The sequence below is a fragment of the Lontra canadensis genome, unplaced genomic scaffold (genome assembly GCF_010015895.1).
Source record: "Lontra canadensis isolate GAN:19392208 unplaced genomic scaffold, GSC_riverotter_1.0 scaffold10, whole genome shotgun sequence".
Lineage (NCBI taxonomy): Eukaryota > Metazoa > Chordata > Mammalia > Carnivora > Mustelidae > Lontra > Lontra canadensis.
In genome coordinates, this window is record NW_022631004.1 from 26,612,816 (window position 1) to 26,754,645 (window position 141,830).

Sequence of the window (141,830 nt, forward strand, 5' to 3'; positions counted from 1 at the left end):
ATACTTTGCTCAGTTTTTTTACACTGTCCTTGAACTTGGATACATGAACTCCCCCACCCCCAGCCTTTGTCCTGGGGTACCCTGCCACGGTGGGATTAGATACCTTCCCAGAGTGCCAGCATGACCCAAAGATGTAATAAAATCTTTGCCTAAATATCTTTCTAAATCAAATACAAATATAAAATGGAGTACATTTTTTTAATATTTTATTTATTCATTTGACAGACAGAGATCACAAGTAGGCAGAGAAGCAGGCAGAGAGAGAGGAGGAAGCAGGCTCCCTGCTGAGCAGAGAGCCCAATGTGGGGCTCGATCCCAGGACCCTGGATCATGACCTGAGCCGAAGGCAGAGGCTTTAACCCACTGAGCCACCCAGGTGCCCTCGGAGTACATTTTTAAAGTCAACTCTCCCTTCCCTGAGAATAGCAAATATAGGTAGAATGGCACCCATCCTAAGCATACACATGCGTAAACTTTTGTTTTTGTCTTTATTGTGGTAAAACAGACATAACTAAAAACTCACCATTTTAACCATTTTTAAGTGGACAATTCAGTGGCAGTAAGCACATTCAACTTTTTCATCTTCCCAAACTGAAACTCTGTCCCTATTAAACACTCACTCCCTATTCCCACACCTCCCAGCCTCTGAAAACCATCATTCTACTTTCTGTCCTTCTAAATTTGGCATATAGGTACCTCGTATAAGTGGAATCATATGGTACTTTGTCTTCTGGTGACTAGCTTATTTCACTTAACATGTGTATCCTCAAGATTCATCCTCGTTGTAACAAGTGTCAGAATTTCCTTCCTTTATAAGAGAATAGTATTCCATTGTGTGGACAGACCACATTTTCTTTCTCCGTTCATCCATCAATGGACAGTTGAGTTGCTTCCACTTTTTGATTATTGGGAATAAGGCTGCTCTGAACCTGGGTGTTCTGGATGAATTTTTACAAAATGAACACGCCCTTGTAACTACCTCCTAGATCAAGAGTAGAAGGTTACCCAGAGTGCAGGGATGCACAGGGAGGCAGGAGATGTCAGTGACATGTCAATAACAAGTCAGTTCTGTGTCCCTGGTGCTGGCTTCATCCACACCCCGGGGGCTGGGGACCGGATGCTCATTTACTCTACCATGAGGCAGTTTGGAAGAGATGTTTGAAAAATGCAGTTTATAATGTGAAAGGCCCCAAGATGAGTTGTGAGATTTAAGCAACTTCTTTCCTTAGGGGAAGATAATACCGCATACTTGGGGTTTGCAGCTACAGCTGTGTGAACACATGACCACGAAGGATAGCCCGCCCAGGCTCTCCCTGGAAGAAGGGGGCTCACCCACCTGGAGAATGGCCCTTTTATTGGCTGCGGCTGGAGCCTGCATTTTAAGCTGCGAGCGAAAATTGTGCGGCCAGCCGTGTTCTGCCTTCCTTTCTTCTTTCCTTCCTCCTTCCCTCCCCACCCGGTGCTCTGTCTCTTCTTAACTAAAGTGATTTATTAGTGGCCTTCTATGTACCAGACACTCTGCCAGTCACTGTAGGAGACACCAAGATGAATAAGGCATGATATTTGACATGTGTATTTAAAATGAAATTGCTGGTCAGGAAGAATATTCTGATGGCCGGCAGCCAACCCGTTGGTGCCCACCAAGTGCCAACAGCAGCCTTAGAGCACAGCCAAAGAATTTGTGGAGTTTGGGCTTGGTGCAATACATGAAAAGAGGAAGACTCGCTCTGGCATGTTTATAACAAACGGTAAGAAAAATTTTTAAAAGACTTTTAAGCTGGGGGTACCCGGCCGGCTCAGTTAATAGAGCATTGACTCTTGATAGCAGGGTCATGAGTTCGAGCCCCACATTGGGTGTAGAGATTACTTTTTAAAAAATTAAATAAAATACTTTTAAGTTGTGTTGAAGTCAGGTGCTCTGTTCAAGAGCATTCTGCTAAAAATGATGTTTAGAGACCATCTTAATGATGAAGAAAAAAAAAACCCTAAAATTTGCACATTGGTCTCTAACCTTTTCAGAAAATCAGGCACTCTTGGTTTTCTTGAATTGATACTCTCCAGGTGTTTTTCCTTCCCCACAAAGCCATGGCCATCTCTCTATGCCATCCCCCGCACCCAACCCCCTATGCCATCCGTTACACCGTTATAATGTTACCCAGCGTCAGGAGAGGGGCTGGTCTTCTCATTGGCCTCCTTTCCCTTGGTCTTAACCCGTGCAAAACTACCTTTCATGCAATAGCCCCAGGAACCTTTCCAGAGCAGGGGGTGGTAAACTTTTTCTCTAGGGACGGATAGCAAATATTTTAGACTTTACAGTCCTTATGTGCTATGTTGCTGTTGGTCAACCCTACTGTTTGAGTGGGAAAGCAGCCACAGATAACAAGTAAAGAAATCATTATGGCTGTGTGCCAATAGCATTTTATTTCCAAAAGCTGTATTTATAGATTTGGCCCATGGGCTACAATTTGCTCACTCCTGCTCTAGGTCACAAATCTGCCCCCATCACCCTCCTGCTTACCGCTCATTGGCTGCTCATCCCCGAAAAGAAAACTCAGCATTCCTTAGCGGGACATTCAAGTTCCCTCTCTTCTGGCCCACAGCCTCCTTCTCCTCCCTCACCTCTTCCACTTCTCACCACACCCAGCGTTTCTACTTTTCATCTGGCAATTGGAACCACACGCGGCTCCCAAAATACCTTGCATTATTTCAGACCTGCCCTAGAATGATCTCTCCAGCCCCAGTCCTGTCAAACAAACTTTCCTCCAAAACCTGCTCAGTGTCAGCTGTCTGCGGCTTTCCCTGCTCCTCATCCCCATGTGTGATCACCGCCTCCCTGTTTCATTTCTGTACCTATTTCTGCACTATTATTGCTTCTCTAAGTATAGTGTGAACTCCTTGAGAGCAAAACCCACGGCAGATAACATCTTTGAATTCCCAGCACCTAACAGTGTTTGTCATGTAACAGATGCTTCATAAATATATACTACTAACATGAAGTGTCATTTAAGTTGATTTTTTTAACGGCGTAATTGAGATGTAATTCACATACCATACCCTTCACCCATTTGAAATGTTCAAGTCAGCAGATGTTAGTGTTTTTCAGAGATATGGGTACCCATCACCATGGTCAATTTTAGAGCATCTCATTGCCAGAAAGAAGACCTGTGTCCTTCACCTATCACCTGCTTCTCTTCCCACTCCCCTTCTCTGCTCCCCTCCCCTACTCCTGCTAGTCTACTTCCTGCCTGTATGTGCCAATTCTGGATATTTCATGTAAATGGAATCATATATATGGCTTCTTTTACTTCACCTTAATGTTTTCAAGCCTTGTTTATGTTGTGGCACGTGTGCATACTTCCTACCTTTATACCGACCCTTGTATGGATAGACCCCATCCTGTTTCTCTGTTCACTGTTGATGGATATTTGGGTTGTTTCTACCTTTTGGCTCTTCTGAATAGCGCTGCTATGAACATTTGCATGCAGGTTTTTGTTTGCACATCTGTTTCCAGTTCTCTTGGCTGTCTAAATAGGAGCGGAATTGCTGGGTCATGTGGCAATTCTATGTTTATCTTTTTGAGGAATTGCCAAACTGTTTTCCGTAACAGCTGCACCATTTTACGTTCCCACCAGCAACATATGGAGGTTCCCGTTTCTCCACATTTTCACCAACACCTACCTTTCCCCACTTAAAAAAAAATCCTTGCCATCCTAATGTGTGCCAAGTGGTATTTGGTTAAAGTTTTGATTTGTGTTTTTCCTGGTGACTAATGATGCTGAACATCTTTTCAGGAGTCATTGAACTTTTGCGTATCTTCTTTAGGGAAATGTCTGTTCAAGTCCTGTGCCCATTTTTAAATTGGGCTGCTTATCTTATTCTTGCTGAATTACAGGAATTTTTACATGTTCTGAATACTAGAGCCCTTTCAGATACATGATTTACAAATGTTTTCTCCCAACTGTGCGTTGTCTTTTCACCTTCTTGATAGTGTCTCTGTGTTTCTCAGTTCACATCACATTTACTCAGCATCTATTCTAGAATGGACCCAGGAGATCGAGATTATGTGTCCTCTAGGGGATTCACAATCTTGAAAGGAAGACAGACAAGCAAACAGTACAACAAATGCTTAATCAATATGCCTTTCTCTAGCCCTACCACTACTGCCCTGGTTCATGAAACATCTTAATAGTGCCTTCTGATGCACAAAAGTTTTAAATTTTGATGAAGTACAATATATATATTTTTTTAATTTGTTGCCTGTGCTTTTGCGGTCATATTTAAGAAACCATTGCCAAGTCCAAAGTCATGAATATTTGCCCCTATGTTTTCTTCTACTAGGTTTATAGTTCAGCTTATACATATAGGTGTTTGACCCATTTTAAATTAATTTGTGAATAGCGTGAAGGAGGAGTCCAACTTCTTTCTCTCTTTCTTTTTTTTTTAAGATTTTATTTTTTATTTAGTTGACAGAGAGAGGGAGAGAGAGAGTGTGTGTGTGTGTGCACGAGCAGGGGGAGGTGCAGAGGGAGAAGCAGGCTCCCTGATGAGCAGGGAGCCTGATGGTGGACCCAATCCCAGGACTCTGGGATCATGACCTGAGCCTGAGGCAGATGCTTAATGACTGAGTCACCCAGGCACTCCCCAACTTCTTTCTCTTACATATGGCTATCCAGTTGTTCCAGCATCATTTTTTTTTATAAAGACTATTCTTTCCACATTGAATGGTCTTTGTACCCTTTTCCACATGAAGTAATCATAAATATATGAGTTTATTACTTAGACTCTCAGTTCTATTCCATCGATCTATAGGTCTGTCCTTGTGCTAGTACCACACTGTCTTGATAACTATTACTTTGTGTTACCTTTTGAAATTGGGAAGTGTGAGACTTCTCACTTTGTTCTCCTTTCTCAGAATTGTCTTGTTTATTCTGGATCCCTTAAAAACCCACATAAATTTTATTATTTTTTTTTAAGATTGTATTTATTTATTTGACAGAGAGAGACAAGAGCAAGAGACGGATCACAAACAGGGGAAATGGGAGAGGGAGAAGCAGGCTTCCCGCCTAGTAGGGAACCTGATGAGGGGCTCGATCCTAGGACTCTGGGATCATGACCTGAGCCCAAGGCAGATGCTTAACAACTAAGCCAATGAGGCGCCCCTGAAATTCCACGTAAGTTTTAGAATCACCTTTTCAATTTCCATGAAAAAGTCATTTGGGATACTAATAGGGATTTTGATGAATCTGTAGATCAATTTGTATTCTCATCTTAATGACAGACATTAAGTTTTCCAATCCATGAACATGGAATATTTTTCCATTTCTTTAGATCTTTAATTTCTTTCAACAATGTTTGGTAGTCTTCTGAGAATATTGCATGTCTTTTATTAGGTTTATTTCTAAATATTTTATTCTTTTTGATGCTAGTGTAAATGGGATTAGTTTTATGATTACATGTTTGGATTGTTCTTTGAATGCAAATAGAAACAGTTAACTTTTGTAAATTGATCTTGTATCCTGTAACCTTGTTGAACTCTAAGCAGTTCCAATAGTCTTTTAGTAGGTTCCTTAATATATATATGTATATATATATATATATACACATACACACACACACACACACACACACATATATATATATATACACTTGTGGATAGATTCCTAAAAAAAGAAGAATAGGGGTTCAGGAGGTAGATATGTGGAATTCTAGAACAGGGAATAGCAAGTGGCAGGAAAGTGTGGAACCAAGTGTCTTCTGGGAACCACGTGCCCTCAGTCGGTGTGGCTAGAGCTCAGGTTGTGGGTGCACGTCCTGCTAAAGAGAGTGGAGGCATCCTGTAACTGCCAGCATGAGCCATGCCAAGCTTGGAAATGCAGTGAGAATATTAGAATCATTCCCAGAAGGAGGCCCAGAAAAGACTTACGATCAGCACCACTGACACTGTTCCAGTCCAAAGGTAGCAGAGAAAGTCTGCCTTCGTAAGTAAGGGCAAGAACCTGTAGGCCTGTGTGTTTATGCCACGACTCTGCGGATGCCATTCTCTCCAGGAATGATCATCAGTGACACAGGACCAGCTGGCAGGGTACAGCTGGGCCCGGCCAGCTTTGGTGATGTGGCGGCCGGTGCCTGCTGCTCTTATTCCCTGGGCTTCTGGAAGGGAGCCAGTGCTTCTGTGGACAGCAGAATCCCAGATCACGGGCCCTTAACAGACTTGAGAACAGCGCTCCTATCCCCTCCTCCGTGTATCCAGACATTTCCAGACAAGCCAAAGATGCGGCCGTGGTCTCTGAGCCAGCTGCTCCTTCCCTTGCTGGCCCCGTGGGGTCTAAGTCTCATCTGAGGGGCACAGGCCTGAATAGTTGACTGTTGGCTGAGGGTGTATCACGTGGATGAGAGCTTGATCTGGCAGCCAGGGGAGACCACAGAAAGTGGACAAAACCAAGAATGAATTCTGCTGGGACTCGCCCTACCTGAGGCATGAGGGAAGCTAAGTAGGGGGTGCCTCCTTGGCCACTTTCGAGGGGCCATCTCTTTGAAAAACTGGTTTGTATATGGCCGCTAGCCCACAACTCTCTCCACCTCCAGCCCGGTAGACTCTTCTCATGGGCCCTGCAGAGCCCTCCCTTCCGATCTGGGCCTGGACCAACCCTCCAGGAATTTGCCTGTAGTGGGTCGCATCCCCAATGATACTTTCTGCCGTAAACACACAATGATTAAATTTTCAAGTTTGCTGGAAAAAAAAAATGAAGAAGAATTAAAACTATCTTAGTTTGCAAACATGATCTTATATGTAGAAAATTCTGAAGTGTCTACAAAAATATGTTAGAACTAATAAATTTAGTAAAACAAAACAAAACAACACAAAAACACAATGTGTTTGTAGTGATGGGATTGCTGACCAAGTCTGCACACCATTCTGGCCCTGGCGTCTGTTCTCCCCTTCTAGAGGGTGCAGAAACTCAGACGGGTTTGGCTACTGGTCATTAGCTCTGGGAAATAGTGTGTGTGTAGAGTGGGGGAGGGGGGAGGATGGTTAAAAGCTGTTATCCAAGTAGTGTGTTAAGAGTGGTTGATGGGTGAAGTGACCTCCCTCCTGGGATTTTTTTCCAGGTTCTTGGTGATTTTATGTAATTATAATAGTTACCACGCATGGAGCATTGCCATGAGCCCGTCACCGTACTGAGCCCTCATTACCTCCTGTGCAGCTCACTAAGATGGTAGGGCCCTTCCCTATTCGCAGAAGCCAGATCTGAATCTGAGACCACACTCAGAGGCCAACACCCTGTTCTTTCAATTATTGTATGTTCTCCCATATCGAACTAGGTCTTCCCTTTTTTAGGGGCTAGGGATGGGTTCCTTTGGCCCCGAGGGGCCTCTAGGCCTCACATGGTTCCCGCCACCATTGTAACAATACTGCCTTCAAGCAGCAGCCCTGAGTTTGGATGGTTTTGGCCTCTCTCTATGGGCTATGTGTTGTGAAGATAGAATGATGTCTCTTACAGACGCTATGTATACTTGGCTTTCCGTTTCTGGTCCAGTCCGAGAGCCTCCATTAGGAACTAGAAATTGTAGCTTCAGCCTCCCCAGGAAAGAGCCTAGTTAAAATGAGAGCCTACCCAGAGCCAGAGGTGGGCTGTGGGGAACCCCAGTTGATCACAACACATCCTGCCTGACAGAGGCCTCTTTCTGGGGCATGAAAAGAAAAATTAAGCTTTAAATGCTTCCCTTCTCACCATTTCCCTGTGCCCTGAACATTCCTGCTCCGTGGCCAGAAATAAACAGGACGGAGGTGGAATCGTTGGCCCAGGGCCAAACGGAGACCAGCCCTGGTCTAGCCTGGTGGCAAAGTCTGCATTCTTGTCTGAGGTGGTTCAGAAAGGCCCCACCGTCCCCCACCGCTTCCCTTATTCTCGGAGCACACCCCATTCACCAAAGGCAGCCTTCTTCCACAAAGGAATGTGTTCCGTGTGGAGCCAGAAGCAGCTACGGACCGCAGCTGGGGTCGCCTCCCCGCGGTGCGCCTTGGGCCGTGAATGGGGACCATTCATCGCTCCTGCTGATCCAGCAGGAATCCCAAGCGGTGAGGGTCTGATGAAGGAGACAGCCCCCACCCAACCCCTTGACCCCCTATCTGAATGCCGACATCTGGCAGCGATGTTCAGCGGAGCATTCTGTCTGGGCAAAAGAATTCTGCTGAGTTCTGTGCTCCCCTGTGCCCTCTGCATCGTGGGCCACTGCTCCTGGCTGGGGACTGGTACCCTTGTTTATGGGACGCTTTCCGTGTGGAGGGGGAAGGCCTCTTTCTGAGAGCTGCTGAGGACAAGATGAGAAGCCAGGGCTCAGAGTAATAATTCATTTCCTTTGCCTACTCAGGAAGGGCCTAGAAACTCCAGGCCCATCATGCGAGCCCCAGACAGTCCTGTTGGTGGGCAGGCGGAGGGGGCACCGTTGAGAGGATCAGCTTGTATAAGAGCGGTGCTTTCTGCTAAATGTACTCCATACACATGGTGAATGGTGTTTACAGTGTGCCCCCCTACCCCTAGTCTGTGTGTGCCTTTGTTACTGACTGGGACTCAGTTGGTCCCATGGGGCATTTGTTCACCAGGTGCCACAAAGCGAGGCACCCTTGGTAAGAGGCCATGGTTCATCATACTGTTTAAGGCTGCCCTAGGGAAGTCAATAGCCACTTGACTTTCTAGAAAATATTTTTTAGGCAGGCAAGTTCTGTAGCACAGAATACCCTTGTCGGGTAGGTGACGGAGTGATTCTGATGGGATTGCTTCTAGGGGAAGGAAAACATTGGAGTGACCCAAGGTTCCTTGAAACTCAGAGTTCATTGGAGTAAGCCTTTCATCTAGTCTTTGCCAGGCAGAATGATTGAGCTGTCAAAATCGTAGCCTAAGAAATGCACCCTGGAAATTCCAGTTGTACGTTTTCTCCTTTGTTTTTTGGAGCCCTGCTTGGTTAAAATTAAGTAAAAGATTTTCAAATATTTATCCATTACAAGAATAATGCCACTCTTGGAATCCTAGAAATCAGTGTCTCTAGAATGTACTGGAAAGTTCCTCAGGTGACATATGCTTTGATGCTAAAGATATCCTCAAAGAATGATGTTTATCAGATCACTGAAGAAGTTCTGTTCATGATCAGATGAGAAACTTAACAAGATCCAGGTTAGAAACCCTTTCTCTCCCCCTGACCATGCCCTTGGCCCCAACAACACCAAGAAGCATTGGATGACTTAGACCCCACTTAAAAGTCTTCCTTGCAGACACGGCAGACTCCCTGGAGCCCACCTTCCCATTGAATTTCACACAAGGTAGCACCTCCCTAGCTTATACAGCACGTGTGAAGACCCCTACAGATTTTTGGTAATTAAGCTTGTCTCCAGTTATCATAGATTCTTTGGAGCAAATCTACATTTCTGGTTTTCAGTTGAGTTGTTCCAAGAGCTGGATCCAGGAGGAACTACCTAAGCTCATCCTTGGAAGTTACCAGTTCCCCCAAATTTGAAGATCAAAATTAAATACAACCATTTCCAAAATGCAGCTTAGCTGTGGTTGGTCCTTAACACCGCCTGGCCTGAATCTAGCAGGCGGCACCTGTTTGAACCAAAATACTCTACCTGGTATTTTTGTCCACCTACTGTGGGTCAGGAACTTAAGAAATATGATCTTTGCTTTTATAACAATCCTGAAAAGTAGGCGTTTCCTGTTTTCCCTTTAAAAAGTTGCTTTTAGGTACATGTCACTTCCGTTTTATGGATGAAATGCAGAGACTTGGAAAATCTCAGTGTGCCTGAGGTCACAGAGCTAGGAGGGGGAAGTAAGATTTGAAGCCTGTTATGCATGCCTCTAACCTCTTATTCCATGCTGTGTCCTGACCGCAGAGAGGTGGGAATCCATCCAGCCTGTTCTTCACGGGGAAAGAACAAGCAGGCTGTCTGAGTGGCCCACTGCGTGCAGGGACTGCCCAAGGCGAGCAGAGTCTGGCTGACATTTGTCGGGGATGCCTGGGACCTTCAATCCCAGAGATGTGAAGGGATTCTTTCCCTAACAGTCCCAGATAGCCCCTGGGGGCCTAGAGTCTCTTTTTGACCAAGTTTATGCTAGTAGTACCCATTGTGTGAAAGTTGTATCCTCCAGCGGATTGAATTCAACGTAAGACTGTCCTCAACTGCTTGCCGAGAGCCAAGTGAGAACATATTAGGAGAGATAATTTACCACTTTCTGATAAGCCATGGCCACTGCCAACTTTTTTTCTGGCACGCGCTGGCTCCCGTTCCTGTTAGTCACAGACTGCCGTCCATGGGCATCTTGCCTTGAACCCTCTGCAGATGGCCCACTCCCGAGCTAAACTGTATGAATAATGAAGACCATCTGCTACATTAGCTTCTGGACGTCAGTCAGATGAGGTTTTAACAGAATACTCTCCAAGGTGAGCTTCCCCCTTGTGAACTTTCCTCGGCTTGCCTGGAGAGGGTTGCTGAAACCTGCTTGAGCTCGCTTTTTGGTATGCGTGAGCAAGCTGCAGAAATGTTCTGCAGACCCAGCTGGCCTGGGTTCTGGGTCAAGGATGCTTCTGGAATTTCCATACTGGGTGGTGATGCATCCTCACTGGTGTAGACCCTTATTGGGCCGCCGATGACTTGGGAGATCTTCAAAGGTGAATGCTGAAAATAGTTCTTCCTGTTGCCAGAAACTCCCCCAGCTGGGATAGCAGATACCACATTTGATCAGGGGTCTCCACCATTTTTTTTTTTTTTGACGTCTTTAGCAGAATAAAATTTCTGACCAGGACTGATAGAGCAGGTGTGAGGAGGAAGAACGTGTCTTCCATCCATCCAGATGTCATCAAATGTCCAGAAAGGCAGGGACGCCTGGGTTGCTTAGCCGGTTACGTGTCTGCCTTCCACTCAGGTCTTGATCCTAGAGTCCTGGGATCGATCGCTGTGTCCAGCTCCCCTTCTGCTCTGCGGGAAGCGTGCTTCTCCTTCTCCCTCTGCCTGCCACTCCCCCTGCTTGTGCTCGCTCTCGCTCTCTCTCTCTCTGTGTCAAATAAATAAGTAAAATCCTTAAAAAGAAGAAGAAGAAGAAGAAGAAGAAGTCCAGAAAGGTAAAAGAAAAATTTACCATATTTGTTTATGATTAGGCGCCAGTAAAGGTAAGAGACATAGTGCTCTTCTCTTTGTTTTACTGAAATTAAAATTCAAGATTTCCTTTGCTTTTGTTTGTCATCATTTGGAGCCTACTACGTTTCTTGGAGAAGCTCAAATCCTTTAGCCCAAAAGCAGTCTTATCAAGCAAATTGGTCCCTGGGCAAGGCCGGGTATACTGGAATGCACCTATCTCAGCCACAGAGATAAGAACGATTAATGACTAAACTTATCAGCTCTGGTATCTAGATGCCTGGCTGCAAATCCCAGTTTAATCACCTTTTAGCTTTGTGACCTTAGGAAAATCATGTAGCCTTTCTGACTTGAAGTGGGGATGCTGATCATACTGTCTCAGAGGGCTTCCTGGAGCTGAGCCATCCAATATGGCGGCCACCACCAAATGGGGCCACCAAGCCCCTGAAATGTGCTTGACCCAACTGAGATGTGCTGTGAATGTAAAGTACTCACCAGATTTCCAACACTTAGTACAGAAAAAGAATGTAAAGTATCTTACTAACTATTTACATTGGTTCCATATTGGATTGATGATATTTGGGGTATATTTGGGTTAAATAGAATATATCGTTAACATTAGTTTCACCTATTTAATTGTACTTTTTTAATATGACTACCAGAAAATTTTTAATCACATATGTGCCTCACATTATGTTTTTACTGGGAAGCTCTGGTCCAGAGAATTAAATTGGTCTATACCTGTAAGGCACTTTTCACATGGTAACTGATACATAATGAGTGATCAATAAACACAGGGTTTGTTTATTATTATTATTTTTTAATCCAGCTTTTTCTGTAACAGGATCCCGCCTTCAACGCCAGCCTGTGTAGTGTCTAGGTTTCTGTATAAAAGCAGAGGTCATGCTTTTAGAAGAAGGTGGGGAGGAGGGCAAATGGGTACATAAAACAGGCAGAGAATAAGAAAATTTTACATGTCCCTGGATGGGGGGACGAGTGTGGAATTACTCACCACAATTTTTGCACAGCAAAATGACCAGACCCCCAAAGGTGAAGCAGGTGTACCTCTTGGCACCTTCTAGTGTTATATTCTGCTGAAAGATGGAGCCTGTTGAGCTTTCCCACAAGCTTTCGTTCTGCCTTCCTTCCTGAGGTTGCCACCTATTTGGAAACGGCCTCAGAAAGGGACTGGCATATGCTTGGCTTGAGATGATGCCCACCCCCCGCTGGCTTCCCGAGCGCAGATCACCGTGTTCTTGGAGGTTAGCCGGGAAAGCAGATGTAGCTGGAGCTGGCTTCTTCGAGGAAGTGGGTTTTGAAGAGTCACCACTGCCCGTGGGGCTGACATGAGTACCCTGTTCTCCCCTCTGAGTGTCGGCAGGGTTCACTGCCTCAGACCTTCATGGGCCCTTAGGGTGTCGAGTTCAGCAGGTGCTTGGGGCTCCTGCTTTGAGGGCTAACACATGTGGACAGTGAGTCAGCACATGGCCCTGGAAATTAGCTGTGATGAGTTGGGATTGTGCCTTCCTCTGCCTCACCTAGATCCCACCTTATAACCTGTGACTCTCATCTAGATATCAGCACTGATGATCTGGGACGGTGAGATTTTAGGATCCCTGGGACTCTCTCCCATAAATCACCCCAACGCCTACCTACCACCTTTGCTACATGTGAATTTCAGACGTAAGCAGGCACCTCTGGTGGCTGTTCTGGAGGGCATGGGGAAGGTCCACCCACTCGGGAAACACCCTGTTGCCCTTCCTTCCAACATTGTACAATATGTAAAATTCGACTGTTGGAATTCCATCTAGGAGTTCCTGTTACAAGTGCCCTGTCTTCAGAAGAGTAATTAACTTATTCTTTAACGTGTTGCATTCCTAAAGACGATAATTTCATAAGGTATGAATTTATCACCTTGCTTTCCAGTGCAATTAGATCAGAAGAAAAAGGCAATGTGGGTAGGGTGTGAAGATATGAATAGGAATTTTACCTACTCACTCAATGAATATTTGCTGAGTACCCACAATCGGGGGTTCTGAGTTGGCAGGAAGGAAAGAAGAAAACTAATGTGAATGGGTCTGTGTTGTATGCTGGGAATTTTTACATTGTTTCATTTACTACACACACACACACACACACACTGGAAAGTTATTTCCGTAATCCAAAGAGGAAATTCAGGCTCTAAAAGTAAATTGTCCCCAAATTAAGGGTGTGGTAAAGTCAGAATTCAGACATTTGTGTTCTTATTCCAAGATGCCCAACAGTCCTCTCCGGGAAACGAGTTCTGCCCACAGATACCAGAGGAAGAGTTGCCGAGAGGCAAGACGACCCACACATGGCAAGATGAGGGAGGCAAAGGCCCCCCTCGCATCCACTTTACTTGAATAGCGCTTTGACCTATGATCATAGAAGAGAGCTTGTAAAACCACCGGGGAGAGGCGTATTAAGTATCCGACAGCAATCTGATCCCACCAGTGGATGTGGAGAGAGCAGCCGTGGAACAGAGTAGACGTGCACACGGAGGGGTGGTGGGTCATGTGTTTGGGGTGGGCTCAGCAGCAGAGCACTGGCTGGACTCGTGAGAAATCCAGGGAGGAAGCAATACTGAGGTCTAGCAGCGGAATCAGGACCAGGGTTCTGAGAAGGAGGGGATCAGCTCTAGAAAGACTGACCAGAGCAAGGCAAGGAACACAATTCAACCCATAACAACAGTAGTCTCACCTAAGACATTTAGGACCTCGGTGGGTTCATAAAATCTGAGAACCAGGAAGTTCTTAAGATCGTTTGTTCCATGCCTGGGATGGCAAATGCCCAGCAAGCAGGCTGCCACCCTCCCGCCCCGCTCTATGTTAGTCCTCACCAACCCATGCCTGCCCTCCTGCCTCTTACTTGGTCATGATGCCAGTATAGGAGATAGAATTGGAAGCCAAGATACCCAAGGTCAAGAAAAGGCTCTGCCAATTACTAACCATTGGCTGTGGGCCAATCCTGTAAACCCTTGGTCCTCATTTCTTTCATCTATAAAGTGACATGAGATGGACTTGCTGACTTGATGGACTGGCTCTGAATTCCCCTCCTGCTCTGAAGTTCTGCCCATCCATCCTTTTTTTTCCAGCACCTTCTAAACACTATGTTCCAAATTCCACCTCCTTCTGTCCCTGCAGGGATTGCTGATTTCCACACCTATTGCTTGAATTATGTAGTTTGCTCTAGTCCAGACTACCCCAGGTTTTCTTTCCCTAATTCTTCTTCCCAGCCCTGCTCAAGGCTGTCCTCCTCCCAGAACCTCTCCCGACCTTTGTACTCAAGGGGGAGGAGTCTTGGATTAAGGAAGCAGGAGCTGCAAATTATTCCCTGCTCTTGCTCTCTTAGCCAAGTGACCCCGGACCAGGCCTTTCCTTTTCAAATGGCCCTGCATGGTCTCCTCTGGCAAAAACCTTCTCTGATTTTGTTCTAACTCACACAGACTTCTTATACCCATAACTCTTAACACTCCCCTAATCTGGGCCCACTTATTTAAAACTTGAGTAAATTCTCATCTTATAGTTCTCCCATTCCAGAGAGATAAGACTGGCCCAAGAGACAATGGGAGGAAAATGAGGACAGAATTGACAGTCCAGATGGGGAGATAGGACCCACCCCACAAGAATGTGAGCACCTCCCATTTCTTAGGTTTCTCCCACACTGAGTACATAATAGGTGCTCAGTTAAATACTCATCAAGTGTAATGATACTACTTTTCATTAACATAGCACAGTTTATAAAGATTCCCTGTGCTAAAAGGAGCTGAGTAAGGAGATGAAGCGCAGGACCCAGGAAGTCCCTCCATTCTTTTTTTTTTTTTTAAGATTATTTATTTATTTATTTATTTATTTGACACAGAGAGAGAGAGAGATCACAAGTAGGCAGAGAGGCTGGCAGAAGGGCGGTGGGGAAGCAGGGTCCCTGCTGAGCAGAGAGCCCGATGTAGGGCTTGATCCCAGGACCCTGAGATCATGACCTGAGTTGAAGGTAGAGGCTTAACCCACTGAGCCACCCAGGTGCCCCCCTGTCCCTCTGTTCTTTTCTTTTCTTTTCCATTTCATTCTTGCAGGAAAAGAAGGGAGGGCTCATTTTCTGTACCTGAACTCTTATCTGTCACCTCCTCTGAGAGGAAAAAGCCACAGAGGGAGCCATACTGCAGATGCTACCAAAATTTAGTCCCAAACCCTGCAATTTCAATAAGAAAATGACATTTTGCACCCTGTTCTAATGATCCTTTCTGGAAGAAGTATGTGTTCCCTATGAGACATTATTTATATCAATGGCCGAAAGCAGAGGGAGCCTTTCCTGTCTGAGGTTTGACTGCTGTCTGTCTCCCCATCCTCTGATTTCTCACAACTGGGAATTCACACAAGGCACTTAGAGCAGTGGAAAGTAATGGCTTTGTAGGAGAGAGCTGGGTTTGGAGAAGACAGCTCTGGCCGTGATGGGGCTCCTGCCTCCCAGAGAAAAGTGAGGATAAGGTAATCAGGTTTTTCCTCTGCTTTTACCGTTCTTCCCATTGGCTGATTACATTTCTCTCACAGGTTCCGATGATGTACCTATTTTACAGAGAAAAAACACTCAAGAAGGGGAAATGGTGTTCTAAGCATAACAGAGCTCTGCCAACCTAACTATAATCTCAGAACTTCTGGCCGGTGCTCTATTCCAGCCCCTCTGTGAGGTCTGTTGTTTATGTAAGTAAAACTGTGACTCTCACCCACCATCTGGAAGGCCTGTGGTTGGCCTGCTTTCTGCCCTCCCCCTCCCCTCTTCCAGGAATGAGGACAGGTCTACTCTGAGCCAGCTGTACCCTGTCATTACGCAAATCTAAAATAAGGATTTGTAACGTGCACCAGACACCGTGCTAAGCCTGGGGTCTGTGTCCAGTGCCCGATCACCAACGGCACCACCCCCACCCCGACACACACGTGGGCAATACGAGCAGAGAAGGGACACCCACTCCCACGGAACCGAGCACTGCCCAGCCCACCCGGGGCCTCACCCGGCCCTGGTGCCCAGAGAGGCCCTCAGGAGGCAGAGGGTCCAGGCCGCGGAGTCAGCGCGAAGTGCCCACCCTTCCCTGCCCTCCAGGGACTCTGGTCACCAGAACGCCGCGCCCCGCACCGCCGCGGGCTCACGTGTGCGCCCCTAGCGGGGCCGCGTGCGGCTGCAACCGCCTGCCCCCAAGGACTTAGGTGGCCCAGGCCCGACCGAGTGCCCCGCCAGCCCCGGGCAAGAGCGCTGAGTGTGACCCGGAGCGCAGAGCCCGCAGGCCCCGCCCGCTGTCTCCAGCTGGGACCCGAACTTCCCGGAGGCGTCCGGCCCCTCTGTGCCCTCCCTGCACGCTGCTCCTTTCCACCCAGGTCATCAGGGGCGCGGGGCGCCGCAGGCTGACGGCGGTGGCCAGAAACAGGGGGACCGCCCTGGACGGATTCCCCGTGGGCCGCCTTGCGCCAGGCAGCTGGGCTCTCAGGCCGAGGAGGGGCTGAACCCAAGCTCAAGTGCAGGGCGCTTGGGAGGAGCAGGCCAGGGGCCTTAAGGAGGGACAGCGTGAGGGAAGACGGCAGGGCATTTTGCTCTGCGCCCACCCAGGCTTTGCTTTGGGGCTGTTGCGATGCCAATGAGAAAAATGGATTTTACAAAGCTGTAAGGGAAGGATGACCATTCAGAGAAAAGGGGATAAAAAGCATGGAGTGATAATTAAAAAAAAAAGGAAAGAAAGGAGGGAGGAAGGAAGAAAGGAAGAGAAAAGAAAAAAAAAAAAAAAAAAACAAAGAAAAGCAGGTGACCAAAAAGAATAGGGACAGGGGCACTCAACCTTCCCAGTAACAAAAGAAAATGCTAGTTAAAACGAGATACCCTTTTTCTGCTTACCCTTTTCTGCTAGTTAAAACGAGATACCCTTTTCTGCTTATCAGATGCTTATCAGAAGGTTTGAAACCATGGTTATAGCTAGAATTTTGAATTTGTGAGGAAATCTCCATACCACTGGCTGACATCAGCTGACAGGCAGGGAGGGCGGTTAATAGAGTTTTGCTAAACTGTTGACTTTTTGCCTGCTCTTTGACACAGCAATTTTATTCTTGGAATTTATCTCAAGACTCTGCAAAGTTTTAGCTACAAGGATATTCATTTCATCAATGTTTATAGCAGTAAAAAAATTTGTGATAAGATTATCTAATTTTATGGTATATGGATAAAAATCTTGTAAAAGAATACTCAAAGTGGCGTAGTATTTGGAATATACTGATAAACGTGAAAGTCAGTTTTACACAGCAAGTATGTAGAAAATTATTTCAGTGTTTTAAAGGATATACGTATGTCCAAAAAAAGGCCAGAGGGGTACATAACACAGTGTTAGTAATCATTCCCTCCAGCAGTGATACTGCGAATTATTTTCTTCCTTTTACTTGATTGCATTATCCAGATTTTTATCACCAGTTTGCATAAGTTTTGCAGAGGAAAAAAAGCATAAGAGTTATTTTTGAAAGCGGAGGGAAGCATCTGGGTCTAATACTTTACAGTCCCCCAGAGTAGGAAGCAGGAGGCCCCACAAAAGAAGCAAAAAATTCAGGAGCATTTTTCTAGGAAAGATTTAGGAGTTGAACTCTGGCCATTCCCACAGATGGGAGAATCCAAGAAGACGGGTAGAACAGTGTGGAGATAGGCACATCCAGAGTAAGATTTCTTTTAAAGAAGAATAAACCGTTCAGGGGTGCCTGAGTGGCTCAGAGGTTTAAGCCTCTGCCTTTGGCTCAGATCATGATCTCAGGGTTCTGGGATCGAGCCCCGCATCCATATTGGGCTCTCTGCTTGGTGAGGAGCCTGTTTCCCCTCTCTCTCTGCCTGCCTCTCTGCCTACTTGTGATATCTCTCTCTCTGTCAAATAAATAAATAAAATCTTAAAAAAAAAAAAAAGAATAAACCGTTCAGAAGGAAAAAGTTTATACTCACTGATTGCTAGAAATGGGAGGCAAGGCACACGGTGAGGGAAAGCGCCAGTGTTGGTCACAGGCAGAGGGAGCAAGGGAAAACCGTGGGCAGAGCCTTTCTTGTGACTGTCACAGGAAAGAATGGGTGAAGCCTAAGAAGCAGGCTAAGCAGGTTTAAGATACCCTGGTCGAATAATTTTGGCTCACTGTGGGGCTGAGGGGCTGTCTCTAGTTGTCTGGTCCCTGGCCCTGGGGTGATCAGGGCAGAGGGCTAGTGGCCCAGAGTATGAGCTTTTGGTAAGGAGGTAGTTGGGAGGACAGGGTTCTGGGTTGGTTAGTTCCCATATGAAAAGTACAATTGTGAGTTCTTTATCATCTCCAGGAATTAGCTAGCCCTGGGAAGGTTCATTGTGTACAGCACAGACAAAATTCTGTTTTAAAGGAAATCAGAAAAGACACTCATTCTGATTTAAGAAGAATTTCCTCTGCCCTACAGGGCCCTTCTAGCTGGGCTAAGAGTCCTCTTGACACAAGACAGATTAAAAGGAGGGAAATCAAATTTCATTTCATACATACAGGGACATGGAAATTCCAAAGACAGGCAAAATGCGTAAGTCTTCCTGAACTAAAGAAAGGGGGTGGGTGTCTGGGACTTCAAAAGAAGGAATGCAGTTCACAGGGAGATGAGAAAGAGTAAATGTTTGATAAACAAATGCTAGGGGGGCCACTCAGACCCCTTAGAAACAATGGGACACACAGGACTTTGATCAGACAGGCCTTGCTAAGGTTCTTCTCTGTCCACACAACCAGTTCATGTCCTACTGTCCTTCTCTACAGTGACAGCCCTCTTCCTGGAGCAGGTCTCTATCTGAATTCTTTTCCGGCAGTTGAGGGGGAAGTGAAGAGCTTTTCCGAATTCTACTGGGTTTTGATTGCTTTTCATTCAAAATAATCTTTATGCTAAAGCGGCCCATCTTGGAGTGTCCCACCTTTAGCCCCTCCAGGTCCATCGGAGAAAGAGAATTTCCTTAAAGAATGGGAGGGCTTGTGACATATACTATTTGGAGGGAAGCTGGGCTTGGTGGAGGTGGAGAGGGTTGGGATAGGGACACATTGATAGAGGTGTAAAGCTTCAGCCTAGTAGAGGCTCGTATGACAGGACAGGTGACATGTGAAGGTCTAGAGTGAGAGTGGGGAGAGAAGGGTGGTTGGAACTGAAGCCAAGAGAGTAGGTATGGGCCAGTGTAGAGGCTTCTATGCCCCGGGCAGAATTTGGGCCTTTCTTACATGCGCTGGTGGATTGTTGATGCCGTGGTAGCTTGGGATTTCTAGTTCTGGCTTTGCCTGCACAAATGCGCAATTTCAGTGGCGTCCTTGATCCTCTCAGGTTCTTGAGTTTCTCCCTTGTAGAAGAATCATGATCCTTGCCTTCTTCACCATACCTCGAGGTTTTAGTGAGCATAGTTGAGCCTGTGGGTGCAAAGGGGCTCTCATGGGAGTGAAGTGAGGGCAGGGGAGACAAGCCACCCTGCTCATTCGCGAGGCTGTGTCCGGTGGGGACTATTGCAGGAACCCCCGTGACTTTCTGACCTCGCTTGTGAGTCACAGGATGACGATGTGTGGATCTCCAGTGGAACTGGGGGGCCTTCCACAGTCCTCGGGCCTCTTCACCCGGTGCCCACGAGGGGGAACAGGGCACTGTCCGGCCATCCTGACAGCTTGGGGCAGTTTTCTGGTCCTTCCTCGGTGGAGAGGTTCCTTGAACTGAATATGCTTAGCCTAACCCTTTATACATGGTTCAGATAGAAAGTAGTATACTTTTAGCTTCCCCCTGCTGGTCCCGGTTTTGCTTCTGGGGCCCCACATCCCAATGCCACTTCCTCTGCTGGGAAACACCTGGAATCCTTTGAAACTAGTAGTCCCTCTCTCTGGACTATGGAAGGACCAGGACCCATGACCTAAGTATTTATCTATTGCTATAATCCTCACTGTGGAATTCTTAGAGGTAGTCTCCACCTGGGAATGGAGACTACAATCTTGAGAATTTAAAGTTTTCTTTAGCAAATGTTCCTGTAGTGCTTGTGATGTGCCTTTCATTCGATCTTCATGACACTTCTGTGAGCTTGGTAGTATTATCCCCATGTTACAGATGGGAAACACAGAGAGACACAGAGAAGTTAACTATTTGCCCGAGATTGCACAGTGAGTATCTGAAGGTGGATTCGAACCCACGCTGTCTGGCTCTAGAGTCTAGAGTAGCTCCCCCTGCTCTGCTGACTGGCCCTCCCTTCCCCGATGATGGGCCACTCAGCCTCTCTCCCATTTGCCACCAAGAGCTTTATGCCTCCCCTCTGTGCTAAGAGCATGCTGGTCTCGGCCCCCTGCATCCTTCAGGGACAGAAGCTGTGAAAAGGGACAGAACCGTCCCTGGGACGTCACTGGCATCAGAACCATCCGAGGCAGCTGCTTGCAGAAACCACCACTCAGCTAAGGACAGGCCCTGCACGAGGGCTGTTTAAGGAGACTTTAATGCTGACCTTCATTCAGCAACCTCACCTGGCTTGTGGTCCCAAGTGCATGGTGTAATGAGATCAGGGGTATGGGCTGACAGCCTGCTGGTGTGTCTGAGGGCCTGGAGCCTGAGAGCAGAGCCTTGGGAGGGTTCACAGGTGTGTTCAGAGAGAACAGCAGTCCATGTTTTTCTGGTGTTCTTCTCTGAATCCGGAAGAGGCCATTTCTGTCTGGGTCAGCTAATGTCCTAAAGGAAGGAGGACATCTCAAATAGGAAAGCCCAGACAGTGCACACGGGACTCCTTTCATGTATTATTACCTTAAGCTCCATTCCTCACCAGTGGCTCAGTCCCTGGAACTAGACCACCTTCTTGTTCAGTAAATATGTCCATGAACCTGCAGGGTTTACTCGGGGAAGCCAAAGAAGAATGAGCTACAAGTCCTGCCCTAGAGAAGTTTGTAACCTACATGGGGACATAGAAGTGTCTGGAAAGGTTGAGAAGTGGGTCTAGATGATGAGCCCAGCTCAGAAGGAGAGAATCCTGGAGGCTGCTTCAATAGGGATATGGCATGAAGGAGACGGGAAGTCCTGGGAAACCAGCTGTACAGAGGTGGGGAGGAAAGGAATGTGCTGGTGCCCTCTGCTTGCCCTTTCTACCTGCTGCACTCCTTCCCCACCAGCCCCTGTGCCCCAGGAGGCCTACCCGTACAGACTGCACCAACATGCTTGACTTCGGGCAGGACGGTGGGCTTGCTCAGTAGGAGACCCCGGAAAGAGAGCAGGAGACCAGAAGAGAGAGAGGTCCGGTGTTTATCCCTCCTGCTCCTGTGGCTGTGGTTTGGCTTTAAGACCCTTCCCTTGAGCCACAGTTCCAAACACGTGACCCTCTCAGCTTGGCCATTCTCTCTGGTGCTGGCAAGCACTCCCTTCCCGGCCTCCCAGGCTGGAGTGGGAACAGCTCACCTCTATTGCCAGCCCCGGGTATCATGCTCTTTCCTTCATTCCCCTGAACCTTGCTCACATCGCTATAGATCATCTTTTTAAAAATTCTGCTCAAGGGGAACCTGGGTGGTGCAGTCGGTTGGGCATCTGCCTTCGGCTCAGGTCATGATCCCGGGGTCCTGGGATCAAGCCCTGCATCAAGCTCCCCACTCAGCTGGGAGCCTGCTTCTCCCTCTTCCACTCCCCCTGCTTGTGCTCACTCTCTCTGTGTGTCAAATCAATAAATAAAATCTTAAAAAAGGAAAAAAAGAACTCTGCTCAAATGAAGTGTGGATGGGCTGCTGTGCCTGCCAGGAGCCCCAGTGAAAAAAGCATTTCAGAGATAGGGAAATGAAGAGGTAGAAATTCACACATCTGTCGGCTGGAGTCTTAGGCGGGAGAAGGGAGGAGGTTGGGGTCCAGAAGGTGAAGAGCTTTCAGCACCAAGCTGGACGTTTTGCAGACCCCTGTAATGTGCTTCTGTCCCTGTCTTCCAGGACGCGCCTGCCTGTCGCCCCTCACCGCCCAGCACCCCCTTGTGCAGGTCCTCTGTTCAGAAGACGGGGATGGAGATGCGTGGAGGCTGGGGCCTCAGCGGGTGTCTGGCCTTGCTGTTGCTGCTCCCGTCCCTTAGCCTAGCACAGTACGAGGGCTGGCCCTACCCCGAGTACTTCCAGCAGCCGGCCCCTGAGTACCACCGGCCCCAGGCGCCCTCGGACACGGTGAAGATCCAGCTGCGCCTGGCTGGCCAGAAAAGGAAGCACAGCGAGGGCCGGGTGGAGGTGTACTACAATGGTCAGTGGGGCACCGTGTGCGACGACGACTTCTCCATCCACGCGGCCCACGTCGTCTGCCGGGAGCTGGGATACGTGGAGGCCAAGGCCTGGACCGCCAGCTCCTCCTACGGCAAGGGGGAAGGTAAAGGAATTGGAATTGAGTGCTCATGTTGCTGGAAACCCCAGGAACAGTGCTGTGTGAGATTGTGAGCCTGGTAAAGGAAGCTGCAGTTGCTGTCCAGTGTGAATTCCCCAGAATCCTGCATCTGGCCAGCCTCCTGGGTCTGGGCTGGAGGTGGGAACAGATGGGTGCCCCGTGAGGGCACAGGATCCACCCGTCCCGCTTTGCCTGGGGCTTTCCGTGTGTTAGGGCAGGAAGTCTTGCATCCTGGAAATGCCTCCTGGCTCGAGCGGACCAGTTGGTGTCCGTCTGTACCCATGGCCCCCTGCGCCCTACCCGGGGGCCATGTGAGCCAGGGGACGGGGTGCCTTTCTTCCAGTCCCCTCTTCCTTGAAGGGGTGCCTTTTGCTCTTTCTCACAAAGGCTCCCCATAGGCCAATGTTCCCTGACTCTCCCCACCGCACTGTTTGTGTAACCTTCACACTGTTAACAGCAAGACGCTCTTCTGGGCTTGTCCGTGACAGGAACAGAGTTGATCTGGGTTTTTCACTTTGGTTGGGCTACTCTTTCTTCCCTTGTCAAGTTCAAGTCAATATATTTTGGGGGGAAAAAAAGATGTTTTGGTAAAAGCTTTGAGGGAGGGCTAGTATTGGTGCTCTGAATCAGTTTGGGGGGGGGGGGCGCAGGGCTAACCTGTAGTATTTTGGGTTAAGGTCTGGGCTAGAGTCTAGGACTCTAACCTTTGGAAGCCTCCCAAGTGATCGTATATGTAGCCAGCTTTGGGAGTCATCAAAATAGATTGTTATTAAGGTCCTTTCTAACTCTTGCTCTCTGTTATTCTAGAAATTACAGGGAAAATCTATGTGTCTTACCTCCTTGCAGTTGAATGTGTTCTGTGGGCGTAACCAGACCAAGAGACCACACTTACAGTGAAATGTTCTCTGAAGCTGATTTGGGGTTCCTTATCAGTGGCGAGATTAAAGCAGCAAAAATGAGTTAGCAAATGATGGGCTTTTTTTTTTTTTTTTAGAGAGAGAGGGGGAGGCAGGGAGAGGCAGAGGGAAAGGAAGAGGGAGAAGCCCAAGCAGGTTCTACACCCATGGTGGAGCCCAACACCAGACTCTATCCCACAACCCCGAGATCACGACCTGAACTGAAATCAAGAGTCAGACCTCAGCTGATGGAGCCACCCAGGTGCCCTGCCAATGTTGGGCTTTTAAAGCCCACTTCCTGTGTTCTTTACAAAACTCTGGGCATGCCAAAGGCCTGGGTGACTTAATCCACTGAGCATCTGACTCTTGAACTCAGCTCAGGTCTTGATTGCAGGTTGTGAGTTCAAACCCTGCGTTGAGCTACACGCCCAGCATGGAGCCTACTTTAAAATGAAATGAAATGAAAATGAAAAACAAAACCTCCAGACATGTCTCCACATTTCTACATCTTCATGTATTCTGCTGGCTCAGTGACCCACGGGTAATGTCAGGTTTGTGTTTTCAATCCCAGTCTCTTAAGCCTCAGTATTTTATAACACTTGCCAATGACTATGGGGTTTTTCCAGGGACCACTTTATTTTATTTCTACTACTTTATTTATTTTATTTCTACTCAGACTTAAAGTTTACCTGTCATTAGATTAGATGCGTGTGGTTTTTTCCCCCATTCCAGTTCACCTGCCTACGTGTGGGCATGGGGTGGCCAGGGAAGTGGGTTAACCTGGCTCAGACTTTGCCCCCCAGGGAGGATGAAGGCTGGAGAAGAGTTCAAGGGAGTAGAGGGAGTGTGTGAGGGAGCAGCTGAAACTGTGGACCCTGGAGTCTGGGCTGGATTAAGTTGGACGGTACTACATGGGGGACTTGTGGGGAAGGCTGTTGGGGTCACAGGTCAGGGTGGAAATTGCAGTACAAGAAGGAGTGTGCTAGAAACATTTTGGGGGGTTGGGTGGAGATGCAGATACACAGCAGAAGGGTTGAAATGGACACTAGGGAGGGGTGCCATTGTTGGTAATGATAAGGTCTAAGCTACGACTGTGGGATAGTTACTGATGTAGGGCCAGGGAAAGACTCTGCAGAGAGAAGCTAAGAAGAGGCCAGAGAATCCTAGAACAGTCGTCTCAGTGGATACTGAAACCAGCAGGACTTAGGAAGGAGAAATAGCAAAGATGAAGGGAGAAACAGAGGTAAAAAAAAGTGTGAACTGTCCCGTCTCCTGAACTTTGAGGATTATGTTGTCCGTAAAAAGTGATACTTGGTTTTTGCATCAGGAGAGGTCTATTAGATATAAAGGTATTTGAATTCTTTAGCATCAAGTTAGGATTCTTAGCACTGGGTACATGTTGGGCACTCGGTAAATATTAGCTGATTAATTCATTTTGCTTGAGGACAGTAGTGAAAACAGACGGCAAGCAGTTGTTGGCATAGGAAGCAGAGAATGTGACCGGTGCCCTGGGCTGTGCTCCCAGGAAAGGAGTTTAACCTGCAGATTGGCCCATGCATGCACTGGGATCACCGGAGTCAAGCTCTTACTATCTCCTTCTCCTCTGACATACAGGGAGTAGTAAGGAAGCCCCAGGAGAGCACCTAGGCCCTCCCAGGCTTTCCAGCCTGGACTGTCAAGAGTTCTCCCATAAAGCATCTTCTAAGCTCAGGGAACTCATGGACCCTTCCAGAGGGTTCTAGAAGGGACAGCTGTTCTGTTTCTCACCCTGGGTCTCCCAGCAGCCTAAACTAGAGATGATTGCTCTCCTTGGCTTGTCTCCAGACCTAAGCTCAGATCTGATCCCTCCCCAGCCCCACCACCCCGTGCTGCCCTTCACTCCCCATTGTTCAAATCAGAGTAACCAAGCCAACAGATGACCACAGTGGGGCCCCAGAGCTTCCAACTTGAACTGTCCTGACAACACAGGGAACACTTGGGCTTTCAGAGTTTCCTTTGTGATCTCTATCTTCCAAATGGTTTGTGGATTGGTTGACATGTCTCTTCTCTTGTCAGGAGAAGCATTTCTTAGAGTGAATGAACGGACAGTGTAGAATGAGGTTTGGTTTCTGATTGGCTGGCTCTTTGTGCCCAAAGTTAGAGCCGCACCTACAATCCACCTACAATCCAAGTGCCACTTTCCTAGCAGCTCTGAAATGACGTCTCCTGAGCTGTGCCTGGCCCACTGTGCATCCCAGCAGGAGAGAGCCAGAGCAAGGTCAGAACAGTGTCCGTGATAGGCAGGAAGCATACACGGAAACATATTGTCATGGAATCAAGCAAAATTAGTGTATCATGCCTAGTGATGCCCTCTCGGGCTGTGTCGAAATTTACACTTCCACCGTCTACGAAAAATTACCTGGTGAGGGGCATCTGGGTGACTCGGTCGGTTAAGCATCTGCCTTCAGCTCAGGTCATGATTCCAGGGTCCTGGGTTCGAGTCCCACTTCGGCCTCCCTGCTCAGGAGGGGAGCCTGCCACTCTCCCTCTGCCACTGCTTGTGTGCAATCTCTCTCACTCACTGTCTCCCTCAAATAAATAAACACAATCTTTAAAAAAAAAAAACAAAACCCCTAGTGAGAATATATCCCGAGTGGGATCATTGGCAGTGAGTTAACGCTACTTAAGAAAGCAGCTCTCTGGGGGAAGTTCGTTCCCTTAGCACCCCAGGGAGCTCCTTTCAAATGTTCCTATCAAAGAATAAAGCAGGCCGGAGAGCCTCTGCTTTGCTGCTCGTGGTTCCTTCAGCTACACGCTGTCCCGTTTTCCCTCCCCTTAGCCAGGGTGGTTTCTCTCATTGCAGATGGAATAAGGGCCCTGCTTCTTTTCACCATCTCTGTCCCTTCAGCAGCTTTGCCACAGAATGTTCCAAAGAGGCCTCCCTGCAAATGTGGAGGGTCTTTTCCGTTGCTAGTACTTAGTAAGACAAACATTTTGTTGTCCAAGCAGCAACTGATTAGGGAACATATGTTTTCGAGGAGTTTGATGGCTGGGAAGTGAGGCCAAATTGAGAAACCGGTTGGAAACCCTCGGCCCAGATGTTTTCAATCAGCTTGTTGTTCCCCACAATGTGTCTGAGGCGCTCTGGTTCGAGCCCTAACTGGCCATCCGTTATAGCAGACGCGTCTCAGCAGGGCCCCGGAGTCAGGGACTAGCCCCATGTCCACCCTGACCTTGAAGAACCTCAGATTCTCCTCAGTTTTCTTGTCTCTGCAATGGGAGTGTTTGCATCTGCTTTTCTGTATCTGTTTTCCTTGCATCTGGAAACAACGGGATTCCCTGTTTTTCTGATTAGTGGGAAGGAGGAAGGGAAAGGGGCTTGAACATGTACTAAGCACATACATTATCTCATCGAATCTCCATGGTGACCTGTTTGTTGGGGATCCTTGTTTTCACTTCAGAAATGGGAAACAGGCTTGGGTAAGTAGCTGGCCAAGTTGGTGGTGCCCAGGCCCGAGGCAGAGTCTGAGCCCTGGGTATCTGGCTCCATCATCCTGTTGAGGCCTGCCTGGAGCTTTGAGATAAAGGAGACATTTGAGTTTGTTTCTCATTTTATAGGGGCACTTACAAAAATCACTCTTTGGAAATCCTTTAGCACATTAAAAAATTGTGGTGAAATACACCTAAAGTAAAATACTCTGTCTTCACCGTTTTTTCAATGCGCAATTCAGTAGTGTTCGTACATTCCTGTTGTTACACAACCAGTCTCCAGAACACCTCTTGTCTAGAGGAACTGGAGCTCAGTCCCCGTTAAACAACCACTCCTCGTGCTCCCCTCTCCCGGCCCCTGACCACCTCCATTCGACTTTCCGTCTTTATGAACTCAACTATTCCAAGTACCTCATCTACACAGAATTATACGGTTTTGTCATTTTGTGACTGGCTTATTTCATTGAGCATGATGCCCTGAAGGTCCCCTGATGTTGCAGCCTGTGTTAGAATTTCCTTCCTTTTTAAGGCTGAGCACTAGACTCAGGTTATGCGTATGCCAGAGTTTGTCCAACTTTTGACTATTGTGAAGAATGCTGTAACGCACGTGGGTGTGCCGATAGCTCTCAGACACCCTGCTTTCAGATCTTCTGGGTAAATACACAGAAGCAGGGATCGCTGGATGGTATGGGAATCCCATTTTTGTTTTTTAAGTATTTATTTATTTATTGACATACAGCCATCACACGTCACATTAGTTTCAGGCGTCCAGCGTTGTGATTCGAAAAGTCTGTGCATTATCCTGCACTCAGCGCGAGCAGGGCTACCATCTGTCTCCACACAATGCCATTACAATGCCACTGACTGTGTTCCCTGTGCTGTGCCTCTCGTGCCGGTGACTTCTTCACTCCATAACCGGAAGCCTGTGTCTCCCAGTTTTCGTTTCTTGAGGAATCGCCATACTGTTTTCCGGAGTGGCTGCACCGTCTTGCATTCCTGCTGACTGTCAGCGCACAAGGGTTCCAGTTTCTTTCAACTTTGTCAACACTTGGTATTTTCTGCCCTTTTGACGGTAGACATTCTAATGGTATGAGGGAGCATCTCATTGTGACAAACCCTCCAGCACTCGGCATCCTGAATTTTCTATGGAGTGCAAATCAGATGGACACACAGGAGGCAAGCAGAACTGCACAGAGCCTCCCTGCCCTGCCTTCACCAGGCTTTTAGAACGTGAGGGGGTGACTCTGTGTGTCAGTGTAGCAGGGCCAAATCAGTGGCTGGGAAGCATCAGGCAGAGAGAAGAGCACTGAATGGCCCAACCTCTGGGCTCAGGCTGTGACCTTGAGGATGAACCGTCCCCCTGAGCCAGAGCTCTGTGTCTGGAAGGTGGGAATGACCATCCCTGAGGCATAGGGAAGTCAGGGGAACTGATACCTATGAAAATGCCTGAAAAACTCCAAACCCTTAGTTGCAGGTGGTTTACATTTTCGCTGAGGGGTCAGAGTTCAGCCTCTGCTGCAGATGGAAGGTGAGTCTGGCCTGCTCATGGTCAGTCTAATGACAATTGCCATCATCATCCTTGTTACCTCGTTTGAGTAACGATGGGCCAATAACAAACTAGACACAGGCCACATATTCTCTCGAACCTCTACGTAGCCCTGCAGTTGACGTGTCTGATGAGAAAGAAGGACAACCAAGGTGCCAAGGCTAAATGGCTCTCTCAGAATGAAACCCAGCTTGGCATCCAAAATCTCTGCCCATTCTACTAACCACGTAACATCTGGGTGCACATCTGGTTTCTGTCCAAATCACATTCAGTCTAGCACATCCCCAAATCACGTCAGCTGCCTACTCTGGAAAGGGGACCCAGATGCCTTAGAATGATATCCAGTATCTCGAACATACCAACAATCAATTGATGACCACAATAACTGCCAAAATTAGAGAAAAATTCTCTCTGGATGATGTTGGTGCCCCCAAAGATGCAAACCAACTTTGATGCAGCCCTTGGTCTCTCTCTTCTCTGCTTCCTTCAGGGCCCATCTGGTTGGACAATGTCTACTGCACGGGCAGGGAGGCCACCCTCGCGGCCTGCTCCTCCAACGGCTGGGGTGTCACCGACTGCAAGCACACAGAAGACGTGGGAGTGGTGTGCAGTGACAAGAGGATTCCTGGTTTCAAATTTGACAATTCGTTGATCAACCACATAGAGGCAAGTCTTGTGTTCTTGATGACGCCCACACGTCAGTATTTTCCTTCTTCCATGTAACTCGATTCTCATCTACTGATTCCAAGAAGAGTGTGTGAGTGCTAAGGAGGGGACCCAAGCCAACCTGATTTGGTGTGCGGGGGGGCTGCAGGAGTAGGGGAGACCACCAGTGGGTGGGGAAAGGGTACTCATTCCAGACACGAAGAATGGCTTGGGTAAGGCACAGAGGCCCTGAGGCATGAACGGGGGTAAGTAGGTCAAACAGGCCAAGAGACAAGGTGAATGTAGGAGTGGTGTGAAAGGAAGCTACAGAGGGTGCACAGGAAAGCCCCTCTGGGCTCTGTCCGGAGCCTGCCGTTTGGGCTGGGAAAATGTACTAGTTATCAAATGCTGTGTAACAAATTACCCCCCAAATTTTGCAGCTTCAAACAATAGCCTTTATGATCTCACTTAGTTTCCAAGGGAATCCGGGAGCGGCTTAGCTGGTTGACTTTGATCACATTCAGGCAGGGGACCCTGTCCCAAGCTGACTCACGCGGCTGTTGGCCAGCATTTGCTGCTGGCCCTCAGCTGGATCTTTCTGGTCCTCTGCCTCTCTATAGCCTGCCTGGGTGTCCTTACGACATGACCATTGTCCTTCTCCAGAGTGAGTGATTCAAAAGAGAGAGAACGGGAGCAAAACATGGAGGCCACAGCCTTCCAATCTTGGAAGCGATAGACCATCATTTCTGCTATATTCTGTTGGTCACACAGTGTGGGAAGAGATTACCCAAGTGTGTGAATGCAGAAGGTGGAGACCACTGGGGGCCATCTCGGAGGCTAGCTACCAAAGGACCATTGTTTCCAAATCTAGCTGGGGATCAAAATCACTTTTTTTTTTTAAAGATTGTATTTATTTATTTGACAGAGAGAGACACACAGAGGAGAGGGAACACAAGCAGGGGAAGTGGGGGGGGCGGAGAACCAGGCTTCCCGCTGAGCAGGGAGCCTGATGCGGGGCTCGATCCCAGGACCGTGGGATCATGACCCAGGCCAAAGGCAGACGCTTAACGACCGAGCTACCCAGGCACCCCCAGAATCACTTTTCTAAAATGCACATACTGGGGCCCCACCCCTGACCTCCTGAAGCAGAATTCCCACTAGGGAACCAGACTAGTTTTGAAAGTTCTCTCAGATGATTCTGATACCAGCCTGCCCCAAGTCAGCATTTGGAAATGGCCAAAGGGCTTGAGACCCTTCTACATTTATGGCTACGTTTCAGAGTTAGCTTGTCAATAAGTTCTCCACGTGAACAACAAAACCAGCAAACATTCATGGCACTGCTCTTATGGACAAGGTACCTGAGGCTTAGGACAGCCTCCTCAAGGACACGTTGGATGTCACCCCCAAGGCACTGTGGGATCTGCCATAAAGCCAAGCCAAAGGGCCTTCACTGTGCTTTACCCCCCAGCTGACCTTAGAACCGACTTGAAATTGCCCTATTTGGGCTTCAGAGGAAGTTCTCCCCCAACTGTGATCTTTACATTTTCCTCCCATGACTCACACTGTCCCACTCTTTTCTCATATGTTCCTAGAGCACACTGAGTACACTGGGAACTGGTCCAAGCCTGCCTTAAAGCAGGGAAGAGGATTTCTAGCTTTCTCTCAGCTGGCAGGATCAGACAGCTTCTAGCTGACACTCTTCACATGCTGCTGTTTTATCTGGGAGGAGTAGAAGGGATTGGCAAAGATCTGATGTGCGTTAGTGCTCCAGATATCGACGACAACTTGGCTTTACCATAAAGTCTGTGATTTGGAGGATGGGCTTGTCCAGTCCAGTTTCACGTTCTATCTCCACTCCTTATCACCTCATACGGAATCATTAGCACCCAATTTCCAAGGAGATTGGAAGCTTCTTGGGGGGAGGGGTCTGTCTAATTCACCATTGTATCCAGTACAAATAGCGTTGGGTACCTGATAGGAACAGTGTCTCCAACCCCTAAATTTTCTTCTTAGGAATGCGTATCCGAGATCATCTTCCCCATAGGTGAAGAATCTGCCCGGGTCAAATATCAAATTAAACAGTGGTAAGAAGCACATAGGAGTAAGTCACTCCTTCGTAGCATCACCCTGCTTAATCGAAAAATGAGCTTATTTGTAGCATCTTTAATGGCCCTTTCTTCAGCCTAGAACCTCGGGATAGTATAGTTGGATTGTCATGTGAAGATCCAGGCTTCCAGGCATAAGAAAGTCACTGATGGTTTGATTAGAAAGAAGGTGGGCCAACATGTCCATGGGTTTGGGGGCGGGGAAAGAATGAAAGGACTCCTCCGCCATTAGAAAAAAATGATTCTGGAAAAATGACTCTGGGCATGGCACGTCAACAGAGAAGTATCTGTTGAATCTGGTCCTAGAAAAAGCAGACCCTAGACTGGGTAGAATAGGCAGAGAAATGACCCCCCAAAATATAGGAAAAAGTACTTCTTTTTATTCTGGAAATGCTGAGAGTCCACCACAAAAGCTTAGTACCTGTCTTTATTATTTTTTTAAAGATTTTATTTATTTATTTGACAGAGAGGGACCACAAGTAGGGGGAGCAGCAGGCAGAGGGAGAAGAAGAAGCAGGCTCCCCACGGAGCAGGGAGCCCGATGCGGGGCTCCGTCCCAGGACCCCGGGATCGTGACCTGAGCCAAAGGGCAGATGCATAACTGATGGAGCCCCCCAGGCACTCCAGTACCTGTCTTTTTTCTGGACATTTGTTGGGTGCATGCTGTTCACACAGCATGGTCGGGGACCCCATTGGGGAAAAAAAAAGATGTGATCCTATGACCTGAGAAGACAAGATGCATGCCTTTGGAAAGCTGGGGGATCATTCCAAGGCGAGGAGCCTAGACCGTAAATGAACTTACAGTAACCCAGAGAGGACTACCAGGGTGGGATGGGGATGACTGGTTGGAAGGGTGGCATGATTCCCACCGCCTTCGACCCTTTGCAGGCTCCTCGAAGTCCTCCCTCTTCTTCTTACAGTTACTGTGAGCCACACTGGGAGCTTTCTTGCCCAGCCACAGACACTGAGGAAACTTTCAGCTGATGAGCCGTCCTCTGGAATCTTCTTCCCTTTGGTGTCAGCTGAACAGAGGTCATGAAAGGGCCCACATCTCCAGATGTCTGAGGAGAAACTTAGAGAGTTGCCAGTCCATCTAGAACTTTGTGGCTAAAGCTCACGCTTCCTGTCAGAGCTGGCCTGATGGGTAGGGAGCCGCCCAGACAACTTACAGGGATATTTGTGGGATGTTGAGAAGTTTCTCCAAAATACCTCATGTAATAGCCTGTGTCATGGAATCTTTCCTCTTGGCTACAGAAATGTCCCCTTTTAGACGTTTGTGGGTGAGAGCAAGAGATGTACGCCGGTAGACATGCAGTTTGGTGGGCGACTGTGGGATGACTAACGGTGCCGGGAAAGGCTGCAGGTGAATCCGTGAACACAGCGGATGGTCTCCAACCATCGTTCCTGGGGCCAGGCTGCTGCCTCTCTAACAGCAGACGTTTATGTGGAGATTAAAATGTGCCCTGGAAAAAGTTATAGGGGACACAAAACTAGAAGGGATTGCTGGAATATAACATTATTAAACAAGATTCAGAAAAACCTCAGGATGTTGAGAGAATAGGCCCCAACTATAATAAAGTGGGATGAATAGAAGGTCCTATATCAAGGTCCTATATTGGAAGAAAAAAATCAGCCATAGAGTGAAAGCCCAGGACAGTGACTAAAGAGCACTGACTGTATCCTTAAAATCCCTGCAAGGGATCGGCTGTCTAAAAGCTCTGTATAAGCCAAAGCTATGATATGGTGGTAAAAACGAAACAAACAAACAAACAAAATCCCAAAATGTGAATATGCACTGACGCACAGATGGAAAGATTCTTCCCCTAAACTGTTTGTTTTTTAGATCGAGGGAAGGATTCAGATCTGGGCCATCCCCTAGCTAGGTCAACCCGAGGATGGACTAGCAGGATGGAGACAGGTCTGGAAACCATATGAAAGGAAGAGAGGAAGATTTGGTGACGAGAAGAGAGAGAGGAGGGGCGTCATGTGGGTTCTCTAAGTTTCAGCCGTGCTATCATGGAGAAGATGTGTGATTGATTCTAACCCAGAACCAAGATGGGTAAGAAGGTAATGGGACGTAGATTTCGGCTCCGCCTGGAAACTGTTAATACTTAGGGCCGCTCCACAGCGCATGCGGCTACCCTGTAAGTAGCAAGCTCCCGTCACAAGAGTCGTTCCAGCAGGAGCGGGATGACCTCCCTGCCAGGAACGTGCAGCCAGATTCCTACACTGGGAAGGAAGCCGGGTGAGGCGATTGCCAAATTCTAAGATCCCTCATTACTCTGTATTTACGAAAGTACACCAAGCCCACGCAGGGGGTGCCCGTAGCTGGCAGTCAGTGGTGCACACCATTGTGGGAATTGGCTTCTCTTTCTCTCTCTCTCATGCACACGGAAGGGCTGCCCGCTGGTGTGTGTGCTGTGTGCTCTGGCTCTCTCCCTGCCTCTTCTCTGGTCCTGCCCAACCTTGGCCTTGAAAGCAGGAGCAGACTTTTGGCCCTTATTCTTCCACATCAAAGTGTGAGCACTAAGGCCCTCCTGCGACTTCCCCAGTTCGGGGTCCATAAATTCGAAAGTGGCCAAGAGTGGAGTGTGGTCAAAAAGAGTTAATGCGTTCTCTGTGGCTTATGACTCCAGGTGCGAAAGACTGGCCCAATGAACGAGATGAGGACACTTTCCCCAACCCGCCCCATCTCTTCCCACTCTGAAGGGTACAGCCAGGATCTCTAACTCTACTCTAATGTCCATCCTCATTGACTCCTAGAGATTGGGGGCAGATCACAGACCATTAGAGGTGACCCTCACAGGCTTGTGCCTTCTCCGGAGCGCACTGGAATTCCCCCAGCAGAGAGTGGAAGAAAACTGAGCATCAGTCTAGACCAACTTCATCCCACTTTGGAATGCCAGAGACGTGAGTCACTAAGCCCTGGGGCCCGGCTGATGAATCTCACTCAATGAGCTAACTGTGTTTCCAGTGGACTCCTCCGTCTGCTTGGGGCATCCCCGGGGGCTCTTTGACACTTCTCAGATTCAGTTCCAAAGAGGGAGGAAGCCCATCTCCTTCATAGGAATGACCCCACCAACGGAGAGTTCACAGGTTTGGCCCCTGAGCTACCTGTTGGCGGGCAGCCAGAACCCTGGGCAGGTCCATTCTCTTTATGAAGATGAGCTGCTTGAATTCCGTCCCTTCCGGTTTGACCGTCTGTAATCCAGAGTGTCAATGGTTTCTCCATCAAAACGACACAGCATGCACTCATCATTTACAAGGGAGTTTTAAGTGTTCTGGAGAGGAAGAAACTCAGGTGATTTCTGTCAAAGAGCTTAGCAGGCTATAAAGTGCTTCGTTAGGTTAGCGGCCACCCCCTGCCCCCACCCCCCCGCCCCGGTCCACCACCTCGGGTCACGGCATCCAGAAAATTCGCCAGGGGGAGTTGCAGTTCTCTGGTCTTCAGACACAGACTGTATGCAGTCACATCTTGCTAGGGAGCCTGTCTTAGACTCCAGAGTGGAAGGCAGGACGCCTGAGTTCTGGTCTGGTGGAGCCTGAGACTCGAAGCTCTGTGTCTGGAGTGCCTGACCCTTCCTGGGTCTCTGGACTGCAAAAGCGACGTTCTCACAAGGCAAACGAGTCAGAGGCCAGCCCTCAAAACCTTCTCAAAAAGAGGCAAGCAGGACCAGAGTCTGCCATGCAGAATACTATTGCTTCTGAGCAAACGGATCCTTTTTAAACCTAGGAAACAGAGCCCCAGCTAAACCTCCCAGGGTTTCAGAGGCTCTTAACTTGAGAGGCTTTGTTTCCTGTGTGTGGCAATGGACAAGCTGGAAAAAGCATTAGATAAGAAGAGATTGCAAATCCAGATGCCCTCCTGAGTCAGCCTCTCCACACTGGCTGTTGTGCACGTTGCTAACTCTTGTGTCCTAGAAGGACTCGGGGCTGGAGCCATGTGTTGTGAGATCAGGGAACATACAGATCTTTTCCTTTTCTTCACCCCCTCACGCCGCCCTCTTCTGTACCCATTTTTTAAAGGCTCTCTTGCAAAGGCAGTTAGGTTACCAGGACTGATTGGAAACCCCCCGGGCTGTGAGATTTAGGGGGGCCCATCCCTCCAGTGGCCCCCAAGCCTCAGTTTCTCCTTTTGACAGCAGGGAGCCCCAAGGTCTGGAGAGGCCCCTGGAGGGACAAGGAGGCCAGAGCTGGGAGAATCTAGTACCCCTAACCTCCACGCTCTCACATTCTTCTGGAAGGGCATGGAGACCTGAAAAAGCTCTTTCTTCTCTTAACCATGGGAACTGAGGCTGGTGTGAATTCTTAAAATTCCAGGAGCCCAGGTTTGTTATTAGTCACCCTCAGCTGCCCGAATGCTTCAAGGTTTCCCTTATCTCATCAGCATCTGGGGCCTCTAGGAAGGTCTGAGAATTTCCCAGCCAAAAGTTGTCCCCTGTCCCCACTTCCCCCCCTTCTACCAGAGCGTGGGTGCAATGGGTTACACTGGGTGGTTTAGGAAAGAAAGGGGGTCTGTTCTCATCTCTGTCCAATTTCGAGGGTAGGAGCCCCTCCAAGCTTCAGTATAGTCCTGTTTCCCCTGATGGCTGCAGGATAGCTGGATGGCCTCCCTCTGCGGCAGGAGAAGATGGGGGAGCAAGCAGGCAGTTTGTGTCAGACACTCCCAACGAGGGACTGAAAAGCTACGGTGGAAGCCCACAGCCTCTGAATCCCTAGTCTCGCTGCCCCGTTGAGCGGGACCGTTCAGATATAGCTGGGTGGGATTTGTCTCGTAGTTCATGGGGAGTTTGGGCAAAAGGATGTACATATAAGATCCTGTCTGGTGCCAACATTCCATGATTCTATTTACTGAGTCTATGTGGTCGGGGCTTGCCAGCCACCACAAGGAACACAAGAGAAGTAGTTCCAGGGTGACCTATTTTCCCAACTGAAAAATAGGTCAGAGCCTCTGAAAAGCTAAAGGGCATGTGTGCGGATAACAAAACAAAATACTTGAAATTGCGCCCATCCCGACGGACCTGGGAACCTGATCCCTGGCGAGGGCGTTGTCTGCACAACTCTTCCAAGAGGATAAATATGATTATAATTTGTGTGTGAAGCGAAATAAGTGACATTGTGCTTACCTGTTAGATGAAAGAAACAAGCCGTGTGATAACTTATCTGAGATGAAATCAACGAGTGGACAGCAGGGACTCGAAGTTCGAACGTGTAACTGGGATGGGGAGTTTGTGGCCGTTTGGATAGGGAGACAAGAGAGGATATGGAAGGGTAGATACAGAAGGGATGCAAAATGGGAGAAGTGGGCAGGAGACTCTCACCCCCCAGGCGGGGGATCCATTCTGTGGGGCGATCCCACTCATGTGGCTCGGGTGGGGCTGCCCTGGACCGGAGCCATTCAAATTAGTCACTTCAACCATGCCGGAGGGGTCAGTGCCAAGGAATCCCCGCCCCTCGCCCCGCTCCACCCCCCTGAGGCTGGTGCTAAGTTAGCTGGATGCTGGATCTGGTCCTGCATTCATTTGATATGTTTTAATCAAGCACCAGACAGATAGCAGGCACTGGGAATAAAGAGATTGATGAAGCGGACAGCCTTGCCTTCCTGGAGATTACAGTCTAGGCATGAAGGACAGTTTTACAGATTGTGACTTAGTTACCATGGTGATAATTACCCCAAGAGGCAGTAGGTACCCCCAGCTGGGAGTCTGGCCCAGGACTTGGCTGGGCTGTGGCCTCAGCCACCCCTGCTGGCTCAGAGGGACTGGCTGCTGGAGCAGGTGTCCCGCCAGCTTCCTGCAGACTGGAGGGCTTGCTTGTTCCCCAAAGAAGCAGTCTCTGTTACCTACCCCAGTGCTTTCTGGTTGGAAAATGAAATACAAAGCATTCGGTTTTCCAGCAACCTTGTAAGTCTCTTGATTTATAGGAGGAGGGCCTGGACAGAGTGCTGGTTTTTTCCTCTGGTGGCTCAGAATGACCTCAGCTCTCCACACCACCCCCACCTGACTGGTGGCCATCCCGCAGAGCTGAGCCATCACGGCAATGCCTTCTTTCTTCCCCTTCTTCATCTGACCCGGTGGAAGTCCCTGGATAGAGAATGTGTCGTTTTACTTGGCTCCTTACTCTGTGAATTCCTGATTTGATCATCAAAAGGAGATAATTACAGGGGCGCCTGGGTGGCTCAGTCCATTAAGCGTCTGCCTTCGGCTCAGGTCATGACCCCAGGGTTCTGGGATGGAGCCCCGCATCGGGCTCCCTGCTCATTGGGGAGCCTGCTTCTCGCTTTCCCTCTGCCTGCTGCTCCCCCTGCTTTGTGCTCTTTCTCTCTGTCAAATAAATAATAAGATCTTAAAAAAAAAAAAAAAAAGTATCTACAGTGTGGCCAGATTCTTCAACTACAGCATGCCTCATGCTGTTTATGGAGAATACCCACTTAGCTAAATCACCTAGATGTGTGCTGAGGGTCAGATCAGCTTTTAATTCAGCCCAGAAACTTCCTTAGCATCAGGTTTTGAGAGGCGAGGGAGGGTGTTAATGGCCAGGATGACAAGGGTGCGCGTGGAGAGAGTGTAGACGTCCTACTTGTCCATCCATAGGTCACACACGTAGTGTTTATGCTCTGAAGAGAAACAAGTGCTGCTTGGTTGTTTATTTTGCATTAAACAAAGAATAAAGGGAGTCTTTATTACACTTTTAGCTCGGGAGCTCAATGTTCAGCTAAGACGAATTCTTGTGATTGGAGTTTTAAAAACCATTATTGGTTCCTTCCAAAAATGTTTGAGGACCCACTATGTGTCGTGTCTGGGATTGGGGGCCATGGGTGAGACGGAAATGAATAAGGCACCGTCCTGCCCTCAGGAACTCACAGTCTGAGCTGGCAAAAACACACTGGAAAGATAAATAATCAGAGTGCAAGATGGTCAGGCTAAGTCAAGGACCAACTGAGTGACTCAGAAAGCAAATGTGCAGGGCGCCTGGGTGGCTCAGTGGGTTAAGCCTTTGGCTCAGGTCATGGTCTCAGGGTCCTGGGATCGAGCCCTGCATCCAACTCTCTGCTCAGCGGGGAGCCTGCTTCCCCCTTTCTCTCTGCTTGCTTGTGATCTCTCTCTGTCAAATAAATAAATAAAATCTTAAAAAAAGAAAAAAAAGCAAATGTGTGGGGAATAAAGAAATCCAATCTCTGTGGACCAGATATTGGGGGAGGGGAGCTTCATGGGGGAGATGTGCTGTCTGTATCCTGTCAGGAGTGACAGCAAGAGACGTGTGTCGGGTTGGCCCGTGCGTCCCAGGGCCTCACACGGTGCCAGGAGCATTCAACAGACACGTTCAAATGCATGAATTAGATTGTCCCTGCGGTCAGTAGGACTCAGAGAGAAGGAAGAGAGAATTCCAGTGAGGTTCAGTGCTGGGCTTTAAGGAGTGATGTCTGTGGCAGTGAAAGAAGGTCGCTGGCTGGAAAAAGGGAAGGGAGGGTGTGGTATGGATCAGACCTGGGAGTCTAAGGCCTGGGGAGCCATGGGAAGGTTTGGAGCAAGACAGGACTACGCAGTGGGCAGGCTGGTGTGAGAGGTGGACTGGGTTGGCAAATCCTCCACACCAGGGAGACACTCAGCCTGTGTGAAGTGACAGAGTTCCAGTCATTTCATTCCCGCGGTTCCTCCGTTGCCACCTGCCTGGCAGATGGAGATGGGATTGGGGCAGTGATGGGAGGCTTGAGGAGGGGAAGGTGGAAACAGCGGAATAAAGGCAGCTGAGGGCTTAGAGAGCAAGATTCAGAGAACTGTTAGCAGTAGGGGGATGGGGTTGGTAAGCCAGCAGAGGTTGAACCAGCCGTGCATTCTCGTTGGAATGACTGTGTGCTCGAGTATCTCACCAATGCTGTCTTCCCTCCTCCACACCTCTCCTGGGATGCCTTCTCAGGTGGGAAGCCCTGGGCTGATGTTCAAGGACAGCTTCTAAAGCAGAGGGAAGGAAGATAATTGGGCTAAGATGGGGCCCTTACCAACATGCCTCCCAGGACGGGGGTGCTTCGTTCTCAAATTACGATGTCCTTATAGGCTGGCTTTCTTGCTGGCCTTGCCTTGCCTCCCCCGGTATCTCTACCTGATGCAATCTTCCACTAGGCTTTCAAAATTGGTGATTTTTCCTCCTTGGCGACAGCCCCAGACTGTCACATTGTGGAATTTTTGCAAGTCATTCACAGACGCTGCAAATGGGAAATGTCGTGCAGACACAAGCCTGGGAGTCCAGGCGTGGTACTCCTGTGTCAGCCTTTCTTTCCACCAGCCCCTCTGGCTGAAGCAAGGCAGGGCCTCACCTCCCTGCACCTTGATTTGCCCTTTTGGAAGTGGCTGGTGCTCACTCCCAGGGCTGGAGCCGCGCCGGGGACGAGATGAGTTCTGAGTAGGACGAGTCTAGAAGGTTCTGTGAATTCCTTGGAGGAAGGCCTTGTTGGAGATCTGGGTGAACTCTTATCTCTGGCAAGAGAGATAGCATTCAGACTTTAATTTTAATCTGAAAACTGTGCCAGGTGCATTACGAGCTTCTAGGCTATTGGTCTTAATGTATAGCCAGCACGTCTAGAAAGCCCTCTGTTAGAGAAGAAAGAAAAATGTGTCTGTGTTTCAGTGTTTCACATCTTCTCTTCTCTTCTCTTCTCTTTTGGAGTTGAACTTCTGAGAAAAAAAATATCTAACCCTTGTGGTTATGGAAGAGATTCCACGGCGGTGAAGTAAGGAGGGAAGTTCTGTGTGTCTGTGTGTGTTTTCCTGCACATAGCGGCCTAAGGGAGCTCATTAGCTAGCAGGGAGCTCTGAATGTGCACCAGGATGGGTTTCCCTGCTGCCCCCTGGCCCAAGTCCAGGAGCAGCTGGGAGGCAGGTCTCCCCTCACGTACACTCTGGTCTGACTCAGGGCTTCTCCCACCAGAGCACAGGATGGGCTTCGAATGTGCAGGCCCTAAGGGGACCATCCAGAAGGCCGAACCCCTGACCCTGCCCTGTGTGGGTCAACTCAGTACCTCACCCTGAACAGGGCGTGAGTGGGAGGGTAGAGACCAGCAGTCCAAGGCTGGAGCACAGGCTTGGAGTCCGAACTCAGTGTTCACCCTTGTTTACCTACTTACTGGCTGTGTGCATTTGGAGAAGTTGTGAAACCTCACCATATTTTCTCATTTTTCATCTGGAACATGGGCGTACCATCGGCCTGCTCATGGGCTGTCGTGGGAATGGAGGGAGCCCAGAACCGGCCCTGTAATGAATCTGTTGGTGTTTGATAAGTGAGGGCCATTGCGGGTTTTGTTATTCATAGAAGAGACAGGGCCCTGTGTTTGGGGCCAGAGGGAGGAAGCCTTCAAGGTCCATCGAGTGGGGAAAGAGTGTATTTTGTTGAATGAATGAATGAAGGAATCAATGAATGAGGTGAATTTGAGCCTGACTGAATGGGAAGGCATTGCTTCCGTGGAAGGAGAGAATGAGACATTCCATTTTGGAGGAACGACCCTGACGACTTTTCTAAGGCTTTGGAGAGAACAAGTCCCTCTCTGGACCTCTCCTGAGCCACACAGGTGCCCAGACAGACTCACACTCCCACGTACAGACACACAGACCCACACAGACACACAGAGGCAGTGAGTCGGTGGAAGAACAAGGACAAGGACACCTTGCTCTAGCACTTTCTCTTCTCTAAACCTCATTTCCCACATCCTTGAGCCCACCTGGCTCCCCCACGTCACTGTCCTATTTCTGCGGAAGAGATGCCACCTTGCACCGAGACAAGGGTACGTGGGTAGGTCTGCTGCGTCCCCTGTCCCACGCTGGTAGCTGGGGTGCTGAGGGTCACTTTTACATCTCTGCTCAGTGATCCTACACTGCTGCCCCATGGCAGCTGGCAGGGGGGGTGGGGGTGGGGGGTGGGGAGTTGCGTGGCGGGAGGAGGATCGGAATTTAATAAAGGTGGCCCCAGCTGCCTGCCTCATGGAGTCCCAGGGCGGGTGCCTCAGCAGGAACTTTCCTTCTGGCCATTATGCATTACCCGCTGGAATTCTAGCCCCGCCTCCTGAGGTGGGAAGAGACAGGAGGGGGCTGGTGCAAAGGCCAGTCTGGAGCTCAGACCCTTTCTTGGCTCACCCCTGTCCACGTGTCTTGGTGGCACAGGTCCCGTGGCCTGAATGGAGGCTGTAAATGATCCAGGATCTACATTGGCAAACACTGCCCTGCCCCTGGCGCTTTCCTTCTTCTCTGCGTGGAAGGGAACCAGTGCCAAATGCCATCACTCCCAGCCCACATACTTTCCACTGCCTTGCGGGGATGCTGAAGCAGGGCCTGGCTTTACACCCTGAAGCTGGAGTGAGGAGACATGAATCCCCGGGCACCCAAATAATGGTTCTGTTCAAGCTTGTGGTTCATTTGCATCCTGGCTGGACAGGGGCTCAGGCACTTGGGTTGCCAGGATCCTGTGCTCGGCGGCCCCCTGCCTCTCTCCCTGGCCCGGCTCAGAGGGCTCCTCACCCTGCGCTCCCTGCCTCCAGGTGGTTCTCGGGAGTAATTAGAATCAGGCAGTTCTCTTACCTGGAAGACGGGATGGCAATAGCTCCGAACCACCCAGTTTTGTTCGTTGAGGATTAAGTTAGAGAATGCACGTAGAACACTCCTTGTGGGCCTCACACGTGGACACAGATGCTATTATATTGCAGTTAACCAGACCTGAGTATAGTTTTGGGGCTGGGGACCGTGAGGGGACTGGAGGCACAGGGGGCGTCAGTTATGACCGGCTGTGGCCACCTCCCTAAGTAATCTGGGCTTTATTATACAGTTAAGGGACAAGATCACTCTGCTAAAAAAGACCTCTGGTGGCTGGCCCTGTAGTCAATGGGTGGAAGAGGGAGATGGAGGCAGGGACCCAGGGAGCCTGGCAAGAGCTGGTAGTGGTCCCATAGGACAGGGGCAGAAATCGGAGGGGCTGGAACGGAGAGATTCAGGAGGGAGTTCCTGTAGTGTTTGGGGGCAGATTGGGTGAGCATAGGAACTACTAACTCCGGGTAGCCCCCCATTCCTCTCATCCAACTTGCCCCCCCCACAGGCCCCCTGTCCTTCTATCAAATCCTTGGGCCTCTGGGGTAAGCATAAGGCAGGGACCTTGCAGCTCAGTGCCAATCTTACTGAAAGCTTAGTGGGGAGACCGACATGTAAAGGCACACATGCGCGCACAGACATGCTTTGGAGTAAAATACAAAATACAAAATCCCAATTGTTTTTAATATAGAACTTGAGAATTCAAAGAGAACACGTTCTCTGTTCCACATTTATTTTGAGAACCCACGGATGGAGGCTGCCGCACTGTGCTGTCTGGGCTTTTTGGAGGCTGTAGGAGAAGCTGCTGGGGTCCTGCGGGCCTCTTCTCTGACTGCTCCTGGGCCACTCCTGCCACCCCTCCACACCGCCCCCACTGCCCTGCAGGACCTGAGGCCAGCTGCCACCTCCCCATGGCCAGACCAGGCAAGTAACTCCTCTGCTTCTGTGCCTTGTCCCTTCCAGAACCTGAACATCCAGGTGGAGGACATCCGGATCCGAGCCATCCTGTCGGCCTACCGCAGGCGCATGCCCGTGACAGAGGGCTATGTGGAGGTGAAGGACGGAAAGACCTGGAAGCAGATCTGTGACAAGCACTGGACAGCCAAGAATTCCCGAGTGGTCTGCGGCATGTTCGGCTTCCCCGGGGAGAAGACATACAATACCAAAGTGTACAAGTAAGGGCACCCCGCCCCCCAACAAAGGAGAGTCCTTCCTGCCCCATGTCGTGGCAGACACACTGCGCTTGCCAAAGTGTGATGAAGGTCGGTGAGAGCAGAGATGAAGTTCAAGGTGCTCCAGCCTGGAGAAATCCTGCCTGTCGGGATAGACGGTCCTCACAGTGACAACAGGGGTCGAACAAGGACAGTACTAGCCAGGCCAGGAGCAGGGCAACGCCAACTTCAGGAGACATGTCCACTTTTCCTCAGCAAGTGATTATTCAGAGAATAATCTGGGCCTCTCAGCAACTGTCAGGAAATTAAAAAATGGTTGATTTGACTCAGTTACACCCATCCTGGTTAAACCTTACAGTGCTGGTGTGGTTTCCAAAGTTAGCATCTCCCTGGGGGGCAGAGGGGTGAGATACCAAGGAGACTCAGAGTAACCTGCCCCGAGGGGTGTCCCGTGAAGGGATTCGGCCCCCTGACAGGCTGGCCGCTGGAGTACCTTGGTTGACAGTGGGGTCTTCCTCATTATTAATGAGGTCTGTTTATTACTAATGGTAACGACGGTCTGTTTCTGACCATCTGTGGGTTGGGCTCTGCTCCTAGCCCCGAACCCTCACAGCACCAGGAAGTAGGGTCAAAGAAAGTCGGAACTAGGGTCCGAACACAGGTCTCCAGCTTCTGGGTCTGCACTCCTAGAGAGTGTAGACTCACAACACTGCCTCTCTCCGTTCAAACCAAGGGCAGGGAATTTCGAAGTCAGAAGACGTGGGTTCCAAGCCAGGCTCTACTTCCAGATCTCTGGGATCAGGGCCGGCTGCATCCCTCCGTGGGCTTGGCCCCACGCCTTTGGTTAGAGCCCCAGTCGGCTGCAGGGGTGAGCGTGGGCAGCCAGGAAGGCTCACAACACCCCTGTGGATGACTGCAGTGTTGATTCCCACCCCCCACCCCCTCCACCCCCCCGCAGCCAGCATACGGCCCAGAGCTTCCTGGTAGCCCAGGGCAGCTGGGAGGCGGAGTGATCTCAGGCCTCTGAGTCTCTGGTCAGCTCCTGCCAGCTGGTCGGCTCCTTCCCTAGGGACACCTTCTCAGCTTTTCCGACCCACTGGAGCCAAGAAAAGCAAACCCCTCCCCTGGCTGGCCCCACCACAGCCCCTAGCCCAGTCCTAGGAGTGGGAAGGCTGCCATCAGACCAAGGCCAGGCCGCACATGCCTTGTACAGAGAGCATTTGAAAGCCATCTCCCCAGCTGAGGACGGTCCTGAGTCCCCTTCCTCAGATCTGCGTTTGGTGGCTGTGCCCCGGGCGATCCTCTCAAGGGCCGGGTTGGAAGCCGTCTCCTTGCTCCTCCCACCCCTGTGTCGGGCTTCCCTGTTCAAACTGGGACAGGAAGAGGCCCCAAGCGCTGGGAGGCATCCAAGGCCACGGCAGAGGGTGGTGTTCTCAGCCAAGCTGTGAGATGATTAAGGACGCTGCTGATTCCCGACCTCTAGCCGGAGAGGGCAGGAGGGCGGGCACTAAAGCTTGTAGGCGTGTTTCCTGTTAGCCTTTGAGACTCAGCTGACAGCTGGGTCCCCAGAGAGAAAGGCACACTGGGAAGTTTCTGCCTCAGTGCTGCTGTTGGGACTGTGATAGCAGCTGGTTGGAGGAAGCTGTTAGTGACGAACGGGGACTCCCAGGGCATGCAACAGCCTCAGACATCACCTGGTCCGAGTCCTCAGTCCACAGAGAAGGAGATGCAGGCCTGCAGGTCAGGGCACTGGGGGTCACAGAGTCTAGGACACTGCGGAATCCAGGTGTGTTCTCGACACTGCTGCTGCCCCTCCAGCCCCAGGCTCCTGCTCTGCTCGACCCCAGAGGCAGGGCCTGGCTACAGGGCACAGGCCCCCACCAGGGGTGGGCGGCTGTTAAGTCTGGGAGCTGGGCAGGGCTGGCCTGGGACAGGGGTCTGGGAGCTGTACTGAGAGGCTATGGACAGCAGAGGCCTGGGAGCCGAGTGAGGGCCACCCTGTATGGTCCCTGAGTCTGCGCCTTCCAGCAGCCTCCTTCCCCAGCCCTTGCCACAGCCTGTCCCTGCTGTTGCTGACGTCCATCAGTCCCAGGGAGGCCCTTCACCCTGGGAAGAAGATCGTTCTCAAAGTGATTCTGTCTAGAGTGGGGTTAGCCATCTCCACTCAGTCCGAAGGAGCTTTACAGCCTTAGACATTTACCTGGGTGGTGCCTGAGGCCTCTCCCCCTTTGCTCTGTCTGCCAACTGGTGTGTTTGGTGGCCACTGAAGGGCCTCGGTCATCCCCAGGGCCAGGGCCACAGCTCTTCATCAGAGCCTCCCAGCTTGCCACCCTCCGCCCTCCAGGTGGTTCCTGCATGTCCCTCAGAGTCCTTGTGCCCTCTGGGTTGCCGGGAGTGGAGTCAGCTGCTTTGTCATGAGCGGACTTCTGCTCTGGCCCCGGGGAACCATGAATGCTCCTTGAAGCTAATCAGACTGAAGCTTCAGGGCCCTTTCTTGGAGTCAGGAGCATTTTGTGGTCTTTTTTTTTTTTTTTCTTAGAGCAGGACCCCAGTGTTGACGCTGATTTATTGATACGAGCTCACGAAGCTGAGATTCTGCCTCTAATGTTGCCTCTCGGGAGTTAGGGAAAACTTTAACTATGTGGTTAGTTGGCTGAGACTAGGACCAAAATGTGGCCCACGGTGAGCGAAATGGACATGCCAGCTCTCCTTGGTTTCACGCAGAGGAAAGGATTCAAAGACTTACAGAGACTGGAACATTGGAGTGCACTTGTCATCTGAGCCCTCACCCACCCTGGGAGGGTCCAGAAGACACACTTTCCCTAGGACTGAGGAATACATCTGTGTGGGAAACCCTGGGGTTCTTAAGAACTCCCGGGGAGCTCTTCTCTACAGGCCATACCTCCCCATAACTGCGGAGTGGGGGTGAGTGTGACTGGATCCCAGGGTGGACAGGCCAGGTGACAGCACTCAGCCTCCCCAGTCCAGGTGAGCGTGGTTCCCGAATGACATCATCTTGACCCCTACAGACCCATAGTGTGGGCTGGTTGGTCATGGTGTTCCTAGAAGCAATGGATAGGAAGCCTACTGAATTCTTACTCGTTCTAGATGACAGAAACTCTAGGAGAGAGAAGAAAAATGGAACATGGGTCATAAAAACAGAGAGTCGCACCCCTCCCCCAAGTTCCAGACCTGAGCCAGCTTACAGACCCAGGACCCCTTGAGTGGATGGGAGGCCAGGTCCTCTTGAAGAAGGACCCCAGTTAATCGATTACCCAGCCTTTCCCAAAGGGACCAATGGCCTCTTACCAAAAGGTGCACCAGGGAAGAGGAAATAACCAGAACTTTAGCATGACTGGACACGGGCTCTGAATGACACTGCTTCCAGGAGACCCACGGGTCACTTTGGCTCTCCAGTCAGAGGAGGGGCTCCTGGAGGTCAGGTGATCAATGGAGTTTTAGTTCGGGCCCGTCTCACAGTGGGCCCAGTGGGTCCCTGAGCCCATCTTGTGGTTATTTCCCGAATTCTGGAATTCATCCTTGGAACAGGCATACACAGTAGCTGGCAGGATCCCTAAAAAATCTGGCTTTTCCCTTGGCTGGGGAAGAGCCAGGAGGACTTTTCATTTTCAGGTCAACAGCCCCGCCGAGGGTTCATAGGCCTAGACACCCCTTTCTCCAGCAGGCTGCCCCCCGGGCCCAAAGCTGCCCCTCACTCCAAACAGGAGACCTGGCGCGGGCTGTCCACCCATCCTCCCCAGGATTTGCCTCGAGTCTGCACCCCACACCCCACCCCGGGCCTGGCCCTGGCGCTGGTGACTCGCTGAGTGACTGAGTGGGGGAGGGGAACCGCTGCCTGCGTAGTGGAGGCCTGTGGAGGGCCCCGGTGCATTCCTGTGAGCTGATGTGAGAGGGAAGCGGGGCTGTCTGGGAAAAGCAGGAGCAGATCTGTGTTTGCTGTTGGCCCTGTGGTCTTTACTGAGCTCAGTACATCTCTTGCTGAGTGAGGGCGCTGTTCACTGAACCCTGGAAGCAAGAGGATGTTTTAGGCCTTGCGCAGTTGGTCTCCCCCTAGTGGGTTTGCTCACCTAACATGGAGGTGGCCAGAGGAACAAGCGGGAGACAGTCCTCAAGGGTGGTCTCCAGTCCGAGGTAGGGGTGTCATGGGGAACAAGCTGGAGGTTGTGATTCCAAAGGCAGCAGCCTTGTATGCACGAAGTGGGAAGGGGCCACAGTGCTTGGAAATTTCCCAGGAGAGTCCTTTTTTCAAAGATTCTGTCATTGGGCACACAGGTACACTAGAACTATTACCCGTCGAAATTTTGGGTTAAGAAAAAATATCGGCGGTGTCTGTAGGCTGTTCACATCCCTTCACTCCTTAAAAAAGTGGAAACTCCCAGGCCTCCCCTCCCTGCAGAAACAGGACCCCCTCTTCTGCCGTGCCCTGGGCCAGCCTGTCCCGGGAGGCCCCTCCCCTGGGCAGCTGGCAGCAATGCTGTGGGTCTGTCTGGCTGTGTATGGTTCTGCCAAGCAGGGACAAGCACACAGACCCCCAGAGAGCTGGGACAGCATTGAGGAGAGGACAGAGGACACCCTGTGACACCCTCCTTTGCAAATCCCACCATCATTCAGAGCCTGGCTCAAATCCTGCTCCTCCCTGAGAACGTGTTTCAGGACGGCAACCCTGGGGAGCCCTACCTTCTCGTATCCCCGTTGTTTCTCCTTTAACAAGATAGTTGTCAGTGCTTTTACAGACACAGACGAAGCCCTTCCTGTGTGTGGTTTTAATTGCTTCACAGGTGGTATAAGCAGTCTTACCAAGGAGATCCCATTCGCTTCTCATTTGGAGAGGGGGAAACTGAGGCACAGTTACCTTTCTGTTGACCAGCTCCTTATTTATCAGTTGGTTATTGTTTTAGAAAACACTTTGGCTCACCTTGACCTTCATTCTGCCTTCCAAAAACACATAAAAAGGAATACTTTATGCATAATACAGGCTAAGACCTTCCCTTAGGCAATTCTCCAGGGAAACCATCAGCCTCACTAGCTCCCATGTGAAGATTTGATAAGGTCCGTGGCTGAGTTTCATGACCATTTTCATTTCCGACAAGTTATGCTTTGATTCAGCCCGTGGGGTGATTTAAGACTGTTCTCGTTCATTGCTTCTTATTGGATCCACACCTTTGATCTTGTGTGTCACTGGGAGAGAATTTAACACTCAGCTCGTTCTGCCCGTTGACACGGGCAAGAAACCCCAACTGACTGTGTGGAAATTTTCTGAAGAGTTTAGGTGAGCAACCGTTCTTGTTTGTCTGGGACTGAGGGTTTCCTGGGACCCGGGATCTTACCTCATTTAAATCCCTGCGTTTTGTGTTTATAGGCTTTAGTGTTATCTCGCTCCTGAGTCTTTCCTCTCCTAGCACCTAGGCTGCCTGGGGGAAGGAGGCCACGTCCGCCCTTCCAGGTCCTGCTCCCCAGCGCCCAGCATGGTGCCCCGCACGGCTGAGGTGCTCAGCGAGTGCTCGACAGTCAGCGAGGCTGAGGTCCAGGTGCATGGACTGTGCCCGTTTCATTCCCTACCAGATCCCCAGAAGCCAGCACAGCAGCTGGCCCCGTGCCCACTCCCCGGTCGTGGAAGGAACGAGGCGGGTGGGTGCCATGATGCCCTGGTCAGGCGGCCCGTCTCGCCCCCGCAGGATGTTTGCCGCCCGGAAGAAACAGCGCTACTGGCCGTTCTCCATGGACTGCACGGGCACGGAGGCCCACATCTCCAGCTGCAAGCTCGGCCCGCAGGTGTTGCTGGACCCCGTGAAGAATGTCACCTGTGAGAATGGGCTGCCGGCTGTGGTGAGCTGTGTGCCTGGCCAGGTCTTCAGCCCTGACGGGCCCTCGAGATTCCGGAAAGCCTACAAGCCAGAGGTGAGGACAAGGCCAGAGGTCTGGCTCCTTGGGTGGGGGGGATGCAGGCCAGGGAGCGGAGGACCCCCCCCCCCCCGCCCAGGAAAGAATAAGGAGAGCTGGCCCCAGCTTAGACCACTTGCCTACAGGGCAGGAACATAGTGGGACCCCTGTCCGGGCCGGCCCCGCCCATAGATGCCACCTCTAGAGTGTGACGTGCCGCAGGGCCCCAGCCCCAAATGCTCAGCACCCCTACCTGGACTTCCACCATTGCTCCTCCACTCTGAGACCAGAGTCCTCTACGTGCAGGACAGATACCAAGGAGAGGAAAGCACTTCCTATCCACTGTCATGGGCTCTGTGCGCTGCCTTCTGGCCAGGCTTGAAAGGCAGGGGCAGGGGAGTCCTGCTCAATTCCCAGAGGACAGGAGTATTGGTGGGGGTGGGAAAGTCAGCATAATTCTCAAAAGCACCTGAACTCCGCTACAAGTGTTTCCGAGCGTGTTTTGTTCTGCAACAGAAAGTGTAAAGATTTTTAAAAGCGTTCACCAAGACAGACAAGGAAAACCTGCCATTCATGTCTGTGTCACTCGTAGCCCTCAGTCACGTTCTGAGTGTGCAAGCAGCACCTGTGTGTGCACACGCGTGTTCACATATGTGTGTTCACGTGTAAGTGTGTTCTCACATGTGCGTGTGCACACATGTTCACTGTGTGCGTATGAGTGCGCTCAAGATATGTCGGTGTACATCTGCTCACATAAATGACAGCCCCGTTTTGAGTGTCTGGTTTCTTAGGACAGGTGAACTGTCCCGACCACGGCAGTCTTGACGCAGCCTCTAAGACAGGGGACGTGTGCTCCTCTATCTTCCTTGAAAATCATACCCTTCCTTTTTTTCTACATCCACCAAAGGTTCTCTGAGATGTGCATGTTCTGGAAACTGCTCACAGGGGACTGGGGGATGGCAATAGCACGGGAGGAGGAGAAGGAGGGTAGGAAGGGTGGCCGCTCATTTATTAAGGAGCGGTTCCCTGTGCCAGATAAAACCTCCACGCTCACACCAGCAGGTGAACTCTGATCATGTCACCAGTAAGAGGAAGGGGAAAGGTCATGATGGGGATAGACAGTGTGTCAGCTGGATCCAGGCCATGGGATGGGAGAAGCCGCCCCTTCCCAGTCTCAAACAGCCTCATTCTGTGTCTCTTTCCCCTCTCCCTGTCTCTCCCATCTTTCCCCTCTGCCACCTCCTCTCCCCGTCAACATCTAAGGACCTGCTCTTGGGAAGGGGGTGGTAACCCTCATCCAAAGGAAGAGGGAAGCCTGGGCGGGAGGCAGATAAACCAGTTGGGTGCCCCTTCCCAGGTGGGGGGCGGTGTGTTCGCACCAAAGAAGAAGTCTTCAGTGAAAAGAGTGAAACAAATATTGTGAGCCCGGCCATCAACTGTTTGGAGTGCCTTCCTGACGCTCCCAGCAGCCGGCTGTCCCCGCCGCCTCAGTCTCCCGGGGGCCTCCAAAATACACAGGTCCCCCACACAGCACACGCATGCGGCCAGGCAACACAGGCAGACCCCCGGCAGTGCCACACCCCTGCCCGCATCCCCCCCACACCCTCGCTTGCCCCCCGCCCCTGCCACACGATGTGATGGCCACATCCTTCCTACAGCCTCAGCCTCAGCCTCCAAGCTTTTCTCATGGGTCATCCAGAATTCCAGACCCTACTGTTTTGGAATTCCTTTTGCTGTGTGGTTTAAAGCAAAGGAATCAAGTTCATGCCAAAGGAATTTAGAAAAAAAAAGGGGGGGAGGAGTGAGTCTTACATCACATTTTCCCTTGGTTTCTTTCTTTCCTCCGGGCCCAGCTGACTCTGCATGGTCACTGCCAGGCTGGGGCGAGGTTCTTGGGCAGTCTGCCTCCATCAGGCTAGAGGAATACAGGGTCTGCCCCATCATAAATGAGCAGCCACCTCCTGTCCTCCCCCCTCCTCTTCCCATGTGCTGTTCCCACCCACCAGCCCATATGAGCAGTTTCCAGAACATGGGAGCTACAGCTGCCCGACCTAGACAGCTTGGGCCGGCTGGTGGGGGGAGAGGGCACTGCTCCACGGCAAACAGGCTGCAGCCGGCAGAGTCTGGTTTGTTCTCTAAAGCTCGAAGGTTCCGGGTGTTTGGCACACACCCCTGTGCCTCTTCTCTTGCTAGTGCCTGGTTCAGAGCAGTCCCCATGGTCTGTAAGCCTGGGGGCTATCACTGCGCCCTGCCCTGCCACGGCAGCCACAAGGCACCACTAGTGGGAGAGAGCCATGTGGCTGAGCGGGAACCTCGGCTAGAGGATAGACATGCGGGTTCTGGTCTGAGCACTGGTGGAGAGTGGCTCTTATGCCCACGTGATTAAATGAACCCCGTGTTCCATCCGGTTTCCAAGCTGTCAGTGAGCACTTAGGGGCGTTTAAACCATAAGCACCCAGGAAAAATGTCAAATGGAAAAAAGACAGTCTCTTCAACAAATGCTGTTGGGAAAATTGGACATCCACATGCAGAAGAATGAAACTGGACCATTTCCTTACACCACAAACAAAAATAGACTCAAAATGAATGAAAGACCTGATGTGAGGCAGGAGTCCATCAAAATCCTTGAGGAGAACACAGGCAGCAACCTCTTTGACCTCAGCCACAGCAACTTCTTCCTAGGAACATCGCCAAAGGCAAGGCAAGCAAGGGCAAAAATGAACTATTGGGACTTCATCAAGATCAAAAGCTTTTGCACAGCAAAGGAAACAGTCAACAAAACCAAAAGACAACTGACAGAATGGGAGAAGATATTTGCAAATGACATATCAGATAAAGGGCTAGTATCCAAAATCTATGAAGAATTTATCAAACTCAATACCCAAAGAACAAAAAATCCAATCAAGAAATGGGCAGAGGACATGAACAGACATTTCTGCAAAGAAGACATCCAGATGGCCAACAGACCCATGAAAAAGTGCTCCACATCACTCATCATCAGGGAGTTACAAATCAAAACCACAGTGAGATACCACCTCACACCAGTCAGAATGGCTAAAAATAACAAGACAGGAAACGACAGGTTCTGGCGAGGATGTGGAGAAAGGGGAACCCTCCTACACTGTTGGTGGGAATGCAAGCTGGTGCAGCCGCTCTGGAAAACAGTATGGAGGTTCTTCAAAAAGTTGAAAATAGAACTACTCTACAACCCAGCAATTGCACTACTGGGTATTTACCCTAAAGATATAAATGTAGGGATCCGAGGGGCACATGCACCTGAATGTTTATAGCAGCAATGTCCACAATAGCCAAACTATGGAAAGAACATAGATGTCCATCAACAGGTGAATGGATAAAGATGTGGTGTGTGTGTGTATGTATACATATATATGTATATATACATATATACATATGTGTATATATGTATACACTGTGTGTATACGTATATATGTATACACACAGTGTATACATATATACGTATACACACACATGGTGGAATACTATGCAGCCATCAAAAGAAATGAACTCTTGCCATTTGCAACGACATGGATAGAACTAGAGGGTATCATGCTTAGCGAAATAAGTCAATCAGAGAAAGACAACTATCATATGATCTCTCTGATATGAGGAATTTGAGAGGCAGGGCGGGGAGTCGTGGGGTGTAGGGAGGGAAAAAATAAAACAAGATGGGACTGGGGAGGGAGTCAAACCATAAAGACTCTTAATCTCAGGAAACAAACTGAGGGTTGCTGAGGGGTGAGGCAGTAGGGATAGGGTGGCTGGGGGATGGACATTGGGGAGTTTATGTGCTATGGTGAGTGCTATGAATTGTGTAAGCCTGATGATGCATGGACCTGTACCCCTGGGGCAAATAATACATTCTATGTTAATAAAAAAAAAATAAATAAGCTGTAAGCACCCACCCTCTCTGCGCACCTAGGGGGGCTGCCTCTTCTGAAGAGCCGGGCTGATTTGGACCTGGGGTAGAATCAGAGGTAGCGGTAGCGGGAAGTGCAGCACAAGGACACACGGCAGGCTCCCCACCCTCGCACGGTGTCCACTGTCTCAGTCTCCCACCTTCTTGGTTAGGTGCCCGCACAGGCTCAGCTCCCAGCTGAGGCACCTCGCTGCGGAGGGGGGAGACAGGGAAGGGAGGGGGTTGGGCAGTGCCTGCCTGCAGAACGTGCTTCGGCTTTTGCACTCAGCAGGACCGTGTGTCTCTCCAGCAACCCCTGGTGCGGTTGAGAGGTGGTGCCAACATCGGGGAGGGCCGAGTGGAGGTGCTCAAGAACGGAGAATGGGGTACCGTCTGTGATGACAAGTGGGACCTGGTGTCTGCCAGCGTCGTCTGCAGAGAACTGGGCTTCGGGAGTGCCAAAGAGGCCATCACTGGCTCCCAGCTGGGGCAAGGTAAGGACTGGGGAGGCATTCAAGGGTCTCTCTATGGGGAGCATGGCACAGGGAGCGGAGCCCCAGCAGGCTGGCTTCGGGCTTTTCAGGGTCTTCCTGCTTGGTCTCCTCCCTCCCGCAGCTGCCGCTCTGTTCGAAATTGTCAGGCCTCCGTAGTCAGAGCTGGAAGGGAACTTAGAGCCCCGAACCCCCCATTTTATGAATTTGGAAGCTGAGACCCAGAGTAAGAAGTGAGTAACCAAGATCAGACAACATTATTAGCAGCCTATGAAGACTTTAATGGAGGTCTCCCAGCTCGCAACCCAGTGCTCCCCATTGTCCCACCGAGAAAGCTGGAATTCTCAGGCCCTTCCTCTAGGACAGGATCTCAGAATTCCTCTGGCCGTGGCCCACCCCAGGCACACAAGAATCTCCACACAAGAATCTCAAAAGTCATCTCACTTTCCCACTATAGCATAGCCCCACAAACATTCTCTCCCTGCCACCAGAGACTGGGAACAGGATGCCCCGCTTTGGATGTCACGTGATGCTAATGAGAAGGGGCCTGGTTCTTATTAAGTGTCCCGAACAAATCTTTCATCTAAGCAGAGAACAAAAGTATAAGAGGCTTTCAAGCAGGTCATTTCGTTGAGAACAGTGATGCGAACGTGACATGAGGACATGACAGATAGCTTCCCTTTCTGACGAGGGTGGGGCATCCTGTCCTGTGGGAAGATGTTTCCATACTGCCGGACAAGGGCCATCGCCCCGCAGAGAGGAATGTGGTGAGGTCATTGATCATAGGCTGGAGGAAGGAAAAGCCCAGTGGACTGGAGAGAGAGTCCTGGAATCAGAGACACCCTGCTGGGGAGGACCTCAGTTCATCTGATCCAACAGCCAAGGCCTAGAGGCGCGAGAGGACAAGCCTGTGGTCACCCCCATAATGAATGGTGGAGGAAATCTGAAACCCAAGTCATTAGCTCTCAGATTTGGGCTTCTCCTGGTATGTCCACCGTGGCCCAGTCCTGTGCACATTCAGAAAGACTTTCTATCCCCATTCTGCAATCCCACAAGCTTCCTGGGCATGCACAGAAGGTTAGGGATCTAGGTTGGCCTCTGACGTTGCCTTGTGCCACCTAGAAGTCTCAGTTATACCACAGGCCAGTCCTCTTCTCCCTGGTCATGGTGAGCTCTTTGGAGTTCCCCTGGATGGCAAATACCCCCACAGTCTGGGTCCCTGATTGGCTGATGTGTTGGCCTCTGCTTTCCCAAGGCCTGCGGGACAAAGCCCACTCATTCTGAGAAACAAATAAGCACTGGATGATGTAAGCATTCCATCTATTGTGGGCGTGTGCTATTTGACCTAGTTACTTCACTGCCCAGAGCAGCTGCAGGTTTCCAGGGACCTACCAAACTCTGGAAGAAACCGCTGGCATTTTTGATGCTGTCCTTGAAAGAACCACTGGGTGATTTATGATCTGCCACTACTCTGGGCAGGTCAACTCTGGTAGGCAGGAAGGGAAAAGTCCACAGTCAATGTCAAGTCACAGAGCAGATGGGGTCAGTTCAGTCCCGGCTCTGGCCGGTGGACTGAGCAACCACACCCATAGTTTGGGTGTGAAAGGCAAGGACTAAGAGGCCAGCAGTCTGAGCTGTGACCTTGAGCAAAACCCGGGGTTTCAGATTCTACACTGGAGTCATGGCTCCAGCCTCCTATGATTCTCCGGGACCTGCTCTTATCACCAGGTTGGAAGTCAGGTCGGAGTCAGACACTGTGCTTTGTTCCCTGGGACCCCCTGCACACATCTGGACTCCAACTGGCTGTTTCCACGGCCACCTCCTCCCAAGACCCAGTGCTGCACGAGTAGAGGGCCTGTGTCCTTTACCTCTGTATCCCTAATGCTGAGTCTGTACCCGACTCATAGTGCTCTAGGCTGTTCATTTTATGAAGAACACATGAATGAATGAATGAATGAATGAATTCCAGTTGCATAAGTAGGATCAGCTGAGTGAATGCTTGGTAAAGAAGTTTGAGACTCTGCACCTAAGCTGTCCAATAGAAATATAGCAGGAGCCACAGAAGTAATTTTAAATTGTCTTGTAGCCAAATAAATAAAAAGAAACAGGAAAAATTAATTTTAATAATATATTTCCCTTAGTCCACTATATCCCAAATATTATGATTTCGATATATAATCACCATCAGTGCTATTAACGAGATAGTGTACATTTCGCATACCAAGCCTTTGAACTCTAAGCTGTGCGTTACACTTAGAGAGCATCTCAGTGTGGACCGGCCATGGTCCACTTGCTCTGTGCGGTCAGTGGCTGTGTGGGTCAGGACAGCTTTAGAACAGTGGTTTCGAAAGCCCTTTGCCTGACATCCCCCAGCAGAAAATACACATAATGGGACAGGCCATGCACATAAAGCTGAAACAGAAGTTTCCGGAAACAGTGCTTACCTCTATGGCATGCAAAATGCCATGCTATGTCATACTATATTCTACTAGGCTCTTAAAAATGTGACTGTGACCTGAAGAGTTGACTGGGGGTCTAGAGTCTGTGACATCGCTCTAGGGGGTTAGGCTTGTGCCCAGTGCTCTGCTTCGGCCACGGCCTGGGGTACCACCCCCCTCCAGCCCGGGGCCAAGGCTTGATACTTGGGGGAAGAATAGGGCCAAAGTGCAGGTGGGGAAGGCATCGTGAGGAGGAGCAATCCAGAGGTCAGTCCAGAACCAGGAGCAGGCGAAGGCTGGGAGTCAGGATGCCCACAGGCACTGCCGGCCATGGTCCTCCGTAGACCCAGGCCAGCGGCCTTCAGGGACGCCTTCCACCCTGCAGAACTGGGAGTTGCAGGAAGAGACTGAGAAACACGGGTGTTCCCATCTCTGTGCCGTGAGTGTGTCTACCTCAGGAACGTGGGGCCCACCCTCTGGAGCCCCATCCCCACGTGTCTGAGAACCCCGTGGGCATTTGTACAAGTGAGGCTGGAAGGAGACACCCAGTTGTTAACTGGAGTCTAGAGCACGTTAGGCTCTCGTCCAAACCTTTCCTCCCTGGCCAGTCCCGTAGACCAGTGATTCACAAGCGTTCACTGAGGACTGTTTGGGTTGGGCCCTGGAATGGAGAATTCATTTATTCCACAAACATTTATGGTAATGGTTTCTGCTTCCCTGGAGCTCGTGTCAAAGGGGGGAAACTAGAAATAGCCTCCCTCAAAGAGAACCTGCATTCAGAGGGGCCACGGGATATGAGATGGGATCCGGATACTCTACCATTTCCTGAGCCGCTGGTAACTGACCATCCTTGGTGTCTGTCATTCCTCCTCAACCCCACCCCGCCAGAGAGATGCATTATGGCCTTTGACAGATGAGGGAGCTAGGGCTCCAAAAGTGCCCGTCACTCCCCAAGGAGATGCAGGCTCCCTCCTCTAGTCTCTCCTCGCCTCCCAGGGAGAGGTGTGGACAGAAGCTGCAGGTGGGGGTGAACTGGTGTCTGGCAGAGTGGGGCCGAGGAAGGCTTTGAGATCCTTGGAGACGGGCTCTAGCTAGGTCAGCAAAAGGAGGTGTTGGAGGGGCCGAGAGAGAGCATCCCCAGATGAAGAACGCAGGTGCTCCCAAACGCTCCATGCTTTTGCACAGCAACCTTCCGCTCCTGTCCAGCACACGGGAGTTTTCTCATCAGGAGAGAATCCCATCGTGGAGCCAGACTGCCTGTTTTGCCTCCTGGCTCCTCCATTAGGCCCGTTACTTCATCATCAGCCCCCTGTTTCCTCATTGTACTGACTGGCAATGACTTGATGAGTTCTTGTACGCGATGTGTGTAGGACAGGAACCAGCACGTAGTAAGTGCTCAAGAAATACACGCCATCCTTCTGACAGTCGTCAAGCAAGCCCCACATCGGATACTCAGGTCCAAGGGTGCTGCCCGTCTCTGTGTCCACCCAATTCCCGGAGCTGGGGCCCCTGCTTGCCTCGAGGACCCTGTTCGGGGTCTGTGCTGTCACAGCCTCTGTGCTCTGAGACCTTGGATGCCTCCAGCTGTAGTCACTGTGTTTTAATCGATTGAGTTGGAAGCCTTATTGTTTGTGAATTGAATTTGTGAATTTGTGAATTTCTAAGGGAAGGGAAACTTGGCTCTCACTTGCTAACATAGGTTGCTCCTGGATGTTAATTTTGGCCTTGGTGAGCCTAGATACCGAGTGTCTCTGGAAACCTCTGCAACGGAGATCACAGAAGGAACACAGACATGATGTCTGCCCTTGTGGGGCCTCCAGCCCAGTAGGGAAGCAGACATGGAACAGAGGGGGCTCAGCTCAGACAGGAATCAGAAAGGCTTCTTGAAGAAAGTGGTCAAAGCTGAGCCCTGAAGGCTGAGTGAGAGTTAGCTGGTGAAGGGGCGAGGAAGATGGTCTGGACAGAGGGTACAGGCAGAGGAAAAGCTCAGCTCAGTCAAGCAGCCAAAGGAGAGGTGGTGGGACAGCGGAGGTGGGAGGAGCAGGCCGAGCCAGAAGGCTAAGTGAGAGGCCACATTGTGCCGAGCTGCCACCTGGGGACTGTGGATTTTACCCTTTGATGCAGTGAGAAGCCGTCCCAGGGACTTTAGATGGGGAGTGACTTGATGCAACAGGCATTAACAGCACTCTTGGGCTGCCCTGCGGCGAATATTTTGGAATGAACAGGCAGGATAGAGCCTAGAGGCTCTTACATTTATCCAAATGGGAGAAGACAGGGTGGGATGAGCGTTGTGATGGCAGAAATGCAGAGCACCCAGATTTAGCAGAGTACACAGGTGTGGTGATGGATTCCTTGTCAACCACAGAGAAAGAGGGAGTACCGGAGATGAGCTCTGGGTTCTGGTGAGAACATCGAACCGGACTTCCCAGGATGGAGACGGCTGGAAGAGAAGCAGGTGGGAGGTGGTCATTCTGCTGGCCGGGGAAGTAAAGGGGACAAAACAGCATTTCCAAGAAGTTCACTCTGATGGGGATGACAGTGACAGGTCGGGGTGTGGGGGGCGGGCAGTGCTTAGGGGAGGGCAGCTGTCAGATGGGGGGTGAGTCTCTGAGTGTTGAGGGGCAGGACCCGAGCGAGAGGAGGATGGTGGGTGAGGGTCAGGAGAGAGAGGTGATCCCAGGCAGGGCGGGGACCAAAGAGGGAGTCAGTGCAGCCCAGAGCTCCTGGAGAGAACTGGGCTTCCATCCACATTGATGGGCTAGACAGAGGGGAGGTAACCCTGTGAGCTGAGCTAAGTCGAGGATGGTCAGGTTGGGAATTCTCTCTCCCCAGCAGTGGGGGGCTCCCTGTGGTTATGTGGGTACATATGAGAGCAGTTGCCCTGCATGTTCACCATTGGTCACTTGCCACATCATTTGCTGTCTCTACCCCAGCAGCTCACCTGTCCACACTGCCAGTGCCCAGGGGGCACACTCAGGTGGTCGCAGCAGGGAGCACCAGCAGGAGACAGGCTGGGGAGAGGAGGGAGGCCAGGTGTCTCTTCTCCCTGCAGGGTCCCTGTGGGCCGCTGTGTCCCTCTTGGACCAGGAGTAATGAACTGCTCTTAACAGGTGGCCTTTCCACAGTTTCTTTGCTCTCCTGGGTCAGACACCTATCTTCCCCTCACTCCTGCAGGCCTAGGAGCCATTTCTGTGTCCCATTGTTAGCCTCTGAGTGTTGGATTGCCCATTGTGATTTTGTGATTTCCCTACACTCTGTCCATACCTTTATTATCTTCTCTTTTTTTAAAGATTTATTTATTTAGTTTAGAGAGCACGAGAGTATGCATGCACACGAGTGGGGTAGGGGCAGGGAGAGAGAGAGGGAGAGAATCCTCAAGCAGGCTCCCTACTGAGCGTGGCACCCAGTGCAGGGCTCGATTCTGGGACCCTGAGATCTTGAGCTGAAATCAAGAGTCGGACACGCTTAAAAAAAAAAAAAAAGTCAGACACAACTGAATGAGCCACCCAGGCACCCCTTACCTTTATTTTCAAAATCCCTTTTTCTAACTCTGTTCAAATCATCCAGTTTGATTGTGCTGTCACTTTCCTGTAGGGACTCTAATTCTGTAGGGCTAGTCACCCCTTCAGGTTCAAAACACATAGGGTATTAAAGTTGGAGAGGGACCTTAGGTGTCTTCTCATCCAACACTTTATCCCAGAAGAAAACCAATATTCAGAGAGGCTGAGTGCATTGGCCAGGGTCGTGCAGGAAGTTAGTGGCACATTTGATTTGCTTTCAGGGGAGAAGTGAATCCCAAGACAAGAAGCAATTTTCTCCGCGGAGAGGAGGCCTGGAGCCTGAGCTGATGATGGGACGCAACTGGAAGAGTTTGAGGATGGGACAAACATGTCCTTCCTGTCTAGGACTTTCTTGCACATTCCAGAAACTTTCCTTTGGAAGCTGTCACTAGTACATGCTTTTTTTCCTCCCGCAGGGATAGGACCCATCCACCTCAACGAAATTGAGTGCACCGGGAATGAGAAGTCCATCATAGACTGCAAATTCAATGCCGAGTCTCAAGGCTGCAACCACGAAGAAGATGCCGGCGTGAGATGTAACATCCCCGCCATGGGCTTCCAGAAGAAGGTGAGGGTCTGTGCTCTGTTTTGGTCACTGAGCCCCAGAAAGTCTGAGCCAAGTGGCCTCACACTCAAGGGTTCTCACAGGTGGAATTTGAGTGCTCTGAGGATGAGCTCAGAAAGGGCCAGGCTCCGCTGCTGTCACTATTAACAACTTTGTCGCCTTGCATTCATTAAGTGTGCCGAGGGAGAAAATGTATGGATAAGCACCCTGTTCCTCAGGGACAGATATCGGGCCCCTGCTGCATGCCACCCCCTGCACGGGGACTGGACATGTGGCGTGATCGCTAGTCCTTTCTGTAAGGGTCTCAAGGTCTGTAGCACCTCTGACACCCTTGGCATGGTACCTGTGCAAGGACCCAGGGCAACCACGTCGACAGCGGGTCTACAAGTTACACAAGGGTAAGCACAGTATAGACATTATTTTGGAACAGAAAAGTGTAGTTTGGTAACCAAAGGGAAAGACAGGGAAACCTTAACAACATTATACCGGAGACACACCTTTCCTCTCCTGAGGTAAGTGTCTAAAATCCTACATCAGCGTGTCTCCCGGCTTGGCTGGTTTTTCCCACAGGGCTAGCCAACAAGATGAATTCCTCTCAGTCTCCCCCATCCTCAGGAAAGGTCCAGTACGTTCTATTCATTGCTCTTCACTGTCCCACGTATTTGTTTGGGTCCCAGGCGTCACCTGCTACCTGGCTGGCCCATTGGAAGAGTTTCTTAAGTGCTTATTTTAAAAACGAGCAAATGCAGACACATCAGGGCACAAGATGGCTCTCCCGTTGGGTTCTTGCTTTGACCCTGATTCTTGACCTTGGCACCGGCATGCCAAACCGGTCAGCCACGACATGCATTTGGATCCAAAATGAGACCCCTACAGCCCTCAGCCAAGCTGTGAGTTTGCCTGTGGGTGAGTGGGAGCACGGGCCACAAGTCCATGGCTACGGGAGACACTTGCCATCTCCAGTCGTCTGGCAGCCTTGCAAGATAGCCGTACGGAGCTGTGGAAGGTGACATGCCCCGGTCCTAGTATGCCATGGCAGCCTGACCTTTAGGCTGATTGGAGGTGGGTGGGTGGAGTGGGGTTTTCAACCCAAATGAAAGACCTAGGCCAAAGAAAGTGATGTTTTCCAGATGCACTTTGTGGTTGGGATGGCTGAGCCAGGCCGTGCGCTCGGCGATGCCAGCGGGGACACTGCGCTCCCAGCACCAACCCTTGCACAGGCCCTCCAGGCTCCAGCAGGTGCTCCCTGAGCTCAAGCAGGAGGCCTGGGAGACTTTTACCCCGGCCTCCCATCCCCTGGGAAGGAAATGGGCAAGGTCCCCTGTAAAAGAAAGCCCCACAGGCCATATGGGTTGCCTCGGCCCCGCAGCAGGCCAGCCCGTCACATGGTGTGGCTCAGGGCTCCCAAGGGCACCGGCAGGTCTGCCAGACAGAACCGCCGAGACACTCAGCTGTTACCACGTCTTGGTTTGCTGGGGCCGCCATAACAAAACACCACGGACTGGGAGGCTTCGATGCTAAAAATGCTGGTCCTCACAACTGGAGCAGCTAGAAATCCAAGATCAAAGTGCTGGCCGGGCTGGTTCTTGCCGAGGCCTCTCTCCCCGGCTTGCGGATGGCCGCCTCCTCCTGTGTCCTCATGCGGCCTCAGTGTATGCAACCCCCGTGTCTCTTCCTCGTCTTAAAAGGGTGCCTGTCGTATTGCATTAGGGCCCACCCTTATGACGTCATTTAACGTAATTACCTCTTGAAACACCCTTTCTCCAAATACAGCCGTATTAATGGGTTGGGGCTGCAGCGCGGGAATTCCACGGGCACACGAGTCAGTTCGCCGTCACTCACTGGCCGATTCCTTCCATAATTCTTTGAGGCTTGAGTTTACTCCTCTGGAAAGAAGGACGTTGAGGGAGATGATTTCCCTGGCTTCTCTGCCACCCCTGTTCGGTAGGAAATTGACTTTTCTCTTGAATGGCTACTAGAGACCGCACACTTGGAAGCCGGTGGCTTTGGTCATCTGGCCCCAGCAAAGCCTCATTCCTCTTGCTGCTGGGAGGGGGCAGCCGAGCCCAGCAGGCTCTGGGAAGGGCAGGTGGGTTTCCCGGGTGACCACCCCTGCTGACCTCCGGTTCACCTCTGAGCTGCGGGCCTCCCCTGGCCCGGCCTGGTTAGCAAGACCAAGCCCATGTGAGGAATGTTGAGTTGGCAAGTGCCCGTGCTTCCTTTCAGGCTGACATCCGGGTCATGTTCCCTTGCCTCCTACCCCCTCACATCCCAAAATAGGTGTGGGACTGGTCAACCACAACCTTATCAAAACACAAGGCAGCCTTGCTGGATGGCACTGGCGGGAAGTGTTTTGCTTTCCCTGTTGGTGTTCAGGAGAACGTAGCTGCTTGTGCTCCGCGCCCTTCTTTCAGACCCCAGACTGCTGCCATCGAGAATCAAAGGAATAAGGAAAGGGGAGTGCCAGGGTTATTTTCAGAAACTCTGAGGACACTGGACCCTCCCTGGCACCCTCGCTGGCTGACCCGAGGCCTCTCGGGGTTCCTCCCATGCTGGTGAGGGCAGAACACCTCTACTGGCACATCCGGCTGGGGAATGCTGGGGCCTCAGAGTGGGGCCCGGGGCATGGAGAACAGTGTCCTGGGCCGTGTTAGAGCTCCATGGCTGGCCTCTGGTCTTCTCTAGAAAATGAGAAAAGGCCCCCAGTGCATCTTGAAACTCCCAGAGCTGTCCCTGGTCCCTGTCACTGACTGTTACAATAGTCCATAAGGCAAGGCACTGTCCACAAGGAACTCTAAAACAGTAACAAACCCGATTAAAAGTCATTCTGCTCTTAGCCTCACTGCCCACTGGCATTAGCCTCAGTGCTCACCTGGCCCACCGGACGGGTCCACTCCCATAGCCTCCACCTCCCCAGGGTGCACGGGCTTGGTGGGGGTGGCTGGAAACCACACCAGGGGAGGGGGATGGCCTGTGGCGACCTAGAGATGCCCCCAATGGGTTTAAACACACGCCCTGCCCAAGGTGCCGCCCTTTCCTTGGCATGTTAAAGCCCGGTAGCCTGCCTTCTGCTGTTCTGGGATTTTCTCAGTGGCTCTGCTCCTCTTACTTGTCTGTATTTTACATAGACCCAAAGATATGTTAGTCGTGGGTGAGGTACGATCCAGATCTAAGACCGTGTCCAGTGCCTACCTTCACCCGGGCTCTCAGCCCAGAAATGCTCAGAAGACAAACGCTGGCCTCCCAAAGGCCAGCCCTCTTCTTGCCTGCTCTGACCCCTTCTAGTTCTTCTGAAGAGAGTTTTGATTTCTGAAGGGACTCCACCCTAATAAAGATCATTACTAGGATACTGACTAATATTTCTTCTGAGCACTTAACGATGTGAGGATTTTCCATGAATTATCTTATTTAAATCTTCCTCTCCACAAGCCTGGGAGGTAGACCCGGCATCATGGCTGCCCTTGATTTGTCTGTTTGCCAGCTGACCTCACTGACCTTTGAAACCCCTAAAGAACTGGCAAGCCAACAGCCCAGTATATGAGGGTTTCTGGAGGCGTCATGCCTTGTCCCAAAGGAATGAATTGCTAGGCGTACAAAGGAAGCAGCGTAAGGTGTTTGGATGAAGGCGAGCATTTTTAGATCCCTTCCCCAATCTCCAGATCTGTCTGCTTGAGCTCACCTAAGCTGGTCCATGCTTTCAGTCCCTAAGACTGATCATTCATTCATTCTTTCCAAATGTATTGTTGGAGAACCTGACATTTGTGAGGTACCGTCTTAATTCTCAATCACACAGGAAACCGCACAAATACAGCTCTGCCCTTAGGAGCCTATACTCGCGTGGGGGAGACAGATGTTAAACAAATCGTGAGTTAGCTTAATTATAACTGTTGGAAGTGCTCAGAGGGAGACGTGTAGGGAGCAACGGAGTGTGTCCGTGGCCACGGACCCCAATGGAGGGAAGTGGCTCAGGGTGCGGACTCGGAAGAGTGAACAAGGATCAGCCGGGCAGAAGGGCACATATATGTCGTGGGCTTACACAGGGCTTACTGCGCGACTCGGTTGAGAGGTAGCCGTGGAAACCGGAGGAAGTCCTGCGTGCCTGGAGGTCATAGAACCGGATGGAAGCATGAGTGGCGGAGCAAGGGGAAGCCGCTACCATGCTCTGAGCCGGGAAGCGATACGAGCAGGGCCCTTTCAAAGCTGACGCTGACTTCTGACTAGACAAGAGGGTGATGAAGTCTAGAGCGGAGGCCGAGAGAAGGAGGGGGTCTGGCTCCGGCAGGGGATGATGGCGCTGAGACAAGAGGGTCCACGCAGAGCAAAGGGAAGCGATGAACTGGAAAGAGACTTTGGAGATAAAATCCACCGAGGAAGGTTCTGACCGGATGTTGCAGGAGAGAGAGAGAAGATGGTGTGGAGGATGGCTCCGGGATGGCTGGCTTGTATAACAGAGTCAACTGGGATCAGCAAAGGACAGCTTGCAGGCCAGACCTATCCCTCTGCCTGTTTTTGTCATTACAGTTTTACTGGGAAGACAGCCACGCTTGGCCACTGACCCATTAGCCCAGGCCGCTCTTAAGCTGTGCGGCAGAGCTGAGTGCTTATGACACGGAGCGCACAACCCATGAACCCTAAAACACCTCCCAGCCCTTTGCAGAAAGTGTGCTGCCCCTGGAGTAGACGGGAGTGCCTTTTGCTGCAATAGGGGAACAAGGAGGAGATAGAACACAGGTTTAGATGGAGATGGAGAAGACGCCATGTTCAGATTTGGGGTCTCCCTGAAACTGACACGTGGAACTGTGACAGCATTTGAACTGTCAAATAGGCGGCTGGTTACGGGGTCTCAGAAGGGAGTTCTGGTGGAGAGGACAGTGGGGATGGGGGCAGATGAGATTGGGAGCTGGAACCAGCCAAGCAGAGGGTGTGCTGATGACCAAAGAGCCTAGGAAGAAGTCTCAGGGAGTTCTAACATTTTTAATAATTTTAAGTTCTAACATTTTAAGTTCTAACATTTAAGTTGTAACACTGGCGCATCCTCCCGGGTGTCTGCTTCTAAGGGCAGCCCTCCCCAGGTGTCTCAGGGATGGCAGCAGGGAGCAGGGGCTGGTGCAGCGGTGGGGGTCAGTGCCCAGGCCTCTAAGGCCTTGGGCTGCCTGCAGGTCGGGACCTAATACACAAGCCTGCGCTGGGCACCATGCAGGCTCACAGCAGGCTCTCAGTGATGCTGTTGACTCTGACTGTGTCCCAGGCAGGAATTCCCGGCTTGGGGAAAGTTGAGACTGATGGCAATACGGTGGGGCAGCTCCCCTCCGTTCCATCTGGTGACTTTGCCTTTCTTTCTGTCCACAGCTGCGCCTGAACGGGGGCCGGAACCCCTACGAGGGCCGTGTGGAGGTGCTAGTGGAGAGGAACGGGTCCCTCGTATGGGGGACGGTGTGTGGCGAGAACTGGGGCATTGTGGAGGCCATGGTGGTCTGCCGGCAGCTGGGCCTGGGGTTTGCCAGCAATGCCTTCCAGGTGAGAAGCCCCCACCTCAGCCCCTTCCATCCGGTGTGACCCTCACCCTCGCAGTCAGGACCTGCTTTCCATGCACCTTCCCCAGCTGCCCGGGAGGTGGACAGCAAAATGCCCTGAGCTGGGGGGAGAGGGACCAGGAACCTCATCCTGGCCTCGGCTCTGGGTCATGTTCTGCTCTGGACTTCTTTTCTCCGCTCCAGAATACGGGGCTGGACTCTGGTTTCCAGGGTCTACTCTGCTTAGAGTACTGGGATTCACCCTGGGCTGGGGGCTGATTCTGGGGTGTTCTGATGTGCCTATGCAGAGGGAAGCAACTCAGTCCTATGGGGCAGTGAAGACCACCCAGCCCAAAGGCCTGGCACCCCAGAGGCCTTAGCTCTCACTCCCTTGGAGGCCCCTCTGTCCAGACCGTGTTTCCCATCCGGCGTCTGTACTCACGCCTTCTCCCCTTGATTGGCTGGTAAACCTCTAAGCCTTTCCCGCTGTCCAGCCAGCCCCTTCCTGAAAGAGAGGGACTCAGCTGAAGGCAGCTAAGCCCCTGCCCCTATCGAAAGGCAGCAGAGGAGAGGCAAGAGCACTTTGGCTTCACAAATCATTGACTTCTGCAAGCTGTATTGTGAGGACACATTGTGAGGAGGCGGCTGTGGGGGGAGGAGAAGCCAGAGATGGGAGACTTGAGGTCTGTTCCCATCTCTACCCCCACCAGCCTTCTGTGTAATGATCTGGGCCAATGTGGCTGCCCTCCCAGGCATCCCTTCTACTCCCTGTGACATGGAAGGAACCGGTCAGGTCCTCAGTGTCCTGGCTCTAGACACTTTCTCTGTGTTTGGAGAAAGGGAAAATGTCTGGAGGTCCCATGTTGCTTAGCTAAACCTGCCCCTAGTTCTTGTGCAGGGAGGCGGGGTGGGGGGTGGGGGTCCCGCCTTGCGAACAGGATTTCCTAGGGAGGGAGCTGACTTGGGTCAGCTCCGAAGCCTTGCAGAGCCTTACTGCCTGCCACGGGCTGGCTGGGTCCAGGGTAGGAGCTGAGTCCTGAGCTGTCCTGTGGCTCCTCATTCTACCATTCAGAAGGGCCCGGCCTCTGAGAGCCCTGCCCATTCCCTCCAGGGTCCTGGCTTCCCACAGTGTCTCTCCTAATGCTGCTTCGACAAGCCAGGGCCCTCCCTGGGCTCCAAAGCAAGAGGAGAGAACAGTTCTTTCGCAGAGCGCCCATCCCGTTATTTTCGTTCCCGGTGAGCTCATTCTTAACACACCTGGGCCTCAGAAGGGTCATGATGTGGGCCCGGATCTCTGCCACCGATTACGCACCCTGTCCCTTCTTGAGGCCCCAGTCCTCTCTCCAGAGGACGACCGTTAAGGAGAACCAGTAGGATGTACGCATGATGAGCTATCACGTGTGAACAGGTTTCTTCTCTCCTGCCTGTTCTGATAGATGGGCAGGGTCTCCGGAGCACTGTGCCAAGGACTCCGAGAGCACGTGCAGGTGTAGAGGAGACAGGACCCTGACAGGCAAGTCCTGTCTGCCCCTGGGCTCAGGGCTGGGGAGCAAGCAGCCCGAGTTACCGGCGCCTGTCGTTCCTGACGCACAACACTGGACAGCCGTTTGACCAAAACCTTAGCCACACTTTCCCCGCGGGGACCAGAGGCAGAGCCAGAGCACGGGGCTCTCCCCCACTCCACCACCAGCAAACTGCGTGGCTCGGGGCTGTGGCTGTGTGTGCCGCCGCTGTCACCATTAGAAAAAGTGGGCTTACATTTAGCTTCAGCCTTGGGATTTTCCTGAGGCTGAAAGTTGACCGAATACGAGAAAGTGACAGCTCATGGTGACACGCTTCCCATGTCTTTTGATTCCTCCAGGAGACCTGGTATTGGCACGGAAGTATCTACGCCAACAAGGTGGTCATGAGTGCGGTTAAGTGTTCGGGAACCGAGCTGTCCCTGGCACACTGCCGCCAGGACGAGGATGTGGCCTGCCCCCAGGGCGCGGTGCAGTATGGGGCCGGAGTCGCCTGCTCAGAAAGTGAGAGTTCCTGGGGGTCACAGGCTCCCTCCCCCGCACAGACACCCCAACACTTGCCTGATGACCGTGGAAAGGAAGCGGGAGGGAGGGACTGGGGAGTCTGGGAGCCTTGGGTTCAAACCCCGGAGACAGGGGACCTTCCTTGAGTTCTGTCCCTGAGAACTCCCAGCTCTTACCAGTTATCGAGGAAGACAGCACCTTCCTCAGGGCCGTTTCTGAGGCCAGGGAAGCAGATGAAGCACATACCCGGCTCCGTGTGTGTTGGCTTCCTTCCTCCCAACCCGCTCCAAAAAGCATTGCTTATTTTCACACCTTGGAGACAACTGAGCTTCCTGGTGAGTCCCTGGGAATCCTAGAGAGACTGAAAACATAGAAGGGGAACCCCTGCGGGGACTCAGAATGGCCCAGCTCATGAAGGCTCCCTTCTGTGCTGAGAGAGAGAGAGAGGACTAGCCCTGCAGCCTTGTGGGCACACTGCTCTCCGGAGCCTCGTGACAGTGCTGCCCTCCCGCCTTGACCTTCTAAAACCACACTTAGCCTTTTCCCTCGTGAATCTGGGAGGTGCAAGAAGCCCCGGATCTGGCCAGAGAACCTGAGAGCAGACCCCACCTGCCCTTTATTAGCTAATCTTGGCAGAGTTAACCACTCTGATCTCTAGTTACGGTTTTTCCTAGACGATGGGAATTAAAGTGACAGGAAACATGCGTGAGTGCCCAGAAGACAGTAGTGTGCCATCGCCATCTCTTACCATCATGGAAAGCCAGGGGTCCAGACCTGAACTAGGGAGCTTTGTGCACCATTGACCCCTTTAGACTCACCCAGCGTTTTCTAAGCCTTCCTTGTAAGGCAGGACTGCCCTCCTCCCACCCCCCAGGCGTGAGCTTCTCTGGGTGGACCACCCAGTCCAAGGAAGAGCTCGTCACTCTTAACCGGCCTCCCCCGGAGGAACATCCAAACAGAGAGCAGCAGTCAGGGGCCTTTTCTTGGCTTCTTAATTTATTTATATTTGTAATATACCATCATTTCCAAGAGGAAAATAACATAAACCTAAATAAAATTCAAGGTAGCCTAGGAGAAGATCAGATGTGAAAAGTAGGGATTGGCAAAAAGCTAAATGGAACCAAGAGAGAGATTAAAAAAAAATACGTGCTATAGAGTCCTATTCGTATACTGTCGGGAGGTCATAAAATTCACCAGGAGCTTCCTAACAGCCAAAGGAAGGAGGGAAACCTGGTCATTAATGTCATCCACAGTGTCCATGAAGTAGAAATATACCCATGAGATGGGAGACGCCCACTGTTCTAGATTCTGAGATGGAAGGGAATTTCTCACGCAGACAGACAGTTATGGGATCAACAGTGCCCTTGACATCCTCATGGCAGGTGAAAAATGAGTTTTATGGGGCTCTGAGAACTCAAGTTAGGCCAAAGGCATCACTCAGGGTGACTCCTGGGGTAGGCGGGGGAACAGTGGCCATTTGGGCCTGGAACACAGCTCTTAGTGGATCTGGCTTAACGCATGTTACATATTGGCAGATGAGGAATATTCTGCATAATTACTATTTCTCATCCGACCAGTTCCACCCTGTATCTGCAAATCTTCCTTTTCTCTCCCTCTTCCTGCTGACCCACCCCCCACCCTGCCATATACACTCTGTCTTCTTTGTTACCTCTCATGTCTTCTCTACTCCCTCTACGTCTCGGCCCGTGTCCAGGCGCCATTCCTCCAGACTGTATCAGTGCAGAGGCTCCTCGGTGGCACCCCCACAGTGACAGGTGCCCCTCCGATGGCTCCCCCACCCCAGGGCCGGAATCCATGCTGGTCTCCCACGCATGCTTCTGTCCTATTCAAATCCCTCCAGGCTTCCCCACAGCACTTAGGTGAATTCAGGAACTTGCACAAGGCACGTGTTGTCCAGCCTCATTTGGAGCCACCTCCCACCTCCCACCCCTCCTTGGTGGCCCAGCCACAGAGGTGCCCCTTTATGCCTCAGGGACCTGACACATGCTACTTAGCATGTAGGGCAACTCCTTGTAATCCCTGCTCCCCCTCCAGGGAGCAACTAAACCCTAATTGCCTCCAAGGAAATCCTTCCCAACCTCCTCCCTACTGCTGGGTCCCCTGGTTATAATTTCCAACACCCTCCATATGTTACCTTCTGGCTCTGGTCACAACCGTAATTAAGCAGTAATATGGGCTTCTGTCTGTCTCTCCTGCGACAACGTAAGGTCAGCCTTGTGCAGCACTGTCCAGAGAGCCTAGCACAGGGTTCACTGGAATGCTTGGTGGAAAGACAGAGAGAAAGAGAGAAAGAGCAAGGGAGACCCATTCGCTCAGCTCAGATGTAAGCAGAAGTGCTGTCCACGGAGTACCGACTGTGGTACAGACAGTGAATAAGACTCATTATAGCCTCCAATAAAAGTGTGACCAGGACACTCAGCACCAGCCATGCCTCCTGGTGTGTGTCCTCCAAGAGGAAGTATTTCTCAACAATTGCTGTCTTCCACTCCTTACCCCACATCTCATCTGTGTGGCCCCCTCCAGACCCTTCAGCTCCACATCCATCCCCTGCAAGTGGATTTGCTCTCGAGAGGCTGCCGGCCCCACGGGGTCCCAGTGTGTCTTGAGAGCTCCATGCAGCCTGGGGGCCATGGGGAGCGCTCCAGGCTCTGGTGAACTTGAGGGAAACAAAGCTCAGACGCACACGCACTCCAGTTACAAGCAACTTGTCAGAAAATGAAGGATGGATCCCGTTACAAGTAATTCACAGGCAATACTTTTGTGAATTCAGATGTACTAGAAATAGTCAGTAGAATCTGACTTTTAAAGGGAAACCTACAGTTAATCCTTTTGTAAAAAAGATAAACCTTCTATTAGGCTTGTTGAGGAAATACAGAGTGTAGCCATTGGTAATTTTTTTTAAACACCTGTAGTGTGCAATGTGCTCACTGATTCAATCAAGCTTTGTTTTAAAAAATGCACCTGAGGGCACCTGGGTGGCGCAGTCAACCCATTAAGTGTCAGACTTAGTTGGCTCAGGTCATGATCTCAGGGCCATGGGATCGAGCCCCGAGGTGTGAGGAGCCATGCTCAGCCGGGTATTTGCTTCTCTCTCTCTCTCTCTCTGCCTCTCCCCCTTTGCCCCTCCCCGAGCTTGCACTTTCTCTCTCTAAAATAAGTACATAAATCTTAAAAAAAAATGCACCTTGTGGAAACTCATGCAGAGCAACAGTATGCATGGAAACTGGAAGAATCCGTTATTGAGCAACATGCATCAGAGCCTTGAAAACACGCAGCCCTTCCGTCCAGCAATGTCACTTCTAGAAATACCCTCTAAAGAAATAAGTTATATACACAGACTTACTCCTGGATGTTTATCACAGCTTTATCTTTAATGGTGAGAAAAGGCAAGCAACCGGTGTATCGAGAAATAGGAGGTAGGGTTATGAATTCAATACTATGCAGCCATAAAATGCATGTGTAATGGGTATTTATTAACAAGGAAATATGTCAAGATGTGTTTTAAGGGAAAGGGTATTAGCAGACTGTAAATCCACATACACTATCACACGTGTTGTAAACTGTGCATCCTTCCCAGAAGGATCAGACTGAGGTGTTCACGGGGCTCTCTCTCCGGGAAGCATAGTATCATTGCTATTGTTTGTATTTTACGATGGAAAATCTCCAGGCACCCGAAAGGAGAGATAACAATATAATGGACGCTCGTGTTTTGCCCATCATGTTGCACTGATAGCTGCAGAAATATCCAAGAGGACTCTCAGAGGAGGGGAAGAGGAATTTGGGGGTAGCATTCCTCCAGGAGGGGACCTGGAGAGACCATGAGCCCGTCCCAGATGTTGATGCTAGGCAGGGATGGGGTTGGTCCCAGCTCAGGAGTCCAAAGCAGAAGACTTGGAGGGGTGAGGAGGGTCGCTCCTCTTGCTTGAACACCACGTCTGTGCTCCCCAGCTGCCCCCGACCTGGTCCTCAATGCGGAGATCGTCCAGCAGAGCACCTACCTGGAGGACCGCCCCATGTTCATGCTCCAGTGTGCCATGGAAGAGAACTGCCTCTCAGCCTCGGCCGCCCAGACCAACCCCACCACAGGCTACCGCCGCCTTCTGCGCTTCTCCTCCCAGATCCACAACAACGGGCAGTCTGACTTCCGACCCAAGAATGGCCGCCATGCGTGGATCTGGCATGATTGCCACAGGTGAGCCTTCCTGCATCACCAGCAGCCTGACACAGTGCAGGGCCCGCATAGGAATCAGAATCGCAGGGTCGCTCTAGAGAGAGCTGAGAGGCCACACATCCAGGAGGCAGGGTCTGCCCACATTAGAGGGGGTCCAGGTCGCCACAGTGGCCTTCCACATTTACTGAGCCATTCTCCACCGCCAGCTGCCCCAGCCCCCATCCCCTTCCCCTAGCCTGGTCTCTTTCTTGCCTCCAGTGCCTAATGTTAGGGAACAAACATCTTGTTTGTTTCATCTCCACTGACACTAAGTTGATGGTTTTCACGTCCATCTATGGCAAGTTCACACTCTGCACAGTGCTCGGGGGTTCTGCAATTTTTGGATTTTTATAAATATATGTGAGGGGCGCCTGGGTGGCTCAGTCAGTTAAGCATCTGCCTTCAGCTCAGATCATGATCCCGGGATCCTGGGATCGGGCCCCATGTCAGGTCCCTGCTCAGCGAGGAGTCTGCTACTCCCTCTGCCTGCTACTCCCCGTGTTTGTGCTGTCTCTCTGTCAAATAAATAAATAAAATATATTTTTTAAATATCCTCAAAAAAAAAATATATATGTATGTATATTTGAAATATCTCCAGGAAGGTAGTGGGTGTGGAGGCAAGGGTTCTGGACCCAGCAGTCATGAGACCCAGTCTCTCAACCCAGCCTTGTGATGTCAGACCATCTGGGCCACATCAGCCGGGATCTCCAGTGTCCCTGCCAGCCCTCAGCCTGTGGACTTGGCCCCAGTGCTATGAATCCTGCACCAGAACAGAAATCCTAGAGCTGGCCCTAGCTGGAGCCAACAGAAACCACCCATTCATCTCCTGGCCTTTTCTTTCTCTTTGCTTTTGATTCTCATTCTAATCCAGAGCCCACTGCCCTTGCTTATTCAGATTTTCCTGCGGGGACCTGACTTGGGCAGGGAGAGGGAACAGAAGAGAACACACTTTTGAAGACGAAGTCGGGGAGCCCTGCTGTGCAACAGGGCAGCAAGCCCCCGAGGGGTCCCCAGTGAGCACCCTCTCTCCCCGGATGCCCCCCATCTCTGCGGCAGAGCTCCCTCCTTCTCACAGGGAGGCCTGTGGGCGGGCAGAGTCATCCGTGGCAGACCTTTGCCCCAGAATCTGCATTTTGTCAGCATCACCAGGCAATGGTGTGTATGTAATGTCTTAAGTCTGAGGAGCCCCAGCCCAGCCAGAACTAGGCGTCCTTCCAACGGAAAACATAGCGACCCCCATGAGGGGCACAAGAACTGACTTTTATTGACCCCCTTCTCAGTGCCAGGCACATTTTCAAGGGTAGGGGAGCGGGGGCTCGGTGTTTATAGGGCTGGTCCAGGAAGTCCAACAGGAAGTTGCCAGGCGCGGATCCCCAGCTCGCGTCTGTCTGACTCCAGCTCTTTCCGTTACCTCTGCTGCATGTTCATCAGAAACCTGTCCTCGCCTGCTTCTCCGTGTCCCAATGGATGCTCCTGTCACAGTCAAACCGGTTTAGGGATTGAACTGTTCAATCTGTTTCAAAAGAAAAAGCCTAGGGATAGAATTTAGAACTTGTTGATTTTCCTTCATAATTATTATCCGTATGTTTTGAATGTCCTAATTAGCCAGGGAATTTTTGGTCTCCATACAGAAGTATGTCAGCCTTCAGCAGGCTGGACGTCAGAGAGTAAAACTGAAGTCATGAGCAGATTGGTGCCTGATGGCCTCTAGAAAGCATATGGGTGGGAGCCCTGGGCCGGCGGGAGCTGACGCTGCCTGCTGTAAGTTGGACGTGATTGCATCTCTGTCCCACACGTGGTGGTCCGCCCCGACATTACATGGTGGGAGTCTCTGCGGGACATCTGCTAGCTCTCCAAGCAGTGGTTTGTCCTTTAAGAATACACATGGTGACACCACGGACGTGTTCCTTCTGATCTGGAGCTCCAGCATCCTGGTCTCTACCCTACCCCACCCCATTCTTTTCCTGTCGTCCTGTTTCATTTCTGTGCTTACAGATGTTCTAATCGGTGGTTTGGGAGGGATGGGTGGAAAAAACATGCTGGCCAAGCATATATCCCTTCAAGCCACCCCTTCCTCATCTGTAACTGAGAACCTACAGCCATGAGATCTCAGGGAGCATAAGACTGTTGCCCTCCCCCCAGCACCCAGCCTCCAAAGCTCCGAGGGACATGTCCAGGCTCTGTAGGAGGAACTTTCAATAGGACTTCTGGCCCCAAACCTCGGTTGGGTCCCTTTGGGAGTATGATGAAAGCAGGCCCTTCTTCACCCAAAAACAAAAAATTATTTCTAGAAGATTCAACATCCTCTTTCAGCAGACTTACTGACTGTGGAGCCAAAGCTGAGAACCCTGGCTCAAATCAGTGTGCATGGGGAAAATTATCACTCCCAATGTGATTAACGCTACAGTGAGGAATGGAACTATGTTCTTTGAAAGCTTTGAAATGAAACCTAAAGACTGACCCCCTTAGCACCTCCCTTGCCCACCAGAGGTAGAAGAAAATGCCCTGAGATGTCCTCTCTTATATGCACCGTGCCGTGGTTCAATGACCCTGCCTGTGCCCCAGGGAGCGGGGCCACCCCTACTTCACTGGCACGTCACGTCCCAGGTCCGGCAGGGTCCAGGCGGAGCTGGACACAGAGCCGCTCTGCCCCTGCTGTGGCCCGGGGATGAGTCCTCACCCTGCAGGCAGCCCCTGGGAGCTGGCAAGCAGGCGGTGGAAGCACAGCCCAGGGCCCAGCCCAGAGACCCAGGGACAGCCCTGCTCCAAAGAGGAGACTTTCCTTTACTCTGCCTAGCTCCCACCATGTGCAGAGCAGGCCCCATCTTGGATCAAAGCCCCACAGATGTGATGTGGCCTCTGGGAGCCAATGTTAGGCCCTTGCCCCATCTGTAGGGCTTTGTTCTGGCCAGAGGGCTCCCAGCACATGGGGAGGGCGGGTGGAGTGAGCAGAAGGCCCTCACCCTTCATGACAGCACCTTGTGATTCTGAAACACCCGCCACCATCCTCCCCTCCTCCATATTCTCTGCAGTGGGGACAGGATCATTGTCCCAGCTGCCGCTGAGCCCCAGCTATGACTGTCCATTCTGGAGGCACGAGGGGACACGTGGCAGGGGTTGGACAGGGTGAAGGGTGACAGCATTTCTGCAGCACACACCAACTTTCTGATTCAGAGTTTTATGTGGGTCCCCAGGGACCTAGGAAAACAAAGCTGCCATCTTCCTCTGGACTGGCGTGGTCCGTCTTCCGCATCTCCATCATCTCCTTCTTCCACTGACATCATGTCTTAGCATATTGAGCTCCGAAGTCTTAAGGTGGAAGGCCATCCTTCCTTTTCTCCGGATCACAATGACCTCCACCAAGTGTCAGGTTATTCTGTCTCTCCTGAGGTTCTGGAATTTCTTTCCAAGTTGTAATTTCCCTAGCCCATCCCCCCACCGCCACCGTGGATCTCCAGCCCCCTCTTAAACTTTCAAGGGTCAGGACACCTCAGTGTGGAAAGTGGAGATATACCCAAAACCAATACGTGCCCTCCTGCCCTCCAGGGGCTCCATCTGCATTTCCTGGGTGGGGTAGTGGGGGCAGGGGATGCCCCAGTCTCTACAGCCAGCCGGCAGGGAGGGAGACGTGGCCCCAGGGAGTGATGTCCACACCTGCCCCAGAAGTGAAACACAGGAGCCCCAGGACTACAGCTAGCTGGAATCCAGAGGCTCCAAACCAGCTGTTTCCATCCTCGTGTTGGCAGGGGAAAAACTGAAGAGCTAGGGAAGACTCTTAAATCAGGTCTGCAGGAAGCAGGAGGAGCGAGAGAAGGTCAGCCTTACAAGAGTCCATCTGTGGACTGCGTCTGAATTTTGTTTAGACAACGGAACATAAACCCATTTCTCTTCAGTCTTTCCAGCCAGTAAACATGGTAACATAAACCCCTCTCTGAAAGATGCAGACATGTTTTAGGCAGTGAGTCAGACCTCATGTCTCATCCTGCTCCTTCGAGAAGCCAAAATAGACTCGTTCAGAGTCATCGCTTTGACTTGCCACAAAACGTGTCCTTGTGAGTGTTCTCAGGGGGCCCCTGGCTCAGCATCGCTTTACCCAGAAACATGAGCGACCTGAGAAAAGCCCAAGTTAGGAACTCCTGGCATTATTTTTAGCACAAGCAAACATAGGAGGAAGGGGGAAAGAGCCTCTAATTTCCTCTCCGAAATTATTCCCCTCATTTTAATTCCCCTCTTGCTGCTGTCCTGACTGCCCCTGCTCCCATGGAGGGAGCCTGAGGCCAGCCCCGTGGGTCTTGTGGGGGTGAGGAAGGCTGGGAAGGGTAGCAGGAAAGGTAGTGACGGCAGTGGTTACAAAGACACTACTCGTGGTACTTCTGTGAGCAGGAGTGACGATGAGAGAGTTGACATGTGCTGAGAACCCCTCTATTACAAGCCCCCTGGGAGGTCTTTCTGTGGTTTCTCTGATTCAGTCCTTCTGGGACCCCTAAGAATGGGTCCTGTGATCATCCCCTCTTACCTGAGGAAGAAGTTTGGGTAGTTTTGCTCCCCATGCCTTGGGTGCCTTGTATCTCTGTTTCCCCATTTGCCCCGTGTCCCTGTGATGCCAGAGACAAGCGTGTTCGCATAGTTGCACATGCCTGTGAGGCACACATGGTGCAGCTTGGGCTGGGCCTCAGGGAGGCCCTTGGCCACACGTGGCAGCCATCTTCCCCTTATTTTTTCTGCACCAAAGGCACTACTTTCCAAGAATCTGCATCTGTTCTCAATTCCTCCGGAGCCAAGAGATGGGACACTGTTATGTAAACAACTCGCAGGAGCAAGAGACAGGGGGACACACGAGCTCTCCCTCCTCTGCTCTCATCCCGAGCCCATGGGGATGTGCCTGCCATGCTCTGCTCCTTCCCAAGGGCCTGCGAGCCCCCCTCAGCCCCTTTTTATGTGTCCCAGGCGAGGGGCACAGACTCCTGCCACCCACATCGAGGTGCGGTTACCTGGGGGCCCTCCTGCCTTGAGTCGGGATACCCCCCGACTCGTAAATGGTCTGCTCTTCCTGCCTTTCCCCTCCCGCACATGCCCTCCCCCTTCTGTCCTTTCCCTCCCCGTCATATCCCCACTTCAGAAAGTTTCCCAGAGATATCAGAAAGTCACTTTTATCGGTCTGCAGTAAGTGTGCAACACAGAAACGGGCTGGGACAAACACTGTCATGCCCAGGAGGTTATAAACAGCACTGAGTAAAGAGCTCTTCACGTATGGAGTGGACAGTGTGGCAGGCCCCCTGCCTCCCTGGGCACCTTGCTAATCCCCATGAGGCCGCCTGCGTCTGGGCAGGGTTGTTCCTGTTCAGCTGGTGAGAGAGCCGAGGCCTGGACGGGGAAGCCTCCCCCCGTGGGGAAGCACCACAGATACCAGCGTCTGGTTCTGCTCTCCCTTTCCTCAGGCCCTGTCACCCACTCCTCTTCTACAGGCCACCCCTCAGGACCCCACTGCTCGCAGGTGGCAGCTCCAGCCACTGACCTGTAGCCTGCCCCCCCTTTCTCTCTCTCACTCACTCTCTCTCTCTGCAGGCACTACCACAGCATGGAAGTGTTCACCCACTATGACCTCTTGAACCTCAACGGTACCAAAGTGGCAGAGGGCCACAAAGCCAGCTTCTGCTTGGAGGACACAGAATGTGAAGGAGGTATCTTTGTGTGGTGGCTCCAGAGGGACTCCAGTGCTCCCACCTGTCTTGGAGTCCAGGCCTGATGCCACACTCTGTCACCCTGGCCACTGCTGACTCTCCCCATGACCCCTTCTCCCCTCAGGCCTTCCTGTGGCTATAGCTCAGGGCTGGGGCTTGTAGGCAGGGCCCAGCTGTGAAGGTGCTGGATCCCCCCACCACAGTGGGCACTGGTGGGTCCACGTGGTCCCCTGGTGAGGCCCAAACCTGGCACGTGGTTCCCCTCCACCTCCCTGGGTCCCAGTGCCAAATCCCTACCCCACAGGCTCATGGCCTCCCAAGTCCAAACCCAAAAGACCCCCTCTGAGGTTCCCAGGTCTCTTGACTCCCCCGGAGGCGGCACTCAGCTCCCACCTCTGATCACTGGTGGGCACATCTGCCACCTGACCTGACTGGGACTCAGGGAAGACACAGTGCTGCTTCTGCATATGCCCAGGGCTTCGAGCAGTGCCTGGACAGGTTAGCCTCTCGGCAAATGCATGTTCATTACTCAGTCGTGGACTTGCCATGCCATGAAATCACCCAAACGAATGAGTTTTGAGCACGTCCTTGCCACACAACCAGCCGATCCAGTGAAAGGTCAGATACACGAACCAGACCTGAGCCCACATCCAAGTGCCAACTCTCCGGAGGGCGGCAAGATGACCCCCCACATTAAGCTAAATAACCACCACCAGAGCTTTCCCAGATCAGCGCTCACTTCATTCCCCAGCTAATGTGAGTGCCAGAGGGGCCAGGGAGGGCTTTGTGGAAGAGGGGCCCTTGGCTGGCCCTAAAAGGACAAGACAGGATGTGGGTAGAGAATCAGGCAAGGGTTCCAGGGATGGGAGAATGGATGGGAGACCCACACAGTCGGGATGGGATGCCAAGCCCTGATGAAGCAAAGGTTTGAGGGCTTGGGGGGAGGAAAAGATTTGTCAAGCGTGGGATCTGGGAATAGCACCCAGCCAGTGGGGCTTCTTGGGGCGCACTGGGGGAAGGGGAGCGCAGAGGGCGAGCACTAGAGGCAATAGGGCCCAGGTGCAAGGGGACCGGGCTTCTCTTTGCCCCTGCCTGCAGACATCCAGAAGAATTATGAGTGTGCCAACTTCGGTGAGCAGGGCATCACCATGGGCTGCTGGGATGTGTATCGCCATGACATCGACTGCCAGTGGGTTGACATCACCGATGTCCCCCCAGGAGACTACCTATTCCAGGTAGGAGGGGGTCCAGCCCCAGCGGATGGGAGGAGGGCCCTTTCTCCCGGTGATGGGGAAGGCAGCCCCCTTCCTGCTGGTGTCCAAACAGGAAATGAAGGCAGGGAGGCCAGTCTGAAGGGCAGGAGTCCTATGCCCAGGGGCCGGCACATCACGGCCAACCAGGTGACCTAAGCATGGGAGGCATGCACGCCTCCCGGGACACCCGCACTCAGCTGACACCTGAACTTGCAAATCAAAAGACACGGGCAGCCAGATCTGGTCCTCCGGCCCAGGAGCTGTTCCACGAATTCTAAGGCGTCCACACCTGCGGTGTCATTTGACACAGGCTCTGTCCTCCACACATCCTCTCTGGGTGCCCTCACCCTGCCTCGTCTGTTCTGTCAGAGCTGAAAGTAATCTCATGAAGAGCAATTCACTCGCCAGTGTTTGTGACCTGGGTCTCCCAGAAAAGTTGGCCTCGGGCCAGGGTCTGCAGGGGGGACGGTTCTCCTGCCTCCCTGCAGACACAGCGGTCTGCTCCAGCCTGCTCCAGCCAGGGCCCTGGCCGGCGTGGGAGTGGGGCTGCCCCCCCCAACCTCCCCTTGTCTGGGGCACAGTTGTGCTCCGGCCCGCGGGGGCTCCCTGGCGTCCTGTCACATTCCTCTACAGCCATCCGGCTTGCTTTCGGGCTGGCCCCACCGGGTGGCAAAGTGGGTGACCAGAAATGTGTCATCCTGCCTTGAAAACTTGCCCAAGAGGGCACTCTGCCAGCCCAGAGCCTGGCCCAGGGTCCCCACCCTGCAGACGGCCCTGGGAAGAAGCAACACCTGCAGAGAAGTGACCACAGAGCGGCTTTGAGTCTTCCTGGGCAGTTTCAGAGGCTGGAAATCAGACAGCCAAACACTTTTCCACCCACAAACCCCAAACTGCGGACTTGGAGAGGCCCAGCCAAAGTGCTCTTTATTCTAAAAACTGACTATCCATGTCTCTGTGCACGTACACGGTGCATGGGGGCTTCCGCGTGGGGTCTGCTATCGCTCTGCTGGGGGAAGGGGTGGCATCACATGTCCTGACCTGTGCCATCTATTTAATAACGATGGCTTGTTGGAAGCCTGATGCCGGGCCTGGCCTGGCCGTGCCTGAGCCCCGTGAACGCATGGAGCCCTCCAAGGAAGGGTTCCACTAGCACGCCCATTTCACAGCCCAGCAAACCCGGATCACGTCTGCGTTCCTGACGCCTGAACTTTACAATTAGCTAATTAACTCAACAGGAGCATGTTAGTGCTTCTGATTCAAGGGAAAGAATTTTTTCCCTTAGGACAGACACGGAGCTTCCCCTGGCCTGGGATTCACTGACCCTCTCCATTACCTCCTGGCCCTGCATGCAGACAGCGCTAACGCTGCCAAGGCCGGGAGAGAGCTGGCCGGGCTGGACTGGGGGGTGAGGAGCGGAGAGGAAGTGGCCTTCCAGGCAGAGGGGCCTGCGGGCGAGGGCTCAGAGGCAGGGGCTTGTGTGAAGGCACACCTCCAGGAGCACACAGCCTGGTCCTCGTCTGCACCCCATCTCAGCGTGTCCTGCTCCCCAGCTTCCTCCTCGGTCCTACCAGCAGCCTCTTCTTTGGCTACCCTGGGCCCCAATTCCTGCCTCTACTATCCTCAAGCCTCCCAGGGACCCCAGGACAGGGTAACCCCTTTATGAAGGCCTCTCTGTGGGAGGGGGTATGTGTGTGAATTGCACAGAGGCAGGCAGCCAGGGGTGCATACCCTCACTCCTCTGGACCTCGCCCCCCACCCCCCGGGCCCATCCTGCCCCCAGCACCGGCCATGCTCCTTCCCATGAGGTCGCCCAGGCTCTGGATGCAAGGCTGGTGTGGGTGGGCTCCAGGCCTGTGGTGGGCGCTGGGGGGTGGCCAGGGCGGGTCTCAGCAGCTTGCTCCGCTCTGCCCCGCTCCCAGGTCGTCATCAACCCCAACTATGAGGTCGCCGAGTCTGACTACAGCAACAACATCATGAAGTGCAGAACCCGCTATGACGGCCACCGCATCTGGATGTACAACTGCCACATAGGTAAGGGCCCCGGGCGCTTGGCGGGGAGCCCCTCACCCCAGGGGACCCAGGGTCCCCCCTTCGGCCCAGCCTCCGGGAGATGGAGGCAAGAACTGCCCTGCTTTGTCGAGGAATCTGAGCGGCTTCCCAATCTGGGTAACGAGTGTGGGGAACGGAGCCAGCCTCCTGCTTCCACGCACAGGAAGGAAGCTGTAGACACATGAGGCCTGGACAGAGCCTGGGTTTTCGCAGCCAGCTCCAGCCAAGGAGGAGGGCGGCACCGAACCGGGCTGGAGCGGAGGCCATCTCCTCGTTCCTCATGTGACCTCAAACATGTGGGCGTCAGCATTTTGTGGGTTCTGTGTATCCTCTTCCTCTGCCGAGAGCTAGAAGCTTAGTGAACCACTGTGGCTTCGGGTCGCCAATAAAGCAACTTTTCCTTGCACTCCACACACTGGGGAATAAAAGGGGAAGCAGAGCTTCCTCTCCTGCAGGAGGAGTGATGGCCCCCCACTCCCTTGATGGCAAAAACTAAACTCGCTAGGGTTGGCCATGCCTTCGCTCAGCTTTGACAGAGCATCTGACCTGTGCCTGGCCCTGGGGACGACCCACACCTGGTGGCCGCCCTGGGGCTGTCACACAGAGGTGGCCCCAGCACAGTCACCTGGTGGAGGGCAGTGGCTCCAGACCCCTGAGGCCGACAGCTGTGGTGTGGGAGGAGGCTGAGCGTCTGGTTTGCCAAACTCTGTCTCCCCAATGCCCATCCTTCAGGTGGTTCCTTCAGTGAAGAGACGGAAAAAAAGTTTGAACACTTCAGTGGACTCCTAAATAACCAGCTCTCCACACGGTAAAGCGCCAGGGCACCTCCTATCTTCAGGCCGCCACGCATCTTCCCAAAAACTGCAGTCTGACTGATGGCCACGCTCCCCCCGCCTCGTGCAGCCCAGCCCCTGCCCTGTCTCAACCTACTGCAGCCACATCCGAGGCTCGGGGGCGGGGAGACGGGGTGTGCTTGTCACCCGCTGGGGGCTGCTGACCGACCGACCTCTGGAGCCTGGGATGACCTCTGGGGTGGGGCCTGACGACAGGGTGGTGGGCACCAAGAGCCAGCTCGGCTGGGACCCTGGGAGCACAGGTTAGCAGCAGCTTGTCCCACCCCAAGTATGACGCCACCCCACTCAACTCATGACAGATAATTTCACCACGCTGTTGGTGTGAGCGGTCAACCACAGGCAGTCAGGCTGAATTCCATTTTTGGGTCATTTCCGGCCAACCTCAGTACCTAGACCTCTCTTCCCATTAAACAGGCTGCCTCCACTCTATGATATTCACATATACAAATAATGCTGCCATGTGTTTTCTAATGAGCTCAGAGTTGGTGCTTCTCCGCCCTCCACTCCTAAATCCTCTTATGAGATACCATTATTATACTTTCACAGATTTTGAAACACAAACTAATTTCGCAGCATATACTATTGGGCATCTGGGGCGCTGAAAGTATAGCTCAAAAGGAAAACCAGCCCACCTGTGTAAGTGACTTGTCTTTCTGTTGTTCCAATTCTGTGGGTAACTGATTTAACGGTGCTATAACCAGGGTCCTGGGTGGTGAGGACACCCACCGAGCGCCATGTGTCATCACAGACACTTACACATACTTGAAACTTTGAATAAAAGTTTATGATACGTATTTGTGTCTCATTTGGGCCCCTGCCCCCACCTCTGAGCAGCAGAGCTCCCACAGACAGTCAGCATGGCTGAGAGAGCCTTGCATGTGCTCTCAGGTTCACGCTAGAGATGGGTCCCTGGGGCTGCCTTCAGCGCCCACCACAAAGACCAACATCTCTGCCTTCTGACAGCAGAGATTAAGGATCACAAAAATCACAAAAATGCCAAGTCCTGACCTCTCCTGAACTCATGTTTTTAGTGAGTTTGTCAGGGCACGGCAGCTCCGAGGATGGGATGGGACATCCAGATTTAAACCGTTTTAGGTGTCCACAAGGCCGGTGCCCTGGCCGGGCTCTGGGGGTGGGGGTGGGGAGGCCAGCCCTGACCCCTCAGGCCATGGGGATGCGGACCACGCCCACCAGCATCAGCAGGGGGGCAGGCTCTTCCCAGCAAATCGGAAGGGTCCACCGTGACCCCAGAGCACCAAGTAGGGCTGCCTTGGCACCCATCCACCCAAATCAGAAATGGGAGTGACCTGAGACCTCGTCCCCAAAGATGCCCTTGTCCTGGGAGGGAGTCAAATTCAGCGACCATTTCAGGTGCTGCCTCTTGTCTTTGTTCATGGCTATAGAAGCGTGGCAAGCCCTTCTGTGACCCACACCAGCAGGTGACACTAGGACCAGGTCCAAGGGCTAGTGCCCTGCAGCCCAGGGCAGCAGGTTAGGATGCTGGAAGTGCTGGGAGACTGGGCAGGTGTCACACAACAGGTGGAACCCTCCCCACCCCCGCCACCCCCAAAACTGGGTAAACACTGGGCAAAAATGCCTTTGAGGCCCTGCTAGGATCCTCCCAGCCTACCTAAAGGACCCATTTCTTCAGCAGCCCCCAGGTCTAAAATGGGAGAAAACAGCACCCCCTAGTGTTCTCTGGCAGGCCATTTCATTTTGAAGCAATGTTCAAGCTTTTATTTTTTTCTTAACTTCTGTAACTAGACCAAACGAAAGCCCACCCAGCCCCACAGGGACACCCTAACAAACTGCACAGGGCTATTCTGGTGTCTGTAAAGGCTTGTGGTGTTGGGGCACCAGCCCAGTTCTGCGGGTGCCAATCCAGGCTTGCTGGGCCGCTCAGGGCCTCAGGGAGGTAGGAGACTCAACGGCAGGCCGCTCTTTCTTCCTGTGTTGGAGCCCCAGTGCCCGGGCCACCAGCCTCCTGGCCACCGTTGTATTTGTCTGTGGTCTTGCCTTCGCCAGACGCAGGAGCTCTAAAAGGAAAGCCCCATGGCATGAGGACCTGGGTTCAAGGCTATGGCTACCACTCCTCCAGTGACACAGCAGCCAAGAGGCCATCTGAGCCAACCTCTAAGGCCCAGCTGTCCCAACCTCTAAGGCCCAGCTGTCCCCACAGCATGGCCAGATGCCCGTGGGGTCCTAGCCTAATCCTGCCACCTCTGCCTCTTCCCTGATTGGGCCACCGGGAAGGGAAGTCAAGTCAAGATGGGACACCTGGAACTCGTAGACTGACAGGATATTTACTGTCCCCAAGTCTGGGGCAAAGGTTACACGGGACACAAGAGCATCAGGTGGCCTCAGGAGACCTATTCCGGGCCAGTCTTGCCAGCTACTTTGCAGCCACAGAAAACTGGCCTCCAACATCCTCCATCATGCATTTGGGAAGGACAAGAGGAAAAAGGAGGAGTGATCATTTATCTGGCACCTTCTGTGTATACCCCTCACTGCCCCAGGCAGGTCTGTCAGGCTTTTTTTTTTTTAATATTTTATTTACTTATTTGACAGAGAGAGATCACAAGTGGGCAGAGAGGCAGGCAGAGAGAGGGGAAAGCAGGCTCCCCACTGAGCAGGGAGCCCGATGCGGAGCTCGATCCCAGGCCCCTGAGACCATGACCTGAGCCGAAGGCAGAGGCTTAACCCATTGGCTGTTCTATTCACTCCTCCAGTCCACCCAGTACGATCTGCTTACTCTTGAGAGAAAGGAATCAGCTCACAGACATTAGGTGACTTGCTCAAAGTCATCTTCAAGAGGTGCCAGAAGCAGGATCACACACAGGGCTGACCCCAAAACTCCAAGCTCTTCTTACCCAACTGTAAAATATGGTTTCCAGGGCCCCATAGGAAAGACCAAGCTTTTCCCTGAGCAACACCTAGAAGGGCAAGCCCAGAACAGAGCAACTGGCAAAGAGCTCTCCGTAATGGGACCCTTTTTCCCTAGGTACCCCTGGGCCCTGGGCTGCGGGAGGAGCACCCCTTTGGCCACTGTAGCCCAGTGGTCCTAAGGCAGAGAGCTCAAGAACAGGAATGAATCCAAGGGAAGGCCCCACCCTGACCAACCACTTGTACGCTCACGCGGCTTTCCCATCAGGACACAACCAGTTTCCTTACTTGGCCTCTGCAAGGCTTTCAGCTTTGACTGCTTGGTTCCCTGAGTGAGGGGCCGGATCTTGAGCACAGAAAAATCCTTGGTCAGGGCTTCAGCGGCTATGGAAAGAAAACAGATCTGGAGCCATCCCTGTTTCTCCTGGTGAGGCCCCATCAGGGCCAGGGAGCACATGTACCACCCCAAACTGATGGCACCTCTCTGTGCACCCCCTTGAAGCTTGGGGACTGGGCTGCCCTAACACCACTCCGAACGGGCAAGAGATGCCGCCATCTGTTCACCTCATCCCTCTAGAGCTCCACGCCTGCAGAGGCCACCTGTGCTCTCAGATGGGGAGCCGGTGCAGAGCCCAGCCTCCACGCTCTCCCCTGGGCCAGTCTGGAGCCACACCAGTGAGGCTGCAATTGCTGACATCAGGGAAGGCGGGCTCCCACCTCCCACCTTCTAAAGCCCAGGAGCTTCGAATAAACCCTCCCCCTTCCCCACTCAAGACTCTCCTGATGCATGCCCTCACTGCCCAGAGCTATGCTAGAGCCACAGGGTACCTGGCCTATGGCACATCACACACAGCACGAGAGAGCTGTGTAAGCTGTGTAAGCCAAGGCCAGGACGGGACCTGCTCCTCACACGAAGCTTGGCAGAGCTCAGGAGGCGGCCATGGCCACACCGCATCCAGCACTCTTTCTTTCCACGGCACCCCGTGGCCACCCACCCTGCCTGCCCTCAGTCGGCTCCTTCCCTGGTGCTGCAGCAGTCATCACGGCCCAGTTCTCCTGCACCCCCAACACCCCCAGCTCTCCTGAGAAATCGGTCCGAGTCAACTATGGCCTCTCCCAGCTCTGCTGCTGTTCAGAAGCTCATGGTTATGAAAAGCCCAGCCAAGGGGGTCAGGGGTCTCGATAAATACACCCAAAGTGAGCTGTGGTGTGGCAGGGGTGGCTTGGGAGTGTGGCCGAGCGGGGGAAGGAGCACTGGGGTCACAGCCAGGGGACTGGCTGACGTCCCCAGGTTTGACACTGGGAGGCCTTGTAACCTGGGACAGACTACTGACATTCTGGGAACCTCGGTCTCCCCATCTGTAAAATAGAAGTAACCTGACCTACTTCTTGAGGCTGCAATGAAAGCTGAGGAAAAACACATCTGCTTGAACCATATGAAATCCCCAGTATTTAAAGGCTTTTCACTTATAAAAAGAGCATGTTCCTACGATTTCATTTCCCATGCGGAAGCAGCCAGAGCTAAGCCTGTGACACGGGCTCGGTAAACATCACCGGACTCTGAAACCTCTGACCTGAAGGCACCACCATGAGCTGCCCGGCCCAGCTCCCCCTCCGCTGCCTCTGAACTCCTGGACTGGGAGGGCTGGGTGCGGACTTCGGGGCCACTTGCCCAGGTGAGCTTGCACCTGCCACAGGTCATCCTTCCCTTGAAGATGGCAGTCAGAGAAAGGGCCAACCGAGCACACCACGAAGCTGCATTACCTGAGGCCAGGCAGGGAAAGACACCGAGCGCGTGTGTGTCATCTACCCACTGAATCTTGAGCCCCTTCTCTCTGTGCCAGGGAAGAGGAGACAGAGTTAGGACAAAAGCAAGGGGTGAAAACCTTTCTGCAGGAGATCCCTCCCACCTCCGATCCTCCAACACTACCAGCCCAAGACAAGTTCCTATCTCCCCTGCAAGGAGACAACGCTTTGCAGGCAACTTTCTCGGCCACACAGTTAGCCTCAGAAGGACAAGTATCAGCCCTGTGGATCGGTGGGTCCCAGATTCCTAAGGCTGAGGAAGACAGGACTCAAAGAGCTCGAAGAGCACGGTGCCAAGGGTGAAGAAGGCTCCATGTAGGCACCGCCAAGGTGAGGCCAAGGGCATGGGAGATGAAAGGGTTTACGTGCCGGGGACAGGGGGCAGAACCTAAAATAAGCATGTCCGTGTTACTGCTCCTGGTCAGCTTTCTTCCTACTGCCCAAGAAAGCCACACTGAGTCTGAGGCTGATGAGAGGTCAAAAGCAGTTTGAGGCCTGTTTCTCTGTGGGCACTGCCCACGCTGGCTGAAGGAGTCACAGGAGGCCCCCATTTGGCCACACCTTTAAGAAGCGAGAGCAGATGAGGCCCTCCTGCCCTACCAAGCTGCCCCTTTGGCATTCCTCACGCTCAGGCTCAGGGAGGCAAGGGAGGGCAGTCTGAGAAGCAGTCTAAAAAGGGGGCCATGAAAAAAGGCATCTTTATTCTTTTTTTTTTTCAAAGATTTTCATTTTATTTGAGAGAGAGGGCAAGGAGGAGGGGCAGAGGAGAGGGAAAAAGAGTCCCAAGCACACCCACTGCTGAGTGCAGAGCCTAACACGGGGCTCGATCTCAACACCCTGAGATCATGACCTGCACTGAAACCCAGAGTCAGGCATTTAACTGACTTTGCCACTCAGGAGCCCCAAGAAAGGGATTTTTAAAAAAACTAAGTTGGAGGAGCATTTTGCTGGCTGTCAGTGGAGCATGTGACTCTTGATCTCAGGGCTGTGGGTTCAAGCCCCATGTTGGAGGTAGAGATTACTTAAAAATAAAAATCTTTGAAAAAAAATAAAAGACTAAGCAGAAAGAGAGAAAGGAGACTGAAAAAGGAAAATGAACATTAAAATAAGAAAGGGGGAGGGAAGGAGAAGAGGAAGAAGGGAGGGAAGGAGGAAGGAAGGAAGGGGGAAGGAGGAAAGAAGGAAAAAAAGGAGGAAAGACTGGAGTTAGATCAAGAAATCTGAGGCAACAGAAATCTCTGCTTGCAGTACACCCCCTTGGCGTCCATCTCCACCCTGACTCTGCCCCAGGGCACTCAGACCCAGCTCACCCCAGAAACAGTTCTGGCACAGAAATGGCCCTCAGTCTGTAGACTGACTGACGGGGTGGCCGGGATGTGGAGCAAGGGGAGGCAGTGGGCTGCCAGCATCCTGCACCCTGACAGGGAACCCGGCTCCCAGCAGGCGTGCGGGTGCGCGGAAAGCCGGGGGGGGGGCAGGATGAATGCCAGCAGGACCAGCTCTAGAGCCGCTGAATATGCCCCCCACTAAAAAACCAGCTCTCCCCCTTCTGTACTGTCATGGCCAGCAGGGGTACAGAGCCCCGAACAACCACATTCACTTTCTGCCCTTCTTTCCAGACAGCTAGACCCTGGGGGAGGGGCAGCAAAGGTCCCCGACAACACAGTGACGTCCCAGCACCCGCCTCCCCTGCTTCCCTGAAGTCTTGTGAGCACTCACTGGAACTCAGAAAACGCGGCCAGCAGGTCCTCAGTCTTGAGTGTTGGCTCAAAGTCGTAGATCTCCACCACATGGGCAAAATCCTTCTCTCCGGGCAGGTCCTCCACAAAGGAGGACGTGTCCACATGGATCTTTTCTACCTGAATGTCCTTCTCCGTAAGGTTGTCTGTTATCTGGGAGAGATCACACCCTTCAGCAAGGGGAGCTCTGACACGCAGGGCTCCACACATGTGCTTTCAAAACCACACACCGAGTTCTGCAGGCAGAAGCGGGACTCACATGGCAGGGAGCAGACCACTGCAAGCAGCTTCCCACGGGAGCCACACCTGGCAGGAGTCTGGGAAAGGCAGCATGATGGCTAGAAGGTGGGGAGGCAGGAGTTTTCGGGAAGGTACCTCACTTTTATGGAGTCCCCATTGGGGAACTGGCAATTATGTGCATTATGTTTCACAGTACCCCCTCTTTACAGACTAGAGCACTATAAATCAAAGAGTTAAGGAATTCTGCCCAGGAGTGCCCTGGGTGGCTCAGTCGTTAAACGTCTGCCTTTGGCTCAGGTCAGGATCCCGGGGTCCTGGGATCGAGTCCCACATCAAGCTCCCTGCTGGGGGTAGGGGAAGCCTGCTTCTCCCTCTCCCACTCCCCCTGCTTGTGTCTCCTCTCTTGCTATCAAATATATAAATTAAAAAAAAAAAAATCTTTAAAAAAAAGTAATTTCCCCCAAAGATACATAGTAAGGGACAGAACTGGGCAAGTCCAGGATCCTTCCTCCCCTTATTAACAATGTGATATTAAGCAAGTCATCCTGGTCTCTAGCCTTCATGCATAACACAGTAGTAAAAGACGCCCACCCTCCCAACCGAACAGCCAGTTTCAGGGGCAGACACCCAGTTCCAAGGAAAGGAGATCTGTAACACAAAGCCTCAGGCAGAAGAACCATTCTCATGACCAAGGCCTGTAGTCCCTTACAAAGCAATTCCTCATATCCTGTTACCTCATTAGGCAAAATATTATTATCTGCCTCTCAGACGATGCGGATAATATATAATATATATAAAATAATATATAAACAAAATGACTTGCCCGTGGTTGCACGGGACTGCACGGGAACCCAAATCCACACCCCTGACCCCATATCCTGAACCCCATCCTCCCAACTGTGTCAGTCCCAACTCCTTCAGGCAAGAACCAGCGCTCCACCCCTACGTCTCCTAAGGGACCCCTATCACCCAACACCCAGCCCCTCCTCGCCAGGACCCTTGGTCGCCGTCTGCCCACGACCACACCCACCTCACTTCCGCCCTCCCTTTTCTGGGCCTAAGAGCCTCATCACCTCCTGTAGCAGCTCACTGTAATCGTCCCAGGAGCAGCTGCCAGGTCCCTCCTCTTCTGCCTCTTCCTCTTCCTCCTCTGCCGCCAGGCTCTTCTCCACCTCATTCCCGTTCCCCTCTTCCAAGTCCAGCCGCAGACTGGACCCCAGCCGTGTGGCCATCTCCAACCCATCTCCCATCCCTGAGTGGCTCTCGGGCCTTGGGGACTCAACGCCAAGTGGGTCCGGTAGCTGCTCATTGTCACAGTGTTGGTCTGGGCCCTCTGGGTCCTCAGGTGCCTGAGTCATCAACACAGGGAGGTCCTGCTCAGAGCTGACGTCCCCAGCACCAACATTTCCAGGTTCTTCTGGGGGCCCGCCAGCTGGAGGGTCTCCCTTGAGCCCTAGGGTTGAGGGTGGTACCCCTTTCTCTTGCCTGCGCAGCACTCGGGGCACATACAAAGCCTGGTCCGGTTTGCGTCCACGATGCCACCGGCCAGCCCGCGCCCCTCGAGGACCCACAGGTGCTCCTTGGTTTGAGGTGGGCCGGGGACCTCGGTACTTGCTAAGCTGGGAGGCAGGAGGGTGGCCGGGGCCAGAGAGTCCATCTGAACTGGGTAACCTGGAGCAGGAACAGGAAGTGTGATCAGAGCAGTGTTTAGGACAACGGTTTACTGGCGCTACCTGCCATTCAGGCGTGAGGCTCTCGAGTCAGCGTTAGGGCAAAACCAACGCCAATGACCCCTGGAAATACCACAGGGAAAGCGCTGGAGAGGAAGCTGAAAGCCACGTTTGAAGAAGAAACACCAGCTCTCCCCTCCGGTGTCATAAACTATGCTGGAGATACCGGAATCTTCAGGTATACACTAGATAAAAGTAAGTACTTGCATTTAGGAACTTGGTTATTAGAATAATATAAAATGTTGGGGGCATCTAGGTGGCTCAGTCGGTTAACTGTCCAACTCTTGACTTCTGCTCAGTGATCTCAGGGTCAAGATCTCAGGGTTATGGGATCAAGCCTGACATCGGGCTCTGTGCTGAGCACGGAACCTGCTTAAGATTCTCTCTCCCTCTCTCACTACCCCTTCTCTCTCTAATAAAGAAAGAAAAATACGTAACTTTAAACACTAGGATCATAGTGGTTATAATGAGATCCTGTGAGATGCACACATAATAGACATGCGTGAGGCTCGAGTGTGCTTCTCACACTCCACGGCCTCTCAGAGCAGATGCTCTCACTGCTTCAACTGCTCTATTTTTCACTCTTTCGGCCCAAGCATATAGCTGAATTTGCTGAATGAATCCCACAAACAATGCACGCCTACCCCGCTGCTGAAACAGAAGGCGGGCCCTGACCTGAAGCAGCTGAGGCGGGGACAGAAGCAGCAGCCTGGAGGCTGCGGGCCCTGGTTCCTGACCAGCTTACCCACCAACCCACAGGGAGCTGCTGAGGGCCCCCCACGGCACTAAGATACACACCTGATATCCAAGTGACAGATGACTGTCCTTCTCCTCCAGCCCTCCCCAACGGAGAAGCTGCTCAGAAGATCAAAATTCTCTGCTGTCCTGTGGATCAGGTACCGCAGGCGACTGGAGAGTGGGGGGAAAAGAAGCACCCTGGGAAGGGATGGGAACGAGTGCTGAGCTGGGGCCGAGGGCCTGACCCCCGCCGGGTCCACGCCCAGCTCCCAGCTTGACACTAGGCCCCTCTGCCCCCCTGCATCCCTGGCCAGCTGCAAGGAGGTTATCACAGGGAGTTACTGGTACCATTCCACTCTTGTGCTGACACCCTTCAATCTCTGGGTGATGCTCAGAATTACACAGGAAAGATGTGGCTGGGAGAGGCTACAGAGGAGGTTATTAAACCCAAAGGCCAAGGCCAGACGCAGGGAGGAACGAACTACTTGGGAAGGGGGCACAGGCGGCTCCCCGTGAACCCACTCTTCCCAAACAGGCAGCCGTCCCCCCGCCCCCGCCCCAGCTTACTTTGACAGCTGCTTCTGCAGCAGAAAGCGGTCCAGTTCCTCCTGGATACGGTGCACAAAGTCATTCTCGGCGGAGGAGAGGAAGACGCCGTCCAAGCAGAGAAGGGCCAGGGTGACAGGTGGGAGAGCCTGCGGGGCGGACGGGACCCGGTGGATCAGAGCACAGACCCCGGGCCCACCCACAACCCTGAGTGGCGGTGCCGACGGGTCTTAGAGGAACCGCGGCCAAGGTCTCTCCTCTGACAAAAAAGCAGCCAGGCTCCGAGGAGGGTGGAAGGAAGTGCCGAGGGTCTCCGGGCAAGTCGAGGCCAGGGCAGCGACTCCTGGCCCTGCGGGAGGCGCACCCCTGCACGCCAAGGCTCACGCTGCCTCGCGCTCCCCGGGCCGGGCCAGGGAAACCGCGAAGCGCCTCGGGGGCCTGTTCGGCGGGCGCGGCCAGCCCTCCCCAGTCCCCGAACGGGAGGCCTAGGGGGGTCGGGGTTGGCGACCCACCCCCCAGGCCCGCACGCCGCACTCACCGCCGCTGCCCCGCGCGTCGCTGCCGCCGCTCTGAGGGTCCCCGGAAGCCCGCGAGCCCTGGCGCGCCCCGCATCACCCGGCCTCTGCGGAACCACAGCGCCACCGCGCGGCCCGGGGGAGGCACCGCAGAAATGGCAGAGAGGCGTGTTCGGGATTTTTTTTTTTTTTTTCCCCATGAGAGCACACTGTCTCTTAGTATTAAGTTCAGCAAACACTTTTGAGTGGCTCCTACGCGCAAGGTCGTGGAGTACCAGATTTCCCGGCTGAACTCCCCTTCCGAGGCACCTAACAGAGGAATAAGGAGGAAGGAAGTCTCTGGGCACCAAATATTTCACCACCTCTTGCCCATCCCTTCCCTTCTTTTGCCCTCATTGAGGGAATCTTCACAGAAGTCCAGCTGGACGCCAAGGGGTCACTGACAAGGTGTATCAGCCTTGTGGGTAACTGGGCGAAGTAGGCACTAGCATGGTGACTTGACGGCCATCAAATTATACTACCCTTCTACATCCACATCTACATCCAGCACCCACCTTAACTGGGGCTTGAAATTCTCGCCATCAGACAGCTCCTCCTGGCTGTTATCATCTAGAAGACCAGAGCTGAAATCCTCCTGTGTCCTGAGAGGTGCTGAAATGTAAGCCCGTGATCATCCTGAATCCAGAAGCTCAGAGCAAAGCAAGGCCCTGAGTTAAAAACACTTAAGACCCAGGTTTCCTACAGAGATGGGACCGTCTGAACATGCCCTGCAGTCAGATATGGGCAAGGTTATGGGGACAGCATAGCTCAAAGGTGGGCTGGGAGGAGAGGCCTGGAACAGAAAAATGGAGAAAAATTAAGATGCATTTTGCTTTCTCACAGTTTTTCTCAGAGAATTTCTTAAGAAGATGGTGGTATTATATTACATTTACAAAAACAATGCTTCTAGGGGGTGCCTGGGTGGCTTAGTGGGTTAAGCCTCTGCCTTCGGCTCGAGTCACGATCTCAGGATCCTGGGATCGAGCCCCGCATCAGGCTCTCTGCTCCGCAGGGAGCCTGCTTCCCCTCTCTCTCTGCCTGCCTGCCTCTCCGCCTACTTGTGATCTCTCTCTCTGTCAAGTAAACAAATAAAATCTTTTTAAAAAAATGATGTTTCTAGATAGTTGGGAGAATAAAAAGGGCCTAGAATAAAGACAAAACACAGTGCAGGGAGAACTCAAGGGAGCCAGGTCATGAGTCTCTTTTCTGGGTATGGTCGTGAGGAGCTTCTGAAGACCTGACAGATCCTCTTGCCCAGCCTGGAGGGGCTTGCAGTCCCCGAGAGGGCAGAGGATGGGAGACTGGCAGGAAGAATGAGAGACACCCTTTGGGTTTCTGACCCCACCAGGCGTACCCACACTCCACACGGGCTTGAATGAAGCCAGAGCAGGCCCGGAGAGAACGCTGAGTGGCCACACGATGGCACTGTTTCTCTGACCAGGCTCCCTCGCCTGGGTGGCGTGAGGCTGGGAGGCAAGCCCATTTAGCCACAGCTAGAGACCAGACCTTACCTGGGAGGAATATGCCTGGGGACTCAGAAAACAAAGGCCCAACTTTCTCAACAAACTGGTCATCTCTCCCCAAAACAGAGGGACAAATCAAAAACCCCAGAAACAAGCCATGCCCCCACCTCTTTAAAGCTGGTCTGCAGTACAGAGCCTCCACCATGGGTGGACCTCCTGAAGGGATGCTTCCAGAAATGCGGAAGGGAGTCAAAGTGCTTCTACCCACACTATTTTGGGACAGTATCAGGTGAGGATAAAATGGGCCCTATTACTCAGAGGGGAGTGAACAGAACAAAAAGCACAAAGGATAGACGGAATTTCTACAGAAAAAAAAAAAAAAGGATGAGCACACAGCAGGAAAAAGAGCAGAGCGGAGCATAGGCGGTAAGAGGATATTGGATGATTCCCTTGAGAAAAGAGAATATAATTTCAGTTAATAACTGCTTCACATTCCCAAGGAAATCAAAGAAAGACTGATTTCCACGCCATGGCGGATAAACCAACAGATTGAGATGAAAAAGAACTGTCAGAGCCTTGGAAAGATGTAAAAGAGACAATCACGTTCATCGCAGAAGCAGCGAAAACTAGAGGCAACACGGCAGCGCCGCAGAGTAAACGCTGGTGGGAAAGAAGATGACTATTTACAGAAAGCTTGCCAGTTAACTCCTCACAGCAGCTCTTTCAGATGGAGATTGGGAGCCTATTGTACAGGAGGAAACTCAGGTTTAGCCAAGGACACGCAACTACTAAGTGTGGAGTTGGAACCCACTCAAAATCTAGTTCTAGCCTGACTGCCACACCCATGCTCCCAAACACCACGGGATTAAGATTCTCCATCTTGAGAATGTCATCAGACTCATCTTGGTGGCCTGGAGCCAGATGCAGAAATCAGGAATGAAATAAGTTCGATGAATCCATCAGTTGAAGAAGCATGCTCGTGTATGCTATAGAATGTTTCCCATAACAGGAGGTGTGATTGGAAGATTATGAAAATTATGAATGCAGGGGACGCGGGGTCCCAAACAGTCCTATATGGAGAGATGGACCCAGAGTTCCCTGCTGCAGTAGTGTGCTCTTTGTGTTTAAGGTGACATTTAAGAATATCCAGTTTATGGGCACCTGGGTGACTCAGTTGGTTAAGCCACTGCCTCAGGCTCAGGTCGTGATCCCAGAGTCCCGAGATCAAGAACCACATCCGGCTCCCAGCTCCACGGGGAGTCTGCTTCTCCCTCTGACTTACTCCCTTCTTGGGCTCGCTCTCTCTCTCAAATAAATAAATAAAATCTTAAAAAAAAAAAGAATATCAATCAAAAGTCCTTGTAATGTTGGCATACATAGTTCGGCATATTGGAGAATCTCACATATGACGTGGTGATTCCAATTTAAAAAGTGAAATGGATCTCAGACTTACAATTTTAAAATGGGCAGATGTAACGATGTGGAGAACAAAGACCAAAGAAATGTAGATAAATTTAAATTTCCATGCAACTTGCAGCCCGTTGACAAATACTTGAGACAGGCAGAGTAAGACATTCCTCCAGGAGTTCATAACTGTCTTAATGCTCTGCTAGAGGCTTGACAGTAGCTCAGGTCTCCAGGATCCTAGAAGTCTTCTTTAGCATATGAAAATCCTTTTGGAAACTTCTTCTGTCTTTACTTCTCACCCTTAACTTAGAAGTATAATCAGGGCACCTGGGCAGTTCAGTCAGTTAAGCGGCTGCCTTCAACTTAGGTCATGATCCTAGGGTCCTGGGACCAAGCTTGGCATCAGGCTCCCTGCTCAGTGGGGAGCCTGTTTCTCCCTCTGCCTCTGCCTGCTCCCCCACCTGCTTGTGCTCTTGCTCTCTGTCAAATAAATAAATAAAATCTTTTTTTTTTTTTTAAAGTATATAATCAACAGCTCCTCATAATCCCAGTATAGCTCTTCCTGCCCACAAGTCCTGTCCTGGTGCTTTAATAAAAACACCCTTTTGCACCAAAAGCATCTCAAAAATTTCCTTCTTGACCATTTGCTCCAGGCCCACATCACATCACTTTTTGACCCACATTTGACTAAGTTGGTAAACAGTATTATAATATTAAAGAGAGCTAGATTTACAATATTTTAAGATCAACAAGAGTTGTTTAAGTACAAGACAGAAAAATGTTTTGCTTTATAGCCCACAAGGTCATCAATTTTATATGCATAAAAAAGTGAGGATTTCTGGAATATAGAGTAAACATACTTTTCCCTATTCCTCCTACTAAATATAACTAAAAACCCTGGACATTATATATAAAACAAACATAAGGAGACTGAAAGGCAGAGAGAAGGCAGACCAGCTAGGGATCTCAGGATTCAAGGAAAAAACAAAATGGTATATTTCCTGGGTTTTCTTTATGCCTCAAATTCCCAGACTTCAACCTTGAAGCCAGCAATCCAGAAACATCAAAAGACACAGACAAACAAAACAAAAACCTAACAAAAGCCTTTTTTCACTCAGCCAAAGGGGCAGGCTAGCCAGAAAGAAAACTTTAGGATAATAATTGTTCTACCACAGCCAAACATTGTTCTCACTCAAAACAGCAAAACATAATAGGAGCCTAGATTGCCAGCTTCATCAGCTTGTAATAAAGCACCACAACCTTCCCACCAAGACAATGTCAGAGAAAGTCCAGTAGGGAATTGGGACTTTCATGCTCTCCAGGCAGTAATGAGCCCTGGCCCCTGCCTACAGTGTCAGTAGACACCACTAGAGAACCTAACTTCCATCACCACCCAGCAGTAATGAAAAGTCTCCACCTTGGGTGTCAATGGCAGATTTATGGGAAGCCTGGATTTTAGAACCTGTCTGGCAGTAAAAAGATGCCCCCCATGCCCCTGATAGAATGGTGTCAGAAAGAGACAGCTAAAACAGAGATATCACTAAGATCCAGAATCTCATAATATAACGTAACACCCAAGATGTCCATAATTCAATCAGAAATAACTTGTGATACCAAATACTAAGGAAGACCTCAGACTCCATGGGAAAAAGGCAATGAATACAAATACTAAGATGCCAGAAATGTTACATTATCTGACAAAGATTTTATAAAGTAGCCAAGAAGAAGTACTTCAACAGGGGCACCTGGGTAGCTCAGTCAGTTAAGCATCTGCCTGCAGCTTAGGTCGTGATCCCAGGGTCCTGGGATTAACTCCCATATCAGGCTCCCTGCTCAGAAGGGAGTCTGCTTTTCCCTCTCTCTCCACCCCTCCTCACTCCTCACTTGTGCTCTCTTTCCCTCTCTCAAAAATAAGTAAATCAATCAATAAATAAAATCTTAAAAAATATATATAAAAGAAAGAAAGAAATGATTCAACAAGCAATTGTGAATGCACTTGAACAAATGAAAAAAGAAGTCTCAGCTAAGGCATAGAACATGTAACAAAGCACCAAAAGGAAATTTTAGAATTGAAAAATACAATAATGATGGGGCGCCTGGGTGGCTCAGTGGGTTAAGCCTCTGCCTTCGGCTCAGGTCATGGTCCCAGGGTCCTGGGATCGAGCCCCGCATCGGGCTCTCTGCTCAGGGGGGAGCCTGCTTCCCTTCCTCTCTCTCTCTGCCTGCCTCTCTGCCTACTTGTGATCTCTCTCTGTCAAATAAATAAATAAAATCTTTTAAAAAAAATACAATAATGAAAATAAAAAACAGTGTAGAATGGAAGAGGAAAAGGAAAGAACCTATGAACTAGAAGATAAAACAATAAAAATGACCCAATCTGAACAACAGAGAGTAAAAAGACCTGGGATTGAGCCCCATATCAGGCCCCCTGCTTGGCAGGGAGCTTGCTTCTTCCTCTCCAGCTCTCCCATGTTTATGTTCCCTCTCTCACTATCTCTCACTGTAATAAATAAATAAATAAAATCTTAAAAAAAAAAAAAGACTGAAAACAAAATGAACAGAGACTAGGGATCTGTGAGATGTTAACAAAACAATTTTACATTCATTTTATCAGAGTCCCAGGGAGGAGAGAGAGTGAGGTGGAAAAAGTGGTCAAAACAATTGCTGAAAACTTCTGAAATTTGGGAAAAAATCCACTTGGAAATTCATGAAGGGTCAATTTACCAAGAAAACATAACAATCAAATTTGAAGAAGAAATCAAGACAATCTCAGATAAAGGAAGAGTAAGAGAATTTGTTGCCAGGAGACCTAGTCTAAAAGAATAACTAAAAGAAGTTCTCTAAATAGAAAAGAAACAATAAAAGAAAGAATCTTAGAACATTAAGATGGAGAAAAGAACACAGTAAACATAAATGTAAGTAATACAATAGACTTGGTTTCTCTTCTTAAATCTTCTAAATTGTGCTTGATGGCTAAAGCAAAAATTATAACTATCTAGTGCAAATATTTAAGACAATTTATTGTAATTTATTATAATTTATTATAAGTGGAAGAGGTTAAAAGGACACAAAGGGAATTAAGATTTCTATACTTTACTCTATTTGGTAAACTGAGAACACCAGAAGACTGTGATACCTAAAGTAGCCATTTAAAAAAGCTATATAAAGAGACATTTTAAAAATACTATGGGTAAATCAAAGGAAATTCTAAAAAATGTTCAAGTAACCCATAGAAAGGCAGGAAAAAAAAAAAACCAGAAATGAAAAACAAAGAAAGCAGGATGCCTGGGTGGCTCAGTCGGTTAAGTATCTAATCTTGATTTTTGGCTCAGGTCATAATCTCAGGGTTGTGAGACTGAGCCCCACATTGGGCTCCACACTGGGCATGGAACCTGCTTAAGATTCTTTCTCCCCATTTCCCTCTGTCCCCTACCCCCTAAACACACACACACACACACACACACACACACACACACACACACAGAAAGCATAGTAAAATAGCAGACTTAGACTCTAAAATATTACTAATTACACTAAATATAAATGTTCTAAATACACCAATTGAAAAGACAGATTGTCAAAGTCAATTTAGAACCACAGGTATATGCTATCTGCAAGAAGCTTACTTCAAATAGAAAAAATATAGGCAGGTTGAAAGTAAAAGGATGGAAAAAGATCTGTCATGCAAACACTAATCGAAGGAAGGCAGGTGTGGCTATATTAATTTCAGATAAGGTAGAATTCAGAGCAAAGAAATTAGCTGAGAGAGAGACGGACATCATATAATGACAAAAGCATCAATTTACCAAGAAGACATAGCAATCCTAATGTGTAAGTGCAAAAGAAAAGAACTGCAAAATATGTAAAGCAAAAACTCATAGAACTGAAAGGAGAAATAACAAGGCCCACAATTATAATTAGAGATTTTGACATCTCTCTTTCAACAACTGATAGAATAACTAAACAGAAAAGCAGCAAAAATATAGATTAATTCAACAATACCATTAATCAACAGGATCTAATCAACATGTGTGGCACCTGGCTGGCTCAGTTGATAGAAGAACATGTGATTCTTGATCTCAGAGTTGTGGTTTCAAGCCCCACATTGGGTACAGAGTCTACTTAAAAAACAAATGAGTGAAATAAAATAAAATAAATAAAACAGGATCTAATCAACATGTGTAGAATACTCTACCCAACAACAGCAGAATACACCTTCATTTTAAGTACCCATGGAACATAGTCAAAGATAGACAATTTCCTAGACCACAAAACAAACCTCAACAAATTTAAAAGAATTTAAGTCATATGTTATCTGTTTTCTGACCACAATGAACTCAAACTAGCAATAAGTAACAGAAAGATAGCAGGAAAATCTCCAACCATTTGGAAACTAAAAAAATATGCTGGGTCAAAAAGGAAATTAAAAAACACATGGGTCAAAAAGGAAATCCTAGGGAAATTTAAAAATACATTGAACAGAATGAAAATGAATAGAACATATCAATATTTGTGGAAAACAAAAAATTAAATGCAACCATTAACTTAAAAAAATTAAAATGCAACCATATTTTGTTAAAACAAAGGAAAACATGAAGCTATAAAATGGCTTGCCATTTTATAGATAGACAGACAGACAGATACAGATCATGGCAAGATTCTTTCCTCTGGGCAATAAAAAAAGACAAATAGAAGATTGAGGTGGAATACAAAGGGAAAAATCAAGTGGCTGCAGATTTCCCCAGCAACTCATATGCCACAGGAAAAGGGAACACATCTGTGGATGTTTAAAGGGGAAGTGTTAAGAGCACAAAAATCTATAAATCGCGATGGCAGCTGGAAGATGTTTCCAAACTTGCAATGACTTTGTAAGTCTTTCTCGTAGAAATTCCGCTGGGGGAAATGGAGAGGTCCTGGCCTGTCTATGGTGGAGATGCCAGGACATTGGCAGACACTGTTGATAGACACCCTGTCTGTGTCCTGCATAGCTTAAGTCTCAAGACTTCTGGAAAATCCACAAATAACTGAAATTATTTTCTCTAATGACCTAGTCAATCTATTCCAGAATAGATGGCCTGACCAATCTCTTTGATAGCTGTGAGCTAAATAACCCTAATTAGAAAAACAAAATTCACTCTTTGTAGACTAGCACCTTGCCCCCCCTTGCCTTCTTCCTTGCCTTTTCCTTATGTAAGTCCTTTTTTTGGTTTTCTTTTCTTTTTTTTTTTTTTGTCTTTGTTCACCTATAAGAATCTAATGCCTGTCCTTGGTGTTCTTGTGAGTTAGTTACACAACTCACTAAAGGATGTTTCTTTTTTTTCCCCTTTTTAAATTTATTTATTAATTATTTTTATTAACATTTAATGTATTATTTGCCCCAGGGCTACAGGTCTGTGAATCGTCCGGCTTACACACTTCATAGCACTCACCATAGCACATGCCCTCCCCAATGTCCATAAATAAATGATGTTTCTAAGCTTTGCCTTGAGATTCATTATCCTTCCTGGGAAGCGACTAAGACATAATGCAGGGGGCGCCTGGATGGCTCAGTGGGTTAAGCCGCTGCCTTCAGCTCAGGTCATGATTTTAGGGTCCTGGGATGGAGATCCACTTCGGGGGGGGGGGGGTCTCTGCTCAGCAGGGAGCCTGCTTTCCCCATTCTCTCTGCCTGCTGTTCTGCCTACTTGTGATCCCTCTCTCTCTGTCAAATAAATAAATAAAATCTTAAAAAAAAAAAAAGACATAATGCAGACAACCAAGGGATGAATAAAAATAAATGACTTACAAATTGGGATATCATGAGAGAGAATGCTTCATGATGAACATTTAATTTGCTTAAACGTTTAGTTAAGTGAAATAATCACAGCAAGAAAATGGTATACAAATATCGTAATTCTTGAAAGAAGAGTTACAGAATGTAAAAAAATGTTTTTTATCACAACAGACTAGGACGGGAACCCCCAAATGCATTCTACAGTGTGGAGGAAGGAGGAAGGGCGTATAACTGTGGCATTCAATACGTAATAGTTTTTCCAAGTAACTGGCAGAGACTGGGGACATTAGTTAACAAAGAAGACTGAACTTATAGCAAAATATGGCCAAAAATATAATACAAGGGGAGGGGGTAAGAAAGCTTAAAGAATGGACAAAAAAGAGGTGATGGAAGTAATATTAAATAAAGCCTTGGCAAAAAAAAAAAAAAAACAAAAACCAAAAAACATATATGGTGGTCTCCCTGATATGAGGAAGTTGAGAGGCAACGTAGGAGGTTTGGGGGATAGGAAAGGAATAAATGAAACAAAATGGAATCGAGGGAGACAAACTACAAAAGACTCTTAATCTCACAAAACAAACTGAGGGTTGTTGGGGGGGCGTGGGGGGTGGTGGTGGTGGTAGGGAGAGGGTGGTTGGGTTATGGACATTGGGGAGGGTATGTGCTATGGTGATTGTTGTGAAATGTGTAAACCTGGCGATTCACAGACCTGTACCCTTGGGGCTAATAATTCATTATATGCCAACTAAAAAAAATTAAAAAATTTTTAAAAACCATATATGGGATAGATTCCATTATATTATGCACATTAAAATTGATTCAAAGAGCAAAATATCATTCTATGTTCTTTACCAAACTCACACCTAGGACAACTGTATGCAAATTTATTTAAGGATCTCAATAAAATAGTCAAAACACCACATGGAACTTAATGGGAAACACTAGGAATACCACATTAATTTCAGAGCAAGCCAGGGATATTCACCAATTCCTTTTGTTGTCATTCCTGCTGTTGTTGTTAAAATTTTATTTATTATTGGGGCGCCTGGGTGGCTCAGTGGGTTAAAGCCTCTGCCTTCGGCTCAAGTCATGATCCCAGAGTTCTGGGATCGAGCCCCAAATTGGGCTCTCTGCTCGGTGAGGAGCCTGCTTCCCCCTCTCTCTCTGCCTGCCTCTCCGCCTACTTGAGATCTCTGTCTGTCAAATAAACAAATCATCTTAAAACAAACAAACAAAACAGATTTTATTTATTTTTAAAGTAATCTCCACACCCAACATGGGGTTGGAACTCACAACCCTGAAAGATCAAGAGTCCCATGCTCTACAGATTAAGCCAGCCAGGCACCCTTCACCAACGCCTTTTTTACCATTTTTTTCTAGGGGTCCTAGCAAAAGCAATTTGGACATAAGAAAGAAAACTGGAAAGGTTGGAAATCTAATGAGATCCAACAAAAATCATCATTTGCAGAGTATTTTTTTCCCATAGAAAATTTCAAGATCCACTAAGAAAGTCTTAATAAGCAGGAACTGTCTCCAGAAATGAAGACCATTTGGAGCAGAGGAAGTGGGAATGCTAACAGAAGGACAGAGAAAGGCAGGGGTGGGGAGGCTGGAGAGAAAGGACAGAGAGACCCACCCTTAGACCCTGCTCTACCTGATAGGCCTCCAGGTAGCCATCCCCTGCTGTGGAGGGTCCCCAACCCAGCCCCAAACTCTGAAACTGTTTGTTGTCCTTCCGTTGCTAGGAGACCACTTGTCGGGCTAGCCCAAGTTCTAGCTCCCTTCTTAAAGGGCCAGGGTAACAGGAACCTCAATGGGGAATGGGGGGGAGGGTGTGTCTCACTGGTGGGCTGCGGGACTCAGGCCCGTCATCATTTCAGCCTCCAAGCTCTTGCCAGGGACTCCTTAGGAAGACTGACTGCTAGTGTTTGCACAGCCCCCCAAACCCAGATCTGTTTTCCCCAGTTCAAATGCTACTTCACAACAGCCCCTATAGCAGCCATGGGCCTTAAAGGACAGGAGGAAAGAATGGAAGCTAAGACTTTGTAATGGCAGGGGTGCCTGGGTGGCTCAGTGGGTTAAAGCCTCTGCCTTTGGCTCATGTCATGATCCCAGGGTCCTGGGATCGAGCCCCGCATCGGGCTCTCTGCTCAGTGGGGAGCCTGCTTCCTCCTCCCTTTCTGCCTACTTGTAATCTCTGCCTGTCAAATAAATAAATAAAATCTTAAAAAAAAAAAAAAAGACTTTGTAATGGCATAGGAAGTGCCCATGCTTAAAAGTTCAGTGAAAGAACATGGCACAAAATTGATGTCCTCAATTTAGGAAAAAACAACAGAAAAAAAATATATGGAAATAAAACATACTAAAATGTGGGCAGTGGTTGTCCCTGAGCGGTTTTATTATGAGTTGTTTTCTTCTGTAGACTCCTAAACCCTTCATGCAAATTTTCTAAAATATATCAGTAGAATATGTGTATTTCCACAGTATATGTATAAACACATGCTATTTTTATAAGCAGAGAAAAGACATTTATTTTTCGATCTTCCCAACCATTCAAAGTAACACTAAGCAAAATTTTTTAAAACTTAACTGAGCAAACATTTTTAAAACGACCTTCCCTTGACTGCAAAATCCACAGACTTCCAGTTCTTCCCAATGTAGTCAGCTTGGGCAGGATCTCACTTACATGAGCTAAGGCAGCGGGAAAGTCTTTGGCTCAGCAGCCTCATTTACTGGGCTCCCACAGCGGGTTTCGCACTTTCCATACGTTATCCCGTGTCATCCCCACTGAAATACCGAGTAGTGGTTATCACTCCCACTTTACAGACATAAAACTGGGCCCCCAGCATTCAGTCCATGGCCCATCCCATTGCTCTGCTACAAGAAAGCAAAGCCAGGATTCAAATCCAGAAGAATGGACTCAGTCTGTGCTCTGTCCCCTATTCTAGTAATTTCCCAACACCTTCTAGCTGTGGAGCCCTCAGTTCAAACAAATGCCTGATGTGTTAGTTTGCCACGGCACAAAGTACTTCAGACTGTGTGGCTTTAACACACTTTTGGTTTTTTCCCCCTGCAGTTCCAGGAGCTGGAAGTCCAAGATCAAGGTGCTAGCCGGGTTGGTTTTCCTCTGAGACCTCTCTCTTTGGCTTGCAATGTGGCTGGTCTCTGGCTTCTTCACCTGGTTGTCCATCTGTGCACATAGGCCCCCGGTGTCTCTTTGTACGTCCAGATGTCATCTTAGAAGGACATAAGCCACACCAGATTAGGGCCTCCCCCAAGAGACTCATTTTCATTTACTCACCACTTTAAAGGCCCTGCATCCAAATACAGTAACATGCTGGTTAGGCCTTCAACACGGGAATTTTGAGTGAACACAATTCAGCGCATAACGTCTGGACTCTAAGATGTGGGTGTGAACTGTCTGGGCTCAAGCTGGGCTGGGAGGCCTGGAGCCCAGCTCCACCCATTCACTCCCTAATACCCCTTTATGGGCTCAAGGAAGAATAATTAGGAAGTCACTCCTTTCTACGACTTTGGAAAAAGAAAATATTCAAAGAAACTCAGCAAAATGAAACTCTGCATGTGAGCCATTTCTGTGAAAATACAGACAGAGCCATCAGCTGACTGTGAAGACCGCCATATTTCATCTAGTATGTTCCTCATTGTCCCTCTGTTCTGGCCAGAAAAAATGGATTATTTTTTTCCTTACCCAGTTCACAAACTGCTTTCTGCACCCCAAGAGGTACTAAACTTTGTCCTTATATATGTATATTCAAAGATGAAATATTGAGCATTTTGATTTCATAATCAGCATATTGGATACCTGGGGAGTGGCTCATTTATAAGTATCTTCCTCCCCTAGACAACAAAATTATTTTTGTTAACACTCACATACTAATCGGTAATAATCATTATTGTCTTGATTCGTTCGTTAGCTTAGCAACAATTCCCATTTAAAAAAGGATAAACTTCAATTTAAGGATATTCAAATCTGGTAAAATATATCATGCATGAACTAAAATTTGCAATTACCAAACAAAAATACACCAAACACTTTGTATTCTTTCAGTGTTTTAAATTCTAGACACAAGTAAAACTCCAAGTGGTCATAATTAAAATGACATAATTACCGTAACTCATGCTCTTTCTTTTGTATTTACAATTGCTATGCTATCCTGGTTGATTTTGAATCTACTGTTTAAACACAGGAATTTGTATTATCATAATGATTGAAGACATGAACTGTACCTAAAATGAGTTTTAAAGATTCTAAGCTATTAAAAACTTACTTTTTTAAAAAAAGATTTATTGTAGCGAGTGCTTGTGTCTGTGTGGCCATAGGGGCCTGGGCGGGGGGCAGAGGCGGGGGCGGGGGAGGGGTGTAGGAGGCTGGGGCTGAGGGAGAGGGAGAGAGAGAATCCTTGCTGAGCACTGAGGTCACTCTCAGGACCCTGAGATCATGACCTGAGTGGAAGAGTCAGTCGCTCACCTGACTGGGCCACCCAGACACCCTAAGAACTTACTTTCAAAACAAATATGTAGCAGCTCACTATATCACTGTGAACTCCCTGAATTAGCTTCCAAGTATAAGTTTTACTGAAGATAATAATAAATATGTTCCCTTTGAAGCTTACATAACCACAGTCATTATTCCGAACTGAGACCAATAAATTATTTTTTCAGAAAAGTATTTATTACCCACTAGAACTGCCAGCACATGGTGATAATAAAAACAGACCGGGTTTTATTGTTTGCATCCTATCCGTTGAAAATGCATCCCCTTGGGCCCACACCTGAAGTCGAAGGCTCCCTCTGCTGGTGGAATCGGGGTAGAGGTCAAGTTGGAGTAGAAGTCAGGAGTTCACCAGAAGGCAAAGGGTAGGGGCACTCTGGGTGGCTCAGGCGGTTAGGCGTCTGCCTTCTGCTCAGGTCGTGATCCCAGAGTCCGGGAATGGAGCTCGACATCGGGCCCCCTGCTCAGCGGGAAGTCTGCTTCTCTCTCTGCCTCAATAAGAAAGACATGAAAGGGCAGAATCAATAGAACTTGCTGGTTCTCTTTCGGTTTTCAAGACAGTACAGGTTTCTGGCTTCCTCCCTCCTGTTACTCTTCTGGGCTCCACTTCTCCTAGTCTCTGGAAGCTAGAATGCCTCAGGGCTCTGTCTAGGACCAAGCCTCAAGTTTATTCCTCCCCTGGTTTCCACGTCTCAGCAAGTGGAGCAGCAGCTACCCTCTTATTCAAGGCCAGTCATCTCTTATCCTCCCTTTCCTTCCCACCTGACCCCAAGCCCTTGGGAACCTGCAGGGACTGTGTCCCATGTACCTCTGCAAACTGGCCTCTTCTGACACCCACCTTCTAATCCTGTTGTGTCCCTCCAAATTCCATGTCGAAGTCCTAGCCCTTGAAACCTCAGTATGTGACTGCATTTGGAGCTGGGGCTTTTTTTCTTTTTTAAGATTTTATTTGACAGAGAGAGAGACACAGCGAGAGGGAACACAAGCAGGGAGAGTGGGAGAGGGAGAAGCAGGCTTCCCGCTGAGCAGGGAGCCCGATGCAATGTGGGACTCGATCCTAGGACCCCGGGATCATGACCCAAGCGGAGGGCAGACGCCTAACCGCCTGAGCCACCCAGGTGCCCCATGGAGCTATGGCTTTTAAAGATGTGCTTCAGTTAAAATCTGTAGGGTCGGCCCTAATTGAATATGCTGGTGCCCTTAGAAGAGGACATCTGGACACAGACACTTCACTAGGTTAAGGAAATTTCCTGCTAATCTCTAGTTTATTCACTTTATTAAATCATAGATGAGTGTGAAATTTTATCACATGCCTCTTCTGTGGCTATTGAAAATGTGGTGAGATCTACTTTAATCTGTTCATGTGGGTAGGCCTATCAGGAGCCCATATGGTAGCTTTGCGTGTCTTCCTTCAGGTAGACACAGCCCCATGCCAGGGCCCACAGCTTGGCAGCAAAGCTGGAACTGAATTTCAGCCCCCTTCAGCCCACACAGAGGCTATACCCTATGAGAAGTCTGGCTCCAGGCCAAAGCCTATGTGTGATGCTTCAGGCCTGACGGCTGGCAAGTGTGAAGGCTTTGCCTGGCAGCCCTCAGGGGGTGCGGGTGGGAGAGGGGAAGCTGCCTTCCTAAGAGACTTTGACGCCCAGCCTGTACATTGCCACCTGGAGGCAGCCACCATTGAGGACTCAGCTCCCGAGGCCTAGCCCAGCCAGGCTCTCACATATACCGGCAGTACCTACATTCCTCGCCCAGGAGTTTTCGCTGGGGGAGCAGCGGGGTCAGCTCAGACACTGGCAGATGCCTCTGCCTCTGGCCCTTCCCCCTACCCTCCCGCCGGTTTCCAGCTCCAACAAACAGTGAGGGCTTTTTGTTGGTTGCTCCCTGAGCCGTGAGGCGATTGCCTTCCCCACTTCACTGATTCAGCTAACCTTCACTCGCTGCTGTTCCGTGGAGGAAAACAGGGCTCCGGGGAAGCCAACATCCTTTCCTGTCGCCTCCTGCTTACACTACGTAAATAAAGGCCCGCCCGTGACTTCTGGTTGGGCCTCCTAGTCTTACTGGGTACTTGGACCGTGGGCAGCTCTGGGACAACGTACCCGACCGTATCTGGTGGCTTGGTGGCAAATGATATTAGATTTTCTGATATTCAATCACTCTTGAAAAATGACGATAAAGCAAAGTTGGTAATGCAGGAAATTTTTTAGAAGATATTTTGCTAGTAGGTTCGCTTTTTAGTGGCTCATTGATTTTCAGTCTTTTTCTCTTCATTTTTCAGTACTAGCACATACAAATACAAATTGTCCCCTAAGTATCTCTTTAGCCCCATTACATGCATCTTAGTATGCCGAGAGGAGAGCATGGACAAAGACACTGATGTGGGAGCATTTCTGGCAGGTTCAGGGTCAGTGAGGGAGGCCGATGTGGCTACCCATTTTCTACTTTCTTTTTTATTTTTTTAAGATTTTATTTATTTATTTGAGAGAAAGAGAGACCGCGAGAGCAGGAACACAAGCAGGGGAAGTGGGAGAGGGAGAAGCAGGCTGTGCGGAGCAGGGAACCCGATGCGGGGTGCAATCTTAGGACCCTGGGATCATGACCCGAGCCAAAGGCAGAGGCTTAATGACTGCGCCACCCAGGTGCCCTCATTTTCTATTTTCTAATACAATTTATTCTCTGAGACGGGTTATTCAGGAATATTTCATAATGGCCAAATGTCTTCTTTAAATTAACCCATTTCTTTTGCCTTGTTGCAGCAGACAGAGCATTTTAGGTTTTATTTATTTATTTAAGATTTTATTTATTTATTTGACAGAGAGAAATCACAAGTAGGCAGAGAGGCAGGCAGAGAAAGAGAGGAGGAAGCAGGCTCCCTGCCAAGCAGAGAACCCGATGTGGGATTCGATCCCAGGACCCTGAGATCATCACCCGAGCCGAAGGCAGAGGCTTAACCCACTGAGCCACCCAGGCGCCCGGCTTCTTGTTTTTTTGCTGTGTCTGCTCAAACTAGCATGGTCTGATTCAGAGTTATGGCCTCAGTATGTGCCGCCAGTATTTCTGTCAGTACGCAGAAGACAGAGGCTTCATTACGTTGGATTAAGTGAACTTCCTTGAGTTCATCATCCAAGACACCTACCTTAATGCCACCCCATTGCACATAAAATAAAAATATTCCCACTAACAAAAGAATTAACCCATTTCTGTACATATCTAACTTAATTGTATTGTGATCAGAGAATATGAATATGATTCTGATCTTTTGGTCTTTTTTGTGACTTGTTTTGTGTCCTAGTAGTCAACCAGCTTTTGTAAATATTCTGTGTATACATAAAAAAGGAATTGCCTCAGAGTTCCTGGCTGGCTCTGTCAGAGGCGTGCAGGACTCTTGATCTCAAGGTCATGAGTTCAAGCCCTACCACTGGGTGTAGAGATTACTTAAATAAATGAAACTTTTTAAAAAATGAAGTTTCTTTTTTTAAAATTTTATTTATTTATTTGAGAGAGAGACTATGAGCAAGGAGGAAGGGCAGAGGGAAAGGAAGCCGGCTCCCCGCTGAGCAGGAGCCAGACACAGGGCTGGGATCCCAGGACCGTGGGATCATGACCTGAGCTGAAGGCAGCTGCTCAATGGACTGAGTCAAGCAGGCGCCCCTAAAATGCATAGTTTCTGATCATTGTATACAGAGTTGAAGATATTGCCACTGGATCAAACATGCTGTGTGCTTCAAATCTTACAGAGCCTCTTAATTTTTGGTCTACTTGATATCTGAGTTGATCTCACTCTGTTAGAATACATGTGTGAAAATTTACCACCATAGTTGTAATTTGGCAATTTTTCTTTTTTTTTTTTAAAGATTTTATTTATTTGTCAGAGACAGAGGGAGAGCGAACGAGCGAGCACAGGCAGACAGAGGCAGAGGGAAAAGCAGGCTCCCCGCCAAGCAAGGAGCCTGATGTGGGACTCGATCCCAGGACGCCGGGATCATGACCCGAGCCGAAGGCAGCCGCTCAACCAACCGAAACACCCAGGCGTCCCGCAATTTTTCTTTTTAATTTCAGCTTTAATTTACATGCTCTGAAACTGTATTATTGGGTACATAAAAATGTAGAAAAGGTAGATCTTCCTGGTAAATTGTTCTTATTATTTAACTATGACCATCTTTAACCCGAATAGGTTTTTGCCCTAAAGTCTATTTTGTTTGGTATTAAAATAGATGCACCACTTCTCTATCTTTTAATATAAAAATTTGTGTGTCATTTTTTAAGTCTATCTCTTGCAAACAGTTCAGAAGTAGCTTTTATTATTGTAAAAAATCAGACAGTTTCTTTTATCTGGCAGGTTCAATTCATTTACATCTATGATTACTATGTCTTTGTTTTACCATCTAATTTTGTACCTTTTTAAAAAGATTTTATTATTTATTTGTTTGTTTGTCAGAGAGAGAGAGCGAGCGAGCACAAGCAGGGGAATGGCAGGCAGAGGGAGAAGCAGACTCCCTGATCCCAGAACGCTGGGATCATGACCTGAGCCAAACAAAGGCAGACACTTAACTGACTGAGCCACCCTGGTATCCCTGTACTTTCTATTAACCAGGATTTCTGTGCTTCTGTTTTTATTTTTTCCTAATGGCTTAAAACTTATTCATTCAGGGCACCAGGCTGACGCAATGACTTGTCACTCTTGATCTCGGTGCTGTGAGTTCAAGTCCCACATTGGGTGTGTAGAGATTACAAAATTGTTAAAAAAAAAAAAGTTACTCATTCAATAACTGTTCTTTTAGTAGTTTTAAAAAATGGAGTTGCAACGGGCACATAGAAACATGTATCCTCCAAGTTTATTCATCTTCAAGATTACCTTGGTTACTCTTGAAACTTTGCATTTCTGTATCATTTGGTTTTTAATTTTCACATGCATACACATATGTACACACACACACACACACACACACACACACACCCTGTTGAGATTTTGATTGAGTTTTCACTGAATTTAGAAGAATGGACAGGCACTTTTACACTATTAAATCTTCTAATCAAAGAACGTGCATATTTTTTCATTTACTTAAGGGCTTTAAATTTTTTCTCTATAGTTTTCAGTGTAAAACAGTGGTTCTTAATTAGAAATAATTTTGCGCCTTTTTTAAAATAGCAGCCCAAGCTGACTAATTTACCTCCAAAACAAATACTTATCCATTCCAAAGTGTCAACTGTGCCAAGGCTGAGAAACTCTGGTGAAGTGGTATTCAATTTATTTGATTAGATTTTTTAAAAAAGGTTTTTTTAGATTTTTTATTAGATTTCTTTCCCAGAAATTTGGTATTTCAGGGGCTATTGTAGATAATATCTTCAAATTTTTTTATTTTATGTTTGTTGCTAATACATAAAAATATAATCGACTTTTCAAATACTGAGCTTGTGTCCGCTAAAATTAACCTTTCTTTCAGGTAGTTTATCTATAGATTCTTTGGATTTGCTATATACAAAATTGTGTATCACCTGTGAATAAAGACAGCTTTATTTCATTTTTTTCCAGTCCTTATACCTTTTCTTTTCCTTGCCCTAATAAACTGGCTAGAACTTCCAGTGCTATGTTGAATAAATATAATACCCACAGGAGAGCTTTCAATATTTCACCACTACATATGATATTCTTGGTAGGTCTATAGTTGACAATTATCAGATTTTTATTTTATTTTTTAATTTTTTAATTTTTTTAAAAGATTTTATTTATTTGACAGAGATCACAAGGAGGCAGAGTGGCAGGCAGAGAGAGGGAGGAAGGGAAGCAGGCTCCCTGCTGAGCCGAGAGCCCGACGCGGGGCTCGATCCCAGGACCCTAAAATCATGACCTGAGCCGAAGGCAGAGGCTTATAATCCACCGAGCCACCCAGGCGCCCCTTTATATTTTTAAAGATATTATTTATTCATTTGACAGAGATCACAAGTAGGCAGAGAGGCAGGCAGAGAGAGAGGAGGGAGCAGGATCCCCGAAGAGCAGAGCGCCCCATGCGGAGCTGGATCCCAGGACCCTGGGATCATGACCTGAGCCGAAGGCAGAGGCTTCAACCCACTGAGCCATCCAGGCGCCCCAATTATCTGATTTTTAAAAATTGTCCTCTATTTGGGGCGCCTGGGTGGCTCAGTGGGTTGAAGCCTCTGCCTTCGGCTTGGTTCATGGTCCTAGGGTTCTGGGATCGAGCCCCTCATCAGTCTCTCTACTCGGCAGGGAGCCTGCTTCCTCCTCTCTCTCTGCCTGCCTCTCTGCCTACTTGTGATCTCTGTCTGTCAAATAGATAGAGTCTTTAAAAAAACTATCCTCTATTCTTGCCTTGCTAAATAGTCCCCCCCGCTTTAATCATGAATAGGTACTGAGTTTTATCAAGTGCCTTTCCTAATTTGTCAAGATAATTGCTTTTTCCTTCTTGTTTCTTCCTTTCATGTGATGAACTGATTGATTTCTTTTTTTAAAGATTTTATTTGACAGATAGAGATCACAAATAGGCAAAGAAACAGGCAAAGAGGGGGGAAAGCAGGCTCCCTGCTGAGCAGAGAGCCCGATGTAGGGCTCCATCCCAGGACCCTGAGATCATGACCTGAGCTGAAGGCAGATGCTCAACCAACTGAACCACCCAGGGATCCCTGATTTTCAACTATTAAACTTCCCTTGTATTCTTGGAATAAACTGCCCTTAATGTTGATGCATTACTTCTGTTTTTTGTAATATACTTTGTCAGACTTGTGTGACTAGAAGGTGTTGACCTCATAAATGAGTTGGCAAGTATTCCCTAAGTTTCTATTGCTCAATAAGAGTTTGTGCAAAACTATTATTTCTTCTTTAAATGCCTGGGGGAACATGAAACTGTTTTGGCCTGGAGTTTTCTTTGTGAGCTTTTTAACAATGGATTCCGTCTCTAGCTATCAAACTGTTCAGCTTTTCTCTCTCTTGTTCTGTCAGTCTGGTAAGCTGTGTTTTAAAAGTGTAGTTACTCCTCACATCTGTGGCATAACTGTATGATCTGTAATGATGCTCTTTAACAGCACTCCTACCAGTCTTAAAGGTTGACTTGCTTTAAGCTAGCACATTCCTTACTTGCTGACATAAGGCCCTTGATAGGTAACAGAACTAATTTACTTTCTTTGAGATCTGCAGACCACTAGCCTTGAGGAATGAAGGACCAAATTTTCCCAGGCCACAGGGACCAGGAAGTCTGAAAAGGTCTCGGCTTTCTGACTAGCCCCACAATTTCTTAGCAACATATTTTTTCTTTTTTTTAGGTCACACAAATGATTTTACTGACCTGGCTTTGTGCATCTGTAGACCTCGCCCTCCTCTGCAGAAAAAACAGAGTATTCCTGCACATCATGAACCAAGAACCAGACCCCTTCACTGCACAACCTCGAAGCACTGAGATAACATTTGTAGCGGACATCAGCGAGTCTGCTCGAAATGAAGAAATGCTGCAGGCCACTGCACTCCCTTTGCTGATTAACTACCCAAAACCCCTTCAAAAAAAATGAGCCATGAGCCAGGCAGAAACCTCAGAGTTGGCTTTTGATCAAGAGTCTATCTTCTCCCTTGGGCTGCTGGCCTTCTGAATAAAGCTCAAATTTTTTTCCAATCAAAAACTCATCAAGGGGGCGCCGGGGTGGCTCAGTGGATTAAAGCCTCTGCCTTCAGCTCAGGTCATGATCCCAGGGTACTGGGATCGAGGCCGGCATCGGGCTCTCTGCTCAGTGGGGAGCCTGCTTCTTCCTCTCTCTCTGCCTGCCTCTCTGCCTACTTGTAATCTGTCAAATAAATAAATAAAAGTCTTTAAAAAAAAAACAACAAAAACTCATCAAGGTACCTGGGTGGTTGAGCCAGTTAAGTGTCTGCCTTTAGCTCAGGTCCTGATCCCAGAGTCCTGGGATCCAGCCCCACATCAAGCCCCACATCGGGCTCCTTGCTCAGAGAACCTGCTTCTCCCTCTCCCTCTGCCTACTTGTGCTCTCTCTGTCAAATAAATAAAATCTTTAAAACAAAAAAACAAAAACAATTCATCTCTCAAGTAATGGCCTTTCAAGTGACAGGCAGCCAAATCTGGATTCAGTAACATGTTGTCTTCTTTTCTTCATCAGTCTTGCTAAAGATTTCTCAATATTATTCATCTCGTCAAAGAACTAGATTTGGGGTTTGATAAATTTCTTTGCCATACATTTGTTTTCTATTTCATTAATACCTGCTATGTTTATTTTCTCCCTCTAGATTTTTAATTTTTTTTTTAAAGATTTTATTTATTTGACAGAGATCACAAGTAGGCAGAGAGGCAGGCAGAGAGAAAGGGGGAAAAGCAGGCTCCCCACCGAGCAGAGAACCCCATGCAGGGTTCTATCCCAGGACCCTGAGATCATGCCCTGAGCAGAAGGCAGAGGTTTAACCCACTCAGCCACCCAGGCGCCCCTTGATTTGTTATTTTTGTCTAGATTCTTGAGATGGAAGCTCAGACCACTGATTTTCCATTTTTCCTTTGTTTCTGGTATATGCATTTAAGGCTAAGCACTCCTGTGCTGGTACCCCACAACTTTTAATATATTGTATTGTTCATAATACTTGTACCAACTCTGTGATGTCTACAGGATCTAGATCTAGGTATGAACTATTTTTTACTTAATCTGGAATCCATTTCCTGAATTCCTCTCTCTCATCAGTTCTGGAAAACACTGATTTTTTTTTTTAAGATTTTATTTATTTATATGACAGAGAGAGAGAGAGATCACGAGTAGGAAGAGAGGCAGGTGGGGGGGCAGAGACGGGGAGCAGGCTCCTTGCTGAGCAGAGAGCCTGATGCAGACCTGGATCCCAGGACCGTGAGATCATGACCTGAGCTGAAGGCAGGGCTTAACCCACTGAGCCACCCAGGAGCCCAACACTCACTGATTTCTCTTTGAACGTTGTTGCTCTTCCATCTGTAAACTCTCCTTCTGGACATTGACTTAGATACATGATAGACCTTTTCACTGTGGTCTCTAGACCACCTAGCAGAAAGTCTAGAGAACACTGGAAACCTAGGATTTCCCTCATCTTTTCCTCATTCAATTCTGCATTTGGGTAATTTTCTCAGTTCCTTATACAGCTCACTTATTCTAAGGTATATCCGATGTGCTCTTTTAACACATGCACTGAGATTTGGTGAATAAACAAACATATACTTTTTTTAGAAATTTGATTTCCTTTTTTAAAAATCTGCCTAGTCATTTTCACAATGTATTACTTTTGTTTTGATTCCTTCTTATGCTTTTAAATTATTTAGTATATTTTTACTTTTATAGTCATAAGCTGTGAATCACACACGTCATTTACATGTCTTATGTCTTTCGTGTCTTTTAATCTAAGATAGTGTACCTGCCTGTTGTCTTTCATGACATTGACATTTTAAAAGTCTAGACCACTTGTTTTGCAGAGTAACTCTGAATTTGGATTTGTCTGCATATTTTACTTTTAGTTTCAGAGTAAGCTTTTTTTTTGGTCAAGAATTGTACATAGCTAATATTGTGTCTTTCTCTATCCATCTTATCAGGAGGAACATGATCCCTTTTTCTACATTTGTAGTAATGCTAAGTTTGATTATTTGATTGGTATCTACCTGGTTTATCCATTAAAAAGACACTTTCCGGGGCACCTGGGTGGCTCAGTGGGTTAAGCCTCTGACTTCGGCTCAGGTCATGATCTCAGGGTCCTGGGATGGAGCCCCGCATCGGGCTCTCTGCTCAGCAGGGAGCCTGCTTCCTCCTCTCTCTCTGCCTGCTTGTGATCTCTGTCAACTAAATAAAATCTTTAAAAAATAAAAAGACACTTTCCCTCATTCGTTACTAATAAGCTAAGGAGTGGTACTTTCAGACTGTGTGAATGTCCTATTTTGCTCAATAGTGTCTAAATTAGCTATTATTGCCTGAATTAGTTTTGGTGTGATGGTTGCAAAATGGTAATTGGTTTGTTTTTTTTTTAAGATTTTATTTATTTATTTGACAGAGATCACAAGTAGGCACGGAGGCAGGCAGAGAGGAGGAAGCAGGCTCCCTGCCAAGCAGAGAGCCTGATGTGGGGCTCAATCCCCAGACCTTGCGATCAGGACCTGAGCAGAAGGCAGAGGCTTTAACCCACTGAGCCACCCAAGCGTCCCCAAATGGTAATTGTTTTAATTCTATTATTCTTTTGATGTTTATTAGTTCTTCTCTAAGGAGAGCTTTCCTTTCTCCCTCCCCCAGCACCTCCCCACTCCAACTCAGTCATTATCATCTTTGAAGTTAGTATAAAAATAAACTCATTAATCTTTAAATATGGTATGTTAGGGATGCCTGGGTGGCTCAGTCAGTTCAGTGACTGCCTTTGGCTCGGTCATGTTCCTGGGGTCCTGGGACTAAGTCCCTCATCGGGTTCCTTGCTCAGCAGGGAGCCTGCTTCTCCCTCTGCCTGCCTCTCCCCTTGTGTTCTCTCTCCCTCTGACAAATAAATAAATAAAATCTTTAAAAAATATATGGTGTGTTAAAAACGATTTCTTGCATTATTCATTTTCTCTGATTCTTGCATTCCTTCAAGCTGCCTCCTGTGTCCTTTTGACACGTTTCCACTGGTTTTTGAACACTTCCTGACTAGCAAGACATTCTAGGTTCACCTTAAATTTTCCCTGACCCTGACCTCAGACTCATTTATCCAAGGAACCCTCATTCCTTTCACTGGGAAATGATATTAAGATCAGAATTTCCATGTGCTCATTGCTCCTGGGATCCCACTGTGCCTAGGCCCCTGATGATTAATTTTATGTATCAACTTGACTGGGTCACAGGATCCCCCGATATCTGATTACACATTATTTCTGGCTGTGTCTGCGAAAGTGTTTCTTAACGCTTCATTAAGTGAATATTTGAATCAGTGGACTAAGTTAAGTAGGTTGCCCTTTCCAATGTGGATGGGTATCATCCAATCCACTGAGAATCTGCACAGAACAAAAGTGGAATAGAACTTTTGTTGTTGAGAAGTGGAATATAGGGGTGCCTGGGTGGCTCAGCGGGTTAAAGCTGCTGCTGTTGGCTCGGGTCATGGTCCCACGGTCCTGGGATCGAGCCCCACATTGGGCTCTCTGCTCAGCAGGGAACCTACTTGCCTTCTTCTCTCTCTGCCTGCCTCTCTGCCTCCTTGTGATCTCTGTCAAACGAATAAATAAAATCTTAAAAAAAAAAAAAGAAAAGAAAAGTGGAATAGAACAAAAAAGTGGAATTTGCTCTCAGCTTGCGGACTCCTGGCACATCAATCTTTTCTTGACCTCAGTGCTCCTGTTCTCAGGCTTTCAGATCCAGACTGACAACTACATCACTGGCTCTCTGACCCTCACGTCTTCCAGCATCTCTGGCTTACACATGGCAATCTTGGGACATTATGTGAGCCAGTACTTTACAATAAATCTAGGGAGAGAGAGATAGGTATCTCCTACTGATTCTGTTTTTCTGGAGAACAATGACTAATACAAGGTCCTTACAATGGACAGAGCTAAGAGATTCTTGCTTTTGTCAAAATGGGTCTATACGGATTTCTTAATTCCAGGCCAGCACCAGCAAACCAACAAATTCTCGCCCTTTTCCTCCCATCCCTTCTTTATATGCACTTTCTTTTATAGTGAGAATCCTGGTTTGTTGTTGTTTTTTTTTTTTGACAGAGAGAGACACAGCAAGAGAGGGAACACAAGCAGGGGGAGCTGCAGAGAGAGGGAGAAGCAGGCTTCCCGCCAAGCAGGGAGCCCGATGCAAGGCTCGATCCCAGGACCCTGAGATCATGACCTGAGCCGAAGGCAGACGCTTAATGACTGAGCCACCCAGGTGCCCCAGAATCCTGTTTTCCAACAATATCTAAATATTTTTTATTTACCCATTCCTATAACCAGATATACAGTTAAATTTGTACTTATTTACTGAGTACTTCTAAGCATTTTTGTGGTAAGAAACATGTAGGGCCAATTCTACCTACTCTGTTGCTGGCAACGTTGAGACTCCGTGTGGGAGAATAATGCTGAGGTGCAGAGCTAACACTATTCGCTCACTCACTGAGGGGGAGCGCGTCTTCACTGCGGTCTCCAGCCAAGCGTGCGTAGGGATTATTTAGCCACGATCCATCAACAGTCTGGGAGGTTTTGTCTTTTTAAATTTTCTATTCCTCAGGCATCATGAGGGAGGAAAAAATGGTACCATGGGCCTCAGGCTTGTTTTAAAGATCTCCCGTAACAAGTTACGACAGCAGTCTTTTAACATGTCAGTCAAATCATATCATCCGCACCCCTACATGAAATCCTTTAGAGGCACCCCAGTGCATTCCAGTAACTTACTGCCAGGCTCTAAGTATTCTGGCTTTCTGCACTGGGGCCTGGACTAGGGTGAGACAAGCCCAGGCACGACCAGACATGGGAGAGAGCCTACCTTCATAAGCCTCGTGCCCTGGGTGCTTGAATTGCGTCCCCATAGTTAAGGCTCTAGCTTCCAGGCCACCACCCTCCTTCCTGTCCATTACCTCCCAGCCACACCAACCTGTTTCTCCAGGACAAGTTCTTTCTTGATGCAAGAGCTTTGCAATGGCTATTCCTTCTGCCTGAGATGCTCTTCCCTTGGGCTGCTCTGTCTTGTCTGTGTTTAAGAACTACAGTTACACGAGAGCTTTCACTGTGGTGGTTTTTATACGGACCCCATTGGAAGTGGCTGCCTCTAAGACCCTGTCTAAGACCACAGAGGTCCTATAGATTCTGGGTGGCTCTCCGTGTCTGTGCCACGGATGGGCTGTGTGACTCTACCCTGGGACTGAAACCCTGGGGCCCTGCATCCAGTCTCCCAGGTGAAACATGCAAACCACTCCTCTGAAGGCTTCCCAGTGACCTGCGGTGTGAACCCTCAGCAATGCTAGGACCCACAGACCCCTCTCTTTGTATTTCCCTACATTTCCTCTATTCTTTCCCCCCCAAATATGACTCCCTCTCTTCTCCAGAACCCCTAGTAGTTGTCTCCTAAATGGACTCACACTTTACGAGAACAAAAGTCAAGATGGTCAGTGATCACTGAGTATCTTCTGCTCAGGCTTTTTAAGACAAATCTCTCAGAGGCAAAGGAGCACAAAAGGGCCTTGTTCACTGCACTGTATGAAAAAGATCGAAAACACGGCTGATGTCTCTGGCAAACACCGGGAAGTGAGGGTGGCTGAAGCCGCAAAGCCAGCTGGGCTGCAAATCTGAACACCAGCAGAGCCGCGGGGATCTCAGTCCCTGTTGCTGAAAGAGAAGAAAAGGGCCCTAGAAAAGGAGATTGAAGCCACCTAATCACACAACACCTGGGATGGAGGAAGAGCTTCCCATTTATGCATTCATACAGAATAAAACTACATTTGACCACTTCTTCTAGGAGTATGGTTTACTCTGGAAGGTGAAGGACAAAAGACGTTGTCTTGTGAGGGGCTCCTGGGCCAAGCTAACCACCAGGCAACCGGGCCAGCAGCATCCCCACATCCACAGGGCTCTCCACTGCCAAGAAGAAAGCTCGTTCTTAACCCAATGCCCTGTGGCAGGGGTGGAAGCAAATACAAAGCCACCATCCAAGGATGAGCGAGCTCAGAGAGAGAAAAAGGCAACCCACAAAAGAAGAACTTGGCAAACTCAAACGCTCAAACGCCTGCAAACAACAAATGGTAAGAAAAGACACAACCAAATGCAAAAGGTCAGCCCTTGTAGATCCAGATTCAAACTAATGGTGAAAAAGGACACGTTTGGTAAAGCCAAGGAAGTAGGAATACAGATTGGATACTAGATGGTATGAGGGGTTGCGGTTCTTAGTTTCAGGAGGTGTTTATGGTTGCTGTTAAAAAGAAAACCACGGGCCCAAAATAGCATTGCTTGGGTTAAGGCCCCAGGTCAGTAAACCCAGGTTTAATACCTACCCCAACTGCGGCCTCAAACCACGCCCCTCCCAGGAATATAAACTTCACCATGTTTATGGTTTACTGGCGCCATTTCCTGGCCAATACTTCCCTCCTGTTTCCCTTGGGAGGGCAACCCTGCCTAAACCGCGCATTCCTTCCTAACAAATTCTTCTCTTCTTTTTTAATGCTCTCCCTCTGCCTTTAAAAGCCTTTCTTTTGTTTAGCTCAGCACAGCTCTCCTTTACTTGCTAGATGGGATGCTGTTCGATATGAACTATTGAATTGTTGAAGGCACATTAATCTTCAAATGTACTTGGACGAATTTTGTTTTTTTAACAGATTTGGTAGCAGTTGTTGGGATCCAAAGTATACTTCTGATGGCATTTCGGGACAATGAGGAACAGATGTGGCATCTTGAGAGCTCTTCTGAGTTCACGGTTCCAGGGCCCTTGGAGAGTGCTGCAGACATCATCGCTTTCCAGTCCGGGGTTAATAGTTCACGTACACCGACAAGAACCTCTAACCGAGAGCCAGTCCATTGACAAATATTTGAGACAAGCAGAGTATGACATTCCTCCAGGAACTCCCAACTGTCTTTTTAAAAAAGATTTTATTATTGGGGCACCTGACTCAGTCGTTAAGTGTATGTCTTCGGCTCAGGTCACGATCCCGGGATCCTGGGGTTGAGTCCTGGGTCGGGCTCCCTGCTCAGTAGGGGAGACCTGCTTTTCCTTCTCCCACTCCCCCTGCTGTGTTCTCTTTATCGGAGAGAGTGCACCAGAGAGAGGAGGACAGAGAGAAGCAGATTCCCTGCAGAGCAGGGAGCCCAATGTGGGACTCGAACCCCAGACCCCAGGATCATGACCCCAGCCAGAGCCAGACAATTAGCAGGCTGAGCCACCCAGGTGACCCCCCCCCACCCCCCTACCCCCACCCCCTGCCGAACTGTCCTAATGTTAATGCTTTGATAGAAGCAAAAACAACATTAGCTAGGATCCTGTAAGTCTTCTTTAACAAACAAAAATCCTTATGGAGGAGCACTGGCTGGCTCAGTTGTCGACTCCTTTTTTTTTTTTTCCCCATTATGTTCAGTTAGCCAACACACAGTACATAGTAAGTTTTTGTTGTGTGATTTCAGTTCAACTTTTGATTTTAGCTCAGGTCATGATCTCAGGGTTGGGGGATGAGCCCTGAGTCCTGCCTTGGGCTCCGTGCTCGGTGGGAAGGCTGCTTGAGATTCTCCCTCACCCTCTGCCCCTCCCCCAACGTGTGTGTGTGTGTGTGTGTGTGTGTGTGTGTGTGTGTGCGCGCGCGCTGTAACGCCCAAGTTTTCGTGTCCGAAAGACCACCAAGGAGCCAACACCGATGCAATCACACGAGGGTTTATTTGACAAGCTTAAGCTTGGGCCCAAGTATACCCAACACAGCGGAGTCAGGACCTGGACCCCGAGTCTAGTTAAGGAAGGGGTATTTATGTGTCATTACAAGAGGCTTGGCGGGGGTAGAGGGGAAATTTCAGACTTTCCTGCAGTAAGCTGATTAGCTGTTGCAGGGGTGTTGCAGGGTGGGGTAGAGCGGTTTTTCCTGTAACTGAAGTAGGGTGAAGTTCAGCCCCTGGTGACAGGGGCCTGAGACGGCTGCCGAAGCTAAGATGGCTGTATTCGTGCTAACGCTAAAGTTGAGGTGGGATGGCCTTAATTTTCTCGGTCTCCACATTTCCCCCTCTCAGAGAAACCTAAGGAAGGACCCAATAATGGGTCCAGGCTGGTCTCAGCGACAAGGTCCAGTGGTTGGTATGCTGTCTGGGTACCATGAGCTGAACTGTACTGACTCGGTCTTTGACAAGAGTGAGCAATCTATTGATAATGCAGGGCCCAAAGGTAAGGAGGAGGAGGAAAATAATGAGGGGCCTGGCTAGGGTGGACAGCAAGGTGGCTAACCATGGGGAATGACTGAACCCTGAGTCGAACCACCCCTGCTGCTGTTCCCGTTTGCGTCTAGCCAGACCTTCTCTGACTTTTGCCATAGATTCTCGGACTATTCCTGAGTGGTCAGTGAAGAAGCAACATTCCTCGTTTAAGGCAGCACATAACCCCCCTTGTTGTAAGAATATTAAATCTTGTCCTCTTCTGTTTTGAAGGACAACCTCAGACAAAGATGTTAGGGAGTCTTGGAGGTGGGAAATAGAGGTTTCTATCCGTTCTATGTCTAGATCGATTGCTGCTCTGAGACTGTGATAGTGGGAATTCTGTACGACTAGTGAAGCAGTAGCTGTCGCTGCACCTGCTAACCCAATTCCCAACAGTGTGGCTATGGTGATAGCCGAGATGGGCTTTTATCCTGTCTGTGGGTACCTGCCTCGAACCACTGAAGTACCTGCTCATCTCAGTGGTAGATAATTTTAGGAAGTAGCTGAACTAGCACACAGAAACCCTTTGTCTGACTCAGAACCTGACCATGAAAACAGGGGGTTAGGCCTGTAGAACATGTCCACCAACCGCCTTGAGGAGGTAGGTGGTAATCTGGACTAGACATAGATCTTGTATCATTACATAGGGCCTGGTATTGGGGTGAGAGGGCGCCTATACAGAGTCCCTGACCTGACACTGATTGTAAAGTGAGTCCTTGAGTCTTTTGATGCCATCTACGGGCATTAGGGTTGGAGGTTGTGTTGTACTGACCCAACATCGCGATTCCCTCATAGAACGGAGGCGGATGTCATAGCAGAGCCAGCAAGATTGGGTAAGACTGGGCTTGGTTGCATTGAGGAACCTGTAAGCTTGGAACATCAGGTCCCAAAGTGGATTGCTCAGAGGAGTTGAGGAAGGGAGGATCTTGTGGGAAGGGGGTTGGGACAGGAGTGATCATATCTTGGACACAGATGGAATGGTGGGTACAGGGGAGGGCAGTGGAGAGGGAATAGGAGTTATCGGAGTTTTGGGTGGTGCTAATACAGGGTTTGGGCCTAGGTTAACCTGGTTATTCTGGGCCAAGAGTATCAAGGTGAATATTGCACCCGGGTCCTGGTAACCGAGCCTTACTTTGTCATAGAGTCTTAAGCCCCAAGTAAGTCCCATCTGCCATCTTGTATCTAGTTTGCCGGCCTCTGTGAATTTTAGGGTGATCAGATTACTGGTTTCAGAGCTCTGTAATGTGTGGTTTCTTTTAAGAGTAATTAAATCATCTTTGTAGGGGGCTGTCCACCAAATTTCACCAGTGGAGACACAACTCCAGCTGGCACAGTAAAAGTGGGTGGGGCCCCCACACTGTTTTGCCCTGTATCCTGTAAGGTGTCCCGGGCAAACATAAAAATGCCGTTTGTATAGTTGGCTTCTCAACCCGTGGAGATGGGTGTCCCCAAGTATTTTTGTTAGGTCAAGAGTAAGGTCAGGGAACCAAGCCTGTAGTGGGGCAATTTTCGAGAGGGAATATACAACCTCTGCTGTAGAAACACTTATTACCTGCCATGTTAGGTTAAGTGGTTGGTGGGGATTGGCCCTGGCGTGAGGGGGACATAGCATAAGCAACATTAGTGGGGTAAGTGAGAACGGCGCAGTCTTCGCTTTAGGGGATTGTCCTTTTCGGGCTGACTTTTCCATTCTGGAACGAAGTCCTTGAGAACAGCGTGTGGGTCAGCTGGCCGGATGTGGGTGCAGTGGACCCAGGGAGTAACCCCGTCGACCTTGAGAGTGGTGGGAGTGGTCAGGATCACGATGTAGGGTCCCTTCCAGTGTGGTTGAAGTGTATGGCGTTGGTATCTCCAGACGTGCACCCAGTCACCAGGCTGGTGTCGATGGGGGCCCGGGGGTGGCCCAGTCTCGTAGAGGGCCCTCAGCTTAGGCCACACCTGTTCATGGGTTCATTCTAACATTTGGAGGGAGAAAAGGAGTCGGTGATCATCAAACTCAGTAAGCACCTCAGGTTTTAAATTGGGAATGATAGGTGGAGGGATACCGAACATGATCTCGTAGGGGGTAAGTCCCATCTTATATGGGGAGTTTTGTACCCTATATAGGGCGAAGGGGAGGAGAGTCACCCAGTCCCCGCCAGTCTCCAGGGCTAATTTAGTTAAGGTCTCTTTTAACATTCTGTTCACCCTCTCTACCTGTCCTGAGCTCTGGGGCCTATATGCACAATGTAATTTCCAATCTGCCCCAAGTGCTAGTGCCACTCCCTGTGTTACCTGAGAGACGAATCCCAGTCCCGGTCCCAGTCCTGGTCCGTTGTCTCATCCAATCTCAACAGGAAAACCACACCTTGGTAGGGTATCTTCCAGCAGCTTCTTGGTCACGGTCTGTGCTGTTTCATGTTTGGCGGGAAATGCCACTGTCCTTCCTGAAAACGTATCTATAAACACTAGCAAATACCTGTATCCGTATTTTCCAGGTTCTACCTCAGTGAAGTCCACTTCCCAGTAGGCTCCTGGGCAGTCCCCCTGGAGCTGGGTGCCCGGGTTAGATCCATGGGTGGTGGTGTTAGTTAATTGACATGCGTGGTAGCTTGCCACAATCTGTTTGATCTCTGATAGGGAGTCTTTGATGGTGATCCTTGCACGTTGCACCAAGTCTTCCATTTTTCTTGTTCCCAAGTGGGTACTCTTACGCATTTTGGATAGGCCTCGCCATCCCAATTCCTCTGGTAGGATTATGCTGGAATCTGCAGCTCTCCGCCAGCCATGTAAGCATTGTGTCATGAGCAGACGCCTAATTCATTGTAAGTCTGTGTCAGTGTAGTTGTCTGGCAAGCTCGGTGCTCCTGGGTCAGGCAGTGTGGTCACTAAGACAGGGTTCACCGTAAGAGCTGCCTCTTTTGCCTTTAAGTTGGCCAGCCTGTTTCCCCTGGCCACTGGCGTGTCTGCTTTTTGGTGTCCCGGATAATGGATAATGGCCAGGGCCTTAGGCAGCCAGAGGGCCCTTAGGAGCTCAAGGATTTCTGCTTTGTTTTTAACAGTCTTTCCTTCTGCTGTTAAGAGCCCTTTTTCTCTATAAATGGCTCTGTGGATGTGGGCTGTGGCAAAGGCGTACCTGCTATCAGTATAGATGTTTATCCGCTTGCCTGCTCCCATTGTTAGTGCCTTGGTTAATTAGCTCAATCAGTTCTGCACGTTGGGCAGATGTCCCAGCCGTGAACGGTTCCTCCCAGACAGTCTCTGTCTCTGTGGTCACCGGTGCCCCCACATACCTGATTCCTTCGTGGACAAAGCTGCTGCTGTCTGTTTACCAGGTGTCACCCACATTTGGCAGTGGTCGGTCCTGGAGATCGACTCTGACTCCGTGCACCTGAGCCAGGATTTCTTGACAGTCAGTAGTGAGGGGTTCCCAGTCAGGGTTAGGGAGCAGTGTCGCTGGGTTTAGGGCTGTTGGTACCTGGAACAAAATTCTGGTAGGGTTCAAAAGCAAGCCCTGGTAATGGGTCAAGCGGGCACTGCTGATGTATCGGTCCGGGGATTGTCTGAGCACCCCTTCAATGGCATGTGGGGTAGTGATGTATAGTTCCTGCCCCATAGCCAGCTAATCTGCATCCTTGACCATGGTGGCTACTGCAGCAATGATTTTTAAGCATAGAGGCCATCCAGCGGCCACGGCATCTAATTTCTTTGAGGCGGGCCACCGGTCTCTTCTAGGGGCCCATGTATTGAATTAGGACTCCCTTCGCCACCCCTTCCTTTTCATCCACGTAAAGGTGGAAGGGCTTAGTAAGATCAGGCAGCCCGAGTGCTGGGGCTGAAAGCAAGGCTTGTTTAAGGCTTTGTTCATGGCCTCAGTCCATACAAAGTCCTGTTTTTGTTTTGTGGCCTCGTAGAGGGGCTTAGCCATGTCAGCGAAACCTGGGATCCACAATCAGCAGAACCCAGCCGTCTTCAGGAATCCATGTACCTGGCGGACGTTTCCAGGCTGTGGGATTCTCATGACGGTCTCCTTCCGTGCATCCGTTAACCATCTTTGTCCATCTCTTAATTTGTACCCCAGTTAGCTCACCTCCGTTCTGCAGATCTGGGCCTTCTTAGCTGAAACCCGGTATCCCAGAGTTGCTATCGTTTGGAGCAAATCCCTGGTGTGTTGTAGGCATGTTTCCTGGTCCTCTGCTGCCAACAGGATATCATCTACATATTGTAATAGGGTCCTATTAGGGTGCTTGGCACGGGTTCACCTAAGCCTTCGTGCAGTGCCTCGTCGAAGATGGTGGGTGAATTCTTGAATCCTTGCTGTAGTCGAGTCCAGGAGTTGGCCATTGATGCCCTTCTCCGGGTCTGCCCATTCAAAAGCGAAGAGGTCTTGGCTCTTTGGGGCCAAGGGCAAGCTGAAAAAGGCATCCTTTAGGTCTAGCACTGTGTACCAAGTCTTGTCTGGGGGCAAGGTGGAGAGGAGAGTGTAGGGGTTTGGGACTGTAGCGTGCATGTCCATCACCCGTCGGTTAACGTCCCTCAAGTCCCGGACCAGTCTATAATCATTAGTGTGTGGCTTTCGCACCAGCAGCAGGGGAGTGTTCCATGCCGACTGACAAGGCCACAGTGTGCCCGAGTCTAGCAGTCGCTGGATGTGTGCGGTGATCCCCGTCTGCGCTGTGAGAGGCATGGGGTATTGGCGGACCCTGACTGGATCTGCTCCTGGCTTCAGTTCCATGTATATGGCTGGCCGATGTTGGGCCAGTCCTATTCCCCCCGTTTCTGCCCACGCTTGGGGAAACTCCTGCAACCAGTGGTCAATGTCGGTCATTGGTGCTGGGGGCGTCTGGTGAAGACGATATTCATCCTCGAGGGTCATGACAAGCAGCTGGATCGGGTGCCCCTCTTTATCCAGCACCTTTGCCCCTTCAGGGTGGAAACTAATCTGGGCTCCCATCTTGGTGAGTAGGTCCCGGCCTAACAAGGGGTATGGGCACTCAGGGATGACCATGAAGGAGTGGGATCCCCGGCCCATGCCAAGATCCACTGTTTTTCGGGTAGTCCATGAATATTGTTTAATGCCTGTGGCCCCCTGTACCCATGAGGTCTTATTTGTCAACTTCCCTTGAGGTTGTAGCAAGACAGAGTGCTGTGTCCCGGTGTCTACTAGGAATTTAATCAGTTGCCCCTCCACTTTAACGGTTACCTTGGGCTCGGGGAGGGGTGCTGAACCCCGACCCCCCTAGTCATCTAAATCTTTGACCTCCAAGATAGTAGCAGAGGCCTTTGGTCTTTTGTTGGGGCAATCCTTTACCCAGTGTCCTTCTTCCTAGCAAAACAGACACTGGTTTTTATTCAGTTTGGGGCGTTCTCGACAGGGGCCATCCTCCTTACCTGCTCCTGAAGCCAACTTCTTGAGACATCTGTTTTTCATGTGGGTCATCCGTGGTTGTGGCAAGTAGGATCTTAGCCACGTTCCAGGTCTGACCGTCACTTATCTTAGCCTGTTGTTCCTCCAGGCTCTCTCTGTTATTGTAGACTCTTTCTGCCACCACTATCAGATCCTGTAGGCTCTTTTCTCCTAGTCTTTCTACCCTCTGCAACTTCCTTTTAATGTCCAGAGCGGCTTGGTTAACAAAAGCCATAACAATGGCAGCTCTGGTTTCTGGGGCCTCTGGATTCATAGGGGTGTATTGTCTGAACGCCTCTATGATCCATTCTAGGAATGCCGCCGGACTCTCATCTTTACCCTGTCTTACATCATATACCTTGGCCAGACTGGTAGGCTTGCGTGCTGCAGCCTTGAGACCTGCCATTAGAGTCTGGCGGTAGACCCGGAGCCTCTCCTTACCTTCTGCCAAGTTGTAGTCCCAGGCGGGGTGAGACAAGGGGAAAGCTGCATTTATGAGGTCGGGGTTCTGGGCTGGCTGGCTGTCGTCACCTGGGACGGACTTCCAGGCTTCAACCTGGATTCGCTCTTTCCTCAGTGGTAAAGAGAACCTGTAAGAGTTGCTGGAAGTCATCCCAGGTGGGCTGATGGGTGAAAAGAACAGTATCCAAAAGATCAATAAGATCTTTTGGGTTATCGGAGAACTTTGCATACTGGGTTCTCCAGTTGTATAAATCACTAGTAGAGAATGGCCAATATAACATCGGCTGTCCCCCCCGTTTCATCGGGGGGGGGGGGTCCTGTGGCACAGAGGGGAAGGACAGTGGAATCGGCCAGTCCCAGGTTTGGGGTTGGGGCTGCCCAATGGGTCCATCCACGTCCCTGCCACCGGCCCATGCGTGGGGGCCCCTCCATCTGGGAGGGGGAGGGGCACTCCCTCGGCGGCCCCTGATGCTTCTGCTGGAGGGGCAGACAGTGAGGGGGGGGCCCTGGTAGGGTGGTGGGAGAATCAGGTCCTCCGTGGAAGTGTCCTGAAGGACTGGGTAAAGCGGAGTCTTTGGTTCGGACTCCGCTTTCTTGTCAGACTTAGGAGTTGGGTTCCGCAGGGCTAGAATCTTGGATGTAGGTCCTGCTTTGGGAGGGAAAAAAGGTTTAAGCCAGGAGGGAGGGTTCTCAATCGTGTCTTCCCAGACCAGTATATAAGGCACTTGGTCAGGGTGGCCGTGTGGTTTTTCTCTGAAGATGATGGCCTTAACCTGTAAGATAATAGGTAGTTGAAAAGTTCCCTCCCGGGGCCATCCAACACCAAAGGCTGGCCATTCAGACATGCAGAAAAGTCTGAAGCTTTCCCTTTCGTACGTACATCTGTGCTCAGGTTATGAGCTCTTTCCCTGACGTCTTAGAAGTGATCAACCATCAGAGACAGAGGGGTTGTCTGCGTCTGTCCCATTACGTCCTCAGTCCACAGCAAGACAAATACACTACGACAATTAACAAGAACACACTCACACAGACAAACGATCCGGCGCACCCGCGAAGATAAAACTGAAAGGAAGTTAAGGGACAATCCGACCACAACTGCAGCCGGCTCTCCTCACAGATGAGGACTTCGTCCGCCAGGCAGGGGCAAGGGACGTCTCCTAAGACCCCCAGTCCATGGCCCGCCAGCCCACCGCTTAAGCCAATGTCGACCCAGACACAGGTTGGAATTCCTACAGGTAAAAATGCAGATTGGAGCGCCCAAAGTATGCGCGCAAATAGATAAAAACAAATGCACTGACCAGCCGGCGCAGGACCCTCTGGGTCGGGGTCCTGGGGGTCTCTCAGATCTCAGTGGGACCTCCAAATGTAATGCCCAAGTTTTCGTGTCTGAGAGACCACCAAGGAGCCAACACCAATGCAATCACACGAGGCTTAATTCAATAAGCTTAAGCTTGAGCCCAAGTATACCCAGCACAGCGGAGTAGGGACTTGGACCCCGAGTACAATTAAGGCAGGGGTATCTATGTGTCATTACAAGAGGCTTGGGGGGGTGGTAGAGGGGAAATTTCAGACTTTGCTGCAGTAAGCTGATTAGCTATTGCCGGGGTGTTGCAGGGTTGGTTGGGTATAGCGGTTCTTCCTGGAACTAAAGCAGGGTAAAGTTCAGACCCTGGTCACAGGAGCCGAGATGGCTGCCGAAGCTAAGATGGCTGCACTCGTGCTAACGCTAAACTTGAGGTGGGATGGCCTTAATTTTCTCGGCCTCCACAACAGGTGCACCCACTCTCTATTTTTCTTTCTCAAATCTTAGGAAAGAAAAAAAGAAAAGAAGAGAAGAGAAAAAAGAAAATCCTTCTGGAAGCTTCTTTTATCTCTGCCCCTCCCGACTTAAAAGCATATAATCAATTGCTCCTCACAATCCCAGGGTAGCTCTTTCTGCCCCCACGCTTTAATAATCCCAACTTTTTTGCATCAAAATGTCTCACGAATTCTTTCCTGACCATTTGTTCCCAGGCCCCACCTCACACCAAATCTCTTTTTTTTTTTTAAAGATTTTATTTATTTGAGAGAGAGAGAGATCACAAGTAGGCAGAGAGGCAGGCAGAGAGGGGGGAGGAAGCAGACTCCCTGCGGAGCAGAGAGCCCGACACGGGGCTCGATCCCAGGACCCCGGGATCATGACCTGAGCCGAAGGCAGAGGCTTAACCCACTGAGCCACCCAGGCGCCCCACACCAAATCTCTTAACTTAGCCCTTGTTTCAGCCAGCATTCCAGGCTGGAATCCCCAGTTCCCACCCTCAGTTTGTGGGTTTAGTCCTTTCCTCATTTCCAGTCCCCAGTCTCCATATGGAGTCCGCCGACTTAATCCATGTTAGGCATTCCTGGTGGCACGCATGGCTTCTCTTGGCCAGGCCATAATGACATCTTTTGGTTAATGCTGGTGTATTAACGTATACATTTGTTTGTCTCATTTTATGTAAACAGTCTTAGCTACTGGGATCCTTAAAATCCAAAGAATCAAGTATACCATCTTCCAGCACTCTTGCTTATTTCGTGCCTAAAAACTAAAGTGCCAGGAGCTGTGAATATCTACAGAAGGGGCAGAATTTTACGAACAACAACCTAGAATTAAAAGAGCCACGGTGGGAATATTCCAACGAGGTAAGATCATCTAAGAAGTGCACCTGAAAGCCCAGGTTCCCAAACCCAACTGTTTTAACTGGCAAGCAGAAACTTCCAAAAAATCTTCAAAGTTCCAAAACAGTTTCATGGAAAGATTCACTGCAAAAGGCTAAGGAAGATTAATGGAAGAGATGCTTTAAACAAGCAAAACAATGATGTCATGCTTACTGCTCCCCTCTTTTCTCTTTTGGGAACTCATTCTACTCATTCTGAGTTGTTTTTTCACTTAGACTACACAGCCATAGGAAAAGCCTGCCAAGTTAACGGTTTTCCAGACACCCACCATATCTACCTTGAAAGGAGGGCCCTCACATGGGCCCCTTCCAGAGGTGATAAAACCAGGGCATTTTCTGATAAACTGCTACATTATTCCCTTTAATGGCCAAGGGGAACGTCTGATAGATACCAGAGCCTGCAGAGACGGTCCTGGAAAAATTGGTAGAAGCCAGTGAAGGGTGAAAAAGCCCACCATGTTCCGTTCTTCTCAACGTCTCTAGCGCCCAGGAAAGACAGAAAAAATAGCTGCACTTTGTCCTTCCTTTCCAAATGCAACCCATTGTTTAGGGATCCTTGCCTTCTCAGGATCTCACTTTGCATAACTGAAAGCTTGGCTTTCCACCTCCCTGAGACAAGCAGCTTGTTGGTTCTTTCCTTGGCGATCTTCATTCGGAGTGACTCTGGGTTTAGGGAAGGTAATATCCTTTGCACCCTCTTTGGGGACCCATCTTACACCCAAGGGGGGCCGGTATTCAATATACTGCCAGAAACATTTAAAATTAAAACTATGTAGCCAGAGGAAAAGAAACAAATTGAAGATAATGTAGGTGGATATGCTGATCAACCCAGGATGTCGTTCAAATTACAACACAATTCCCGGAGGAACCGAGAACAATTATCCTGATTTTACAAATCTTTGGCGGGGGAGGGGGGGATCAGCTTTAAAGGCAGTGTGAAATTCACCTATCCTTTACCAATCCCAAAAGTTCCCTTTATCTCAAAAAGACTTGTAAACTATTGCCGTAAATTACATTTTTTTTTTCTGTCCCTTAAACTTGTACACCTTCTCATTCTTTTGAAATGTAAACACAAGCCCACAATCACCTGAGACTTAAGGGGAGAGACAAAGAGGAGGCCTTTTTAAAATACAAACTGCTAACAGGGCGCCTGGGTCCAAAGTCTAGCACAACCTCAAGTTTAAGACTAGGTAAAATACAATCTTAAAAATCTTTTCCACAAATATTAGAAATTATGAGGTCCTTTGCATCTGTTTTTGTGTGTATGTCCATATATATATTGTGTAAATGAGAGATATTTTTCTACCTCCAGATGGTATTGCTAAAATTAATTTGTAGAAGAGCTCTGTGTAGCTGGTTTGAAGGCAAGCGCTGTTAAGGACTGGGCATTCTAAAACTCTCAGAAAGACAGAAACTAAGCCAAATGGTTTTCCAGTTCACACGATCTGGGAAAATATTCAATATAAAATCTAGCTGAAGGTTGATGGTTTGATTAAAACTGACATATCTGTAGGGATAACATCAAATAGAAGACTCTTACTCTACATGAGTTTACCTAGCCGAAGGAATTCATATTGTGTCTTATAAAATCTCCCAACAACAACAAAAAATAAGAGCTTAGGATAATGGCTAACTTTGGCTAATGTTTAATGAAGTCCGCATGGGTAATCTAAACATAGTTATTAAGAACAAATAAATTAAATAAATGTAAACAAGATAAAAGTTTAAACTTTTCAGCCATATTTAGATCTACTTCAATCATTTCCCCAAATCTTTCTCGTGACCTAAAGCCTTAAAGTTTTTGCCAAGTGAGTTTAAATGATGAGTTAAATTAAATTCATTAAATGTCTAGATCATTTCCAAGTAAGACAAAATACCACAGCATTAAATACCGAACGTAGGTTTGATGGAAGAAGGGCGTTGAGGTTCAAAGCCAATTGCCAAGGAAGAATTCTGGAGGTGTCTTTGGTGCAGAAAGGTGGTTTTATTAAAGCACGGCGCCAGGACCTGAGGGGAGAAAGAGCTACACCAGGGTCCTGAGGAGCTACCCATCATATACTTTCAAGTTGGGAGGGATTAGGCATAGTGCAGATCTCTGGAATTTTGGAAGCAAGGTTTCCAGGACCTTTAAAGGGCTAGCTATTGTTAGGAAAAGGTCATTTTTTCTGTCTAATAAAACCTTTGGTGGGGCGCCTGGGTGGCTCGGTGGGTTAAGCCTCTGCCTTTGGCTCAGGTCATGGTCCCAGGGTCCTGGGATCAAGCCCCGCATCGGGCTCTCTGCTCGGCGGGGAGCCTGCTTCCCCTCCTCTCTCTCTGCATGCCTCTCTGCCTACTTGTGATCTCTCTCTGTGTCAAATAAATAAAATCTTAAAAAAAAACAAAAAAAAAAAACGGGGCGCCTGGGTGGCTCGGTGGGTTAAGCCTCTGCCTTCGGCTCAGGTCATGATCTCAGGGTCCTGGGATTGAGTCCCGCATCTGGCTGTCTGCTCAGCAGGGAGCCTGCTTCTCTCTCTCTCTCTCTCTCTCTCTGCCTGCCTCTCCGTCTACTTGTGATCTCTGTCAAATAAATAAATAAAAATCTTAAAAAAAAAAAAAAAAACAAAAACCTTTGGCAAAACCCTTCAGATATATATCGGTGGGTCATATGGGTGGGGCATGATTGCCAACATGTGTCTTGGGGTATAAATGAAAGAAGTTTCAAACGGGATTTTTATATGTTAAAGTAGATTCATAGGATCGTTGGGGGGGGGGCAGGATAGTGTTAAGCTAAGATTGCCTTTCGCCCTTAGCAAGGAGTATTAGCACTGAGGCAGCTGAGTTCCTTGAGGAAGGTCCTCCGCCTGTTTTAAGAATTTGTGAATGGGCTGTAAATAGTGAGGAAATTCAATTTTTCTTTTGCCTTTGTTTCCCACGTCAAGGTTTAACTACTGGTGGCTTCTCATTATAAAAAACTAAAAGATAACTGAATGCATTAATGCTGTATTAGAAAACTTAAAAAGGTATATGCTTCTAGAAATTACAGAATAAATTTGTAAATTTACAAATAAAAAATGCTGGTATTGGGGTGCCTGGGTGGCTCATCTGCCTTCGGCTTGGGTCATGATCCTGGCGTCCTGGGATTGAGCCCCACATCGGGCTCTCTGCTCAGTGGGGAGTCTGCTTCTCCCTCTCCCTCTGCTTGTGTTTTCTGTCTCTGTGTATCTGTCAAATGAATAAAGAAAAAAATCTGTAAAAAAAATGCTGGTATTAGGGGCGCCTGGGTGGCTTGGTGGGTTAAGCCTCTGCCTTCAGCTCAGGTCAGATCTCAGGGTCCTGGGATCGAGTCCCGTATCGGACTCTGCTCGGTGGGGAGCCTGCTTCCTCCTCTCTCTCTGCTTGCCTCTCTGCCTACTTGTGATCTCTGTCAGATAAGTAAAGATCTTAAAAAAAAAAATGCTGGTATTAATTACAGTTCATAATTAGTTATTACTTATTTTTCACAAAAACTTAAGATTTCTAAGAGTTAATTCTAGTAAGTGTATTTAAGACTACTGGAAAGAATAAGGGGCAACAACTCTATGCAAGGAAAGTTAAGATGTATGTTTTTGGTAAGAAAAGATATGAGAAATAAAAACACATTCTTGTTGAGGAAAAGAAAGTAATTTGGTCCTAAAGTGAGGTTGGTTCTTTTTTTTTTTTTTTTTTTTTAAAGATTTTATTTATTTATTTGAGAGACAGACAGTGAGAGAGAACATGAGCGAGGGGAAGGTCAGAGGGAGAGGCAGACTCCCCATGGAGCTGGGAGCCCGATGTGGGACTCGATCCCGGGACTCCGGGATCATGACCTGAGCCGAAGAAGGCAGTCGTCCAACCAACTGAGCCACCCAGGCGTCCCGAGGTTGGTTCTTTAAAGAGGAAAAATTTAGAACAAAATCTAAATGTTTAAATAAATAAATAAATAAATAAATAAATAAATAAAGTTGTAGAAGGTTTGTGGAAAAAGGGTCTTTGGAAAGAAATTTCAATATCATCACTGGTGTTGATGCAAAGGCTGTGACAGGATCTATGAACACTGTGGCATATGCAGAAAAAGTCTGTTCTGCTTCTGCAAAAACGGCCCCCCATGGCTATGGCCAGGCCTCTGTCATAACATGGGAAGTGTCTGCTCTTGAGTCCGAGAAATTAAGGTGAGTAAACAATGGATATAAATTAGACAGACAGTTGGGGTATGAGTACCCAGGACAGCGACTTGGTTCTTCCTGGCTCCCTAATAATTTCCATTTTTTGGTTTTTGCATTCCTTTACTCTCCAGAGCGCACTTAAGATGATTCAGACTATGAGTAGACATTCTTGCGAAGACTTCTACAAAACAGCAAAAACCATCTACTGCCAATGTCTAACCTGTCAGGTCCTTAATCCTGAAAAAAATTTGTTTTTATTCCCACAGGGCTCAGACCTCCTCTCTCTGAACCCTTTAAACACCTACAGTGGGACTTCACTCAATGGCCTCTTGGTATAGATTCTTACTTTTTTAACAGGGGGGAGTGAGTGTGTGGCAGGAAGATTAGGGGGTTAGACGGGAGGGGTAAGGGTAGAGCGGGAGAGAATCTTAGGCAGGCTCCACACCCAGTGTGGAGCCCGACATGGAGCTTGATCCCACGATCCTGAGATCATGTCCTGAGCTGAAATCAAGAGTCAGATGCTGAACTGAGTCACCCAGGTGCCCCTGGTATAGATTATTGAACGAGGACTCTGACAATTTCGTACTGACCTCAAATTTTCTAACTGACTAAGTTCTTCAGTCTAGCTTATGTCATAACTCAGGCAAATGACCCTGAGGGCAAAGGATCCCCAGATGGGAACCAAGACTACCCCCTCAAGCAATGACTTGATCTTCACTACCCAACTGCACGTACCCACCAACCTTTCTCCTCTATTTTTCTTTTTTTTTAAATTTCATTTATTTATCAGACTGACAGAGATCACAAGCAGGCAGAGAGGCAGGCAGAGAGAGAGGAGGAAGCAGGCTCCCTGCTGAGCAGGGTGGCCGACGCAGGGCTTGATCCCAGAACTGTGGGATCATGACCCGAGCCGAAGGCAGAGGCTTTAACCCACTGAGCCACCCAGGCGCCCCTCTCCTGTTATTTTTCTTACATAAACCTGGGAAGTGTTTTCTATCTGCTGTCTTCCCAGTGTTGGCCACACCGAAAGAAATCCCTTTCTTGTTTCGCCACCACTCGTTTCCTTGGCCTTTGCATTCTGTCCATGGTGAGTGGCTGAACTGGTCTGTTTGGGACCCTTCCCCTGGAGCCAGGTGCTCTTGCACCCCTGGACCCCAGCTACATTATCAGTACGTACTTGTTACTGTGTGTTTTCTAGATGGGTTAAAGCTTTCCCCTGCTATAACGCTGATGAGCCCCATAATAGCAAAAAACTGTTAAAGGGGCATTCATTTCTCACTTGGGGTAGAGCCCCATGACCTCCAGTGACTGAGGCACCCACTTCACTGGACAGATGGTATGAACTTCAAGGAAAAACTCTGCAAACTTCTTGGAATTCTATCAGTATACAACCCTCTGCCGATCCCCTGTTGTCTCAAGCTAGTATGACTGGCTACTGAAAGTCTCTAAGGTCTTCTGCTCAAGTCCCTCATCAACAAGTTCCAAGGATCCTTCTGGTCACATTTTAGAGCCTGGAGACGGAGTATTCTGAAAAGGTCATCAGAAAAAGACTGCCCGTGAGCCTCACTGGAAAGGACTTTACCAAGCACTCCTCACCACTTAATATTGCTGATATGCGGCTGCAAGCAAATGGCTCAGACAGAATTCCTGGGGCGCCTGGGTGGCTCAGTTGGGTTAAGCGTCTGCCTTCAGCTCACGTCATTATCTCAGGGTCTTGGGATCAAGCCCCACGTGGGGCTCCCTGCTCAGCCAGGAGTCTGCTTCTCCCACTCCCCCTGACCCCTGCTCATGTTTTCTCTTTCTCTCTCTCTCATATAAATAAATCTTAAAAAAAAAAAAAATTCTTTTTGGTGCAAAAAGATGCTTTTATTACAGCACAGGAACAGGACCCATGGGCGGGAAGAACTGTCCTGGGATTGTGAGGTATAACTGGTTACGTACTTTATAGTTAGTGGGGGTTAGGGATGGCACAAGTCTCTAAGGAATTTGGAAGCAAGGTTCCTAGGACCTTGAGGGGCTCGCTGCTATTCATGTAAGGTTACTGGCTACTGTCTAGTAAAAACAGTCATCAGATCCTTCAGATGTACTCAGTGGGCCATATGTTTGAAAGATGATTGCTAACATGTATCTTGGTTGGGGAAATTGTTTATGATTATCAGAGGAAGGCAACACTAACGAGAGCAAAGCTGTAGTAGTAAAACATTAAAGGAAGTCCTTGAGGGAGCTGTAGGAATGTTGCAATCTGTGTGTCTCAGGGTTTATCAGTGAGTTAATAAGTCTACATTTCTCTTGCCTTTGTTCTCATCACTGCTATAAAAGTTAAAAGTTACTAAGCCTTGGGTTCACATCACACAGCTAAGTAAGTTTCCACTGGATACCCAGTAGTGTACAGATGGTGGGAGACTTCTAAATCAAATTCATGTAGCTGATGTCAAGGAATATGGCTTCTGCCCAAGATGACATATCACACGTCATACTTTGAACATGGAACCCGGGTCTTCTCTTTCCTTTTCTCTGCCATTGGCCTGGAAAGGCCTCATCTCCGGCTCCCAGGCCACTACCAAGAGGGGTATAACCTCTGGGATCTAAAATAATCTTTTAGGGGCACCTGGGTGGCTCAGGTGGTTAAGCATCTGCCTTTGGCTCAGGTCATGATCCTGGAGTCCTGTGATCGAGCCCCGCACAGGGATCCCTGCTCAGAGGAGAGTCTGCTTCTCCCTCTGCCCTTCACCCCACTCTTGCTCTCTTTCTCAAAAAAGTAAAATCTTTTAAAAGTCATCTTTTCTTTCAGGCTAAAAGAAAAATCCAACTGTATCTCTAACTTTTCCCAAGCAAAATAAGACATCTCATTGGTCACAAAGACCTAGTGGGAGAATTTCATGATTTAGGATTCACCCCTTTTGATGGGTCCCTACTTCCCTGGCTAGGGATAAACGTGAATAAGCCTAACTTCTTAATTCTTAAAATTATTGCAGAATCTGCTGCTAAACCAACAGCTACCCAGCAAAGAGCCTTAGATTCTCTGGCCTAAGTTGTTCTGGATGATAGGCTAAACCCTTGGCTACTTTTGGCTCAGCAGGGAGGCGTCTGTGCTGTGGCCAACACCATTTTGTGGACCTGAATTAGCACTTCTGGGGGAAACAGAAAGTCAATTACATAAGATCACAAAACAAGCCACTTGGCTTAAAAAGACGACTCGTTCCTTGGGGTCTTTCTTTGACTTATTCCATTTTGATTGCTTTGGGTCTCGGGGACCATGGCTTCAAAGTGCCCTCCAAATATTGGGAATTAGCCTGATCATCATCATAATCACAATCCCCTCCCTGGTGTGTTGTGTTCTCTCCAAAGCTTTAAATGCATGTTCATAGCCACGAACCACCCAGCAAATGATCTCCTTGCTTGGAAGTGTCAGAAAAGGAACAAAGGGATGGCTGGCATGAAGAACGTATCCTGAAGGGATACTGTGTAGGTATCACAGAGATGAAACAAAAACATCATGACCTGTGGATACCACACAAAGGAACAAAAGCTACGAGAACTTCTTAAGGCAGTAGATGAGAGTGGCACTAAGACTCAAATTTTGATCACATCTTTTGGTTAAGCTGAGAGTCTGTTCAAAAGGGAGGAACTGTTAAGAAAACCCTAACACCCAAAATGGCATTGCTTAAGTTAAGGGCACAAGCTAGTAAACCAAGACTTAATACCTAATCAAACTGTAGTTTCAGCCCCCCAGGAATGTAACCTTTAACCAGGGAACATGGAATTTTCTAGTCAATACTAGGAAATTGACTGCTAGACTCCCTCCACTCCCCTTAGAAGGGCAACCCTACCTATACAACGCATTCCCTGCTAATAAATTCCTTTCTTCTTTTTTATCCCCTCTTTTTTCTTTTTGTAAGTAAACTCTATGTACTCTAAACTCTATTTACTTTTGTAAGTAAACATGGGGCTCAAATTTAGGACCCCGAGATCAGGAGTCGCATGACCTACAAACTGAGCCAGCCAGGCACCCCTCTTTCAGCCCTTAAAAAATCTTTCCTGGGCGCCTGGGTGGCTCAGTGGGTTAAGCCGCTGCCTTCGGCTCAGGTCATGATCTCAGGGTCCTGGGATCGAGTCCCGCATCGGGCTCTCTGCTCAGCGGGGAGCCTGCTTCTCTCTCTCTCTGCCTGCCTCTCTGTCTACTTGTGATCTCTCTCTGTCAAATAAATAAATAAAATCTTTAAAAAAAAAAAATAAAAAATAAATCTTTCCTTTGTTTAGCTCAGCAGAATTCCCCCTCTACTTGCTAGATGGAATGCTGTCTGATTCATGAACAGTTAATAAAGCCAATTAAATCTTCACATTTACTTGTAGTTTTGCTTTTCCATCTGGTAAAGATTCATACTAAAGTGTATGTAGAGAAAATGGTATGATGTCTTTGAATCTTTGTTTTTTTATTTTTTTAAGATTTTATTTAAAGACTTTAAATATTTTATTAAATACTAAATTTAAAATTTAGTTTTTTCAAGATTTTATTTTTTTGTCAGAGAGAGAGAAACAGACAGACACAGCACAAGCAGGGGTAGCAGCAAGGGGAGGGAAAAGCAGGCCCCCCACTGAGCAAGGAGCCCACATTCAGGACTCAATCCCAGGACCCTGGGGTCATGACCTGAGCCAAAAGCAGATGCTTAAGGGACTGAGCCACCCAGGCGTCCCTGCTTTAGAATCTTTAAATATGTTGGGAAGAAGATAAGGGAGAAATTATAGATAAAACAAGACCAACAAGGTAGTGATCTTTACTGAAACTGGGTGATGGGTATGTTATTTTCCCTAATATTCTGTAGTTAAACCTTTCCAGAATAAGAAGTTTTTTTTTGTTTTTTTTTTTTTTTTTTAAGACCATATATTTATTTGACAGAGATCACAAGGAGGCAGAGACAGGCGGGGCTGGGGGCGGTGTGCGCGTGCACTGGGGTGGTGGTGGGAAGCAGGCTCCCCGCTGAGCAGGGAGCCTGATGCAGGGCTGGATCCCAGGACCCTGAGATCATGACCTGAGCTTTGTGTAAGGCGCCCCAAGAAGTTCATTTCTTCAAGCCAAATGGAAGTTCTTGAAAACAATAAAAAGCTGGGCAAGGATGGTACTCACTTCGTAGCTAGAACATCTTTAAGTTCTTGAGTGGGAAAAGACAAAGATGGAAGAACTTTAGAATTTGGTAGAAAGTGTATCGTTAAATTAATAAGTTAAAAATTCGAGGGTACCCACTGAAAGGGCAGAAATATAATCCAAATCATCACAGAAAAATAACAATGATATAAAAACTTTATGCAACATAGAGCACAAATGAAAAAAAATCGCTAAAGGATGGCAAAGGGAAATTTGTATCTCTTTTGCTTTATTGAAGCTATAAAGCAAAAACAAACAAACAAAAAAGACAGGGGGAAAATGTACAATTAAAAAAGAGAGACGATCATGTGATCCAGCCAACCCCAGCCTTGGGAGTGAATTTGCAACATACTACAGATGTTTGTCTAAGAACTGCTCGAAATTATGAATTTTTAATGAAAATCCAGACTCTCATTTGCTTAATTCTTTAAAATGTCTTTACATTCTTCATTAGTGAACACCTGACTGTGTAGATCGTAATATATTTTTAATCGGAAGTCTATCAGCAAAACACCAAAGACGGACACAGAGACAAAGAAGTCAAGAAAAGCATTTGAGAATTCAAGCCCCTACAAGCACTATTTAAAACAAACCACGGGGGCTTGGGTGGCTCAGCCGGCTAAGCGTCTGACTCTTGGCTCTGGCTCAGGCCGTGATCTTGGGGTCATGGGAACAGGCCCCACATCAAGCCCACAAGGGCCCTACGCTGGCCTGCATCGGGCTCCACTCAGGGCAGAGTCTGCTTGAGATTTTTTACCCCTCACTCTCTCTCCACCCCCTGCTCTCTCTCAAATCAATCAATAAATAAAATCTTAAAAAATAAAAAATGCACACTCTACAGATCCGTTAGGACATCCAACGTAATCACCAGCAAGAAAGAATTCCACAAGTGAACAAAGAAAACACGGGGTCCCAGTGATGAAGTCCCAGAACCTAGGTCAGGTTCAGTGGGGTGAGGTTCAGAGCCGACGGCTAAGAAAGAATTCTTAAGACGTCTCCGGTGCAAAAAGGTGGTTTATTAAAGCACGGGGACAGGACGCGGGGGCGGGCTGAGATGCAGCTGCCCGGGGTTGTGAGGGATGGCAGGTTGTGTACTCTGTGGTTGGGGGAAGGTGAGGGGAAGGAAGGTTTCAATGGAGGTTTCATATGCTAAGAGGACCTACAAGGTGCCAGGAGATCGGAAGCCTACTGGATGCCTTGCCCTTGCAGCTTCATCAATGTTGTCTTTAGGCCAGCCATTAACATCAAGATAGTTGGGAGATTTTTTGGTGGATGTCATAATCCTGCTATCAGTCGTCTTTTGTTAGTGAGATTTAGGACCTTTGTAAGCCAAGGGAGACTCCTGTCTTGCAGGATTGTGATCTCTGCAAGTTAACTATTGGTTTATCATTCACGGCAGTCAGGGCTGCCGGAGGAATGCTACACACAGGACTGAGGGGGAGCGGATGGAGAGGGGGTGCAAGGTGCCAGCTTTTGCTTTGTCTTCAGCCAGCCTCCTGCTCCCTCATCACCAGGATGGCCCCAGGAGGCAACAAGGCTGCCACAAGGGTCTGAGAGGGCGCTTACATGTGTGGCACTGGCTGACTCCACGCCAGGCACCCTCTGTGCCCTTCACTTAGCTCATTTCATCCTCACAACGTTAGAATGGTAGTACTATCATCATTCCCGTTTTATAGACGTAATCATTAAAACAGAGAGGTTAAGTGATTTTCCCAAGGTCACACAGCCGATAAATAGCAGAGCCAGCTCTCAAACCCCATGGGCTCTGGCTCCAGAAGCCCCAGTTCAATGCCCCTGAAAAGGACAGGAGGCAAGAGAGCGGGAAGGAAAGATACGTGGGGCTCCCCTGAGGGCTGAGTGGCTCCGGCGACATGGTCAGGTCTCTGCTGACAGCTCGACGGCCATTTTTCTCATTTCCAGCACCTAACCTGGCCCCCACCATGCTCTCAAACCAGTATTTCTAGTGCTTTCTGAATAGAAACATCAAGTTTCATATTAAGAGAAAGATAAAGCATGCTGCCAGCTTCAAGGGGCTTCTCACCCAGGCAAGAGACAAGGCATTAAACTGTTTCCAGAGTCCGTTAAGAAACCGGGTACTGAGCCCAACACAGGCAGATGGGAAACCAGAGAATTGGGGCAGAGTACTGAAGGTGAGTCCTGGGTGGAGACAGCTGCTTCACAGAGAAGCATCCAGAGTCAGAGTTCAAGTCCTTGGAGGACTTGAACTCAAAGCTGACAGCTGCCCTCCTGGTTTCGCGCTGTGTTGGGCCCCAAGCCCAGTTCTCCTCAGGCTCCTCCTCACCACTCAGTTTCCTTCTGGGTCAGCGTGCCTGCTGCGAGGAGAAGCAGAGGGTCTACGATACAGGGAAGGCCCTCCCGAAGTCACCAAGCCTCCTGCATTCTGGGGACAGCCCTTGGCAATCTCCACCGGCCATCCCCCGGCCCCGGCTCTTTCTCAACACCAGCCGCATCACGTCCACGCCAGCTGCCTGGACTGACGACTGCTGTGACCAAGGCAGAGGCCCCAGAAAGTCAAGTGGCCAGAGCATTCCCAAGAACAGCCTTGTCCCCTTCTCACTCCGGGCAGCTTTCCACCAGGCCCCTGTTCAACCTGCCCTTAACCCCTACAGGGCCCAGCTCACCAGGGAAGGGGACAGGCCAGTAGGACAGATGCCTGCTCAGGGCCAGGCGGCCTGATGTGCATTTAACCCAGGTTTCACAAACAATGGCCCCCGCCTGGAAAGATTCTGCAAAGGCAGGTGCCTTGCCTTACATCATACTTCCAGGTAATGATGGAGCCAGAGCTTGGATGCCTTGTCTCCTGACCACAAGGGGCCATGCCGGCCCATCCCTGTACACTTGGAAAGGCAGCCCACTGCAACTACCCCTCAGAACAATGTATTACTTAAAATATAACCCCTGGATGATTTTACTAGTTACCAAGCGCATTTAGATACGGCCTTAAGAAAAACAGGTACTGGTAACAGGTCTTTGGGGGAAAGGACAATACAGGACCTTGAAGCTGAGCAGCTGGGAACCGGGTGGAACTCCGCCTACTTCCCTTTTCCGCTGTCTCTCCTTTCTCCTCCCAAAAGCGCCTGTTAGTTAGATGAGTCCTTTGAATGTGCTTGTTTAACTATAAACTTTACCCTCCTTGTTTGTCCACAAGGCATGTGACTAATGTTTGACCTTCATCGGCTCTTCTGTGGGTTATTGTTTCTACCTAATAAAAGGGAGACTGTGGAGTTGCTCGAGGCAGCAGTCTTTTCGACTGTTGTCCCCTGCTCCCAATCTCTTGCAGCTGACTTGTTTGTGTCTCATTCTTCTCCCGCTTCCATGGTTGCCCCCACGGTTGCCCCGAGTGAGAAT

The 141,830-nt window shown here is 49.5% G+C and overlaps 2 protein-coding genes and 1 long non-coding RNA gene across 8 annotated transcripts; 1 reads left to right on the plus strand and 2 right to left on the minus strand.

The window, feature by feature from the left end:
• Positions 1 to 21,969: 21,969 nt before the first annotated feature.
• Positions 21,970 to 81,447, plus strand: LOXL2 (lysyl oxidase like 2). 3 transcript variants are annotated; one of them, XM_032855810.1, is made up of 13 exons: positions 21,970 to 22,495; positions 28,911 to 29,086; positions 42,702 to 42,913; positions 48,607 to 48,829; positions 53,017 to 53,221; positions 59,633 to 59,784; positions 65,131 to 65,298; positions 67,156 to 67,318; positions 71,288 to 71,531; positions 77,115 to 77,230; positions 78,329 to 78,465; positions 80,403 to 80,514; positions 81,265 to 81,447. In XM_032855810.1, exons 1-13 carry the CDS (start codon positions 22,144 to 22,146, stop codon positions 81,342 to 81,344), a joined length of 2,340 nt encoding a protein of 779 aa, XP_032711701.1. In that variant the 5' UTR covers positions 21,970 to 22,143; the 3' UTR covers positions 81,345 to 81,447. The 3 variants fall into 3 exon arrangements, with proteins under 3 accessions (XP_032711701.1, XP_032711702.1, XP_032711704.1); XM_032855811.1 differs by having other exon boundaries at positions 53,020 to 53,221; XM_032855813.1 differs by having other exon boundaries at positions 21,971 to 22,495; positions 53,038 to 53,221.
• Positions 81,448 to 83,100: 1,653 nt separating this feature from the next.
• Positions 83,101 to 91,858, minus strand: R3HCC1 (R3H domain and coiled-coil containing 1). Of its 4 annotated transcripts, none has more exons than XM_032855814.1 (8): positions 91,607 to 91,851; positions 91,090 to 91,217; positions 90,583 to 90,720; positions 89,128 to 89,725; positions 87,795 to 87,967; positions 86,034 to 86,104; positions 84,558 to 84,653; positions 83,101 to 83,422 (listed from the first exon to the last, which is right to left on the minus strand). In XM_032855814.1, exons 1-8 carry the CDS (start codon positions 91,781 to 91,783, stop codon positions 83,286 to 83,288), a joined length of 1,518 nt encoding a protein of 505 aa, XP_032711705.1. In that variant the 5' UTR covers positions 91,784 to 91,851; the 3' UTR covers positions 83,101 to 83,285. The 4 variants fall into 4 exon arrangements, with proteins under 4 accessions (XP_032711705.1, XP_032711707.1, XP_032711706.1 ...); XM_032855815.1 differs by lacking the exon at positions 83,101 to 83,422 and adding an exon at positions 84,174 to 84,319 and having other exon boundaries at positions 91,607 to 91,857; XM_032855816.1 differs by lacking the exons at positions 84,558 to 84,653; positions 86,034 to 86,104 and having other exon boundaries at positions 91,607 to 91,858.
• A 17-nt stretch (positions 91,859 to 91,875) lies between these two features.
• LOC116866683 lies at positions 91,876 to 101,961 on the minus strand. The gene is made up of 3 exons (XR_004382448.1): positions 101,920 to 101,961; positions 92,138 to 92,234; positions 91,876 to 91,892 (listed from the first exon to the last, which is right to left on the minus strand). It is a non-coding gene; the product is annotated as an uncharacterized LOC116866683 (long non-coding RNA).
• Between the last annotated feature and the right edge of the window lie 39,869 nt (positions 101,962 to 141,830).

Coding starts and splice junctions, on each gene's coding strand:
- R3HCC1 (XM_032855814.1), bottom strand. CDS start 91,783: ATGGGGAAAAAAAAAAAAAAAATCCCGAACACGCCTCTCTGCCATTTC. Junction 86,105..87,794: donor GCCGCGTTTTCTGAGTTCCA/GTGAGTGCTCAC, acceptor TCCCTGGCACAG/AGAGAAGGGGCTCAAGATTC. Junction 84,654..86,033: donor CTTTCCCTGCCTGGCCTCAG/GTAATGCAGCTT, acceptor TTCTTTCCATAG/CCGCTGAAGCCCTGACCAAG.
- LOXL2 (XM_032855810.1), top strand. CDS start 22,144: ATGGAGATGCGTGGAGGCTGGGGCCTCAGCGGGTGTCTGGCCTTGCTG. Junction 48,830..53,016: donor GGAAAGCCTACAAGCCAGAG/GTGAGGACAAGG, acceptor TTTTGCACTCAG/CAGGACCGTGTGTCTCTCCA. Junction 59,785..65,130: donor CCATGGGCTTCCAGAAGAAG/GTGAGGGTCTGT, acceptor TTCTGTCCACAG/CTGCGCCTGAACGGGGGCCG.